The sequence below is a fragment of the Candoia aspera genome, chromosome 16 (assembly GCF_035149785.1).
Source record: "Candoia aspera isolate rCanAsp1 chromosome 16, rCanAsp1.hap2, whole genome shotgun sequence".
Classification (NCBI taxonomy): Eukaryota; Metazoa; Chordata; class Lepidosauria; order Squamata; family Boidae; genus Candoia; species Candoia aspera.
The window spans coordinates 7,879,253-7,987,164 of record NC_086168.1 but is presented as its reverse complement, the minus strand read 5'-3'; the positions used below and the strand labels follow the sequence as shown (position 1 = coordinate 7,987,164).

General features: G+C 44.7%; 5 protein-coding genes, 1 long non-coding RNA gene and 1 pseudogene across 7 annotated transcripts; 3 read left to right on the top strand and 4 right to left on the bottom strand.

Moving 5' to 3' along the window:
• Positions 1–4,806: 4,806 nt before the first annotated feature.
• Positions 4,807–12,948, bottom strand: LOC134506108 (glutamine synthetase-like). The gene is made up of 7 exons (XM_063316148.1): positions 12,822–12,948; positions 9,517–9,691; positions 8,569–8,730; positions 7,856–8,002; positions 6,500–6,627; positions 5,770–5,969; positions 4,807–5,235 (listed from the first exon to the last, which is right to left on the bottom strand). The coding sequence occupies exons 2-7, from the start codon at positions 9,680–9,682 to the stop codon at positions 4,884–4,886; spliced, it is 1,155 nt and encodes a 384-aa protein (XP_063172218.1). The 5' UTR covers positions 9,683–9,691; positions 12,822–12,948; the 3' UTR covers positions 4,807–4,883.
• A 16,343-nt stretch (positions 12,949–29,291) lies between these two features.
• LOC134506307 (lysophosphatidic acid receptor 4-like) lies at positions 29,292–32,830 on the bottom strand (annotated as a pseudogene).
• A 10,172-nt stretch (positions 32,831–43,002) lies between these two features.
• NELFB (negative elongation factor complex member B) lies at positions 43,003–51,742 on the bottom strand. The gene is made up of 13 exons (XM_063316416.1): positions 51,560–51,742; positions 50,587–50,750; positions 50,403–50,502; positions 49,292–49,522; positions 48,020–48,205; positions 47,599–47,711; positions 47,008–47,110; positions 46,162–46,257; positions 45,494–45,636; positions 44,562–44,668; positions 44,136–44,277; positions 43,707–43,815; positions 43,003–43,245 (listed from the first exon to the last, which is right to left on the bottom strand). The coding sequence occupies exons 1-13, from the start codon at positions 51,662–51,664 to the stop codon at positions 43,108–43,110; spliced, it is 1,737 nt and encodes a 578-aa protein (XP_063172486.1). The 5' UTR covers positions 51,665–51,742; the 3' UTR covers positions 43,003–43,107.
• A 2,965-nt stretch (positions 51,743–54,707) lies between these two features.
• LOC134506041 (uncharacterized) lies at positions 54,708–56,918 on the bottom strand. The gene is made up of 3 exons (XR_010068770.1): positions 56,606–56,918; positions 55,343–56,508; positions 54,708–55,027 (listed from the first exon to the last, which is right to left on the bottom strand). It is a non-coding gene; the product is annotated as an uncharacterized LOC134506041 (long non-coding RNA).
• Positions 56,919–63,047: 6,129 nt separating this feature from the next.
• CAMSAP1 (calmodulin regulated spectrin associated protein 1) lies at positions 63,048–85,255 on the top strand. 2 transcript variants are annotated; one of them, XM_063316412.1, is made up of 17 exons: positions 63,048–63,232; positions 66,410–66,672; positions 66,843–67,004; positions 68,413–68,493; positions 72,259–72,400; positions 73,391–73,530; positions 73,615–73,711; positions 74,589–74,733; positions 75,380–75,471; positions 76,397–76,481; positions 77,043–79,458; positions 80,802–80,938; positions 81,058–81,266; positions 81,365–81,467; positions 81,906–82,021; positions 82,295–82,413; positions 82,940–85,255. In XM_063316412.1, the coding sequence occupies exons 1-17, from the start codon at positions 63,070–63,072 to the stop codon at positions 83,240–83,242; spliced, it is 4,773 nt and encodes a 1,590-aa protein (XP_063172482.1). In that variant the 5' UTR covers positions 63,048–63,069; the 3' UTR covers positions 83,243–85,255. The 2 variants fall into 2 exon arrangements, with proteins under 2 accessions (XP_063172482.1, XP_063172483.1); XM_063316413.1 differs by lacking the exon at positions 68,413–68,493.
• A 4,466-nt stretch (positions 85,256–89,721) lies between these two features.
• On the top strand, positions 89,722–94,261 carry LOC134506124 (uncharacterized). Its single transcript, XM_063316163.1, has 4 exons — positions 89,722–89,806; positions 90,697–91,224; positions 91,868–92,047; positions 92,811–94,261. The coding sequence occupies exons 2-4, from the start codon at positions 90,948–90,950 to the stop codon at positions 94,238–94,240; spliced, it is 1,887 nt and encodes a 628-aa protein (XP_063172233.1). The 5' UTR covers positions 89,722–89,806; positions 90,697–90,947; the 3' UTR covers positions 94,241–94,261.
• Positions 94,262–97,866: 3,605 nt separating this feature from the next.
• LOC134506306 (reticulon-4 receptor-like 2) lies at positions 97,867–104,452 on the top strand. Its single transcript, XM_063316458.1, has 3 exons — positions 97,867–98,239; positions 99,168–100,022; positions 103,776–104,452. Exons 1-3 carry the CDS (start codon positions 98,086–98,088, stop codon positions 104,450–104,452), a joined length of 1,686 nt encoding a protein of 561 aa, XP_063172528.1. The 5' UTR covers positions 97,867–98,085.
• The last annotated feature ends 3,460 nt before the right edge of the window (positions 104,453–107,912 follow it).

The following is a 107,912-nucleotide window of genomic DNA, read 5'->3' as shown; positions in this document are numbered from 1 at the left end:
GATTCACCAAATCAAACTGAACATGCCCGACAGAGTCGAACCAATGTGGATGCTTCCCATGTATGCACGTAGCTTTTTAATCAAAATGTTATCTAAATAAACCAGTTCTGTTCGAACTGATTTGCTCCTCCAAATGAGTTGGAGCCATGTTCTGTAGTGGTTTGAACGCCTGAATCAAAGGGCGTGACATGATTTGCCCAGCTGTATTATAGGCTGACCGCATTTTGAAATAAAGGAATGCATGTTACCAAATACACCTTTTGAAAGAAAGGAATAGGTGCTACCAGATGAAAAATATGGGGAAGTGGGTGGAAGATGATTGGTTCTGCAGTCCAGCTTTACCCGACTGCGCCCCTGAAATTAGGGAACAATGATTTCTACTGAGAAAGACGTCTTCTGTGCAGAAGGACCTCTGACGCATTTTCCTGGAATCAGCTGGTGGTAACCAGCAATGAAAATGTTGGAGGAATGAAATTCAGCCATACAGACTGTGTTTGTTTACAGCAGTGGGAAGAATAAGTATCTACTCAAGCAAGGGGTGAAAACTCCAACAAAGAGGCAGTGGGGTTTTGTCTTAAGCAAAATTATTCCCATCAGGACCCCCCACCATCTTTTAAAAGTTCTTTTAAAAAAATGATGAGGATGGTTGTTGTTGGTTTTTTTCCTGTAGTCCCTCAAAAGGGAAGGATGGCAGATGGTGTGGGGTTGCCTCCCCTGGGCCTTTTTATTTTCTGGATCTCTTTTAAGCAAAAGTGAGATGTGTTTGTCTTTGAAGAAATATCAGGAGGAGTTTCCTTGAGCTGAGAAAATACTTGCCCTATCTTTGGTGGTCTGATTCTAGGAAGTTTCCTCATTTTTTTTTTCCTAGCATCACCAGGAAAAGGGTATCGGTCTGCAGATGGAAACACACACACACACACACACACACACACACACATGTAAATGAATATGCATCCCTATCTCCCAAGGGACCTCCACAAAAGATTAAATCCAGAGCCTAAAATTACCTAACTACTGAAGCCATTATTAAGTAAATGGGATTAACAACTAATTTAGTTGGCTCTTTGGAATCAATATGTGAAAACCAGTTCTCCTTATCTGAAAGTGATGGAAGGAATGGGGGATTGATTAAAGCTTTATAAATCACAGAGTTGAAGCATGCGGGAAGCAAGTATCGCTTGGCATGTGCCGTTCTCCCTGTTCTTTTAAAATATTTAGCCTCCACTGGAAATGTTGGGAGTCAGAAATGTTAGAGGGCACCAGGTTGGGGAAGGCAACCCCAGTCGCATAAGCACTTGGGTAATACTTAAGAATACCACTCACATTTGTCTGGATGGAGATTCGGGGGAGAGGTAGCAAGCACAAGAGGGGGAAACAATCCAGGCAGCTTATTTTCCAGCCCCATTGTATCCCCTTAGAAGGGGGTCATCAGAAATTGCTTTCCTGTCCCCAACTTAGAATCATCCACAATCACGTGGATGTGTGTCATTAATCACATGTGTCCTTACAAAACAGCAACAAGGCCTGAGAGATCCAGGGAATTTAATGCTTTAACTTCTCCTGCAGGAAAAAAAATCTCATTCGGAAGAGTGAAAAAAAAATAATCTCATCTTTGTCGAAACTGTCAGCCATCCTGGACACAAGGATGTCTGACAAGCCCTCCTGAGACAAGATCATACACTAAGATGACAAGGGACATCGTCACTGGGGACAGGATGCTTCAAATGTCACTCCTCGCTCCGTTTGTGAGAAGTCTCATAGTCTAAAGGAACCAGAAGGTTTACCAGGAGGAGACACAATTAGAAGATGTTCTTTGACCATGTCATCACCACGAAAGCCAGCCCTGCACCTGACTCATCCCGAGGACCTGTTCTTGATGTCAGAGCAAAAGCACTCAGTTGTCCGGGCATCAGGGTTAGAACTTCAAGATGTCTTTGTCTCTTGACATTTAAAGCAGAGATTCCCAACCGTGTGTAGGCTATGGATGCATGTGAACTCCCTGAAAAAGAGGTGGGGCCTAGGGCAAAGAAATGATGGAGTTAAGGGGAAAACCCTGGGGTTCCCAGTCTGGTTTACTTGACTGATTGATGTTATCCCGTCTAAGAGCTAACCAGGTCTGATCTTGCTTGGTTTGAAGCTCTAGACCATGTCGCCAGCTGCAAAGGCATATGGAGAGGACTACACTAGAATAGGGAGAAATCTCTCTGCCTTCACTGACTGTAGATTTTATTCTTCACCATAGAAACGAAGTGCTCAGCAGGTGCTTTGGTTAAACTGCAAATTGCCCAGCTCTCTGATTCCATAACAATTTGTTCATTCTGCCAAAATAAAATAAAGCGCATTCTTAAAAAAAAAAAAAAAAGTCCTTCAGGGGATGCCAGATGGGGATGCTTGAGCCCAATCCTTTAAAAAAAAAAAAAAAAAAAAGCACCATCCAATAATTTTGAGCCGAGAATCTGGTAAGGCAGCAATGAATCAGCTGTGCGCTCTAATTACAAAACAGGTTTCTTTTTTTCCTTTCTGCCCATTTCCTAGGAGGGAAGACAAGCTGTCAAGCAGCAAAAGCTCTTAGCTAATCCAGTTTGGTGATTCAGGGTGCTGAGCAGCACCGACAGGTGTCCAATCTCATGATCTGCTCATGGCATCGGATTCCAAACAAAGAGATGGAAATCCACCCTTGTGATTCCACAAGTAATCCACCACCTTCTTGGTGACTCAGGAACGTCTATTATCGGTAGCCATAATGTAGAGAAAGACTGTCAAGATGAAGATTCTGAGAGGGGCTCAGGAGGGGCCACGGGGTTCCTCCAAGACTTTTTCAATCAGCGCAAGGAGCTTTAACTAGCGGTCAACACCAAATTGCAGACTCCCACTGGGCTCAGCTTCACAGCTGCCTTGAAAACTTAGCCCTTCCAATTTCAACCAAGGAGAACCCATTCTCAAGTTCTGCCCATTTTTTCTTGAATCCCGATTCTCTTATTGTTGCACGTTGTGGTATCTTCAAAGCTGGACAATTTTAGCTTGCAAGATACGGGCAGAAGCAAACCACAACCTCTGTCTCCCTCATGTGGGAAGAGAAAGAATAATAACAGCTGCATTCAAGAGTGGCCAAAGTTGACATTTAGCCAACACCTACCCTCTCAACTGAACACGCACACACACACACACACACACAAAACCAAATTTGTTATGAAATCAACTGACTGAAAGCCAGTAACAGGTACTGCTTCAATCATTCCTATCGTCGTATTGAGAAAAGAGCAGGAAAAAATCAGCCTTTCCATCTTTGACAATCAAGTCTCACCTTTGAATATCTTGAGAATGAACAGGGCAAACAGAGAGGGAGCATACAACTAGCCAGTGGTCTTTCTGAATATTTGCACCATTCATCCTGGCTTTATCGAGAAAGGCTGAAGACCCCAGATTCCAGTTGCATGGATTTTCCATTTTTGCTTTGGTTCTGTTGAGGATTTGCAACGTTTGTCACACAAAAACAGGATTTGCTACTCTGCCTTGTTTGTTTCTTTGTAAAAGCAGGAGCAGTTTGGGGGGAAGGGGAAGGGAAGGTTCTGATGTTTGATGACCAGTTACACATCCCTGGGTTCTAGAAATTTCATTGTAAAATGTATGCTCTAAACTGGGTATAAAAACATGCTGTGTTTGCTGATTGGCAACCAGTTTTGCCCTCTGCTTTTATGAGTTTGCCTGTTGTTTGCTGCCTTTCCATTTTAGAAGAGGAAGAGGAGGGGGGGGGAAATGATTAAAATAAATAAAAGATACCCCAGCCCTGGAGGGGGTGACTGAAAAGCAAGAGGAAATCCTCGTCTGGTTCTTTGTTTATCTAAGGAGGGGTGAAGCCAACCTATGCCATTGAAGAAAAGCCACATGCCACCAAAGAAACTAGGAAGTGGATTTTTCATTTGGCTGCAGCAGCTGTTCACCCCTCCCTTTCTGCAAACAATGGTTGGATGCAAGGATCCGCCCTTCTGTTGGTTTTTCAGCAGGATCATGAGCAGAGCACAGCTCACAGGGCAGCTTATGCGCCCTGAAAAGCAAGCCCTTCAACTCAGAAAAGTTGATAAGGGAGAGAGTTGGTGACAGGCTGCCTCCCACAGGCATCCACAGAGCCTCAAAACAAAACAATTCCTTTAAAATGGTAATTAAAATGGCAGAAACCTTGCAAGATTAACAGCACATCCACAAGACTGCAAGGTCCTGAAGGTAAAATTCCTGAAATTTCATGATCCAGTAATGGCACTCAATTTGTATCTCCAAAAAGGTTCCTAGCAATTTAGAAATTCCATGTAATTTTCCTGGCACCATATTGGAACTGTGTTGCCTTATTCCAATATGTTTTTTCAACTTGACAGTCTAGGCTACTACTATGATTCTCCTATGGTCTCCCACCCTTGCAGTAACCAGACCAGAATCTCCTATACTTTCAGGAGATCAGCCAAAGTCAACCAAGCACTGCTGCTGGGTGAAGCAGAAATAAACATTGTTTAGTTCCCATTGGCCAGCAACCAGGACAGATTTCCCCTTTAGTTTCCTCACACCAGAGATGATACAGATGAGAGGATAAAAATAGAATTGTTTAAGTAGAATAGCTACTACTTTAAAAGTTTGCTCTCTGTCTGCCCCCCAACTACAGTGCACAGTCAATTTTTGAAAAGCCACAATTTTGGGAACCTCGCTAGTGTGATCTTAAAACTTTGTGATGCCCATCACAGGGGGAAAAAAGATTCTGTGTCTCAAAAATATTGACAGCCACTTGGAAAGCCAACACACCACATAACTAAAAGAGAATCTTTCTGAAGTTGCCAGAAGTTTACTAACTGGTGCAGAACAAGTTGGGGGGGGGGAGGCCATGGCTGATGGGGGGCTCAATCTTTGAGAGTAGCTCTTTGCAGTCGTGTTTCATCTGAGTACTCCAAAGGTTCATCCCCCGTTTCGCCAAGAATGGTAGTCCGCATGATGGCTTCGGTGACCGCGTAGGGATCGCAGTTGGCAGACGGCCGTCGGTCTTCAAAGTAGCCACAGCCGTCCTGCCCCACTTGGCGGGGGATTCGGATGCTGGCTCCCCGGTTGGCCACTCCGGCTGAAAACTCTGTGATGCTGGAGGTCTCGTGCTGACCGGTCAGCCTTCTGCTGTTGTCCTGACCTCCTCGTGGATCGTACATGCGGATATGATACTGGTGGCGTTTGCTCAGCTTCTCAATGGCAGCTTCAATGTACCTGTGGATGGTGAGAAGGCAGACGGATCAGCAAGGAGGAAGCCGGGAGCTACGGTGGGGTGGGGGAAGAGAAGGGTGACTACGGGGCCAAGAAAATCACTATGGTGGCCATGACTGCATGATCAAAGCTCCGCCTGTTTTTTATGTGCGAAGCAGAGCTCTGATTGTACCGCCCTGGCCGCCATCTTGATTTTCTTGACCTTGAACTGAGGACACCCCTGATGGTGGAGGAAAATTGCCATTTGGGAAGGGAGCAGTTTGGCTCTTTCGTGGAGATTCAGCCGCACTGTTTGCACAGATCACACACACAGTCTGTGAAGGATGGGAAGCTTGTGAGGGACGGTCACATGTGTGTATTGACTGGGTTTGCCCATCACACCCACCCCTGCTTGGCTGATCTGTGGTTTACTGTTTAAGCTATCTGGGACCGCCCTGTATCTTAAACCAGATGGAAATAAACCACCTCTGGGCTTCATGAATGCTGTGAGCTGGGCCGTTCTCAGCTTCCATCGCGTTTCTAAGTTCAGCCACTTACTTGATGCCCCCTTTCTGTCTTGTTTCTATGGTGCTGACATTGGTATGACATCCAGCTCCGTTCCAGTTGCCTGTCATTGGCTTGGGATCCAAGGTGGCCACAACACCAAAATCTTCACAAACCCGATGTAAAATGTATCTCGCCATCCATAGGTGGTCACCCATTTCAATGCCTACACACGGTCCCACTTGGAATTCCCACTACAGGGACAGAGAGAGGGGACTGGTGTTAAAATGTTTTCATGGACTACCTGTTGAGTAACCCTTCAACCCAAGTCAGACCTAGGGAAGTTATCAGCTGCAGCAAACCATCAGCAGCTAGCAGCCACCACACTGTCTCCTCTCCTGAATTGGGTCCAGTCAATTCTCAGTTTCCAATAGAAGAGAATCTCTGCAGCTCAGGGTTGAACTGTGGAGCCCTTGATGCTCTCTGAGCTGGGTTGTTGGCTTGCAGATGTTTTATTACCCAACTAGGTAACATCAACAGTGCACTACGATATTCCCTAGTTGGGTAATGAAACATCTGCAAGCCAACAACCAAATTCAGAGAGCACCAAGGACTCCACAGTTCTCAATTTCTTCTACCCAGTACAAGCTCACAAAGAATTCTTCTTTCTCTCACTCTTTTGCAGGAAAGGGCAGGCCAAAGAGAATGGGATGGCAGGATCAGGGATGACAGAGCATGCCCTCCCCTCAGATCTTTTCAGAAAGCACTTTTTGTCATGAAATACCTGAGATGGCATGACTTCAGCATTGATGCCACCAATCTCCACACCAGCGTAAATGCAAGCTTTGTAGTGGGCATCCACAATATCACGTCCGGACACTTTGTTTGAACCAACCCCACAATAATAGGGTCCTGGGAGAAAAAGCAGAATTGCATTTGTTGGTGTCAAGTTCCCTGGTGCGTTGCATGTTAAAAGTTAGCTCTGTCTTGCACATCTGCACAGCGATTTCAATTTTAAATATAAATAATTAACCATGTCTGCATGTTTTTGCAGTCCAGTTTAATTGTGTAATGCAGGTCATCTGGGTTACACCAGTATTTTGACTTCTTTTGCTGAGTTGGGTTGTATGTGATGACTAAGCAGCAAGTAGAAATATTTTTTGGTTTTCAAAACTGACTATAAAGCATCAGTTCCTGCATCATCCATTACAGTGGCATAAGTTAGATAGGAGGAAGGAGATTATTTGTTGATATTAATTCTATTCTTTTCCCCTTTCTACCTGGGGAGGCACTCAAGAGATTCAAACCTGTTTCTGTTGTCCCCCCCCCCTCCTAGGATCATTCCTCCCTAGTACGTGGACAACTCTAACCTGGATTCACTTGTGTTTTCACATTACTAGCAACTTAAAAAAAGGGAGGGAGGGAGGGAGGGAGGGAATGTCTTTAGAAAAGGGGGAAAAAACAGGAAGAAAAGGTTTCACAACCAAACCAGTTCCCCTGTGGCAGTTTTTGTGCAATGCTGGGTACAAGCAATGTCCTTGAGAGATGTCACATGACTATTTTCCATCACAGTCTGCATTTTTGGCAGGTAGGAAAAAAGATGGAATCTTGAAAGTGGATGGAAGCTTGAATCTTGCTTTATGATTGAATGACTGATTGTACAATGGCTATCCCACCTGTTCGCCTGAGCAATCCCAAAGTGCCTAAGTCTTCCAGAAGTATTGCATACATAATTCCTTGCCTTTCCCAATGGAAACGGGCAGGAAAGAGATGCCAGGAAGTTGGCTTCCAGGTTGCTCTGCCTTTCTGAATGCTTCCTTCAGTATCACAGGGGGCATTTGCCCTTGTAAACTTCTAAAAAGGTAGGGACCTGCAAATGGTGCCTTCCCAAAACATCTGGGTCTCCTGAGCAGCTCCAAGCATTTGCGGGGTGGACCTGTTTCTGAGTCAGACTGTGCCGGGCCCATTGCAAACCATTGCTTCCGGAACTTAACAGCCCCAGAATGGCCAGACTGGTTTGCTCCAGGGCAGAAACTGGAACCTTCCAGGAACAGGACACACTGTTTTGTCTACCGCTAGAACAGAATCCTGCCTTTTGGCCTGATCAGCAACCTGTTCTCCATTACCTGTGACCCCTTACCTTGTGGCCCCGGAAATCCATTTTCAGGCCAGGAATACGGACGCCCATCCATGCCCAGCAAGGTGTACTCCTGTTCCATTCCAAACCAAGGCTGACTATCTTTCACCAGGTCCATGACTTGCTTGCAGGTGTTCCTAAAATTGGTCTCTGCCAGAGGGAGAAAAAAAGGACATGGAGAATTTGACCCTGGCAGTTTCTTTAGGAACAGGCTGGAGAGCACCTTCAAATGTCCAAGTGTCCACCCTTTAATGCCAAATTCCAGCTGGCTGTGCTGACAGCTTTATATGTTGAACAGCCCCAAATGGGAAAGGAAAATTTAAAGGCTCAGCTAAAACGGTTAAGGACAGCTCTGCAGCTGCCTATAAGATCTGGTGCTCAATCTGCATTTTTTTTTTTAAATAAAAGCAAGGGATCCCCAAATTTCAGGGCATGAACAATCTCAACCAGTACTAGTGTTTTTTAACTGAATAATTCAGTTCACGACCACCACACTGCTTCTTGGCAAAAGAGATTAGCCACAAAGGTACATAGCTGATGGGAAGGACGTTCCCTGTTTCCTTCCACATCATAAGCATGGACCAATATTTATCCTTTAGTTGCTAGAACATCTCATTCGGCCTATTTAAGCAAAGCAGATAAGCTGGTAGTCTTGCATGCCCTCACTCAGTGGAGAAAGAGAGATTAAGAGAGGAACATTGAAAGAAAATCCTCACCAGCCCGTTTGCGGTTGTATTTCAGAACCTCACACAATATCAGCTTGTTGGGGTCTAGGCAAAATGGGTCTCGGAATACTTTCACCGGTATTAAGAACATATCACTGTTAGACCCTTCGGATTGTCCTGTGCTTGAGCCGTCAAAATTCCATTCAGGAAGTTCTGCAGGATCATTTGAGAGAGGAACCTTTACTTATGAATGGACTTTGTAAGAAGCACGCCCACTTTTTAACCCAAAGAATCCCAAGAAGGTTTATCAACATTATGAATTCAAACCCCACATTTCACAGCATTCTCACCTTGGAGTGAAATCTTCCCTATCTAGGGGGAAAAAAGCATCAGTGATATGGGGCTCCAGCAAGGAAGCGCATCCTATTCCTCCTGGTCCATCACCCATTTATTGCCACATTTTTGCCTATCTGTTAACTAGAGCCCATCCTGGATTCTTTGAAGAGAAAATAAAACCTAATCCCAAAGTGGTCAGAAAGCACAATGGCCAAAAGCCATTTGCCTGAACAACTTGATAAAACAGGATTCAGTATGTTTTGAGCTCCTAGGAAAGGCCCAACATTCAGCCGTAGCGCCTGCCCTCTGAAATATTCTCCCTACAGAGATCAGGATGTTCCTGACCCTGTTAGCCTTTCTTAAGGCCATGAAGACCTGGTTATGTGCCCGGGTCTGGGGCTCCGAATGTGTGAATGGTCCCGTTTCTTGGTTATATCAAACATCCATGCATGCTTACTTGGTGGCCATGTATATTTATTCTGTAATTTAATTGTTTTAACTGAAATTGTTTTACTTGTTTTATCATTTTTATTGTTGTAAACTGCTCTGGGTCACTTGCTGAGAAGGGTGGCTATAGAAATCAAGTAAATAAATAAAAATAAATAAACATTGGAGAATGAGAGATGTGCAATGGTGGATGAGGGGGGCCATGTTCAGCCTTACCTTCAATGCTGACTGGTTCCTGGTCTAAGGTTCTGGTTTTAGAACGAAGGCCCTCCCCGGATCCATCTATCCAAATATATGTGGCCAGCACCCTTTTCCCTTGGGGTAGCTTCATGTACTGGTCTCTGACCCCCTTGTTTAGCTTGGAACTGTGTGACACAGACATGGTGGCAACCTGGAGAAGAAAAGGAAGATCACTTCAAGGTCAGGTCCACAGTAATGGGCATTTATATCCAGCTTTTCTCCAAGATGCTTCATAAGGATCTACTCTGCTTCTCTCTCCAGCCTCATCTCCACCACAATCCTTTAACACAGATTGGGTCAAGAGGTGGCCTTGTCACCGTCAAGGTGGACAAGAGTAGTTTTCCCTTCCACAGCATTATTTTCACAACAACCCAGTGAAGTAGGTTAGCCTGGGAAACCTTCAGGGCTATGCGAAGCATCAAACCCCTGTTTTCCAAAGTCTGCACCATTCTATAAATGAAAATTACCTTTCTAAAGAAAATACCTGCTGCTGAGTTTTCAAAAGTTATTTGTCTTAAAAGTAAATGTTTCTTTAAAAGAAAAAAAGTAAAAGTATTTTTTTTAAAAAAAGAACCCTCTGCTGCCCCATTAAACCAATACTTTTAACCAATACAAGTGGTTTGTTTAAAAGTGACTGATCTAACCAGTTTAATCAAGGGAAAACTTGCAGCTGGATCCAGAGCAGAGTTCTTGAAGCAATGCCTCAGCCTTCAATGGGTCTTCTCTAAGCTTAACTAAATTTGCACCCAACCTTTTGTCACCCATCTTTATAGCAAACAGCTTTGGAAACAGGATGGAATATTTGCACTGTTGAAGAGAAACCCCATCCAGAACCCTCTCTTTTCATTCTCTCTTAAGGAACTGAACAAACATTACTCAAAAAAGGGGGGGGCACTTTGGAAGAGTTACACCCTTCTCCACCCTAATAAATTTGATCCAATTAGTCCACAAACAGATTAAGCAGAAAAGGTGTGCCTGAAGGTTTCTGGAAATAAGGTTTAGATGCTGCCCTTGGGAAAGAAAACAAACAGGGGAAACAATGTGGGAACTTTGCATCAGAAGGGAATGTTGTGCTGTGTGAAGAGGCTGGTTTGATCTACAAAGCTTGCAGTTGTTCAAACCTGAATGGGAAGCCACCAGGACTGCAGGATAAAGTAATCACTGATTTGATTAAATACGTTGTACAAATCCAGCTGTTGGGGTAAGTGGCAGATATGCACCAGATATGCATAACCAGGCCACATTTTACTGCTCCAGATTACAGGCGATCTGGTTTGTGATTCAGCAAGTACCAGGAAACGCTCAGTAATCACCAAACTCACACCGGGAAGTGGAAAAACAAACAGCGTTATCCGAAGTCCAACTTAGTGGAGCCATGGGGCCGAAAGGACCTCTGTGCTAAGGTGGAAAGTCAGAACCAATAGAAATGGCACCAAGCAGTTGGCAAGCTTTGGAGTCCTACAGAAGGAGCCATCGAGTTGGCCATGCCACAGAAAACTTAAAAAAAAAAAAAAGGAATGGGGAGAGAAAGAAGAAGGACGACACCCCTATAGAACATGGGAAAAGCTACTTGAGTATCTATACCTATCCACGGAAGTGATAAGATACAGATTAGGAACAGCTATTTTTACACTTAACAGAGACAAGGGTGAGGATGGGCTTTTGTTTCAGGCTAATAACAGTTCCTTAGCTCCATTTTCTTATTCTGCTGCAAAGAAGGGTTGTGCCCTGTCTGCTCAGCAGGGGAATTGAGGCTACTAATCTCTTTGCAAGCTGCTCTATCAAAAATAACTAATGTGGGCCTCCTTCCAGGTGTACTGAGAGAGGTGGTACCAAGCAATTCATTCCCACCAACCCCACTATTTGCCTCCATGGAATTTCCCATCACCAAATGCCACCCCACCACTGAACGAAAGCCCACCCTAAGCGGTCTAAGTTAGCCTGACTGTCTCCTATCAAAATAATCCAGCTGGGCTTGGATGATTTAAAACTGTAATGCTGCTGAGTTTTATACTCTTGCTTTTGATTAAGTTGGGTTCTGTCTTTCAACACATTCCCTATGGATCTTAGGACAAGACATTCAGCTTATTTACAGGAAGATGTTTAATAGAATAGCAACCAGACATTGCATTTCTTACGTTCTGAAGCAGGGATGGGTATATCAGGTCAGCAAACAGGTACATTAAGGCTTTAGGTCAGTGTTTCTCAACCTTGGCTGCTTTCAGCTGTGTGGACTTCAACTCCCAGAATTCCCCATGCTGGCTGGGGAATTCTGGGAGTTGAGGTCCACACAGCTGAAAGTGGCCAAGGTTGAGAAACACTGCTTTAGGTGAACAGGATCCTATGGACAGCCCTAAAAGACTGTGAAGGTTGACATCATAGGAAGTGTGCTGATCTTTGGTGGGGGGCCTCCCCCAGCTTTTTGCGGTTTCTCCTGCCACACTTCCCGTCTAGCTCAGAGTTGCATCATTAAGCCTGACTTAGAGGTTTGAGTTTTGTTCGTGCCGGCAATTTACCAGAGAGAGAGAACTGAACTGAACTGAACTGAAGGAGATTTTACTGCATACTTTTCTGGGAAACGTGGATATAAGAGAATGAAGCATCCCGCCAAGATCTTTCCTAACCCATTCTTCAGGAGAAGGCAACGTGATGCCCTCCGGAACTTTTGGACGACAACGCCGTTCGTCGCTGGTTCTCCCGGCGGATCGGTCTTGTCAGTGTCCAGACACGCGGAAGCAGCCTTATTAAAGCTGAAAGGTTGCCCCCTCCCTCCCTTCCCCGCTCCTGCTCCGGTTCTCCCTGGAAGGTCTGATCACGAACAGAGGCGGCACAAGGGCTCTCAGGGCCGAAGGGACCGGGCCGAGCTAGCTAGGGCTGCACGGAAGACATCTCCGGAGATCCGAAGCCCCCTCCCCCGCTCCCCCTCCTTTTTAAGCTGGCAAGCGGCCGATTTTTCTTCAGTGGGGGTTACTGATGGGGACGCAACTCCTACTTCGAAGAGGTGGACTCCGCAAGGAGAAAAAACAGAGGATGGAGAGGAACCGCGGGATCCTCTCCTAGGGCTTTCTTGCGCCTCAGTGGCCGCGCGATCCTGCGGGGAGTTTTCCGGCAGCGCTTTGCTTACTCGGGGTGGTGGTGGTGGAGGAGGAGGAGGAGGAGGAGGAGGAGGGGGGGGCGCACCCGCGCACCCGCCCAAGACCTCTTTGGCCGCTGGAGCAAGCGCCAAGACGCGCGCCTCCTGGTGCGCTGCGGTGCGCCCCGCGACCCCGTCCCTCGCTTACCTTCTTGGCGAGGGCACCCGGCTGTTCCTGCGGTGCGATCTCGTGGCACGATTCCGGAGCAGCGGCCGGCTCCCGGCACCGGCGGCCTCTCTTATAGCGCTCGCTTCCCGCCTACCCGGAGCACTAGCTGCCAGAGGAGGAGGAGCGTGGGGAAGGGGAGGCGGAGCCGGCGGTCGTGTTAGACCCCCCCCTAGCCGAGAGGACTTCCCTGCCAAAGGGAAGCCCCGCTCAGAGCCACCTCGGGCGCCCTCAGATCCAGCGCCTAAGGAAGGGAAAGGCGCTCTAGACATGCCCAGAGGAAGTCGTAGGCGCCGTTTATGCGCGCGGGGAAAAACGAAGGGGGCAGAGTGCTGGGGAAGTGACTGTCCCCCCAGCAGAGAGGCCGGGCTTCCCCTCCGCTCCCTTCTCTACGGCTGGAGTTTCGCTCGCCAGTCCTAAAGATAGGGAAATGGAGGCCACCCAAGATGGAACTAGTAGCTTTGTGGCTGCTTTGTTCTGAAGGGAAAGGGGGCCACATTTTATTCCCTTGTTCCCACCTGGTACCCCATCCCTGTACAGGTCAGGGAAAGCTGTAATCTCTGTGCTGGCCGAGGATGATGGAAGTTGCTGTCCCACCTGCCTTGGCCTTGGCCAAGAACACCTTGGATACTGATAAGATACAGCCAGGAGCTCAGGTGGTTGGGGTTGGTTTCTCTCTCTGGTCACAGCTACAGCTGCAGCAGATGGTTGCTATGGCCACAGAGATGTGGGCAGTGGAATGGCACAGCCAGTTTGTTTAGTTTGCCAAGCGACACCAGGCACAGTGAGTCCGGCCCTGCTAACCTCAAGATTAGACTCTGGCAATGGAGTTTAGGTGAAGCTGCCATTAAAGGCCACCTGGAAATGATCTTTTATCCAAATGAAGGTTGCAGCCAGGGACTATCACTTACCCCCAAGGCTTGGTCAATTGCCTCCACTCAACTAGCTTATTTTTTCGCTGCCCATCTTTCTGTACATTTGTTTGCCTGTATGTTAAGTTCTTTAGCTGACCATGGTCTCCTCCTGAGTGGCACATCCTAATCCAGGGGTGGACAACCAGTGACCCCCCAGATGTTGCTACCTCTTTCTCCATTACTTGTGCAGACTAAGGGCACTGCAAGTTGTACTGATTCCCCCCCCCCATCCCAAGTTTAATTTCTGCTGACTTCCGCATGGTGTGTATGGCTCCAATTACATTGAGTAGGTGGTTCAACTTCATTTGATTCTTTCAAAGGAGCCCCAGAGAACTTGAACAAGAGGAAGAAACATTTCTAAAATGGAAAGGAAATACTGAAAGTTGCACCAGTCCCAGCAAGATTTGCTTCCAATTAAGCACCCGAAGAACTAGAGATGGATAGAGGACATGGCCAGCAGATGAGAGACAGAGAAACCCTTACACTTGCTGTGTGGAACAATTCCTTTTCCCAGTTGGGTCTGCCCTTGTCCAAAAAAAGTTTGGGGGATGAGGCCATGACACAGTGATGAGAAGTGGGGGGCGAGCCTCACATTTTCATCAAAACTTTAAAAATGTTTTATTGGGGTTTGGGGGCTCTTAAAAGAACCTATTTGAGATTCAACACTCTGCCTTTGCCTCTTTGGAGAAAAAAAGGGGAAAACGAAAAAGCATACTTTAGTAGTTTTTCTGATACACTTTAGCTAGAGCTTCAATATTAAGGCAACAAACTTCCAGCTGTCCACCAGGTGGGAGCATAAATAAAAAAAATTAAATTAAATTAAATTAAAAATCCCGAAAATGCTTCCTCTCTGCTGCCATCTAATCACTGGTTGGATTTTTGCTGCCCGGATTGGAAGCCCCAACTTCAGCAACACCATCTGTCACAAAAATGCTGGAGGCTACCTGCGATCTTTTTATGTGAAAAAGGTCCACTCAAGGTATAAAGGCTCCTCAAATGTAAGGGTTGTGTTCATTCACCCATCACATCTGCTAGGTGTTTGGTTCACATGTTACACTGACACCTGAAATATCCTTAGACATCCTTCTTTGAGAGAGGCAACATACACGTCCCGAATCATCACCCCATCTTACCTCTCCCAACCTCACCCAGGAACCAACTTACTTTTTTCACGATGCCTGAAAGCTAAAAAAAGTGTTCCCTGCTGATGAAGGAGCAGTTGTTCAGGTGACCAGGATTTCTAATCAGCTTCCCTCATGGTGGTGGGATGGTGTTAGGATGGATGCCTACTCAGCTTGTGGCTCCCTCAGACAGATGAAGAGGAGAGAGAAAGAAAAAGGGTTGGGGACTGATGACATCATAAACCCTTAGATTCCAGAATGGATTGCTAAAGGAAACAATGGCCAGAGACTGTTGGGCGGGGGGCGGTTGCCTTCACTAGAAATAAGCATTTCATTAGTTACCCTAAGGCCCATCTGAACAATAAACCCCTCTAAAGATTGTCTGTTTGATCACCCATTCTTCTATCCATCCATATCTATCTTAGGTGCACCCAAGGGGCCAAGCAATTATGTGAATGGCTTGCTTTGCATGTATCAACCAAGCCACTGTGGCTTGTCAGCCATGGTTTAAAGTTAACCCTAAGACATGACAGTTGTATCTTGTTCTACAAACCAACTGGCTGAGTTCACACAAGATACTTCAAGCTGGGCAGTGAAAACCTGAGCCATCTTAATAACCTGGGTTAGCATTCCCCATGGCCTTATCTGCTGTGCTTGGTGTGGGCACGCTTCAGAGTATTGCGCACATCTAAAAGGGGGGGTTAAGTCAATAATCAGGTGTGTTGTGTGAATGCCTTCACTGTGTATTGTGGATATGTGCGTCTCCCCACCCTCCACTCCACCTAAAAGGCTGAGTTGCCAGGATATAGAAGTTATCAGCTTATCAAGAACATGGAGTTTAGCTAAGAATTAAACAATCCTGAAAGAACCAATCAGCTCTTGATTTGCGGCTGTGGATAGCTGATACGCATTCTTTGATAATATTTCCACTGGCATTTCACTGCAGAAGCCCTTAAAAGGACTGCTAAATTATTCTCAATGTCCTTGTATTTCTATGCTGGTTTTGAACCATAATCTGTCCCCCCACCCCTGCCCCCCACATCTGCACCTTTTATATCAAGGACTGTCATTGACACCTCCTGAATTTCACTCCTAGCCCAAATTCAGTTTGATACCTTCTAAGAATTTGTACTTAACAGAGAGAGTATCCCGTAATTTTTTTTAAAGGAAAAACCCAATTATACAGGTGAAATTGTCAATCCAAAGGGCCTCGTGTTTTGGACTACAATCCCCCATCCTTTATAGAGCTTATGGGAGATGTAGTCCAAATCCAGCCAGAGTGCACCAGGTTACTTCCTTCCTCAGAAGAACTGCTGCTGCTCTGGAATTAACACAAAGCAGACAGCTTCCCACCTGTTCACTTTCGCTCCTAACTGCTCTCAGGAAATTAAGCCAGTTGGCAGACTCTCTCAAGCTGCCTCGACAGGCAGAGCAGAAATCTTTTTGGAGGACCCAGTCTGCCAGACTGCTAAGTCCCTTTCTTATAGGTAGTCCAATACAACCTACAGACATTTTTCTCCCACGTGAAGGGTAAGGAGGAGAAATGTGGTTCTGCCTTCACCCTGTACCCCTTGGGGGCAGGCACAGCAGACACTGAGAGAGCCAGCGGCACTGGGTTGGATGTCCCAGTTCCAAGGACGTGTCAAAGAACAGGATTGGAGGAGCCCAAAGCAAAGTAAATGCCTTTCTCTGATTCTGGCAACCGTTCAGCAAGATTATATCTCGGAAGAGTGATGACCTTTTGTAACAGATCCAGTTGTAGACATGCCCTTTGAGGAGAAAGGGTTTCAAAACTGGGTGAGGGGTAGTGCTCTTTGGCTGGAATCAGAGGAGCTGCAGTTGGGTAGGTGGGTGGGGTCATAGGCACTTTTCCTAGTCAGCTGCCACCACTAAATCACGCCATTTTGGGACAAGTTGCAACCTGGAGATGCAGAGAGTGGCTTCTCATGTTTGGTTTGGAGCTGGCTCTTGATGGGAAGGAATAGAGATAGCTGCCTCACCCTGAGTCAGACCCTTGGCCCAGCTAGACCAACAGGTCAATGCTAACCAGCAGACTGGTTTCAGTGAACCTCTGAAAATTGGTCTCAGATGTTTTGCAGCCTGATGCTGGAAACTGAACCTAGCACCCCAGTGGGATGGTTGTCCTCCCCTTAAACTAAAGTCTCAGTCCTGGTTCAGGAGCTGGGTTTGAATTAACAGAAGGTGCTGCCTTAACTCAAGTCAACATATTATGCCACCTCACTCCATGTTTTCATCATTGCTGGCTGGCTATGATTTCAGGGCAGAGAGCTTTTCAACCCTAGCTGGGGTTCCTCAGAGTGGAAAGCAACCCCAGGCACAGTAAATCTCTTGTCAAAGAAATACAGCTTTTTCCTGAAGTGGTAGGATAGTAGTCCTCATTATTCTAAGTCAAGGATAGCACTGTCTAGCTGGCAACAAAAATTTCAAGCAGATGTGTTTGCAGTCCTACCTGGAGACTGAGCTCAAGAACTGGTGTCTCCTCTCCTCCCAGCCAATGGCTGGGAAGAATAACAGTTGCATCCAACCTATCTTGAAAATGCACCATGCTGAAGAGGATGAAAGGACAATAAATGTGTTTGTTTCTAAGCAGGTGGCATCAAGTTCACCAGGAATGACAAATACCCAACAAACATGCTGACCATTACAACTTGAAGAGGAAGCTCACATTGCAACAAGGCACTCTGCTGACAAACACTGGGGGCATCAATGAGGAACTGGCTAGGACTGGTTAAATCATCTCTTGAGATGATAGGAACACAGTTTCTGAGTCAAGCTCTGAGCTCATCAGCTAGACTATGATTATTAAATTTATATGCTGCCCAATTCTCAGTGACTAGGCTGGGTAGCAGCCCCTTACTTTGTGTTTCCTTCCATCAGTTAAGGAGTCACCAGCAGTGGCAAAATTAGGGGCACATGATGATTCTGTTGCTTAAGACTTGGGGTCCTGCTAAACCATGTTTTCTTGACCTTGCTTCATTGGCGGAAGACCATTGGCCCAATAGGGACAACACACCAAGCCTTCGCCATGACTTGTGCAACTCCCAAACCAAATGCAGATTGCGCCCTGCTCCCAATGGTTTGCCCTTTTGTGAAATCACTTTCTCAAACAGAGCATCTCAGCTTGAACGTCTCTCATGCCAAGGCATCAGCAGAGATATTCTGTAAAAATAAATCTCAGGATCTGTGAAAACAGAGATATAAAAAATCCGTTTTTCAAAAACTCACCCAAGAAACTGGCCTCCCTGTGTCGGGTGAGACAAGATTAGCATTTCTAAAAAGTGATTCTGTTGTCCTGCACAGGCTGTCAATCAGAGCTTAAACACTGTAGAAATGAATTCCACTGAATGAATCCTGCTAGACATTCTTTTGGCTAAACATATATCAGGCTTCAGCTGACCTGCTATTCCAGAGATCCTTCCAACAGAGCTGGGAGATCTGCTAAATCTTTTTACAATGTTTACAACTTCTGCCCCATTCCCCTGCTTTTTTGCCCTTTGTGTTTTCCTTAATCCAATCAAAGTTTATCCTGAGCTGTTGGGAGGAAGTCAACCAAATAGCAAAAGTTATTTGGAGGGGGGCGGGGGCTGAACTTAAATCATCCTTTGTAGATAACCAGATGCCACTGCTTCAGTTTTTTACAATTCAGTTTGTCTCTCTCCTGTGGCTTGGTCTTTCTGAATGCCCAGGTTCCAGATGCAGGCCCAGAGGTTATCTGTCCTCCTGCCCCCTCCCTGTAATTCTTTGACTGTAGCCTTTGTATTTGCATAAAGCACCAAATCTGGGAGACGACTAACTGGCCATCTAGCAAATAGCTCCATTCCAGACTGGTTTCTTCACCAGATCTGGACTGAAGCAAAGCAGATGCCTCCTCTAAAGAAAAACGCTTGTAAAGGTCAAACTCTCTGTGGGTTCCACCATCAAGTCTTACAGGTGGCCAACTTACCTTCTGGAAGCACTCCTGGGTTTTGAACAGTTATGGGTGAAAGGATTCTACTTGCTGAGGTGGGGGAGATCTAAAATCCATAGTTTTCTCCTTCTCCCTTTCTTCATATTTCATCTCTCCTTGGCTGAATCAAGATGTCACCAAGGTCTAGATTTTGGACTTTGACATCAACGGGGTCATTTGAGACTGGATTTAAGAGAAGGAGCGGGACAGGGGCACCGGCAACAGCGACTTCTCTGTCACATACATCAAAGGAGTTAGTCACTGCTGTGAACAGCCACAAGCATTTGTCCCCTTTTCTTGTGATTCTGGAGCCATCAATTTTCATGTCAGTAAAGTTTCCCTAATATTGCACAGCCCAGTCTGGGGCAGGCAAGTAGGGACCTCCTAGGGAGACAGTGGAATGTGTGTTCACATGCCAAAATCATTTTGCCTTCCCCTTGGGGTCCTCTGACCGTCCAGGCGCTCATTCCATTCTGCATAATTACAGGTTGCTAGATGCTTCAGCAAGATGAGGGCTCTTTTTTTTTAGCCTTAGAGATCAAGATGAGAGACCTTGCTCATGGAGGGTCTCAAAAGCAAGATCAGTGCTTTGCTATTTATTGCATTTTCCCTTCACAAGAACAATCACCCGCCAACATACCCCCAACCTGCCCACCCCCAACACACAATTCAGGACTCACACAGGATCCCTCTGTGGAAAGCTCAGGTGAGCTTCCCAAAAGCAACTGGAGGAGCTGATGGAAAATGATCCCCTTCCTCACCTAGAATAACTTTAAATTCTCCTAAGGTGGTCATTATCAAACCAGATTTACCAAACCACCCACAGAGAACAGGACAGCAAGTCCAGGCAGCATTCTCAAGCAGAGACAGCAGCCCAAGTCACATCTGGTCAATAAATTCACTTGGTTTTTTTTTTTCCCTTAGTCTGCTCCTGGGGATGGGGAGTAGCAGAACCACATCAGCGTTTAAGCACAGCTGTGATTTTTGCCCTATTGTTGGAAAAGTTTTCCAAAGTTGCGTGGCCTGCAAGTGAGAACAATATTCCTGCAGAATTTAGAAGGCTCCTGGATGAAGACTGTTCTGAGGTGTCCCCTCCTGCATGAATCTTCCATCTGGGGTGCGGCCTGGCTGGGGAATTCTGGGAGTTGAAGTCCACATGTCTTAAAGTTGCCAAGTTTGAAAAACTTTGGTCTAGATTCAAGTGTGAATTAGCTTTGGCCTCCAACTTTTCATCTGATAGTTTAGGCTTGCCAAGCTAGTCGGTTGAAATCACATCACCCTTACTTTAAAAAGGTAAACATTGCAGTTGTTCGGTTCCTGGAGACTCAGTGGCCACACAGGATTTCTGGTGGTCTCCTGTTCTAGTGCTTAGCCAAGCCCTCAATCAGCCCAGAGTTAATGGCAAGGTACAAAACTTTCTTAGCAAATCTGAGTCAATGTTTTATGAGCAGGAAATGATGGTGGAAAGTTGTATAGTTGGGTTCACCCACCGTGCTAAATCAAAATGCAGCTTATTTGATTTTAACTTGGCATGTTGTATGAACCTGGCTGTTGTAGGTTGAAAACAGGGGTTAGGGTAGAGCTAGGCTGACCATACGTCCCATTTTGAATGGGACAGTCCTATTTTTTTAACATTTCCAGACCTTCCCGTTGTTTTAATATGTCTACTTTGTCCCGTTTTCTTAAAATCTTACTTAAAAATTTGAAAGTTCCCACGAACCTGTCAGAATGCAGTCTGACTTTGGGTGTAAGGAGTGGGAGCTCAGCAGAAATGGCAGGAAAAAAGCCGCAGGCTCAACCCGGTGGGAAACCTAAAAAGAAAAAAAACGGGATCGACTGATAGGCGGTGATCAAAGGGTGAGCCGATTGGTTCCTGCCTTGAAACAGCGGGAAGAAAAGAACGTAAAAGCACAGCCAGAGGAGGAATGGCTGGTCGGGGACAAGCATTCACTGGACTCTCCAGCCCAGCCTTGCCTCTCGCAAATGAAGGAATCCGAAGATTCCCAGCCCGAGAAAACCAGAGAAGTTCCTGCCTGCCGATCCAGCCCGTCACCCAGCCCTGCCCCGTTTTGCCATCCCAATGTCCTGTTTTTGTCTCAGGGAAATATGGCCAGCTTAGGTAGAGCAAACCTAGATATTGTGGTTTAGCCGCCTGTAGTTAAGCAGCATACCATCGTTTAGACAGTGCAGGAATATATTAGAAAAATAAAAGTTTTGAACTAGAACCAAGGTTCTTGGCTTGAGACAGCACCTCCAACTACAGGTAGCTGTATTCTCTTGTTGAGTTAGGCCATGTTACACCTTATTTAACAAACCACAGTTTACTTAGTTCAGGGAAAGCGCTAAGCTGAATTATGTTTCATAAGCACTCTAGCTTGGCTCACACAGCACCCTAAACTACAAATAAGCAAGTTGCATGCTGTGTGACATTTTACAAGTGTCTAGCAAAGCGTGGCAGGCATTTTTAAATCAGAAGTGCTAAAGCACACTTAGCAAAGCAGAACACACTTAGTAGAGATACCAGTTCTGAATCTACAGTATTGACTAGGAAAGGGGGACTAGATGGCCTCTGAGAGTCCTCCAACCCCAAGCCTAATATTTCTTCTTGCGCTGTTTTGGTGAGAACATAGCCATGTGAGTTTCCCACGTGCCACCAAAAAGTTCCTCTTCTCTGCCTCAGCATTGCTAATTTCCTTAAAAAAAAAAAAAGACACACATCCTGAATTGCGAGTCATCCCATCACAAGCCACTTGGGTGTCACCATGGAAACAGTTACCAATTAACAGTAAAGACTGACTTGATCAGCAAAATTGAGGATGAGCAGAGGGGGGTACCCAGGAAACCAGAAGCGGAGGGTGGTTGCACTCAGCAAACACCGCCCGGCCAAATGCTGCCCATGATCCTTTCATGAACGCCTTGCCTCTCTGGTTAGCCCTGCAGATTTAAGCTGATGTAATTGCTTGGGCAACTGGCACCCTTTGGGACACGGATCTCAAGGGGAGGGCAGTCTTTCCTAGAGAGCCCTGTGAGAGTAAGAGGCAGAAGCAACAATAAGCTGAATTGGACTTGGAGCAATTTTAAGAGCCAAGATCATGTGTGCAAAGCAGCTGGTGGAGTTGATCCATGTAACCACGAGAATCCCTTTTCTCCCGCTTCAGCAGAAACTCATTTATCAGGAGCCTAAGTCTGCATATACAGGACAGAGGACAATAAAACTAACAAGGTTTTTTGCAGCCTTCCCAACATCCTCCAGGCCAATAGCTTTTTCTAACAATTAAGAGCAATGGTTTATCTCTGGGCTCTTCAGAGTTGGGACTGGATTCATTGGTTGCCTTGCACAATGGAATAACAAAATACGCACTCACTTACACAGTGTTGCATCTGAGCTGCTAGAAAATGGCCCCAGCAAATTGCATCCAGGCTGCTGCCAAGAAAAAGGCTCAGATGTGTCCGCCAGCCACCAGCAATCAAGCACCAGGGGCTTCAATCTTTACAAGGAAATACTAGCCGAGCATTTTGCTGCAACATTGCCAGACAGATTGATCTGGTGGGGGTAAAAGCAGCATTTGGATCAGGCACCATCAGCCAATCCCAGCGAAACTGAAGGTTCAGGCAGGGCACTCCTGTTTGGGACCCAAACCCACCTATTCAACAGAAGCAAATAGAGCAACTTAAAACCAAAGAATGTAAAAATAGCAAATGTATTTCCAACTGGAAGCTTTTAACCCTGAGAGCTCTACCCCAAACTCAGCTGGAGGCTATCAGAGAGGGCTGGGTTACGCACCTACTCATGAAAAAGGGTTTACTCATGAGTAGGCCATTAATTGAAGAATTGACTTGGGGTTTTCCCCTTGCCAACTGTGCCAGGGAAACAATTTCAGATTTTCTGCATTTTGAAAGAGTGGCTTTGCAAGGGAGTTGAAGCCCCACGTTCAGTTGGACCCGTGGGACAGACTCTTAAAAAGAAACCATTCCCGTTCACTATGATCCCATGGATTTTCCTCCCAATCAAAAACTGAGGATGAGCATCTTATAATAGACAAACTGTTTTTGCACAGGAGCCGTCCACTGTCCCCAGCAAAGTTTTCTTCTGAGACTGCACCCAGCTTTCTTCTCTGTGATATTTTTGGTCTGCTGTTTGATGGCTAATTATACTGGTCAGTTGAGAAGCTAAGAAGTTGCAGGTGGGCACATGCAGGTGAAAAAAAAAAGGATGAAATGAATTTGGGGGTGACTCACACCCTAGTGTCTCTCCCGCTAGCCTGGATTTTATACCTTCTTGGGTTTTATATTTATTTACTGTATTTTATAATAATTGTGATGTCGTTTTTATGAGATTTTAATGTTTATATTTGGAGCCTGATTTATTGTAAATGGCCCAGAGTCCCTCTTTTGGGGGAGATGGGCAGTAATTAAATTTGAATAATAAATCAATGTTGTTGCATGCCCTCCCTTGGAAGGCCAACCAGGGACCAACCCCGTGGTCTTTTTCATCTCATTTGTGGAACGAAAGTGGCATAAATGTCCAATGGTTAAGACTGACTGGGTTGTTCTGTCCTTATTCTGCTCTGCTGTTATGAGCCAGGAGATATTTCTCCCTCCAGGCATTTCTCCTCTTGTAATCTCTCTTGCGTCACTGAAACCAAGCAAACAAGTAGTATCATCTCTTCCCCCACCTCCACGCTCACCTTACCAAAACTTGGAAAACCCCTTTGATCCCTTCCTTCAGTGTTTCTGAAGCAAGAAATGCAAGTGGAGGGCTTTATTTTGTTGCTTTTGCTTTGGAAGAAACACACTGGTTTTTTGGAGCCAGATAACCTTTCACCCCAGTTAGATCCACTAAGGTTTTTTTTTTTTTAAAGGGGTGGGGGAGTCTGTATTTGTGCTGATGGCATTTCTTCCCTCCACCCTTAAAATGTCACAACTTGGCATGTTTTTTTTTTCCTTACCAAAAACCTGATTGACTAATCAAAACATCAGCAGCCCCTCTGCTAAAGTTTATAACTTTAAAAACAAAAAAGTTATGGCAACAAGACAGACAGCTTTAAGCACAACACAAAGCACTAGGAAGAAGTAAAACAAAACCTCCTTTGAGCTGTGTTTGAGTCTTGCTGACTTCAAGGAAGTGTGTCCAATGCAGTTTTCTTGCACGCACACACACACACACACACACGAAGTGGCTTGTTATTGCCTTCTTCTGGAAATTTGTTTGGATTTCCCAGTCAAGCCTATATCCCTGAAATGTCCAAATGTTCTCCACTGCAAAGATTAAGTAGGTCCTACTGCTTTGCATTTTCAGCCAACTCATCTTCAGCGCAGATGTCCAGATAGTGCCCAGGTTGGACAGCATAATAAGGAATGAGCTGAAAAGATTGCTTTATGCACAGCATGAGCCTCTTAACCCCAATCCACTGCCCCACTTCTTCTGCTGGGCTAAAGAGTTTCAGCATGTCTGAAACATGTTCTCCCTGCTGTTCCAGGATGGAATCTTCGCTGTGGTCACCATCATGCCTGTCCTTGACCCAGATAGTGTGATGGAAGGACAGGAAGGAAGATTAGAGGGTGGATCAAAACAGAGAAGGGCATGGCCCATGGTTTGTAGCCAGTTTGATGTTTCAGATAGGAGAATGAGAAGAGAAAAACGAAGACTGCGTATCTAGGGACACATGCCAGCCAAGAGGATGCCTCTTCCAGCTCAGTTTTGGCTTCTCTGATGGAGGCTTCCCAGAGCCTTCAATCTTTTCTGCTCACCAACTCTCTGACCCTGTGCTGCAGACTGAACCCCGGATGGTCTCCATGCCAGTAGGCTGAGGATGAGCAGAAAATGCATTAAATTATGCTGAGATGCAGGAAAAATGAAGGGAGAATCTCCCTCTTTCTTCCTTTCCCGCTCCTATGTGAAAAAAAACCAAACAGTCTTGTCCAGTTAAACCAGGTAAAAAGAAAGGGGCCAGGGGAACTCATTGCCACAAGATGTGGAGATAGCTACTGAGTTAAATGGCTTTAAAGGGGGATTACAGACATCTATGCAGGCTCCATGGCAGCAACCTGAAGGCTTAAAAGCAATGTAGTTGCTGGAAGATTTATGGGTGTTATAGCCCTGCTACCCTGCTTCAGGCAAGGAACTTTCCCACAGGAAACTGGGTATGTGGCATGCAGTGATATAAAGATGTATAGATCTCTCTCTCTCTTTTTGAATTTATGAAGAGATTAGCAAGTTCACATTTCGTTCCATGCCATAAACATGTCTTCCTGGCTGTTTCTGTATGCCAGACTTCTGCTAAAGACACATGAGCAGGTTAGGACAATTATGCCTTTGTTCCCTGGCAGGATGCCAACTTAAGCTTTTGGCATCAGCACCAAAGTGACTACTATGGGGAGGGGAAAAAAAAAAAGCTGCACGAGTTCCTTGGGTGTCCATACAAAACTTCATTACGACACCATCCTCTTGGGGATCCAAAACGATTTTGCTGTGAGCCGGCCAGTTACTCTGATGCACTTTCCTCAGATCCACTGAGAAACAAGTAAACACAGTAAGGTAAGTTTGGACCGAGTTCCTGGATTTTCCTGGGGGAATCCTGCCCATTTGACTTAAACCTGTCCTGCTCCACCTCCTCCTTTGGTCTCAATCTTGTGCCATTCTTCTCAGCTCTCTGCACAAACACAGGGCTGAGCCAGAGAGGGCACCAGCCCATTGTAGGCCACCCATGCGCTCGACTGGTCCTTCCTCTCTTGTAGCCTTTTCCTCTTTTCACATGTTTTTTTTAAAACTGCTGTTCCAGCCCAGTCCAATTATCTGATTAATCCCTTCCTGGCATGGAAGGAGCACTGGAACTGCGGTGGCGAAATGTTTTGCTTGTTCCATTTCAGCCTGTTGGGATGAACGGGGAGAAAGGGCGGGGCGCCATTTGGCAACCCCATCTAGGCCTTGATCATTACAAAATTTTCTTTTTCAAACCTTTGGATCTTTTTAGTCCTCAGACGAATCCTGTTGGCTCTTGGAACAGAGTTTCCACCTCTGCAACAGGCTGCAAGAGAACTTTCCACCTGGTTTCCTGGAGGGTCATTATAAACCGAATCAAAGCCCTGCAACAAAATGAGGTCTTTTTAAATTGGTCTGTTAGTCAGTTTCTAAACACACTGCAGGACTGAAAGCCCTACCAAAACAGCAGAGAAAATTAAACACTTGTAGACTTGCAACACTGCGTTGTTGTTTTGCACCAGCCAACCCTTGGCTTTCAGGGCTAGTGAGTCATACAACCTATTTCAGAAGGATCTGTAGCCTGTGTATTGCCAATGTTTACTCTACTGTACTCCACAGCTGAAGCCATCAAGTCTCATCTCCGATCAGTGCAGGAATCCAGATTGAACCATCCCCAAAGGATGGCCGTCCGCCCTCTGCTTTAACACAACCGGTAAAAAAGAGCCCACCGCCTCCCACTCATTTCCATCGCTGAACTGTTCTTACTATCTGGAGATTTTTTCCCCCCTAAGATTCAGTTAGAACCTGCCTTCTTGTAGCAGGATAATTATTCTGGGTCCTGCCCTCTGTGATGACATAGAACAGATCTCGACCTTCTTCTGTGCAATGACCTTTCAAGAATTTGAAAAGCGCTATCGCATCCCTCCAAAAGGTCTTTTTCCAAGCAAAGCATATCCTTTCCCCTCCAGGCCTCTTCACCAGACTTGGTTTCCAGTCCTGCAGTTATTGTCCTTGATCTCCACAGGTACTGATAAATATCCCCTTTCTAATTCACAAGTGGAATCCCACTCACTCCAGAAAAGATGACTTTGGTTAACAGTGGCTAGAAATGGTTTCTAGAGGCTCACTCTGCACTTTCTGTTCGATCTTTGTTGTCTTGCAGAAGACAGAAGCTATTTCTCTTCACTGCTTTTGCGAAGAAAACAGGAACTAGCAGGTTTGGGCTATTAAAAAGGGGATTTCAGCAGAGCAGTAAGGCAAAACATTCTGCTGTAGCACTCAGCATGGCTGGCCCAAGAGGGTTTGAGTTGGAGAAGGAAATGGCAACTTTCTGCAGCTCGTGTGCAGAAGCCAACCCAGCTTAATTCCACATCGGTAATGGCAAAGCCACCCTCTTTGCTTAGGGATTATGCACTTAAGTGGAAGAGCATCCATGCTGTTCTCCCTTATGACTCCTTCACGTCACATAATGATAGGGCCAGTGCACATTGCACAAGCCCACGGCTTTGTTTACCCATGGTTTATTAAATATACCACAGTAAGTTAGGGTCTCATGTCACTGTTACTCAAAACCAAGCCATGGCATGGCTCAGCACAAGGTGCTAATTCAATGTTGACTCAGGAAGTAATGGACTTTTAGTGTGACTTCTTTGGTTGACTACAGGGATGGGCTGGTAAAGTCACCCAAGAATTGAACCTGACTTAGGGAAAACTACTCCCTGCTTCCAAGGTTTTAATTCCACTGTGAATTCAGACAGCATCATTTTCTCAAGAGACAGAGCGATTGCCATCTCCTCCCCCAATAAAAATTCTTACCGTCTCCCGCTCCCATAAAACTTCTGCACGAGTCTGTAAACTGCAGACTATATGTTGGTTTTGCAGGGGACCTGCAAAGAACGACTCCTTTTTAAAGAATAGTGGGAGGGTGCAAGAAAAGCCTTCTTTTGCATCTACAGACTTATTGGCTTTATTGCTGCCATTAATCCTCTCTTGGGGCCCAAAAACCATGCTCTCATTCAGGCTATCCCTTTAAGCAAGTGTTCATCTTAGCTTGGCTAAGCTCATGGGGATCCTTCCTTCTGCCTTGGCATGTTTTCTTGTATCCAGGTCACAATAGCCATGATTTTCATCTGGATTGCTGAAATTAGCTTCCTGAAAATTGTACTGGAACTCATATACAGTAATTAAAGGTTGCCATTGAGTTGGGTAACCTGTCCCTATTTCATGAGAGTGGTGAAAGAATTGGTTGTTTACAGATGGTAGGTGGATTTGTAATTTGACAGCCCAACTGGGATGCTAATCAAGGATGAGGGTGGTATATTTAGGATTCCAGAGGCACACAAGAGCCCTGATATCCTGTTTTTTGGCCCTCTCCAGCCACAACATGCATCTATCCATCTACAGTATCTCCTACCAGAATGAAAGAGGAAGAAAAGAAAGCAACAGGAAAGTTCAAAATCCTGGTTCTGCACATTTGTGTCTTCCTATTCTGGATCGTGGCCTCATCTCTGGGGCCTTTACCCTCCCCTTAAACATTAACTGCTACCCCTAAGCACCCCAAGCTGCCCACCCCTGATCTAGCAATTCAGTCAAATCTGCAATTGGATAATGTCTCCTAATGGGATCTTCAATGATGTCTCAAGGAACTGTCAGCGAGGTTGACCAGGTCAGCAAAGAATAAACAAATCATAAAAGGGAGAGGGGGAGGGAAATGCCTCATTTTTGCTTTCATCCAACTTAGAGTCTACCCAGCCACATTGCATAGAAGAGTATCACAACGTATTTTCTTTGAACACCATTAGAAAGCAACCATAATAATTTCGTCAACATAGTTCACGGTGGATAAAGTGGAGCACCACCTGGTGTCCAAGTTCGTATTAACTGAAGCCAGAGACTTTACTGAGCTGAGCCTGACTCCTGGGTGACTCCATGCATACTTCCATGCGGTTTTCTTGGGAACATTTTGGAAGTGGTTTATCACAGCCTTCTTCCAGCATATTTTTTTTTTAAAAAATCCTAGTGGGCTTCCATTCAAATACTAAGTCTGAACTTATGATACTTAGAGTTTCAAGATCAGCCAAGGAAGATGTTGCTCCTGTGCTGGGCACAGGCAGAATCCAGTCTTAAATGCAAACTAGGGCCAGTCTTTGATCTATTCCTAAGGAACATTGCTTCCTAAATGGAGAGCTGCTGCTGATCCATTCATCAGGAATGAGGGACCCATATCTACCCAAAGTTGGTGAACTTCACCTTCCATCAGCCTTATCAATCACAGACAATGGTCAGAAACAAGGGGAACTATAGTCAGAGATCAGAAGAGATGCAGGTCTGCTACTGAATTGAGTAATCAATTGATTTACTGTAATGCAAATTCAACTACTAAATTTTGCAGATTTTTTTTCTAAAATAATGCAATGCATTGATTACTGTACTTATTCTATTTATGTCCCGCCCTTCTATCTGTAAAACATTCAAAGCAGCTAACAGCATGTAGGGTTACAGGCATGCAAAGGAAAAGTTATTAAAAAGAGAAAATATATATATATTTAAAAAAACTAATGGCATTTGAAAAGAAAAAAAAAAGTAGACACATAATTTCTGCAACCACAATTCACTGGCAGCTATCTTTTTTTTCTAAAGCCAGACAGAAGCCAAATGGAAGAAGTAAAAGTTAAGCATTCAAGATTTTCACTCAGCCTTCCCAGGATGATTTACTAAGCACTGGTTTTCATGCTTCACCAAGACTTTCTAACTCTTAGAAACAAGTGAACTCCATAGAGAACCTGAACATGTGTTCTGCTTTACACTGGCAAAACTGTAGATGAAGAGGTCAAGACAACAGTTCACCATCATGAAGATTAAAGATATTCAGACTTTGATCTTCTGTAGAAGAAGGCATGACATCTGGAAATATTTCACCATTGTAACCATGGTCCAACAAAGGTGGGGAGGGATGAAGCAGACAGCAGAGATGACCAGGGTGACAGTGATCACCTGTATGGGCTTGGTATTTATCACCTTTCCTTGAAAAATTGACTTTATTTTGGCAATATGGATCTCCAACTTCAGATAGGAAGTCAAGGAGATGCCAAAAGGGAGAAGAAGCAAAATATCTCAACGATGAGGCTGCAGATCAAGTATATGGTGGACAACTCTGACTGGTGAATACTCAAGCACATCACCAAGTTGTTGATGCTGAAGTCCTGAGGATGAAGAATAGCAGGCCTTGGAAGAAAAGGAAAGTCCAAACACCCAAGAGGAGTTTCTTCAAGAAGGACTTCCTTTACCTGATCATCTTGGTGTTGTAGCTGACAACACTTGATATTGATGGAAGCTGAGGAGGGTCAGGAAGTAGATGAGCGCTGAGCAAAAACAGTTGAAGCAGACAGAGGAATTGCTCACAAGACCAATGGCTGCCCAAACCAAAATAGGGCACCATCAACAGAGTTGACAGAGGAGAGCTGTCAACTGTCATTAAATGCTTTAATGCTCTAATTCATTTGATTACTTCCTTGTCTTCCTCTCTTGGCCTGTTCCATAGTCACTGCTGATTTAATGGGCTTCAGGCAGCCCCCTTCTCCATTCTGCCATGAAGCCATACCCTTGCCAAGTTACAAGGCTTATACTCTATGAGGATCCATTCTCGGTTCAGTGGTTCTCCTGGATGAAGCTGAAAGCACCATCTCAATTGTGATTTGATATTTACAGATACCTGTTTCATTCATTCTTGAGTGTGATGTCTGATCTCAGACATACAATACCAAGGCTGTCTGGAAGCTGCCCTGGCCTCAGTTGTTGCAAGACAGAACAGCCCCACAGCCAGGATCAACATGGAGGTTCCCAGCCTGCAATGTTCTTTACAGCCTTCCTTAGCTGAGCCTTGTGTCTTGAGATCATGGATTCAGTTTTACGCTTTCCGGATGATCCTGCCCGGCTTCCTCCAGTCCTTGGTTCGCTCTCGTGGCACTGGATAAGCCAATGAGTGGGAAACACTTGAACGGTTCACTTGGGAAGAGCTGCTAAAAAGACAAATATGAAAAAAATGGGCATTGTCCAGAATTGTTGCTTCTAAGGCCTCCCTCACCCACTTCTGGGTCTGACACCACCCATCACTTGAGAATGTGATCCTTGGAAGATAAAGATGGTCTACTCTTTATCTGAGAGCCAGTTTGGTTTAGTGGTTAAGGCAACAGGCTAGAAACCAGGAGACTGAGAGTTCTAGTCCTGCCTTAGGCATGAAAGCCAGCTGGGTGACCTTGGGCCAATCACTCTCTCTCAGCCCTAGGAAGCAGGCAATGGCAAACCACTTCTGAAATCTTGCCAAGAAAACTGCAGGGACTAGTCCAGGCAGTTGCTGAGGATTGGACATGATTGAATGAAAAAAATAACCCCTTTTTATCTAAGAAAGGACTGAAAAGGAAAAAGGGAAGACAGAGGGGGGAAAATGTGTTTTACAAAACTCGGTGCTTTGTAAGTGACCCACAGTCTATGTCTGTATTGGAGGGACTTCGGCCAGTATTTTAACTTCTAGGTAACATGTCTCTAGAGCTATTTAAACCCCCAATCCTCTCCCAGATCTGTAATCATGGATTAGTTCCCCCCAATTATATTTAGGGTACCATGTGCAGAGCTTGGTAACTGCACTTCTTTTTGTTCTTTTCAATCGTGCTGGGGATTTGAAGAGAGGTTTTGATTTTCATTTCGCAGTTGTATGCGCCTGAACTGGTTTCACTGTTCCAGCCTAACTGACACAGAGTAGGGTGAGAATGTGTGATGGCAAGTGTGTGTGTTGGTGTGAGTAGGTGTCTCTTCGGCACCTGCCCGGGGCCACTGTTCAGGAATACCTCACAACTAGAATGCTTGCAGGAGCATGCAGGTGGCTCAGTAGTAACACCTCAGTGAAATGGCACAGAATTGTAAATTGAAACCCTACAAGCCAAGACGCATTAGTGTTAGAATAAATTCCTATTTAATTCCATTCTCTATTCAGAGCCACGAGGGCTAGAATCTCACTTCTTCAAGAGAAGCAGAAATCACCGGGAAAACACCTGCATTGGCATGTCTAACTCAACCCCTCGTATTTCCAGGTGAGGAAGGGGAAGATTCTTGCCTGAAACTCCAGAGCTTGTATTGACTTTGCTGGGCTGGGTGGACCTTGGCCTGACTCAAAATAAGGTGCCCTCTAACATGCCTGTCTTTTTCTGCTTGCTTAATTCTGCCCTTTCTTCCAAACCATGAGGACTAGACTTGCTTATTTTGAGAGAGCAGCAGAGCTGTAACTCAGTGGGGAAGCGTCTTGGGTGCAGGAAGTCCCAGGCTGAAATGGCAGCATCTGCAAGGAAGATCTGGAAAGAGGGATAGCCCCAAACTGGGCACCTTTTTGCCCTCAGCAGAGGATGCCATCACAAAGCCTCAGTGCCCTCCCCTTCTAAAGAAGCAGACTCTCCCTTCTGATTTTTCCCAGGCTTTCTTCCTTTGAGAGGAGCGCACACAAACACACACGCACGCACCCCTTACCTGCCTGACCAAGGAGGCCCAGACGGCTTCTTTGGCTTGGTTGCCTGCTTCTGATACTCCATCCAGCCACTCACCAGCTCATGGATGATCATCAGATAGAGAAGAAAGATGAGGACAGCCGGGTCCATCTGTGGCACCTCTGAGCCCACTTCATTGGGCCTGGGGGTCATGGATGCTGGCAGGCCAGAGGGAGATCAGCTGGAGGAAGAAGATCCTTGCTAGCAATTTCTTCTTTCTGCAGCCAAACGGAAGCTCCAAGGATCCTCCCTGCGGTGACATTGGCCAGCTGTGAAGCTGGCGAGCAAAGTCATGCCGTCCGAGGCCGTCACTTGCTTTCCTCAACTCTGGCTCCCCCTCAGCCCCCAACCTGCAATAAGCTCCCAGCTGCCTCCATCCTTCACCAGTGGTATTTTAGGCATCGCTGTGCGGGAGTGTACGCCCACAAGACGAAGGGCTTTCTCGCTCAGCTCTTCCAGCGAGATTCTCTCTGGATGAAGCAAGAACTGCAGGACACACACACAAAGAAAAAACTGATTAGCTCCCCCTTTGTATAAAACAGCAGCACCCTCCCCAAGGGCGAAATAAAAACCCAGAACAGTATCTAACCTGAATCCATGCTGGGCTGCTATGAAGCGATTGGCTACATTGCCAGAATCTATGTTTCTATTTCTCCCTTTTGTTTGACATATAGATCCCTCCACCTCTCCAGCAGATTTAACACGGAGCTGTTAAATCCACTGTATATGAAATACCTCGGCATGTTTTAGCATGGGCCCAATGCAGGAAGAGATAGTTATTTATTTGTTAGCCCGGCTTTATTATTTTTATAAATAACTCAAGGCGGTGAACATCCCTAATACTCCATCCTCCTCCTATTTTCCCCACAACAACAACCCTGTGAGGTGGGTTGGGCTGAGAGAGTGTGACTGGCCCAAGGTCTCCCAGCTGGCTTTCATGCCCAAGGCGGGACTAGAACTCTCCTACCACGCCTGATTGGCCCTTGGGCTGAGAGAGTGTGACTGGCCCAAGGTCTCCCAGCTGGCTTTCATGCCCACGGCGGAACTAGAACTCTCCTACCATGCCTGATTGGCCCTTGGGCTGAGAGAGGGACCGGCCCAAGGTCTCCCAGCTGGCTTTCATGCCCAAGGCGGGACTAGAACTCTCCTACCACGCCTGATTGGCCCTTGGGCTGAGAGAGGGACCAGCCCAAGGTCTCCCAGCTGGCTTTCATGCCCAAGGCGGGACTAGAACTCTCCTACCACGCCTGATTGGCCCTTGGGCTGAGAGAGAGGGACTGGCCCAAGGTCTCCCAGCTGGCTTTCATGCCCAAGGCGGGACTAGAACTCTCCTACCACGCCTGATTGGCCCTTGGGCTGAGAGAGGGACTGGCCCATGGTATGCAGGCCCAGAGAGAAGATTCATTGAGTCCTGCATCTGAGCCAGCCTAAAAGGAGCCTGAACTGGCTTCCAACATGAGCTTTAGACCTCCTGCTTCTGTTGCGGGGGATTAAGCTACAATCTTCATGGCTAAGACTGGGCAAATAAAACAAGGAAGTTTGGCCAAATTTTTTAACTTTTTCTTTTTCATTAAAAATGATTTACAGTATGCTCAGGTTTTAATCTGCATTTGTTCTATGGAAACCATCAGGTTTTGCTTCAAAGTTTTATTGCCTTAGTCTGCTGAGTTCAAGGAATAATGTAACCTGGTTACAGAATAAATCTATTTGTAGGGTTTGTACAAAACATTGACCCACAGTCTAAGCAAAAGTCTGGGTTCATCCAGCACATTGATATACACCCCCCAAATTAACCATAGTTAAGACAAACCAAGTTTAGAAGATCATGCAAATACAAGTACTAGATTTGTAACCAAACTTGTTAAGCATGTGTGAACATATCCTGCATATGGGCTTGCTTTACACATGTGTGGCTTACCATGCTGTGAGGACTATATAGCTTGTAAGTCATACTTTAAGGCTTAGTTTGATAATAGTTTGTCTGGTAACAGTTTGGTAACCATTGAACCTGGTTATTATGTCACCTTTGAGAGTTGTACTTAAAACAAACCATGGGAAACCTGTTTATTAGAGATTGCCTACTCCTAGGCAATTGGGTATTTAGATTTCATTGAGAGCCTAAATCCAATCCATAGCCTAATTCATATAGCTCCCAGAAGTCATAAAAGTTCAGCTTATAAAATGCTTCCAAAGACTTTAATATCTAAAATTTTATTTTTTTAGAGATGTAATTTTTAAATAGTTGTAAATGAGACATGGTTCAGCAGATGCAGCCCTTGGCTCAATTTGCCTGGGCCTTGCTTAATATTTGGAAAGAAGACCACAAAAGAATCCTGTAGTTGTAGACAAGACTACAAAGGATTTTAAATAAATGAATAAATAAAATACACAGCCTGAAAGAAACCAATGGCAAAACACATCTCTCTTACTCCTGAGCAAACAACGTGGATGTGTTCATGACATCATTAGACGTCAAGCTTGACTTGAAGGGTCGTCTATTTATCTTCTAGTAAATTATGGCACTTAAAAAAATAAAAAACCTAACCTTGGCAGCAGTTTCTTATGTCTAACTTGAAATTTAAAAAGCATTCTATAAACAAACTCAAGATTGATAACATCACACATACCCAGAGTCTGTATCCCTATTTCTCTGTATGTTGGCTTCTTCCTCACCAGCCTGGTTCTGCCTTTCTTGAAAATAACAGTCTAAAAAGAGTGAGATGCCTGAGTGGATGCATAGCTATAAAACCTGACAGAGTAGATCTGAAAACCAAAGAGGGGACCAGGCAGGATGGTAGAATCTTTCCTGTTTCCATAGCAACAGAGGCAGTTGCTGAGATCCCAGGGAAAGCTTCACTGTATAGCACATCTTCAGTCCTAGAGTGCCCAACACCTTACTCATGGCCCTATTTTATCCTAGGCTATTGCTCTTGTTAAGTGTCTCCTTGTGCCTCTGCTGTGAAACCAGCAATACATCTCAAGTAAGTTGAGTGTCTGCATCAGCCGTTGCTCTTTCCCCTACTTCACATCCCCACAAAAGCTGTGCCCGTGTTATAAGCTGTGCGTCTCTTGTCAAGATCTGTCCTGAATGGATCTGATTACTGGAGCAAGTGGTCTTGGGACCACCCTTAAAATCATGAATGGTCATTTCACATCTACTTTAAATTGGTTGTTCTTGCCCTTAGGCCTCTTAGGGGGATTGGGTACTGTGTCAACCAGGCCATTGTGATTTGGTCAGCAAACAACGGTTTAAAAAATCCTCCTTTAGCAAAAGGTAGGAAACCACCCTTAAAGAACCCCCACTTTATGCAGAATTCTTATTTTGGGGAGAGGGGAAGCAGAGCAATTGTTTTAGATATCACCCAGGACAGGGGAGTAGCTTGGCAAATGAGCTCAGGGGCCAACACACAATTTTCTGAAGCCCTCTCCTGGACTCTTATTTAATGTTTACCTTTAGAAAAAGCACCAGTACCACCAAGACATGATAGGAGAAACTGGGGTGGTGGTGGTGGGGGATTTCTCTCTTTGGATCAAGATTGTAACTGGACAGAGGATGAAAATTAACTCTTCCTATTTGTCTTAATCAAGCTCTAAAGGACATGCAAGGTAGAGCAACCCATGATACTTGCCTGATCCTGATGAACAATGGAATCTACTCCACCTGGTGCATTCTACAGCCAGAACCAAACTAGACTAAAAGCTGGGTTTTACTTCCATGCTGGTGATTTAACAGCATATTCCACTATAAACAAGACATTCTTTGAGGGAAATGGTTGGGAAAAACAACAACAACTATGGAAGGACTACTAATTCAGCCTGTCCTGACTTGGTGCCCTCCAACTGTTCAATGGTCTGAATTCACCACCATGTGACATAAAAAAGGGCCAAGAACAGAATGCTGACTGTCAAAATGCTCTTTTTTCTGAACATTTTGGTAGCATGAGAAGCAGCTGTTCCTCTAAAGTGACCCCCACTAATCTTCACCAGCAGTTCTCACCCCTGAGCAGGCATCTGCTCAGGTAAGCCAACTCCACCCAAGTAGCATGTCTTTAGATGAAGTGCATAAGAATCAGAAGAACCATCAAACTGTTACTCAGTTAATTCCTTCCCCACCTGTGCCAACAGGACCATGGGAACCAAGGCACAGCAAAGAAGCCCATCCAAGATTGCCCTGACGAAGGAAAAAAAACCCACCATCACAGTGGAACACAGCTCAGCCCAGATCATTAAGCAGCCTCGACAGAAGAAGAAAAAGCATACCAGAAGAAGGAGGAGCAAATCACAGCAGCCCCAGCTTACAGTGCTTGGCAAGAGTTGTTCCATTCATAATTTTGTCTCCCAAGGGTAAGGCTGCCTTTGATGGCTTGCTGAAATTTGCAAGGAAGGTCAGGACCTTGGATAGCTCCAGATATTTTTTTTGAAAAGCCAAAGAATGTCATCTCACCAACACTCTTAAGCCTGACTGAAGGCTTATATAGGGAATCTCATGTTGGGTGTGGTCAGCTCCACCCATCCTGAAGGAGCTGCTGTCTGTTAAAGGGCCCTCAAATGATTTTTCAGTCTCATCCTTGTGAGGATGAACTTGAGGCTCATCAGGAGGATAATGACAAAGCCGTGTCCTCTGTGGGAGAGGACCCAAACTTCAAAACTAAAATGCTCAACATTCATGCATGCTGAAAGGCTCAGAGACTTGTTGATCATAAGAATGTGGCACATCTAATGGCTCCTGGCCAGGTTGTACAGTAGCTCAAATCCCAGACCCAAAATTCCATCAGCAGCTCTAGTGTCTATAATTCCCTGGTTCTTCCTCATTGAGATGTATTATTTAGATGAATAAAAGCAATTAATTAGGTCTTTACCTGATGAACCAGTAGCTGATTCTTATTAGAAGGGATGTACCTCTCATTCAATTCTGAATGCAGCATCAGTGATGTTGAATAGATGACCATCCAGGCTTGATTTAAATATGTTCAGGAGTGCCAACTGCATCCTGAGTTAATCTGATCCATATCTGAACATGAGAATTTGATCCTGTGATTAGCTGAAGAGTTAAATGCTTGGTGTGTAATCTAGGGATCAAGTATGAATGAATTTGTTTCCACCAACTATTGAGCTTCCATAATATTAACACTTCTATGCTGCAGAAGGTTGTGGTGGCATGATACAGGCTTACACACCTAAGTGAGCCATTAGCAGAGGTGAGATTTAAGCTGGAAGCTGATTTATAGCTTCCATTCTTTCCATTAGGAAGCTGAGAGACAGTCTGGTAGCCGTAAAAGTAGGCACAGACCTGAAGCTCAGTAATTACATGTGGTATAGCTCTTGTTAAACTATACCACTTCTTATCTGAAAGGTACAGTGCTTCCCCAAATAGGGCTGGTGATCTGGTTCTTTGTGCAGAACTGGGGCAGACCTGTTCAGTCCACCGCTAGCAACCATCTTCCCCTTGCAGTCTGAAATGGTCCGGTTCGCCCTGGTTCCCCCAGCTTCATCCAAGTCCCAACAGTAGACTTCAAGATCCTAAGTGGATCTGGACTCCAAGCCACTGGGGGAGCATTCTGCTGCCGTTGCAGGCCTCCTGAATTTCTGGAGACCTTTGAAGCACATGCCTTGATAATGCACGACTGAGCTGCTGGCAGCAGGGTGGTGATCTAGTTTTGGTCTGAGTAGATACAGTATTTCTGAAATGTTGTTGCATTCATCTCACCCAGGTTGCCACCAGAAATGCAAGAGAGCACAACCAAGTTCTGTCACTGCAGTGAGAACACTGGAAACGAACCTTCAAAGAAAGACAACTTGGTGAGTGGGAGAAGAACCTAGATAATGTGTTGTTGTTTCAGTAGCAATTCATTTTAAGCCAACCCTGCTTAGTGTGATGTGCAAATAGTCTGTAATTCCTAGGTAACCATGGTTATTGAAGAATATGGAAGCAGATGTAGATCATATAGTGCTTGTGGGCAATTCTTCTATTTTATTTTTTCAAAAAGCAGGGAGAGTCCCATAATGCCAAGCCAGAAACTGAAAACAAAAACACATCTCGGAAAGAGAGAATGGAGCATTCAGAAAAGCCTAAAGATACTAGCAGCAGCAGCAGCGAAAACAAAAGGTAATGCGAACTCAAGGAAAGCTAGCCAATTTATTTCCACCAGCTTGCTGAAGGAATTATTCCTAGCCAACCTGTCTACTTAAAGTGCCTAGCTAGATGGCAGCACCTACCAGATTTTGACTGATCTAAAGAAGGAAGGAAGGAAGGAAGGAAGGAAGGAAGGAAGGAGAGGGGAAAGGAAGGAAGGAAGGAAGGAGAGGAGAGAGGAAAGGAAGGAAGGAAGGAAGGAAGGAGAGGAGGGAAGGAAGGAGAGGAGGGAAGAAGAGAGGAGAGAAGAAGGAAGGAAGGAAGGAAGGAAGGAAGGAAGGAAGGAAGGAAGGAAGGAGAGGAGAGAGGAAAGGAAGGAAGGAGAGGAGAGGAGAGGAGAGGAGAGGAGGGAAGAAGAGAGGAGAGGAGACAAGAAGGAAGGAAGGAAGGAAGGAAGGAAGGAAGGAAGGAAGGAAGGAAGGAAGGAAGGAAGGAAGGAGAGATCATTAAGAAACCTCATGTTTTACGTGATTTTTTTAGACATTGGAGGAGGAGAACTGGGTTAGTCTGTGGTGGCATAAAACCATTAATAAATAATTAGGGCTTTTAAGAAAATTTATCAGTTGGAAAGAAGGTGCTACCAAACTCCTTTGGGTTTTTATAATTATGTAAGCCACAGCAGCGGTATGGATTGTGGTCCAACAGAAATGTGATAGGAAGGAAGGATCCATCAGTCCTTAAGCAAGAAGCAACCAAGGACGATTTAAAATGTGAGTCCTGTGTACTAAGTGGAGGGGACAGCTGATTTGGAAACTGATCTATACTTTGTCTTCTGTATGCCTGAACAGGTTAAAACACCCCAATGTTGTGGAGAAGAAGAAATATCAAGCAGTCTCTGAATACCAGTTTATATACCCAGGTAAATCAAAGAAAACAAACTGTTTGTCCTCCATTCCTTCTCTCTGAAAGTCTCCCTGGAGGTTTCCAATTTCAGTTTAATAGAGTTGCCAACCCATCCCATTGGGACGCGGTGGCGCTATGGGTTAAACCGCTGAGCTGCCGATCGGAAGGTTGGCGGTTCGAAACCGCGCGGCGGGGTGAGCTCCCGTTGCTCGTCCCAGCTCCTGCTCACCTAGCAGTTCGAAAACATGCAAATGTGAGTAGATCAATAGGTACTGCTTCGGCAGGAAGGTAACGGCGTTCCGTGTCGTCATGCTGGCCACATGACCCGGAAGTGTCTATGACAACGCCGGCTCTAAGGCTTAGAAACGGAGATGAGCACCGCCCCCTAGAGTCGGACACGACTGGACTTTACGTCGAGGGAAACCTTTACCTTTACCTTTAACCCATCCCATAATGTTCCTTTAATTCCCCCATTGATTGCTATAGATCTGTGACTGTAGATAGTCTTGCACATTCTAAACCAAGGCTATGCTGAGATGGACTAGACTGGCGGATGAATTCAAGCTCTCCAACTCTAAGGGAAGCAAGTAGCCAAGAGAACAAGAAACTTTTTATGTAATGTTGTGCCTCCTCCCTGCGAAGGGCAAGAAGTGATCAAGCAGGAAGGGATCAAGCCTGATTGGAAAGGGATTTAGAAAGGGAAGCACTTCTTCACCCGGTGCATAATTAACTTGTGGTGTTTGTTACTGCAAGGCATGGTAAGGCTTTAAGGAAACGTTGGGGCAAATTAATGGAGGACAAGTGGATCGAGGGCTGCTGGCCTTGAAGACTTCGTGTGGGAGGCAGCTTGCCTTCAAAGACCAGGTGAAGAGAACCACCTAGGGAGAAGGATAGGTCTCAATTGCTCCCTTCAGAGGGAACTAGATGGCCACTATGAGAAACAAAACTGAGATCTTGGATGGATCTCAGCCAGATCCAGCAGCACTATGCTTATTGGCAACCACTTGGCTTGTCAAGTTTTACCCCTCTGTTGGGCTCATTGCTCCTGAAACTTTCTGTCTGATGAGTACGGACTGGTGGATGTTGGGCTCTTGCCCAGTCCTGCAGATTTCTTTCCTTTCCTCCCCAGGAAAATCCGTTTTCCTCTCTTCCCAAGATAACACAAAGCAGCACTTGCGTTCCATCTACCAGGGGAAAGCAGACCCAAAGCCCCCAAAGCCAACCCAGCTGTCGGTCCGGATGCCTCGTTGTCAGTGGGAGATACGCAAGTCGCAAAGGTATCTGCTCCTACGGCCCAGGCATTTCGTCCGATCGCTGCCCTTAAACTTGAGAATGTGAGACGCATGTATGGGGTTTCTCCCCACCAGTATTTTCATTATCTGCCTCCCTCAAACACCACTGCCTAGACTCATAGATGTGGGTTTTATTCTAGAAATTGACTGCCTGAAAGGAGCGTATGAGCGTCCCACTGTTAAGTGTTTCAATCCCATGAGGATGGGACATCAAACTGGTGTCTCTCATGCAACTCCAACCTGGAGGCTGACAAATGACTTAGGAGCACAGCTCAGCTGCCTTTTCCAAACCCTTTTCTTTTCCAGTGGGTTTTGAGGTGGGCAGAGCTGCACAACCTTCAAGGTAGGGAGCAATCCTCTTTTATTTAAAAACACCATGCATGTACAGACCCTAAATCCTACTTCCTGCTTCCAATGTTGAATGGGAAGAAGTCCAACTTGGGTACCTTCTGACATCCATCTAGCCAACCCCTGCCTGCCATCCCCTTCCTTCCCTCCTTCCTTCCTTCCTTCCCTCCCTCCCTTCCTCTCACCCACCCACACTAAATTAGCAAGGAAGAGATCCAGAAAGGCCTTTGAATGAGCTACTTGAAGATGCAGCTTAATATATATTACAACCTTTCCCTTTGAGATATATATCCCCTTCCTTCCTTCCTTCTATCCATTCATCCCCCTTTCTTTCTCTTTTCTTCCATCCATCCATCCATCCCCTTCCTGACGGCCAGCCAGCCTCCCTATCTGTTCATTCCGCTGCACAACTCCCTTAAGATAGCCTTCTCACTGGTGACCAAAATTCAACAGGCATCTAGGATGATTACCGGCTTTCTTTTTTCTCAATGATTCCCCTCTACCCCTTTTGCACCTAGGGGAAATGTCATCGTAGACGCCAACTGCCCGATCGGTAGCGACTTTCTGAGAGGCACACAACCAAGGAACGCAGCTCAGGGACTGACAACCCTGACGTATAAAACCAACAAACTGGTCCTGGTTAAGGAAAAAGACCAAGCGCCTGCTGAAAACGGCCCACCCATCCGTGTAGGGAACCCCTATTTCCCCCAGCTGCAGCATTACTCCATCTCTGAAAAAGCGGGGCCCTTAAGCGAAGCTTTCCAGAGATCAAGGCACTCCACGGCCAAGAAGGATGTCTGGGGCGAACCGCAGCAACCCAAAGTCGCTTGGGGCAAACTTGGTGGGTTACCTGCTCATTCACGAAACCCCCCGAAGCTGAGGCCCGTGTCGGCCAAGGAATACTACGAGAAAGCTTTGGATCAGATGATTGGCTGGGAGAGAAGCCCAGCTGAGGAGTTAGCTGAGGAAGAACGGGCAGCCGCCAATCCCCCCCGAGCTGACGCAGACAGCAAAGGTCCCATCGCTCAAACGAAGAGCGCCATAGTGATCCCCACCATCAGCCAGTACCTGTCCAGCGAAAACCTGAGCACCAAAGGGATCCCCTTGAGGTGGAAAACCGCCACCGAGTTCCTTGTGGAGAAAAAGATGCCCGAGAGGGTTTCCACGTACAGCTCCCGAGAGGAAACGGGCCCAGGTTCCTGCTTGGCAGCCTTGTGTGGCACAAAGGACGAAACCTCCAATACAGGTGCCTGACGGGCCTGGGAAGGGCAGGTCAAGCCGGAAACAATGCGTGAGATATAATGCGTGGGATGCTCGGGACGTTGAAACGGGGACCCAACATGACAGGGGGGTGGGGGGAAATGTTTATTCCACAACACTGTTTTAAGGGGGAAGAATTGACTGGGCTCTTTGTCTGCCCTGCCTGGGGATGGTACGGTACGGTACGCTAAGCTGCCCAGAATGCACGCGAAGGAAACGCTCCATCCAACGGGCCGGGGAGGGACTACCCCTTATGGACTGCCTCGCCTATGGATTCGTGGAACAGGAGGTACCCAGCTCTGGAGGCTGCTGGTTGGAGAAGGCAGTGGCAGAAGACCACTGGGCTGCTAAACAGAGAAAGAAACAGGGAGGGCAAAACGTGGCTGTTGCTGAGAACTAGGAAATGAAGACCACGGGGTGGCTTTTATGCATCTCCCTGCACAGCAGGGCCCTCACAGTCCTTCTGGCTGCATTTGGGCTGGGGCACAGCTCATTAAAACCAGCTTTCTGCAATCTGAAGCTGACCCACATCCTCTCTGACTTTTAAGGGCCAAGCCAGCCACATTTGGAGCCCTTCTTGGTCCTTATTAATAACATCATCCTGCAAGGAGAGAGGGTTTCCTTTGGGCCACGCCCCTTTGGGGGTGGAGAGCAACCCTTCCAGGTTTACCCCAAAGCATACGCGCACAAGCACACCTACAAAGGCATGCGTGCGAAAGAGAGAAGGTGCAAAGAGGGAGTCAACGACGACAGCAACAAAAAGGCAAGAGAAGGAAAACACCAAACCAAGGGCAGGGCTTGGAAAGTTTACTTCTCCTACACTAGAAAGAAAAAAGACATCACAAATTATTTCCCACCTTTTATACTTCGTTTGTTTTGTGCATTTTTTTTTTAAACAAAAATTTGTATCTGGATTTAAACCTGCTCTGCCCCTCCAGGGCTAATCCAGACACCCTAGATGACCCCACCCCCCCATTCTACCTTGATTGTGCAGCACCCTTCTAGGGAGATGCGCCCCATGAGACGAGACGCGGAGCAGGCGTCTGAGAGGCTTCGAAGTTGGCACGCTGTTGTCTGTGTCCCAAGCGAGGGGTGTGCCCAACCTCGGTGCCCAGTGCCAGGAAAGAGTCCTGCTCTTCCAGAGGGAAAGGGGGCTACAGCTGAACTGGAGCAGATACTGTTGGGAGAGGCAAGTCCATCGGCGGAGCATCGGCTTCTTGGATGGGGCTCAGTTTGCGGAGTTCCAGTTTCTCGCCAAGCTGATTGTAGAGCTCTTTCACCGCTTCACAGCTCTGTGCCAAGGAGAAGATTTAAAAGTGGTTGACGCCCTACCTGCCCTGGTAGTTGCAGGCAGGAAGGCAAGTACTGTCTTTGCAGCGGCTTTTTTTTAAAAAAAACAAACAAAAAAAAACAAGGGGACTCAACACTAGAAGTTAAACACGGGCAATAAAAAAATGAGAGGTGCGTTAAGGGTTCCCAACACAGAACTGGTAACAGAGCAGAAGATGCCATCTATGTCTGAGAGCTGGGCACTTGGTAGGGGCCAGATAGTATCTATGCCAGCAGCCACTCCACCTCCGCTGGTCTAGAGAAGCCCCACGACAGATTTAAGTCTGGTTTGCAGAGGAAGGATGCCTTCCGACAATCATGCCTTGCGCTGCCACCCCCGCAGAATGACCAAAACGTTTTTAGCCAGCACAACGGGGGTTTCAACGATGTGGGATCCTTCTTCCCCTGCCCTCCGCCCCTCTACCTGCTTGGTCGGTTCCAGTGACTTCTGGAGCAACTCCAGTTTGGCAGGCACCACTTTGTGGTGGAGGTGAAGCAGCATTCTCAGCAGGTGCCGATGGACATTCTCCTTCCTGCGAAGCAGTTGAATGAGACTGTTGGTGCCCCAGTTGCAGAACCCAGCAGCCTCTCCCACTCAGCACCCCTGCCTGCCCCAGAATTCCCAGCCAGCAGCGGCCCTATTGGCTGGGGGAGATGGAAGTTGCCAGAGAACAGAGGAGAAACCATTCAGGATTATTGGGAACCATACCAGGTTCCTGTGAAGATAAAAACGACTGGCAGCCCTTCCCTCCCACCTGATTCTGAGGAATGGCAGACTATAACTGCAAGAAATACTTCCGGGTTGGTTGGCCCGTTGTCGCGGAGGGCCTTCTGGGAAGGAGCAGAGTGTTACCTGGGGCAGGCTGGGAGGAAGAAGCGGTCAAAAAGGACGGCACAGAAATCATCTTGCCCAAACTCGTCTGCCAGCAGGGTGAGGTTTCCGGTGAACAGGTGCAGGAAGATGTCGCCAAACGCCAGGTCGTTGAAGGTCTCCCCTGCAAAATGCCGACAGATACTTGGGGGGGCTCTGAGAAGGGGGGGGGTTCCCCCTCATCTCCCAGGACCTATTTTCAGACCACCTTCTTTCTAAAGAGGGGAGGAGAGGGAGGACTGGACTTGCCGGTGGATTGTGTCCCAATGTCTTCATTGCATTGGTTATTATTTTTTTTTTTTTCAAAGTCTTGCAATTTCTTCCTGACGTAAACAACCAACAAAGCAAGGGGGACTCCATTGTCCTGAGTTTTCACTGGAAATTAGAGACGAGGACAAGGGGACTTACCCAGGGCTGGGACCAGGCGAAGCAGGGCGTTCTTGTTCCTTTGCTTGGTGATGTGAAGCACGTAGTAAAGGCCTATCTCACAGGCAATCCGCTGCTCTTGCAGGAATCTGGGACACATAAGGAAGAGTTCCAGCCGATGTTCTCACTGCTTTTAATGCTTTTTTCCTAGCTCTGCACTCTTCAGAGATGCCTGCTGGCTGAACCTTCTCATCCTTTCCTCTCCCCACAATGACTCAACAGGACTCCAGGGCATTGTGGGTTGCTACTCAGCTCCCCCCCACCCCCGACACTGCCACTACACCCAGGCCCACCAGCAGAGGATGGGGCCCACCCGTGGGTGTGAAAGCTCCTTCAAACTTGGCGCTCATCCGGCAATAAATTCAGAGGGCCCCTTCCTTTGCATCGGCCAGAAGAATGGAGGCGCCTCCCAGGTCCCTATCTTCTCTTCTGTAGCTCTTGTGCTTGTTTTGGTTCCCCGAAGCCCAGCCAGAGAAGCCCAAAAGCCAGACTAATTAGCCATTCTCCACCGGGCTGTGCAAACCGTCCATTCACAAATTCCATTTGAAGGGGAGTCACTCTTAGTCTCAGAATCAAACAGACTTTCTGAATCGGAGTGGCAGTTTGGAAGGAATCATCCAATCAAACTAGATGTCTCCAAAACCAGAACGCCAAAATCCCTTCCTTTCGAGTCAACTCAAGAGATCTGAACTGAATCCTTCACTGGAAGGAGACCCGATTCACCCACTGTTAGTTCTCCGCCATACAGTACAGCCCCCAAGTGCCTTGCAGAACTTCACAAGCAGAAAGATGACTTTCAGTGTTTCCCACTTTTGCTTCCTGGCAACTATTTTGGCTTCTGCCTCTGAAGCACAGCTTCTTCAGCCTCGCTGGCCACCAAGTTTGGACTGACGGGCAAAAGCAAAGTTACTTACTTTAGAAACATTTCAGGGATGGTGCTGGGATAAGAAGCTGGACCCTTCTCTTCCGAAGGCAGCTTCTGATCCACAGTGAAGGTGTGATCATCCACCACAAAGGACATCAGCATCGGCAAGAACTTGGTGATCAAATCCACCTCCTGAGATACAGAAGGGCAGCAGAGGGTCAACTAATTGCACCCTTAAGGTATTCCTGGACAGAGTACCATCAGTTCAGAAAAGCACAGCCCAAAAAAGGAACGGATTTCATTCTGCCAGAAACATATACTACTACTTCTCTTGAGTAGGGTAACAGAATAATAATTAAACGAAGAAGTGTGCCCTGCGATATTTTAAAGAGGGAAAAGTGTACAAGTGTAAGAAGCTCTACCAGGGCTTCATCACAAGAACTGATCTGCAAAACATGGAAAGGAATTTTTTGATCATTCAGTACCTGTAGCTAAGAGAGGTTTTGCTCTTCCAATTTACTCTTGTCTAATTCATGGATCTGGCGCTGATGTTAAGCCTACTTTGGGATGATGCCCAGCTTTCATCATCTGCAGAACTGAGCTTGTGACACGTTGCAAGATGGGCATGAAGAAAATATTCAGGTGCAACTGCTACTGAGAACCAGGCCTTCAAGAACCATAAGCTACAGCTACAATTCATTCATGGTGGCACCTTACCAATTTGGGTTCCTTGAAGATCTGGCTGTCAATCACATCCCAGGCCCCTTGCCCCAGGGACAGCATCCTCAGGAGCAGGAGAAGATCTGGGCTTTCCTGAAAATTCAACAACATTGAACATGTTGAATTCCCAGTAAATTCTCTGGATGCTGCAGTCTAAGTCTTGGGTCAACTGCGCTCAACACAAAGCGAAGATTAAGCTACTGCGGCTGTGTTGGCATCCAGAACTAACCCTGATGATGCCAAAATGTGCACTGTGACATCACAATGCAAGTTCCACCCTTTCATACTTGTGTTGCAGCGTTGCATGCAAGCACGCGAGGGGCAGAATTGGTGTGACATTGTGAGGCCTGCGTCATCCTTTGCCCCCGAGGCGCAGCCACGTAGGGTTGGGCAGCACTTTGGGGTCAAAGGGCAAAATGCGATTACAAGTAGGAACGGTCACATATATAGCATCTATCAGGGATACCTTAACAATGAATTAGGACAATATTCTTAGAGCTTTTTAAAAAAAGGATGGGCTCTCTCTAGTTTTGGGGTGTGCAGGCCTCAAGTGGCACTGAAAATTGATTTACTCTGGGGAAGGGACAGCACGGCAATGCCAAAATTCAAGCCCTCCCCCCCCGCCGGGTTGAGATCCCTGCCTGATGGAGTTAATTAAACTTATGTTAAATTAAACACACTGAATATGATTACTCTTGGCTTTAATAAACTTCCCCCTTGAGCCTCATCTAGAATTACAACTGGATGGTACCTTCTAGAGGAGTTGGCAGGGGGGTGGGTTGGTATTTTTAGCTCTGCCCCACGTGGCCAATCCTATCCAACGGATATCGTTCCCTAACGTACCCTGGGTAACACTTCCTGACCAATCAGCTCCTGTAAGTGCCGGATCGTACTCAAAGCCAAGGTGTTAATGGCAAATGGATCGCACAAGATCATAGATAAGTCCCTAGGGAAGAGGAGAGAAAATGGAAACACATCACATGCCTGTTGACAGCAATCCACTTTCTCAGGTTTGGCTTTCCCAGCCATTAACTTCCCCTAACGTTTGTCTTTTAAAGGATTAAAACGCACATGCATAACACAAATCCTATTCCACTTTCATTCCCTTTCTCATCCCAGTTAGCTTCCTGGCCGATGAAGACTTCTGCAGAGCTTAAAAGCTTGCACGCTGTTTTATGTCATTACTGTTGGTTAGAATAAACCTATTTACAGACTAGGGATGTGAGGGGATTTGGTGATTTATTTATGCATCTATACCTACATAGAAAATGTCCTGTATCACTGCAACTCCGGGCAGTTTAGAACAAAGGAAAAAAAAAAGGAAACACAGCAGAATCCTCACTGCTGATGCATGACATTCTGTGAATGGTTTTAACCAATGGCATTTTAACAGCAGAAAAAGTCGAACCAGCCTCCAGATTCATAAGCACTCACCCCAGCACTTGTTCTTGACCTTTTTTCACTCCATCAAGGAAGCCTTGCAGCTCCCGCGCTCGCTTGTTGTCGACAAACTTTTCCCGAATGCAGGCATCGAGGCACCAAGTAAACTGCCAAGGGAGCAAAAAAATAATAAAAAAGGATATGACACAGTGCACAAACAGGGAGAGAGCGCACCCAGCTCCTGAAAGAATGCGGACACCTGGAAAGTGAGGTTCCCCCCAAGACGTGCAAAATGTTTATTTTCAGATGGAAAGGCCTGCTTTCAGGCCAGTGGTTCTGCTTAGTTTGCAACAGGGCTGTTCTGAGATCTGAATGAGACTTTTCGCAGCCTGGAAGTTTTGAGGGCACCATATATTGCACCCTCTGTTGCTGCTCACAGGGTTGAAGAGCTACACACCGTTCCCTGGGCTTGTACCTTGTGGCAGGGATCGACCGTGCAGATCTCGCTGATATCCAGATCATGGAGAGACATCAGCAGCTCTGCCCTTAACGTGCAATAATGGACATTTCGTGTCCGGAGGAACAGGGTCCGGAGGAACTGTAGCACCATGTCGTACAGCTTCACGTTCTTCCCTATCATCTGGGTCAGCTTCTGAACCACCTTGCCCCGAAGAGAGAGAAAGCAAAATCCTGAGTGCCTCCAGCAATCAGGAAAAAAGAGAGAGGGCAAACATTTTGGTCCCTTCCATTCTTTTGCAGGGCGAAATTCAAGGTTGGGTCTTCCCTGCTCTCCAACATGGGGATAGACAACCAAGTTTCTTTGTTCCAATAGAAGAGGGTATCTGTAGCTCAGGGTTGAACTGTGGAGTTCTTGGTGCTCTCTGACCTTGGTTGTTGGCTTGCAGATGTTCCATGACCCAACAAGGGAACATCATCAGGGCAAGTGTGGGGTTTGCTACCTATTCACATACAGATTTATTTATTTATTTTTATTATTCACATTTCGTTACTGCCCATCTCCCCCAAAAGAGGGACTCTGGGCAGTAAACTGTATATAAACATGGAGCAAATCCCACACCCACTAGCACCGATCATGTTCCCTAGTTGGGTAATGAAATGTCTACAAGCTAATAACCAAGCTGAGAGAGCACCAATAATGCCACTACAACTCCCACAATCCTTTCCCAGTGGTCATGCTAGCCGAACCTAGTGGTTGCCAAAGGATCTCTATTAGTATCTGGAAAGCATGAAGTTGCTAATCCACGCTCTAATGTAGCCTTTCCCAACCTGATCTCCCAGTTGGGTTGGGCATCAATAAGGTCCAACACATTGGGAAAACAGTAGATCAGAGAAGGATGGCTTTCTGACAGATGGTCATTTCCTGAATATCATTTGGTGATATTGGACAGGGATATATAATAAAAATATATCCTATCTTCCTGCCAAAAATTCAAGATGGTGCATGATGCCTTCTAACTTTGGACTCCACTCAACCTGAGAGGTTGAGAAATAAGACAGAGCGAGATTGGGCTAACATTACCTTGTGAGCAATCCATCTGAACTATGACACCTAGAAGAGCTGGCCAACATGGCCAACCATGAAGAATGGTGGAAATTCTAGTCTAACAACATATGAAGGACAAACAGTTCTCCATCTTTTCAATGCACTGACCATTAAATCATCCTGGCCTACCGCTGGCCCGATTACCTATAACAACCATGCCGGACCATCCTTCTTGGCACTTACCTCTCCCTGTCGCCTTGTCTTGGGAGAAGGGCTGAAGAAGTTCTGCAGCACTGAGAGGTCACTGCTGAATAAGGCATTTTCCTTCTCCAGAATGTACTGCTTCAGCAACGGGGAGACCTCATCCCCAAACAGGGCCTGGTTATCTTGCCAGATCTGTCGCTTCACCTCCACAGCGCAGGCTTTATACAAGTCCTTGTCAGCCATCACCAGCTTCAACTTTTTTTCGGGAACCTGGGTTCAAACACGCCATCAGGACTCAATTGCGAAAGGGTGGGTCCCAACTTGTGCCGGATGCTTCTCTAGTTACTGTACTTCTAGTGTCTGGTAAGCAGAGTTTCAACCCTCTAGACATCGTGTCTTAGTGCGTTTTCACAACGCCACATTGTTTAGGACTCCAGGATCACTCACTCCCTGCCCCAACAAGCAGCCATTTCAAAAACCAACCCAATTCCAAGGGTAGATATTGGCCTGATTCTCCCATTGCACCAAGCCATGATTTTTTGAAATTGCACAGTCCCCCATCGGCTGAGTTCCTGCAACATGCTCAACCATAAAGACCAGTTAATGGCTGGCTTCTGACAACACACTGAGCCAAATCGAAACAAAGCACATTGGCCCAACATGCAAACGCCTGCCATTTTCTATGCTCTGCAGTGAACAGCTCAATAAAACAATGTTTCTAAAGCTAGAGTGGGACAGAGCTACTGGACTCCTGTACCACTCTCTTCCCTTTAAGAAATTAAAAAAAACAACCGTGCTCAGTCTGTAAAGATGTTGACACAGGGTTAATTTGCATCAGGCATGCATGTTTCACAATGTCAGTCCTTTCTGGTGACAGATGATAAAGCCTTTCAGGAAGAAAGGAACAAAGGAATACTTTAGATGCAAAATTCATCCTCTGGCCCTGATAGGTTCTGAATAGAGAGTTAATTGAAACCGAACCAGAGGAAATGGACTTCTACGTAACAACGGACAAAACCTGGAAATGTTTCGTGCCAAGTCACAGGGCTTCCTAAGGATGGTCTTGAATTCCACCTAAGCAAAGTATGGATCAACCTTTTATCATGCTCAGATGGCACCCAGATTCAATGGCGATGTTCTCAGTTTCTACCTTGGGCAGATGCTTCATGACGCACATCACCACTGGCTGGATGGATGGCATTTTTACCAAAGGGAAGCTCTTCTCCAGGAGATCTTCTAGCTTTTTGTACCTGGAAGAAGGGAGAAGAAAGAGGTCCACAAGCCCATTTTTAGCCCTATGTGCAGGTCCCTTCGGGGTGGTCCCCCAAACCCACCTTTCATCGGCCTTTCCTTCAGAGGCAATGGCCGAGACCCTCTCCAGAAGCTTCTCACGCAGCTCGTCAAACACCGACTGGTGGAACTCAAGCCTAGGAGTGCCGTGGAGGTCCAGGAAAGGGAGAGCGGACTGAAGAGAGGGCAGCAGGATGCCGTTTTCTGTCTGTGAACATTGCACACATGGGATTCAAACAGATTACAGCAGATCATCCCGACATTTCTCAGCTCACCTCACCCAGGCATGCAATGCACATTTTCCTGAACGCCATCACCTCCAATGCAGAAGAACACAAGCCCCAGGGATTACCTGGTATGCTGAAGAGCACCTTTAAGAAATGGCCGTGTTTTTCAGACTTGGCATCTTTAAGAGAGGTGGACTTCAACTCCCAGCATTCCCCATGAAATGGGAGTTAAGGTCCATGCCTCTTCAAGTTTGAAAAACTGTGCATTATAGATAGATAGATAGATAGATAGATAGATAGATAGATAGATAGATAGATAGATAGGATTCTCCCCTCTAGAAATCAAATAAATGCTGCATTTAGGGTAAAAAAAAAATTGGGGGGGGAGAGACAAGACAGTCAAAACACCTGGAGACAATAAACAGACTACAAACCAACAGATTTTCAAGACGTGAACCCTCAACCTGGGCAGGGGAACCCGCACCTGTTAGCAAGGGCACCCCGCGGAGTTTGCATGCATGCAGAGCCGCATGGGCAGGCTGCAACAGAACGAGCGCGTTGGAGAGATTTGAAAAGAGCAATTCAGCAAAAACGGTGCAAGGCAGGACAGAAGCACGCCTGCCTTTTGCACCCGCTCAGAAGGGCTGTGCTCAGCCCCCTCCTCGCGCAAGCTCTCCCGGGGTTTGCAAGCTGGGAGAACGCGGAAGAGGGCAAAGCAGCTGCACGCTTCGCCCCGGGGCCAATCCCCATGGCAACGGGAACGCGGAAGGAAGCCCCCTTCTCCCCCAACCTGGAACTGCTCGATAGCCTTCAGCGGCTCCATGCAATTGGTCAGCGTCTCCTTCAAGTCCTCCCCGTTGGCCACCCCGAGCTCCTGCAAGCCGGCAAACATCATGCGAGGCCCTCCAAGCCGCGCGGGGTCCGCCCGCCCCTTAACGGCTCGGGTGCAACGGCGTAAGGCGTCCCCCAGGGGGCCCCGACGCGCGGCGCTTTGCGTCCCGTCCGGAAACCGCCCCCTCGCCGTAGAAGGTTCCGCCTCGGTTCGCGACGGAAGGGGGATGCGCGTCGCCTCGCTCCGAGCTCTTGGCGTGGGGACGGGGGGAACGACAAAAAGCAAGACGCCCAAATTGATGTCCTTATGGAAGTTGCCTCGGCTTATGTGAATATTTAGCCCAAAGGCTTGTCCATCACCTAAAACCAACAGTGGAAATACTTAAATAAAACAAAAGGCTGCAGTAGAAGATACACCCAATGTTGCAGGACGCAGGGTCAGCTTCCCCTGCTATTTTCAATAAATTGGCTTTTTTCCTCTTTTTTAATGCTTTTTTAGGATGCTTTTTTTTAAAAAAACAGCAAGAACAATAAATCAGTTTTTTTAAAAAAAAATATGTACAGTTTTAGGATGTAGACATGGATCTGGCTGGACACTGCAGGATACTGGAGCATCTTTAGTTTTAGGGTCCCACCCCACCCCCGTGTCTTCATCGTCTTTTTTCTTCCATTAGCCTGCATGGGCCAATGAGCCAGAGAGCAAATGAACCATTCAAAATTCCCTGTCTGAAATTAATTGCTGAAATCATCTCGACGGAACGAAATTTGGGGTTCGCCCTACATAAAGCATTAATGTCTAAGTCACAGCTCGTGAAGCAAGCATAGACTTCTTGTTGACTAAATAAGCCTGTAATTTTTCACCTTCTTAGATTTCATACTGTGCTGCTTACTGCCGTTGATACTCCTACACTAACTTTGATTTTGATAATGAGCTGGAGTTTTAAAGTGACATAAGGGATTTAGAACAAAATCAACAATATTCTGAGAATGTGTACTTAATCTTATGCTTGCAAATCTCTGATTTACTCTGTGCCTTTCTTTTTCTCTTCTTGTTTCTTTTTTGATTTTTCCTTTTAAAATGGTCAATTTAAAAAAAAAATGCTTAGGCTTATATGCCACTCCATTTCCTAAAGCTCCAAATGGCTTAATTTAAGAGCAAATATCTATCCTCTATCTCTCTACCTTCTATCTATCTGTCATCTATCATCTTTAAACCTTTGTGTTGTGTGCATATGCATGCTGGTGTATGCAAATTGGAAATGGTGTTAAATATTTCATGGTGAAATTCACAAATTAGAGGACTGGGAACACAATAGATGATAGTGCCTCTCGCTCCCTTCCTTCTCCATCCTCCATGCTGCCCCCCCCCCTTTTCACCCTAGGGCCCAGAGGACAGACATTTTGGATTGATGAGCAAACCTCCTGAACCAGGGGATGTAGTTGCAGCTCATTTGAAAAGGAAAAGGGAGGGGGAACACAACTCCCAACTCAACATTGCTCTCTTTGTCTGATGCCATCGGCAACTATTCAATCGTAACCCAATCTACAGCTGTTCCCTTTCAATTTAATTCCTTAGCACACATTTCCTTAGAGACTTGCAAAAAAAAAAAAGTATGTTTGAATCTGTGCAAAGTGACCTGTGTCCATTTTCCACCTTTCCCATTAGTGAAGGTAAAGGTTTCCCTTGACATTAAGTCCAGTTGTGTCCGACTCTAGGGGGCAGTACTCATCTCCGTTTCAAAGCCGAAGAGCCGGCGTTTGTTCGTAGACGCTTCCTCCGTGGTCATGTGGCTGGCATGACTAGACGGAACGCCGTTACCTGCCCGCCGAAGCGGTGCCTATTTATCGACTCACATTGGCATGTTTTCAAACTGCTAGGTTGGCAGGAGCTGGGACTGGCAACGGGAGCTCACCCCGTCACGCAGATTCGAACCGCCGACCTTCCGATCGGCCAGCTCAGCAGCTCAGCAGTTTAACCCGCAGCGCCACCGCGCCCATTGTACTGGGAAAGTAAACCTTTCCCATTACTTCCTCCTTTATTCAGTGAATCCACTCCATAGATGCATTCATACACATTACGCATGAAGGCGCAACACTGTGTAGTGCTGGTGCCCCCCACTCTTGACTTAATGGAATGATGACAGCCGTTTCTGTAATTTTTTTCCTGCTGGATGTCTGCAGCTCAGGCAGATGTTGAAGGCACAAGAACTCCTCTTGCAATAAAAGAGGCTCACCTATGTCCTAAATTTTAAGGGACATTCCTGAATGACAAGCAATCAGAATCCTTGACCTGGAACAGTTTAATAATGGGATTATCTCCGACAGGTTGCTGAACAGGATGGATATGTTATGTTCACCAGAGAAGTGGGCTTCTGCTGTTGCTAGGTCAATTTAGACCACCATTAAAAAAAAAAAACCAGTTTTAAGCAAGGGGAAATTTAAAAGGAGGGTTATATAGGTTTCCTTGCCAATGGGGAAACTTTGGCAATTGACTGTGACCGTGAGGAAGAGAAACCAAGAAAGAAAAATATCCTTTAAGTTCCTCAGGTAAATTTTGGGTCAAGCCATCTGTCCCAAAAATGCTAGAAAAGAAAGAGGAAGGAACAACAACCTAGGCTTCTAGTTCATGATGCTTATAAGCTACCCCTAGGATCAGGATCAGAGGCAGTAAACCTCAAAATATCAGTTGTAGGGAACAAGGAAGATGATCTGGGTGTCCTCTTCTGGTTATGTCATCTCTTGTGGCATCTGCTAGGTCCCTGAACCAAAGAGGACCCTGGTGTAGTTCAGTTCACCTTGCTGCATTAAGCCAGTGAGAAAATAAATGTACGATTTATTTTTTATCCCTATCTATCCAACGTAGTTTTCAATACGGGAGTGATTTATCAACTGTTGGTTGTGGGTGTTTTACTTGTACATCATGAGTAATGGTATAAAACTGAACAGGTCTTTACAAATTTGAATGAAGCAGAATTTAAGATGAATGAATGGAAAGGGCAAATTCATATTTTTAATCTAACAGTCCCCCCCGCCCAAAAAAATCTGGAATATAGGTACAAGATGGGAAAAGTATCTTCCGAATTATCTGGTGCCAATGTTGAGAGATTATGACGGGGATACTGCATGTATCTGTACTGAGATCTTCTTCACCATTTTATACCGGTTTAATCGTCAAGGCTCCAGAGAGAGAAACTGGGGGTCTCCAAAACTTGCCTTCCGCCCAAATTAGCAGAGATCGAAACTTTCACTCAGCGGATTGGCAGCTAGCAAAAAGATCTCAGCTATGCTTTGCCCAATATCAGTCTCCCATTTTTTTCTGACCCGGATTATGCCTTTCGTGTCTTTCTTTAGTGCTGGAAAATTCGGATTAAGAAGATTAGATGTGCGGTTTTGGAAGCGAGACAGGAAAACGGCAGCTTCGGATCTCCTCTCTGCCGAAGAGAAAGCAATCAGGTGCATAATTTTCAGCGTTAAACATGTTCGCTTACTATTGCTGTTCCCTGTTACTATCCGAAACAGAAGGATAGCAGGTAACCAGACGATATGCAGTGACTGCATGAGACAGCTTCGGTTAGGAAATATCAACCTGCCTTCGTTTGCTACTTGCGATGTCAGTTTGCAAAACCATAATCAGAGCCGTTGCCATGGTGACACCAGGTTATGTGCTCATGGGCGTCTGCCATGTGCCCCTCTATCTCCTTGTGACTCAGGGAATATATGCCTGCCCCCACCGGCCCCCCACCTGCCTTCTCTCATATCACAGACCACATCCCTTGGCAACCAGGAAGAAGCATTCCACCATGACGAAGGGGAAGGTCTTGGGAGCACGTGAACCAGAAATTTGCACAGGGCCAGAACATGAAAGTAATCACAGTTCTGTTTTCCTCTGGATGGGTAGGTGGAGTTGGGGAGAAAACCACCACCCTAACGTGAATTAGAAGAGGAGAATATCAGCTACTGAATAGCATACCCACAGCGATGAGTTCATCATTAACAATTTTATTATTTTTTAGTAATTAAGGGATTTTAATTGGGTTGAATAATTGTACGCATGCTGTACACCCTTTTGTAGCTTCTAATAGTCATTGAAGATATAAACCTTCTTGGGTCAAGCCTTGGTGATGTCAGTTTCCTTGACAATGTTTGGAAGTGATATACCCAGTCTGGTCTGCAAACTTGGATTTTTCTGGTGGTCTCCCGTCCAGATACTAAGAAGGTCCAAGTCTGCTTAGCTTGCTTGAGATCAGCCAGGATTGGCTGCAGCATTCCAAAGAGTTTTAAGGGAAGAGAGGTTCCTTAGATGATACAGGAACCTGAATGGCCTCTTTTACTTCAAATGTGCTAAACCAGTCCTTCCACATTTCGGAACTGTTCCTGTTCATTAGGGTGAGTGTACACAGAAACCTACCCCTCCTTCTGTCTCCTTTCCAGATAAACAACACTATGCAAAGTGCAGAAAAAGGAAAGAAAGAAAAAAAAGAAGGAAGCAAAAGGAAATAGGCAAGGAATAAGAAAACTAACTCAATCTAGTTTACAGCAACGCTCTCCAGTCTTCTATTTTAATTCCTTGCAAATCATCCTTGCTTCTATCCGATCCACAGATGACTTAATGCATTGCTTTTTGTCCTTTAACATTCTCACCTCTCTCTTCTTCAAGATCTCATCAACTTCATTTAATCCCAATTATCTCAGTGGCCCCTTTCCTCTGAACTCTAAAATCACCACCCTCCAACTGTGGCTGATCTAGACAAACAAACAAATAAACAAACAAAAACCTAAGCAAGACTGGATCTAATTAGTACTTGGATAAACGCCAATAGGACAAGATGAATTCTAACCCTATCTTACAACTTACAAACATCTGTTCCCTCTTTGGGGGCAGGTTTTTCTTACTTCCATCTGCCAGCTCTGGAATTAGAAGAAATGAGGAGCTTTTAAAAGAATAAATACAACCTCATGGCAACAGCCATGACATTGCCAAATCAAGCTGTAATTTAGTGGCTACCTTGGCAACGTGGGTGATGCATCCGTCTGCTGGCTCTCACCCTCCATCAAACATAATGGCTAGGAGAGTTCATTATGCAATCCATCCTTCAGGAAGGAAAGGAAAACCAGATTAACAATATGGGAATAGTCATAGTGCAACGTCTTTGGCCATCTAACAATGCAGTTACCGGCAATTGTTTCATACAAGTCAAGTTTATTTCCTTCTTCTGTAGGCTCCAAAAAGATTCATGGATGTATCTATATAGTCAGACCTTTTATACATTTGCATTCATTTCTGGAGGATGGACAGATTCTCTTATGATTAACTGCTTCTTCAGGCACCACTGAATGCAGGAAAAGGTGAACCTTCATCCCTGCTCGCACATCACTGGAAGAAGAAGGAAGGCATCACCCCCAAAAGAGGACACTGATTTGCGCAGAAATTCCAAGTGCAAATTTATAGTGTAGAGAGCCAGTCTGATGTAATGGTGAAGGCATCAGGCTAGAAACCGGGAGACTGTGAGTTCTGGTACTGCCCTAGGCGCGAAGCCAGCTGGGTGACCTTGGGCCAGTCTCTTTCTCTCAGCCTTAGGAAGGACTTGTCCAGGCAGTCACCAGGAGTCAACACTGACTTGAAGGTGCGCGTGTCATGAGTAAGGATGGTGAGCAGGGGGCTCCCATCCAGACTGTTAAGCGCATGCGTAGCACTGAGGAATTGGGCAGCCATTCAAAGAGACACAGATCGGGGCTGCCTTAACCTTTGGGGTTTATATGTCTGGGTTTTTCCCACGCTTCTTCAGTTTGTTAGGATTCCTGTTATGTACAAGCAATAAAACATTAGAGACCAGTTCCTTGTCTCAGCGTGGTTCCAGGCTGTTAGGACAGCGCATGCACACACAAACACACATTATAGTGTAAGAATTAGAAGTAGGTGATATGGTAAGGTAAAGGCAAAGGTTTCCCTTGACATTAAGTCCAGTCGTGTCCGACTCTAGGGGGCGGCGCTCATCTCCGTTTCAAAGCCGAAGAGCCGGCGTTTGTCCGTAGACACTTCCGTGGTCATGTGGCCGGCATGACTACATGGAACGCCATTACCTGCCTGCGAAGCGGTACCTATTAATCTATTCACATTGGCATGTTTTCGAACTGCTAGGTTGGCAGGAGCTGGGACTAGCCACGGGAGCTCACCCCATCACGCGGAATCGAACCGCCGACCTTCCGACCGGCAAGCTCAGCAGCTCAGCGGTTTAACCTGCAGCGCCACCGCGTCCCTGGGTGATATGGTACTTCGACTTAATTTTATTCTGAAGCTCCTTTTATTGAGAAGAGAAGCTATGTCTTCTAAGACAAAGACCTGAATGTTTTCAGCAGTGCTGCTTTGGCTAGTGTCTCATGCATGGGCTGTGGATGAGATGAAGACCATGTTCTAGGCAGGAAAAAAAAGAGATAGCTATGGGATGGTTAGGATGTGGAAAGGCCTGTGTACACAACACCATTTGCTGAAAATGCATTGATACAACGCTGCAACCCTCATCAAACATTCACTTGTGGATTATCCTGTACCATTCCTTCTTCCTTATTTTGATGTTAATAGCTTAGTTTTGTCAAATCTTGGCTGATCATGAAGTTTAGCTGGGATGGCGAACTTAGAAACAGTTGTAAAGGAGATGCAATATGTTTCCACAAAGAAAGGAAATGCTCGTAAGCAGAGCGGGGGACTCCAAAGCTCACGTGTTCTCTCTTCTTACGGATCTTAATTTTAAACTGGACATAAAACCACCCAGTCCTTCAAACAGGTGATGTCTTCAAGTAGAGGACCCTCAGCTGTTAGATTTCCAAAGGCAGATACCTTCAAACAGACCAGTAATCCAGGTTGGAGATGGGGCAAGCCATTGGAATGTTAATTAAATCCTTAAAAGTTACACAATCACTGTAAACCTATCAGAGTCCCTCATGGGTAGAGCGGAGAAATAAAAATTTGAGAACTATGCAACTAGAATACTGACCTTTGACCATCCTTCCAACAGACAGCACCTTCAAGCAGATGACTGTTCTCTAACCAGCCCTCAATATACCAAATGTCTCAGATTAGCCCAGAAGACCTCTAGAAACTGTATAGACATTCAAAGTGGCATCAAATAGGATGCATAAACATCCCAAGTCCTTTCCACTGCTTTCTTCCCAGCCCGGGGCTTGTAAGATCCAGCTTTGGTGCACATGTGTATTGGTAAGTCCACAGATGCCCAGCATCAAACGATCCCAAATGGAATTTGATTGTCACGGCCTAGAGGGTTCTTTTGCAAAGAATGTGGTAGGCCTGTTTACGGAAGCTACCCTGCTCCAGTCCGGATTGATTTCGAGCTTTCCCTGGGAGAGGTAAACTCTCTAGAAGCGATCAGTCTTAAAGGTAGCAGAGCCGCAAGTAAACCTCACCCTTTCTCAAGACGTGTGGCTAAGCATTTCTCAGTCCTGCCTGCGAGAAGGGAACCTCTGTTTATCAGGATGGAAGGCACGCCCCCACTCAGCTTTTAGGCAACCCCAACAAGGCGTATCGCTATCTTCTAGCTAACTTTATGGATCCCAAGCAGATTCCACACTCCTGTTGAGCTGTTTCTATTATGAAGATGGGCTCAGCATTTTGGCGCAAGCCACACAGCTGATTAGTCAAAGGATGCTAAGTGATCCCACCTCATTTCCTAAACTGTTTCCAAGCCAGTTTACAGTTCAAATGTATTCCGAAACTCAATTATATTAGAGATCTGGTAAAGTGTGTTGGTCTTTTTCAATCAAGGCATCCCAGTACGATGGGCCTTAGGACCCCAGAGGCCACAGTGTAAAAACAGTTGTGATAGGAGTGATCCAAAACTCTCTGGAAGATCTGATCTACAGTAGCTCATTTTTTTTCTGGATGATGATGATAATAAATTTATACGCTGCCTGACTCTAGCAACTGAAATGCCACGGAACTCTTGATACTATGGAAAAGCATCCCATGTTATTTATGCAGACTCAGTATGTCTATAATCCAATCCAACATTTCGGGAGACTTACAAGCCTCCTTCTTCCCATGATTAAACCAGGATTTTATCATCTTTTCTAAACAATAATAGTTAACAACTGTAGATGGTACTTAAGAGCATTTACCCCCTGCAAGTTGGCATCAACAGGATTTACATCACATCCATTAAACCCCTTTCTTAAAATAAAAAAAGTACTCCTCCTATGAAAAGCATCAAAATAAGTATTTCGTAATAAAACTTCTTTCTATTAATGGAAATGATTCAACCTCTGAGTCTTAGAATCACAGAAACTAAAATTAACGTTCTGTAATTATCCTAATATAAAGTTATGCTATTGCATTATCATATGATATAAATCATTAAGAACCTTCCTCGGAATAAAAATACCCTTAATATAATATTATTAAATATTAACAATTAAAATCACTATTTCACAATCATCATAAACATTAAAAGCGGACTTTAATGACGTCCCCAACTACGCAGCGTGGAGCTCATCTCCCCCTCCCCCCAGGGGCGACGGACTACAAACCCATCATCCCCCACCAGCGCAGCGGAGGGATGGGAGTTGTCATCCCCGCCTCTGGAGTCCTGGCCGAGGACTGCGTGTCACTCAAAAGACGAGCCGGGGTCCTCATTGGCCGAGCCGCTCCCGAGCCCCGCCCCCGTCCACGCCCCCTCCCCGGGTTCCGCCTCATTCCTTTGGAGACCGTTGCGAGGAGGAAGGGCGAGAACAGGAAAAGCCGCTCCCTCCAGCGCATGCGCGCCGAGGCGAGAGACGCTCGCGGGGCGCCAAGCAGAGGAGCCGCCGCCGCTGCCGCTCCCTTCTGTCTGGTGCGCCGAGTGACGTCGCCCGGCGCGCGCCCGAGCGTGAAGCCCTGCCCCTTCCCGGGTGGAGGAGCGCGCATGCGCGGCAGCCGGCCCCTCCTCTCGTCCTTCTTAGCCACCCGCGCGGAGGAGGCGCCCAGCCTGGCTGCCCGGCGGGAGCGCGCCGCCGCCGTGCCCGCGCGCCCGCCTTCCCTCGCCCGCTCGCCTCCGCGTCCCTCTGGGGAGGCCGCGGCCCCCTCCGGCCTGGGCGCGGCCTGCGCGGCGGCGATGGAGTAGCTGCGGCCGGGGAAGGCCGAGACAAGGTGAGGGGCGAGGGCGGGAGGCGGCCGGCGGGGGAGTCCTGCCCCCGCCGTGAATGGGGGCCAGGGGAGGGGAGGGGAGGGGAGGGGAGGGGAGGGGAGGGGACACGACGCACGACGACCCGGGCGCGTTCCCACGAGCCCCGAACCCGGGTTAGCCGCGCGCGCGGGGTGCCCCCCCACAAGCGTCCAGGCCCACCGCAGGGGCCCTGGTTCCCACGAGTCGAGCCAGAGCCAGAGCCAGAGCCCGGCCTGGCGGGGCTGATCAAGGGGAGCGCGACGCCCGGCGCGGGGGGCTCCTAGTGGGTGTTTAAAATGCATTCTCCGCATTAATCCCCCAGCGGGAGCCCCCTAATAGGGGGGCGGGCACCCATGCAAGCCATGCAGGTTGACCTGGGGGTTTTCGGGGTGGGGGATCATGGCTTATCTTGGGGGACCATTTGCTGAGTAGGAACTGGGCTACCCACCCTCCCTCTTTCTTCTTTTTCCAAGCGGGGGTGTAGAGAGGGAGGGAGGTCTGGAAGCAGCGAGTTTCTATTGTCTTTGGCCCCCGCAGGAGGTGGGGGGGTTAAGGCAATAGAGGGGTGTAATGGGGGGCATGGTGACGGCCGGGGAGGTGTCATTATTGTGCGCATGGAAGGGGCTAAGGGGCATTAGGAGAGGGCAAAAGCCGGGGGAGGTTTAGGCCCCAGTCATCTGCTTGGGTGATGCTGGGAAACAATAATAGGAACTATGTCAATTTCACTGTTTGTAAGTCAGTTTCACTCTTTGCCTGAGATACTGGCTGCTTTTTTCTCCTCTTTGGAACCAGGAAAAGCTTAAAGGTGGGAGAAACAAATGCTAGTGCAAAATAAACGTGTGCTTTAAAGGCATAGTCAAAATAACCCACCAGGCTGTAAAAGCAATAAAAAAGCTCAGTTGGAACCATCCAGAAATTGATTAGTTGGTTATTAAATGGAAAACGGAGAGGAGGAAATAGATAGGCCAGGGTTGGGTTTGCATGATTTGGATATTGGGGGTGTGATTGCCTAACAGAATTCATGGGTCCACTAGGCCTGGGTGAAGTTCGGGGTCTTCAGGCAGTTGAGGGTAATGGTTAGGACAGTGGACAAGCTTGGATCCAAGATTTTACTCAGGGTGCTTGGGAGGATTTCCTTCAGTCAGGAAAAGGTAATGATAAAAGGTGATCGTTGTTTTAATCATGATACGTGCTCTCTTTCATTTGTATTTGTGTGTATTTCAAAAATGCTGAGGGCTGGAGTTACGGGACGAGTTGTGGAAAGGAGGAGATGTGAGGAGTCAGGAGCTGGACAAAGGAGGCCCCGACATGAGAGGGGACTAAGCACTTGTGAATGGGGATCACAACAAATAGCGCGTGTTGGGGGGAGGTTGAAAAGGAAGTAGGAGGTGGGTCTCCTGTAAGGTCTCTTAAGGAGGAGATGGGACTCAGCCCCCCCCCCCCCAGTGGAAAAGGGCTGAGACAGTTGGAAGCAGTGGTCACAATCAGAATTAGCATCCAAAATTCAGGAGGGGAAGAGCAGGGAGTGAGGGCAACAGCCAGAGGAAGCTGGAGGGCTTTAGGCAAGGGGGGAGGATAGTGAGATTGCAAAAGGGAACCGGTGATGGATGAGGAGGAAGATCTTCAGGAGGTCTCCTTTGTTGTCTTTGTTGGGGAGCAACCCTTCTAGCAGGAAAGGTGGATTGAGGCGCCTTTCACTCGACCCCCAAACATGCTGGCAGAAGAGGTAAGAGGTTTTACTTCTTTTGCCTATTATCCTCTTGCTTAAGGGGTGTGGAGTATCTCCTCCTTTCAGCCAGCTGCTTATCCCTCTTAGGGGTAGGATGAAGGAAAGAGCAGGGTGTTGCACTAGTGGGAAGGCCTTCTGCCTTCCCTGGCTTTACTGTTCCTGCTGCCCTTGCTGGTTGTTGGGGAAATCCATTGATAGATGTTCCCCCTCCTGTCAAGAGTTTGGGACCTGTGCATATTATTAGGTATCACTTAACACATTAGAGCCAACATCTGCAGCAGAACCACAATGATGAGAAGGGATCCTGTAAAGTAAGATGGACATAACTACCCTTACTTAGTTGGCATACTGCTTATCTTGTTTCTGTTAAGTTTTGAATGCATACAGAGCGAAAAACACTGAGTGTTTGAGTGGTTGGGTTTCAAAGCGAGCTTTGTTGTAACCCTTTACTAAACCTTTGCCATAAAACACAACCCCGCCCCCGATTTTCCGAGATGATAGAATCCGTGCTCGATGATCAGCTTCTCTTCTGAACTGTCCTTTCAAAATGTTAGGCTGCATTTCCTTTTGTTGTTGCTGTCGTTGCAGATGGTGGATGTTGATATTGGTGCTGGTGGGGATAACACCAGAAGAAAAATGGATGCGCTGACAGATAGTGCAGCTGAGATTGTTCCGCTGGAACTCTATGATTCAGCTCGAGCCAAAATAGCTGCTAATCTACAGTGGATCTGTGCTAAAGCTTATGGAATAGGTAACATATATGTGTATATCACCATTGAAAAATTATTATTTTATCTCTCTCCTTTCCCATTCTCCACCCTGGCCCCTCTCTCCCCCGCTCCCCTGGCCTTCTCATTAAATGGGTTTGGAATGGTGCTTTTTTAAAGCAGCAAATGTGTCAAACTGCTTCTCCTCTACGCTTTGCCTGTGTCTATAGAGAAAGGCCTCTCGTTCTCAACATACACCCCCTTTTCTTGTCTTGAATGGCTGTAGTTCTTTAAGTGCAGAACACCCTGCCATGTGTTTGTTTTTCCTTCGCCAAGCAGCGCTCTCCCACACAGCACATAAAGGCCTGCAAGAACCCAGCATTTGTAGGACTTAACTCTGCAAGTCATTTTGGCAGACGCTGCTGCTAGTTTGGGATAGTAACAGAATTGATCAGATATTTTTTTTAAAAAAAATCTTGTGGCATGCAGGAGGTTCAGTCATCCCGCTGTCTTTTAAAAAACCTGCAGCCTTTGAATTCTAGAACAAAGTGGTCAGGACCATCCACCCCTTTTGTTTAGTGTTCTGTGCTACGTATATAAAAATAAAGGGAAGCTTTTGATGGAAAATACCTTGCTGGAAACTTCTGTGCTAGCCCCAAAGTGCAAATTGGGACCTTTCCAATTTCCTTCCCCCCCCCTCCTCTAAAGCACTCTTGCCAGGCGAGGTTTTGCATTGCAGTAAATTCTTTTTGTCTGTTTTGGTCTCTTGCTTTCCATCTTTTGAGCGAAGATTTCTGGCTACTTATTAGCATAGTTCATCTAACTGAAATAACTGTGAGATACGTATTCAGCGTTACAGAAATCTCTCAATCTAACTCTAATTTGCCAAATGCTCCAAAATGCTTAACAAAATCACCTTAGCTTGCTTCGTAGTAATGCTGAAAACTGCAGTATATTTCTCCTGGCACATGGCATTTATGTGTTTCCAGCTAGTACATTACCTTTTTGTTCTATAATTATAAGAAATGTGCATGTGTTAAATTGAGATTAGGACTGCTATCACATGGTTTCCTGCAGTGATGAAAGTGCACTGCAGCTCTAGTGAACTGGAGTTTTAAAAAACAAGTTCACCGTAGAATAGTCTGCAACTGCAGTTTAGAAGATGGAAGCTTGTACGCGTCCATAATCGTGGTTTGTCTGTTGGAATATTCTGTATCTGATTTTAAGAACAGTATTGTATAGTTTGGAGCCATTGATTGGGTCACCCTGTGAAGGTAAAAGTTGTGTTTATAACCTCCATGAGAACTAGGCTTGAATGATAGCATGCAAAAGGTTACAGACATATCTGTTGGGATTCGAGATCAGTGTTAGAAGCATCTGATTTTTATGAGGGTCGTTTTGCCCCACAATTAAAGCAAATGTCCTTATTCAGCGTTCTTCCATGGCTGTGAAAAATGGAATGAGATATCTTATTTAGAATCCTGAAATACACCTGGCTTTCTAATCCAATGAAAAGTTGATTTTACGGGCCCCTATTGAGTGGATTTCAGATGCATCAGACAGAATTTTATCTCAGATTTCTCCCAAAACAATGGGCCAAGTTTCCTAAGCCTTCCAGAGAATTGGCGTAATTTCTGTCAATTTACATAATAATGTAACTGACATACTTCATTTCTGTCAGTTCCCATGGAGGTTATAAACACAACTTTTGTCAATTAGAAAAAAAAATCAGATTTGATGTTTGGTTTTAAGGCTTATGTCTCCCACCCACCCCCAAATATATTAAATCAAGGTTTTGCTTATTTGGACAAAATGAGCAGCAGAAGAAAGCTGCATTATTGATTTTACAAGTAGGTTTGGTGACAGGTGAAAGGAATAAAAGAGAAGTCTGTAAACTTTGTTTAAGGTGTTAAAGGTCTTGGTAAATGTATAAATCTGAATGAAACTTTAATGCATTGTGAACTTTAAGTGAAGCCTTGCTTTATATTATTTCAGTGTTTGATGCAGATTGATATGGGATCTTCCCTGATGAACCCTAGAGAACAGACTCTTTAATTACATTTGAAGGAAAGACAGCATTATGGAGGGCCTGTTCTGTCATCACTTTTAGTATAGCTGTGTAATTATTATTATTGTTTACTTACATGGTTTATAGCAAAACGTTAAGGGTTTTCCACCCATTTTTTTAGCAATTGGGAAAGTTCTTAAACTGAGGGATAAAGTAATTGGTCACTTGCTGAATTATTTTTAACTCATGTCATCCAGGATGGAGTTCTGTAGGGGTGGGGAGACAGATTTATCCTTCCCCCTTTCCACATGCAGTATAAAATTATGCCTCTGTATCCCTCAAATCTCCAGTCTTCTAAAAAGCTTTGCAAGGTTTCAGACTCATTCCACTTCAGAAGAATCCTGCTTCAGTTAGGTACCTGTACAATCTCAGCCTCTTCCAATGTGAAGCAATCACCTACTTTTTAATATCTGAGTGGCACTGCTGAAAGTAATCATCTTTGAGATGTATATGAAATTGTCATTAATTTTGTGATGACATGCCACTCTGTCTTGCGCTCACATGTGGTGATGCCAAAGGAACAGATATCCAGAAGCTGTTTTTGGTTGAAAGAGGGTAAACAAGCTGAAACACAATCCTGAAAAGGCAGAAATGCTGCTGATGGGAAAGCTGGCAGATCTGGATAAAGGTGCTGAACTAGTTTACAGTTGGGTGGCCCTCCTGGGCTTGAGGTTACATCTCTTGCTGTGGTGTCCAGGAGTGTCTTTTACAGAATGAAGCTGGAAGTTGCAGTCCTATCTCAGGGTAGATATTCCTGCACGGATTATAGATTGCATCCAAGATAGACTCTTGCAGTTGGGTTTATACTTGGTTGCCTTTGAAGTTTTCACTTGATGAAGCCAGCAAGGTAAAGTAGTGGTTAAAGTGCTGAATGAGGACTGGGTGGGCCCTCAAAGTGACGTTGGGCCAGTCATTCTCTTTAAACCCAGCCTACCTAGCAGGTTGTTGATTATTTACCTCGAGTATTTAAGAACAACACTTCTACTGGTCTGAGAAGCTCCTTGTCCTTTCTTCTCAGCAATTTTTAAAATAAGGAAATGCTTTTTTTTTTTCCTGGTCCGTTTGCATGTTTGATTAAGCTGCTGGTCATCCCTTGGCTTTGCTGTGTCAATACCGGTTCACTTGTTTGAACTCACTTGTCTTTTTATTTCAGATAATATCCCAGAGGAATTGAAAGATCCCTTTTATATAGACCAGTATGAGCAGGAGCATATTAAACCGCCTGTCATCAAGCTGCTGTTATCCAGCGAGTTGTATTACCGTGTCTGCAGCCTTATTCTGAAAGGGGACCAGGTGGCAACTCTGCAGGGACACCACTCGGTCATCCAGGCTCTGTCTCGGAAAGGGATTTACGTCATGGAGAGCGATGACACGCCCGTGTCCGAATCCGATCTCAGTTCTGCACCAATCAAAATGGTTAGCTTAAGAAAAACGAGAGCCGAGGTCTACCATTCTGTGCCTCGGTTTTCTTTGTTTTTTGCCTCCCTTGGTAGATCCCTGAAGGGTTGCCGGTCCTGAACTGGCCACCCCCCTTTCTCAGTCTTCTTGAGAGCTGATTGAACCCAGCATGTTTTTTTGTCCTGCAGAGTCCTCACATGGCAATGATTGATGCTCTCATGATGGCCTACACTGTAGAAATGATCAGCATTGAAAAAGTAGTCGCAAGTGTCAAATGTTTCTCTACATTCAGTGCCTCAAAGGAGTTGCCCTACGATCTGGAGGATGCAATGATATTCTGGATTAATAAGGTAAATCATGGGGTAATTTTATTAAGTTTTGTATGGAAGTCTCTGATTATCAGTGAACACCAGCATGGGATCTGCAAGCAGGGTACAATTTGTGTTTTCTAATATTATGAGAGAGAGAGAGAGGAAAAAGTGTTTCCCTACAGTAGCCAGGCAGTAGTATCATAAGAAGAGTCTCCTTGCTTCTGAGCAACATATAAGAAACCTTGGAGTAAAGAAAATTAGCTAGTGCAGGAGATCTGAAAGCTCCAAAATCTAAACGTTAATCTATTTGTCCTCTGTGTAAAATCTCTTTCTCATGCTTAATTCTGATGCTTGTATTTCTGAAAATAATATGTAACCAAAAATACTGGCCTTAATTTTGAGAATGCATTGGAAATCATGGTTGGGAAATGAGACAATGGAAATCCATATACTTAAGCCTGGAAGTAATTTTGTTTTCCTGGCTTTGTGGGGATATTGTGATTTCTTAAGCATAACAAAAGAGTCAAGATTACATTTAAGGCAAAGGGAATTAATATTGTGGAGTGTTAGTGCATATGCACACAATTTGAGACTGCTGTTTGATTTTTTTTTTCTTTTTACAAGTTTATGCCAGGCTTTGAACAACATGACAGAGTACGTTGAATAGGATGCCGAAATAATGGTTAAAAATCCTTGGATACGTTTTCTAGCAAAATAATATTACTTATTGTGGGGCAAAATGATCAGGTTGGCTGTATAGGATCAGTGATTAAGGAGATACTTCTGTTAAACGTAAGGATTGTACATCTGTATTCATTTCAGTTGGGATGACATAAACCTGTGCCTAACTCATAATTGAAATTAAGAGTCTAAAAGTGTGACACAATTTCTGCTGGTTTGTATTCATTGTGTACTGAGCGCATGTATTGGATATGAGGTATATAAAAAGCAGTACAGTGTGTTGATTTAGAGGACTTAAGCTGTCAGGTGGAGAAAGTCAGCGTTTGGGGTGGAAAATGGTAGGTGAATAAGCATTTAGTGCACTTCCATAGGGCGCTATGGATGCTGTCCCTTTAAAGAACAGCTAGCTGGCTGTCTAAAAAAGAGGTCATAGGAATAGAAAAATACCTCCATCAACCTTGCCACAATACTAAGAACCATAGAATTAGAGAGGATGCCTGTAACTGAACTGTGTGCGCATGCGTCTGAAGTGCCTATACTGCTAAGAATTTGAATGAAGTTTCTCACCATATTTGATTATCAGCTGGATTGGGTTGTAAGAAAAGGAGAGTGAAGCATATGATTATGGCTAGCCAGTATACCCCTTAGCAAGACCGGGAAACAGAGAGAAATAACAAAGCCAAGCTGCCATGAATTTTAGCAGTTAAAAACAAAAACGGAAAGGAATACGGTTGCCATCATTACCTTTTTTCCTTTGCTCTTTTAGGTGAACCTAAAAATGAGAGAGATCACAGAAAAAGAGATTAAATTAAAACAGCAATTACTGGAAAGCCCAGGTCATCAAAAGGTAAAGCACATTAGATGAAATGGGATGTTTATCTGATTGATGTGTCTGTTATTTGGATGCAAATCTGTTTTACCTTTGCAGTTGCTCCCAAGTCAGTAGGATTGATGATCCTGACTTGCACATCCTCTGCAAAATTACTTTATTGTTCCAGTTGCCCCTATTTTTTTTTTCTTTTTTTGTAAATCTGTGCATATGGAGAGCTTTTGAATACTTAGAGGTGTCACTTCAGTAGTGAAGACAGCTCTGTATGTGTGCAGATGTGCCATGGTTTCAAAATGACTGGAGCTTGGAGGCTGCCCTGGCGCTCGAATTTAGAACTTTAGTGTGCATTCCACATTTTATTTATTTTTTAAATTATTTTATCATGTTTGTGTAGCCTGTTTTCCAGATCTGTTTAAAATATCTGTCAAAATTGGATCTTGTTTAAATATTGGTACTTCATCTTGTGGGAGCGGGGAATGTGGTCTTGAGACGGAGGACAGTAGGAAGTCTCAACATCTACTCAGAAGACCTTGCAGGCTCGCATTTTCAGTAGACTTGGGTCTTCTCAAGTGCTGAGAGAAGTGACATGTGGAATTATTTGGAAGAACTAGCAGTGCATGTGTACAACCCTTTCCCTCTTTTGTCCCCTTTAAGTATTAGAAGTTACTAATATATATGCTATTGCACTTCCAATATTGGAGAATATAAGAAGCACCAAGCACAGTTGCACAGCCGTGGATGTGCATTGCTAAGTCCTGCTGAGATGTTCTTAACTGGTGTGGAAAAGGTGCTGTTGATCTTTCATATTGCACAATAAAACTTCTAAATGAGTTCCTAAGAGTTCTCTGAATTGACCCAAGTGATTCTTAAAGGTGCTGGTCTTCTTGCGTACTTTAAGCATTTCAACGTCAGAACAGTTCGCAATGTGAAAGAGGGTCCGGTTGAGGCTCATGTAAGGATTGCTAATGACATGCTCTGATGATGTTCCTCTCCTGTTCCCACGTTCCGTTCCCTGCTTCCTGAACAGTCTCCTTCAAAATGGTATTGGAAGTTAGTACCTGTAAGTGAATTAATTCTGTATGGGAGTTGTCATCCACAAAACCATGGCTTTTCATAGGTCTTTTATTTGCTTCCATTTAAAGTGCCGCGTTCACCACTTGCAACGTTTTCCTGGCTTCAGGCATTTTTTTTAAAAAAAGAAAATGTAGATTCCATTCCATGATTCTACGTACTGTACATGTAGCATACGTCACTACGCAGATTTCACAGTTGCCGATACTTGAAACTCTAGAAAGTGAGGGAAGGGGACTGATTTTCCGTCCCTTTTTCAAAAAATCCCTGCTGTGTAAGCATTAAGGTGAAGCTGGTCGGTTTAAAGTAATTTGTGGCTGAATTGATCTATACATTTGGATTTACATGGGTTGGTTTGGAAAACTTGCTCCGGATGAACGTTCCTCCACCTCTCCAAATGATTGCACATCACAATATCTTAAGAATATTTTCTTTCAAACATCTAAACGTGTAGTTCTTTCACAAAAAACAACTTAGGTGTTTTACATTCCCGTGTCTAAGACAGATTCTCCTTTTGGCCCTAGCTGGAGCTGCCTTTTTCTTGTGCTCCATCACGGTGTTTGCAGATGGACAAGAGGGGTGTTTCAGCCTGGTCCTTCTGAGTCCTTCTAGTTCTCTCACTGGTCTTTGTTGAGCCTATGCTGGCTGCTCAGATAAAATGGTTCAGTTTTAGCTTAGAGTTCCAGCTGCCTGTGGCTTAAAATACACTTGTTTCTGATCAGTGTTAGTGACAGAACGCTAGGGTTTCATAAACGTTGAGCTGGACAAATTCTGACAGCGGGGCATCCAAGGTGAATTAAGAATAGCGAGTGGTGGTCACAATTTGGAAAAGTTACTGCAAGCCTGAGGCCATATCCCAGCTTATAAACATTGGGTTTAGAAAGTTTATTCAGCACAATATCTTGTCATGCAAGTTTCCCTGTAATGGCTGATAGATATTTTCCTTTTGCAAGACAGCGCTTCGAATTCTGTCCCTCCCAGATTTTATTGGGCAGCGTAGAAAGACTGCCACCTCATGCAGAAGTCAGAGTTCAGGATTCACTTGAAAGCCTTGATTTTACAAGAAGGCTCTGCAATTTGGATAGAGAGCTTGACTCCCGTTTTGCTGGTTCCACTTGAGCAGAGAGACTGGAGTGAGATTTTAAACCAACCAGTTCACCTTACTGTGGAAAATAATCATATTCAAGATTTAATGGGCATTATAACAAATTGAAATTGTATACGTGTTTGATTGCCATCTTTTAGCTTGCAATGATGATTTGCTTAAGACTGATAAAGTGCATGCATTACTGAGGGCATGATACATCTAGTGGCTTGTGCTGCATGGTACAGTATGATTCACATTACATTACAAGTTTGTGGAGAGTCCCAGGCTGGAGGAGAAGCAAGTCTTTACAAAATCCCACAATTCAAATATTCGTATGCGACCTTTGCCTTGCAGATTAGGATATATTCCTCAGTATCCTTTTGCAATATTATTTCAAGATTCGGCAGAGCCATTTACCTCTTGGCTAGCTTACTTTAAATGAGACCAATTTTCAAATTAGATACCGATTCTGTAATGTCGATTTTTTTCTCTCTCTTGCTCAGAGCTTTAAAGCAAGCAAGACTGATCTGCAAAAATAATTTCTCCGCCTTTACTTTCCTCAAATATTTCATACAGAGACATAGCCTTCCTTACCTGAATAGCAATTTTGTGTTTTATGTTTTGGATAACAATAGTTATTCTTGAGAACAGTGGGATAGATCTGGTAAGTATCAGTTAAAAGCTATAAGATGAATGCAGTCTCCATACAATGTCGTGAAATATTGCAATTTTTTTTTAGTTACTGTGCTTTTCCTGCTAAACTGGTGGAGTTTTCAGCTGCATCTAGTTTTATGCAATATTATGCAGTGGCCCTTGAAGTTTTAATTTATATATTTAAGTAGTGTGTGAAGGATCTATGGAGATGCTCCATATGTTTAATTAAAGTACTGGAGATGGTCTTTGGGAGATTATTCTTTGTGTGTGTGTGTGTCAGAGACAACTTGTAAGCTAAGTGAGTTGCTGATTTGGAGCACAGCAGCACCAAAGATCAGATTAATAATTAAATTAGTATGTGTTGACAGTGGGTGGAAGAAGAGAGACACCGTTGTAATAAAAATGCTAATTAGTTTATTACAAAGCTTTGCCCATTCTGAACTTTGTATTTTTTTTTCTGTGTGTTTCTCAAAAAGAATAGTTACTTACGTATTCTTAAAAGAATATTAGTTAGGTTTAGTGCAGGGTCTGCTTTTAGAAAAGTGATTCCAAAATGAGCAAGCAGGTATTCACAAAATGAAATGCTGTAACAGCAAAGTGCTTATAACACCTTGTAAACAGAAGATTGCTGGTTTGAAACAGGGCAGAAGTATTTCAAAAGAGCTTGTGTGGGATCAGTGGTGAATGGGTTGAATTGAGAATGAGGAAGCTGAGTTCTAACCCATCCTCAGCCCTGGAATCTCATGGGATGACTTTGGGCCCATCACAATCAACCTCAAGGGTTGTGGTGGAAAAAAAAAAGTTCTGAGTGAAGTTTGGGATATCAGTCTAACAAGCAAATAAATCTAGCTTTATTAAGAAGCCTATTATTATTCTACCCGGATTGGAAAGTATAATTTAATCAGCACCTAATGCACCCAGAAAGAATCTGGGCTGTATTTTTGACCACAAGTTTTGTCTCCCTCTCTCAGGTGCGTTACCGCCGAGATCATCTTTCAAGTCGGCAGTTGCCCTTTTTCCCGTTGCTTGAAGATCTGATGAAGGATTGCAGTGATGGTGCAGCTTTACTGGCTGTAATCCATTATTACTGCCCTGAACAAATGAAGCTTGATGGTAGGTTGATAACAGAGTTTAAAAGAAACCTGGTTTCCAAATACTGCCCGAATGGAGTGTGAGGAGATGCCAAAGTGTCTTTAGAATGAGATTTGAATAACTCTGGTGTCCCTTATAACCCAGTCACCTTCAAGGGAGTGATCCACTCTAACCTGCTTGGTGTTAGGACTGTTGATTGCAGGGGAAATATTAAGCCCACGTTGAAGCATCTTTCTGGTTGAAATGAATGGAACAAAACTGCTTAATTTCTGCTCAGATCACGTTTCTGCGGAAAAGAAGTCTGTTTCTTTGCCTTTATGGACAACTGTGTTGTTGTACGTAAGCTTCTTAAATAAGGTTGTTCCTTCCAGATTACTCCTTTGCGGACTTGTGATTGTGACTTCCCCAGTCTGGCATTTCTGGATGTGCTCAGGGCTTCAAGTCTTAGAATTTCTTCCGTTCCTGTTGGCAAGGGAGTCTGAAAGTCGCAGCCTTCAAACAGTGAAAGGTGTCAGGTTACTGCCATAGAGTAATGGTGTTTTTGAGGAGGAGGAGGAGGAGATGGGCGGCTATACAGATTTAATAAGTAAAACCTCTAGAATACCGTTGTTATCTGAAAATACAGATTAATGCAACAGTCCTGGAAGTGTCCATGTTCTTAGTTACCTTCTCTTGTCAAGATAACTTAAAACGTGAACTTACATGACTCAGTCTTTCGCCTCCTTGTTCTAATTCTTCGCTGAAACTAGCCAGGACCTCTCTCTTCTCAGGCCTACGATGTAACTTTTTCACAATCCAAGAGTAGCTAACCCTGTGTGTTGGGCTGATTCATCTTAGTACCCTCGGTGTCTTTGGCAGAAGGTAGACAACTGCTTGTTTTCCTAAACGTTCTCTGGCATGTTCTTCAGGGAAAACTTTGATGGTGTCCTCTGTTATGAACCATGGAAACTGAGGGCTAATTCTCCAGGCTACTTTGTGACTATTGCCTTGTGTCTTCCCTACAACCACTAGAAATCTGCTTGAAAGAGGTCACGTCAATTGCAGATAGCATCTATAACATTCAGTTGCTTCGAGAATTTGCAAATGGGTATCTCAACAAATGCTTTTACCTTACTCTGGAGGACATGTTGTACGCCCCTTTAGTTCTCAAGGTAAGAGAGGGAAGGCAGTCACACACTTTCCAGTAATGTGCAGGCAGTCCGTTTATGTCACTTTTTCCCCCCCTCTCTCCCTAGCCCAATGTAATGGTTTTCATTGCTGAATTATTCTGGTGGTTTGAGAACGTCAAGCCAGATTTTGTGCGTCCCAGGGACCTCCAAGAAGTGAAAGATGGTGAGTAATTTGGGCCATGGGGGCTTATGGGTGGTAACCAGAAAAACTTTACAGCGGAATTGGCTTCCTTGTCTTCACTCTGTAGGATATTCTCAAGTCTTAATTTTCAAAATGGTAAATTGGTATTTTTTGTCCAGGCGCAAAAAGTTGCAAAAGAAGAGGGAGAAATCCCTTTCAGGCCCCTTAAACGCAGTGTCTGGAAAGTGGAGCCAAAATGCCGAGCTCCCTTCTTCCATTCTGCCACTGCTCCTCCCAATATCAGTGGCAGCAGATACCTCGCATCAGTCCTCTGTATGAGTGCCTGAAGAAGAAAATGCACGTTATTCCACTCCTCTCCTACCTAAAGATGGAATTCAGTCTTCTAAGAGTTGCCCTCCAGAGCCCCTTCTGGAATTGCAAAGATGACCTCACGGTAGTTGGCTTGCACTAGAGAAATTGGAGGTGGTTTGTGATCAACAGGTCTGGTCATAACTGGAGCTTTTCCCAACCCGATGCCTTCCAGATGCATTGGATCCAAGCTGGCTGGGACTCCTGGCAGTGGAAATCTATTCCATATTGGGGGAAGGTGGCTTTTATGCTCCTTAGATGGAAGCAAACTCCTTGCTTCCTTTTTTGTCTTGGATTCCCATGCCCAATGCGGTTTTTGAAACCACTCCAAGGGGCTCCCTGCTGGAACTCTCCTTAGGAAATTTCAGAATGGTTTTCTTTTGAAAACAGCAGATTTCTTGCACCAGTTTGAAGGCACTGCAGTCAAGCCTTTTGCTTCGACCCCTTAACACGTAGCAGATTCTTTAGATTTCTTTAGCTGAACGTTGGGGCTCCTGATGGCCGGAAGATGGTTTCAGTTAATGCTAACCCTGTAAACAAAATGTTTTAGCTAAAACCATGTTGCAGCAGAAGAGCAGCCGCCCACCGGTACCTATTTCCAATGCCACAAAGCGGAGTTTCATGCCAAGTCCAGCTGTTTCCAGTTCGGCTGATGTACAGCCCCCAACTCAGGTCCCGCTGGAGACTTGCAACAGGTATTACCAATATCCTGAAATATTCTGATGATTCGTAAGTCCCTTTTTCTGTTGCTCCACTCTGTCTTGCTTTCCTTGAAGGTTTTAGGGCTCAGAATGACAGCATTACACAGTTCTGAACATGAAGATCATGAAGTGAGCCAGGGGAAGTAAGAAGCTACGCATTTCCGCCGGTTGGCAGAAAAGTTGTTCTGAGAATTTATTTTCCGGTTTTTTTTCTTTATCTCTTGACCCAAATAATTAGGACTTTCAGTGGTCCTGGTTTCCCTGGGGTTATCTGGTCCTGCATTTGAAATGCTTAGTACAGTAATCCTGCAGAACGACTTTCCTGTCTCAGTCACTTGATTCTCCCTGTTCAAGTTACGGTAATTAATTTTGAAGAAAGGACTCTTGAGGCCCGGATTCACTCCTCTTTCCTTTTCCTTTTTTAAAAACCTTGCTTCATGTTAAGATCACGTGCTTTGCTAGCTTAAGTAGAACGTTTTCATTTTGAGATCGTGGGCTTGATTTTAGGCTGAATCTCCCTGACTTCTTTTAGGAAAAAGGCTTGGCCCAGGGAGAGGTGTTTTCTTGCCTATTGGCATTGTGTCTGTTTGAAAAGAAAGCCTGTTATATCCCGGGTGACCTCTGGTGTGTTTTCAAACAGCGGCAAAGGAAGTCCTGCCTTCAGCCCATCTCATTCCTTGCTACCTTTAAGGCAGAAGCAACAGAAGTCACTCCAGGGGGAAGACAGCTCAGGTAATGGCCTAATTCCTGTTCTTAGGATTCCTGGATGAGCAGCTTGATGTGCAAAGGTCTCGTGGCTGCAGAAGGGGCATTTTTGGAACGTGGTCTTTCTGGAAATAATTCAGCACGACTGACTAAAGCAGTGCTGTTACAATAGCTTTAATACCGCCCTTAGAATGAAGACGTTCATTCATTCGTTCAATTCGTATGGCCGCTCATCTCAAATTCATACTAACTAGGGTTAAAAACAGCTTAAGAAACAGGAAACGGTAACCCTCATATGAACTGCAGTCGGGGTAAAAACAGATTCACCTGTAACAAAACATGGCCGCTGGATGGGCTCAGCCACATCTCCCAACCCCAGGCACAGTGACAGAAGCATGTCTTTAGGGCCTTGTGGAAGGCCAGTTGGATTGGGGCCAGTCTAATCTCTGGGGGAAGGACATTCCAAAGGGCAGGCGCCATGACAGACATCCTGCCTAGAACACCTACATAAGAGTGATTCACATAATACGCCCTTACAACACCTCTACTTCTCAACTGCTCTGGTTACCTTACTGGGAGCTTCTAATACCTTTCAAAGGCATTAAAGATCTGACTCTCCCCTGCAGGCACTGAGTCGGGGAGTGGTATGTTCCTATTGGCTGAATTTTTGCTTTATGTCCTTCTGTTTTAATGTTTTTATTATTGGTTCACTGTGTTGTTTTTATATAGACCTAATTGTTGTTTATTAGTTATGTAGGTTGCCCTGAACCATGCGTTGAGCCAGCAGCTATATAAATAGAATAAATAAATGCATATAAACATAACTGCCGATACTTAAATACTTTTTAAAATATATGTTTGCTGATACCTAAATGCTTTTTAAAAATATGTGTACGTTTAAGTATCAGCAGGTAAGTTTGTAAAACATTGTGTGATATCTTGGTTTTTTTAGGCCAACGGCATCGATCTAATTCCTTGACCCGGGTAGATGGGCAGCCTCGGGAATCAATTCTTGCATGGCCAGAGAAGAAACAAAGGTAACCCCCATTTTGTGGGGTGGCTCGCACCCTAGAGTCCCTCCCACCAGCTTGGAATTTTATAGCCTCTTGGATTTTATATTTATTTATTGCATTTTATAATTGTAATGTGTTTGATTTTTATGAGATTTTAACGTTTATGGCTGTAGTTTGATTTTATTGTAAACCGCCCAGAGTCCCTCTTTTGGGGGAGATGGGCGATAATTAAATTTAAATAATAAAATAAAATAGATAAAAACGTGTCAGATATTTTATGGACCACCCAATTTGAAATAAAATTGTCTGCACTGAAGTTGACCCAAATCATCAGTGGCAGATTTCAAATCCCCATGAGTTGCCTGTTAAAGCAAATAAAGGAAGCAAACTTCTGTTGCTATCCATAAACCTGTAAGGTTTTTTAGTCGGTAAAATACATTCCTATTAGTCCGGATTTGGTCAGCCCTGATACGGCGTTCTTTTCCTTTTAATTTTTTACTTTGTATGATAAAATACTCAGAATACAGAGGAGGTTTTTCCTCCTCCCCCCAAACCATACTTACAATGGTCGGTTGTCTCTTTTAGGCCTCTTTCACAACCAACACCGTTTGCTCTTCATCATACGGCAAGCAGTGACGCGGACCCCAGTTCTGGCGATAGTGTTAGTCTGGCCAGGTCCATCAGCAAAGATAGCCTGGCATCCAACATTGTCAACATCACTCCAAAACAGCAGCTTCCGTCCGCTGCTGTGAAAAACAGTGGGAAAAGCTTGCTGAACAACGTTGAGATAGAGGACGAAGACGAAGAATTGATCGCCATAATCCGCCCCGATGCCGCCCCAAACCACGGCAGTCTTGAACTTCAGAGTGTGCCAGCTCGATCACCCGGGTTGGCCGCCACCGCCTGGACTCAGAAGTCACCAAGCGAGGTTTCCGAAAACAAGCCGGAGAGCTTTTTCCTGGAACCTTTAATGCCTGCCGTTTTACGGCCAGCCAAGGAAAAACAGATCACCAATAAGGAGGATGAACGTGGGGAAGGGAAAACAAGAGGCTACGTAACCAAGAGACTGAGTGAGGGGCATGTGGCTTTGGCTCGTAAGAAAACCAATAATAGCCATGGCGATCACGGCCTTAATAGGACTTTCAGTGTGGCTTCTAGTTCTGAACTAACCGTGATTGCGGGCCCCAGTGTGGCAGAGCCCCTTGTACGCTCAGAAGCTAGAATAGAACCCTTTTGTCCCCAAGCCAGCAGCAGTTTGGAACCTTCCTCTCGAGAGCAGCCTTCAGGAGGCTTCTTCCTCCACGCCGCCAAATCAGAGGAGGCCGTGACAAGTAGCGCAAATGTCGGCTATCTGAAGAGCCCAAATTCCCACGTGGCAGATACCTCATGGGCAATGGTCAGGCAAGATTCTGACTCGTCCATTCTAGATATGGAGGAAGCCGACCAAGACTTGGTGGCAGATGACCATCCTCTAATTGCCAAGTACATAGGAGAAGAGGAATCTGCGAAGCTTCAGGAAGACATGAAAGTCAAGGAACATGAAGATAAAGATGACGCCAGTGGGCGTTCGAGCCCGTGCCTGAGTACAATTTCCCAGGTTAGCAGTGTGTCCATGACCAGCGGGAGTGCCAGAATGACTAACTTTGCCGAGCGGAAGCTTCAGAGACTGAACAGCTACGAAACGAAATCCAGCACAAGTAGCTCACAGAAGACCACCCCGGATGGGTCAGAGTGTTGTCCAGCTCCACTGACCACCTGGAAACAGAGGAGGGAGCAGAGTCCCAACAGACAGAGCAAAGATAATGTTAATCTCTTGGCTTCCGAGCTGGTGCAGCTTCACATGCAGCTGGAGGAGAAGCGGCGAGCAATAGAGGCTCAGAAGAAGAAGGTGGAGGCGTTGTCGGCCAGGCAGAGGCTAAAACTGGGCAAGGCGGCGTTCTTGCACGTGGTGAAGAAAGGGAAAGGCTCTGAGGTTTCTCCGCCACTTAAGCCAGAACACTTCACAAAGGAGTCCTCTGGGTCCTACGGGGAAGGCGTGGAGGAGGACACTTTGAATTCCAAAACTGAGGCGTTCCTTACAAAAGAGGACGTGGGCGAAGAGGTCCTTGATTCTCACGAAATACCCATAGTGAAGGTCCAGGAAACGGTCGGTTTTGTTGAGCAGAACTTTTCCAGAGAGCCCACCATCCACGAAATTGAGAAAAGTAAGATGATTTCCGCTGCTCTTCTAGAAGAGAACATCGAATCTGCTGACCTCAACGAATGTGATCTTTCTATCGAGAAGCTCAATGAAACCATCAGCACTCTTCAGCAGGCGATCCTGAAGATTTCTCAGCAGCAGGAACTTCTCATGAAAGCCCCAACGATGTCAACAAGAGGGGGCTCTCAGGACCAAAAGATAAAAGCCCCCATTCACTTTGTGGAGCCCCTCTCCCCAACTGGCACAACCAGTCTCCGCAAACCACCTCGGCTCGGCCAAGGCCGGAATCCCCGTTCGGGAAGGCCATCTGAACTAAAAGTGGCCAAGGACCGTCAGCACACCATGCCTCGCATTAAGACTCCGACTCCTAGTGTGGACACCTTACCACATTTAAGACAATTTCCATCCAACCATTCACCCAAGGTGCCAGTTGAAACGGCTCTTGAAAATAACCTGGATCCAGGCCGCACTCCGCAGGAGAAACTTTCCTTTGAGAGCTACCGACTCTGCAATGATAATCAGCGGGGGGGATTTATTTTGTCCTCTTCCAGAGACACAAACATCCTCTCGGAAGCGATCAAGGATGTGAACAGTAACGTTGAAGACTTTCACCTGGCTTGTTTTGATCTCTCAGGCAAAGAGAACATTCCTGTGGAAGAACCGTTGAAGGGCAAAGCTAGCCTGATTGAGGTTGACCTCTCTGATTTAAAAGCACCTGAGGAAGAAGTGGAAAGCCAGGACAGCTCTTCGGATTTGATCAGTGAGATGGACCAGAAGTCAGGCGTCGGGTTCTTCTTCAAGGTAAGGCCAATCAAGATCAGAAAACCATTTGTAGCAACTCTTGTCCCTATCCTGCTTCGTTTGATTTGGAGACATAGTACAAGGGACAGATTATTTTTATTTTACTGGCAAAATAGTTGCCTTATTCTCTCATTGTGTTGTGTGTTTGTTGAGAAATGCTTTTGAAGTGAAGTTGTAACTTTCTGTCAACAAACACTTGACAGCGATCAGTTACCTTGCAAAACAATCAATTCCAAGTTTTGGTTAGGATGTATCCACATAATGGTATAGTCAAAAGAGCTGAAGAGTGTTTTCGTTAGTGGGATACTGTTTAAAGGAAAAGATAACCTCCTCTAGTTGGTCTTAACTTGGTTCTCTTTCCGAAAGCCATAAGACAGTATAATGAAGCATGCTCCAATCCGGGTACTGCAGGGAATAGACTTCAGTTCTCAGAATTCCCCCACCAACGTTGGCATGGCAGAGAACTCTGGAAGTTGAAGACCACAGATTGGGGGCATGCAGGTTGAAGAAGGCTGTGTTAAAACTTCTGCTACGTCTTGTGCTTTCCTTTCATTTGGGGTGCACAGTAATTGCAGGCAACCGGCGAAGAAGCTTGTTCTTGAGTTGTTGGTGTGATCAGTAGGTGCTACAAGGAGTCCTCGCTTAACGATCACAGTTGGGACCCGAATTTCGGTTGCTAAGTGAAGTGGTCAGTAAATGAATCTGACTCAATTTCACGACCTTTTTGTGGTGATCGTTAAGCGAACCACATGGTTGTTAAGCAAATCACAGAGTTCCCCATTGATGTTGCTTGCCAGAAGCTGGCCGGGAAGGTTGACAATGGCGATCACGTGACCCCGGGATGCTGCAGTGGTCAAAAGTGCGAACTATTTGCCAAGCACCCAAATCGTGATCATGTGACCACAGGGAAACTGCAACAGTCGTAAGTGTGAGGACCGATTGCAATTTGGTTTTCCCAGCACTGTTGTAAGTCTGGACAGTCACTAAACGAATGGTTAAGTGAGGACTACCTGTAGTCTGTTTACTACATACATACATACGTATCTCCTGTTTTTTCTCCTCAGCAGAGCTCAAAACTGCAAACGTAAGAGTTTCCAGGTGCAAAACCCTTCTGCTTAGTAGAACCTGTGCTAGTCAAAGACCAAAATAAAAACACTGTATTTTTTAGTTTAAGAACTTTCAGATTTGAGCTTAGAAGCATAAAGATCTTGGGAGATCTACCAGCTAGCCTAGGGGTTAGCTACTACCATTTATTGTAAACTAAGGAAACGGCAACTCAGTGGTTAGGAAAGCCATTGTCTGCGTATTTTCTTCCTACATTTTGACGTTTCTCCACTTTCTAGGATGAACAGAAAGCCGAAGATGAGCTGGCGAAGAAACGTGCCGCTTTCCTCTTAAAGCAGCAGCGCAAAGCCGAAGAGGCGCGGCTTCGGAAACTGCAGCTCGAGGTGGAAGTCGAACAAAAGAGGGACGAAGCCCGGTAAACACCCTGTCCCTATAAGGAAGGATCTGGGAGTGGGGGCTGGCAGGCGCCGTTGCCTTTTGCTTTTGCGTTCTCTTCCTCCTTTGAGAGTCTGGAGTCCACCCTTGCTCTTGCAGCCGTAAAGCGGAAGAAGACCGTCTGAGGAAGGAAGAAGAAAAGGCCCGCAGGGAACTCATCAAGCAAGAGTATTTGCGGCGGAAGCAGCAGCAGATCCTGGAAGAACAGGGCTTGGGGAAGCCCAGATCCAAAGCGAAGAAGCCACGGCCAAAATCTGTCCATCGGGAGGAATCCTACAGTGACTCGGGAACCAAGTGTTCCTCTACCCGTAAGCCACAGCCCCAGTTTTGGTTTTCGTGTTGTTCTGATGAAGCTCTGAATCCTTTCTGCGGGCTCACAACTTCTCCCCTTTTCTCTCTTGGTCAGCTGATAATCTGAGCAGTGCCCAGTCAGGTTCTAGCTTGTCCTTGGCATCTGCAGCAACAACCGAGCCAGAGAGCATTCATTCGGGGGGCACACCTTCCCAGAGGTAAGAGCACCTGTAGAGAGAGAGTTGGGGGCTTTGGGAATAAAAGGGGGGTGTTTCCTGTGTGCCTTGTTTGACCACAGACCAAGAATTTCAGCTGGTAGGTAACGGTGTTTCATCTGGAACTACTTAAGTCCACCTCCCCGTTAGAGGTACATTTGAGAAATAACCAGCAGGAAATCAATCTACCATCTGTAGAAGGATATCCCAGGTTCATCTTTTCTCAGCTCCCCCCACCCCCAATCTACAACAGCGTAACATGGCTATCCCCCTCAATTTTTTTGTCTTTTTGAAAATGAAGGAAGTGAAAGTGGGAGGAGGTTGAGTTAGGTATGTTTGCACTGGGTAGGTGTTTTTTTCCCTCCCTCCCTCCCTCCCTCCCTCCGCCCGGGTATGATCCATGTGAACATATGGGTCATGGAATTGTGTTTCTCCTGGCAGAGTGGAATCAATGGAATCCTTGCCCATCTTGAGCAGGAACCCAAGTCGAAACATGGAGCGAGACTGGGAAAACACTTCGACAGCATCTTCAATTGCCTCCGTGGCAGAATATACAGGTAAAGTGACGGATCTTAGCTGTTTCCGTACAGCCTTCAAATCTGACCCTTATGGCTTTGAGTAGGAGTAATGGAGCCACTGCTTTGCGAAACTGAGTAAGCGGCCCAGTGCTCAACTTTTCTCAGCTCACCACAAGGGAAGTTTCGTTGCTGAGCTGGAGATTTGAAGTTTGCCATCGCTTTTGAAGTAAAAGGGCGGCGGGTGGGGAAGCTTTTAAAGGGATGTTCTAATGGAACTAATGATTTACCTGCTTAAAAACCATCTCTCTCTAGGCCCAAAGCTATTTAAGGAGCCCAGCAGCAAGTCAAACAAATCCATCATTCATAACGCCATCTCCCACTGCTGCCTCGCGGGAAAAGTGAACGAGCCTCATAAGAATTCCATCTTGGAGGCAAGTATTTCTCAGGGAGTTTTGGGTATCCGTTGGTCATCTAGAACATGTCTCTCTCAACCTTGGGTCCTGCAGCTCATTTGCCCAAGTTCCAGTGGGAGAATGTAAATCTGCACTGCTTATTTGGGGAAGTATCAGCCGCAGCCTGTTAAAGGATGCTGATTGATGTTGGCTCCGTTTTCTTGGGGGGAAAGCGCCAGACACCCTTGGCCCTAAACTTCTATATGGGGGACAGGGCCTGACATGGATCCAGATAGTTGTGGTTTATAAACAAGGGGTTATGGAATAGTGTAATACAGGAGCCTTTCCAGTTGTGACGTTCAACACATCATAGTTAAACATGCACGTAGCCTCTGCTGGAGTTAAGTCCAGATGAAAATTTTCCCACTGCAGGGCCGCAATCTGGAAGCGTGGCTTGAAGCTCCTGGCCCTCACCTTAGTCTTGCATGTTGTCAGCAGTCAGCAGTCTTGTACATTCCTTGAATACTTGCTTTTCCTGGCCCTCAATTTTCTTTCCTGCCCGCAGGAGCTTGAAAAGAGCGAGGCCAACCACTACATTATTTTATTCCGGGATGCTGGCTGCCAGTTCCGAGCACTTTATTGCTACTACCCCGACACAGAAGAAATCTACAAGCTGATAGGAACGGGGCCAAAGAGCATCACCAAGAAAATGATCGACAAGCTGTATAAGTACAGCTCGGACAGAAAGCAGTTTAACCTGATTCCGGCCAAAACCATGTCCGTCAGCGTAGATGCTCTGACAATTCACAACCACTTGTGGCAGCCCAAGCGGCCCGCAGTGCCAAAGAAGAGCCAGACTCGGAAATGACACGAGGTTTCTGTGGGTTAGATTTCATCCTCGGGTATGAAACGAGCAGAACCATAAACCCTTTTCTTTAAAAAAAGAGAGAGAGAGAGAGAGAAAGGTGCTTCTTAAACATGGATGCAAGGAAAGAGTGATGGAAACGGCTCCAGTGTTCTTTTTTGGGGGTGGAACTCATTTGTGGGTTCGATTTGGTATGAATGACAAAACGGCTGTTACACCCTTTGCTAATTTCCTGCGGCTTTTCACAAGAGGGAAGTGCCCACGGCAAGAGCTGAAGCTGCGGATTTACCTTTTTTTTTTTTTTTTTTTTAACTTGAAGCTCTTCATCGGTACCAGTTGGGATTCTGTTTTCTGTCTTCGTTTCTTCCGATTCTGCACTCCTGCAAAAAGCAAGCTGTCTCAAAGTTGGTGAAGCTGCGGTTTAGGAGAAAGAGAAGGGACCAGGCGGTGGGGGCAGGCAGGTTTTTCAAACAAAACCTTTAGGGAAAACTTACTTTTTCCTTCTTGACTCCTAAGGACTTGCTAACACATAAACCTAAGGGTACTGCATACTTACTGCCAATGTTTAGCCAGGCTCTGATTTCTTGAGGGGAGAGTGGGGGAGCCCAGCCCAGCCCAGCCCACCATGCCACTTGCTGCTCAGTTTACCTACAGTATCAATTTCTTGATATGCACTGAAAGATGTAAAATCGCTTTTTTTTTTTAAAATGAAAACAGAGGACATATGCAAACTGGGATGGCTTGCAAACCTTTTGGCAACACAATCATGAAGAAGCAAACAGGTGCTACTGGCTGGATTAGCTATCCCTCATTTGAAACTTGAGACATGCCGAATGGAATACAGTCAACTTTGGTCTTCTGATTCAATTAGTATCCTAATCTCTCCCCCCTCCTTTTTTTTTTGTTTGGTCTTTTAAACAAAGACAGACCCTAGTAATAGTGGAATGTTTTTCACTCCAAGCACGTTAACTCCATGGAATGGTGCACTTGATATCACCGATTCTGATGCTTTTTAAATCATGTCCTGAACTGTAATGCTACTTTGTCCTGTCTGTCTGTCTGTCTGTTTTTGCTGGATGAGCAGCATGCTCTTAAGATGGAGTGTGTTCTTTTTTAAGTTTCTTGTGGGAGCTCTTTTTAATTTGGGAAGGGACGCAATATACAGGTACCTACAAAAGCCAACTGATTTCCATATATTAGCAATTTTTAAACAAATCTGTATTGGTTTTGAAAGCTCAAAGATGGCTTTGGGTCCGTCCCCTCCCCCCCCTTTCATCTTGAAATATTAAATCTTGAGTTAAAACCTTTAAACCTGTGTGTGCTTTCACCTTCCAAAAAAAAAAAAAAAACACCAACCCTCTTCACAACTTTTGGGATAATGCAGGGTGCTTTGATGATTATGTGACTGTTTTAAAATGTGTCTATTCCCCTCCCCAAGGAAGGCATCATAAATAGCTGCAGTCTTTAGCCTTGATTGAGTCCCAGACACATCTTTTCTCAGACCCTACTGGTTGGACATTTTTTTCTGATACAGTTTTGGTTTGCACATGTTTACTTCTACTTGAAATGTTACTTGAATACGTTTTGTGTAGCGCAAAGGATGCTCTTCCAACACTAGCAAAGAACGAAAGAGATGAAAGACGCCCTTGTGTAATTATTTATGGATTTAGAAGAAGAATAACGGGATGGAAAAAGAATTTTGTATAGAAAGAGGCGAGAAATGGCACACTCAACACTAAGCTAGGGGGCAAAAAAATCAGAATGAAGGTCTTCCATCATTGCCATTTCCTTAGTTCTCTTCCCTCAACGTTCATTTTAAATAGACTGACTGTACATTTTGTTTGATAGTCAAATACCTTGTAAATAAGGCTTCATTTCTAAAATATTTGGAGTATTCAATGTGGTTGTGAGCATTTTTTTTTTTTTTGGTTACATGCTTTTCATGCTTGATTTCTCACTGTTTGATATACAACGTATTTATTTTATGGAAGCACTGAAATAAAGATCATCATCCGATTTTTGTTTTTCCATGCGTTTTTGTGTGTGTGGTTAAACATGTCCCTGTGTGTCAATATATGCATGAGGCTTTAAAGATGTGTTTTGTTACGTTCCTGCATGTCGTGAGCCATTTAGTTCCTTAAGCTCCTACAGAAATGGCCACTGAGTTGTAACTTTAATGTTAGAACAGTTAAAACATTTTACACCTTTCACACAGAAGACTTTTCATTTTGGCCTGTATTGATGAGTTACCCATTAGAGTGTTCACTGGCAATGCATCAATATTCCCTATGGAAACCGTATCTGTATATGTTCAGTACTGCTGCTGTCTTTCTCTCACGTGCTGTTAAGAGTGCCCGCTTTATACTAAACAGAGGGCAGAGCTTAGTAACACAAATTGTTAGAAATTATAATAGTTCTGAGCAGGAGGCCATCACTGTCCTCCTACAAGATCAAGCATCAACTGTTTCCAAAAAGGTTGCCAAATTTTTAACAACAACCATGTAGTGATTAAAGCATCAGGCTAGGAGCCAGGGGACCCTGAGTTCTAATCTCAACTAACACACAAAGATTTTGGGCCAGTCCTCTCTCAGCCCTAGGAGGAAGGAGACAATGGCCAACCACTTCCAAAAAAAACACTTGCAAGAAAACTGCAGGGCTGTGTCCCAGCAGTTGCCAGGGGTCAAAGCTGACCTGAAGGCACAAAATCAATAAAATTGCAGAAGTCACCTGGTGCCTCCCTTTCAGGGTTTCCTGTTCAAGTTTGTTGTTTCATATTTTATTATATTGTATTATATACCGTTGTATTGCTACGTTTTTAAAAATTGGCCTTGGACCATAAAGTTAGGAGCAGTGATGCTACAATTAATTTGCTTTTTACCCTGGCCCAATTTATTTTTTAGTAGGGCCATTGGCATACCACTTGAAAGACAGACAGGATTTTTGCACCCAGGAAGAGATGTACAATCTTTAGGTGAATTTACTGTAACTTTGGGGGTGGGGGTGGGGGGGAATCATCACACCAGTCTGGTGGTTTTCATAAACAAGTCTGAGAGAGATGGCTGAGGAGCAGAGTGAAAATGCTGTAAATTAAGGAGTTCAATTTAGTTCTCATCCTAGCGGATAGAAAAAAAAACATTATCAAATACTTCACTCCCACTACTTTGCAAGCCGTTGTTGCACTCTGGGAAAAGAGATGTCCATGTACAAGTTTTCAAAAAATCAAAATGGCTTTTGAGATCGTAAGAAAATTTCCAGCATGCTTTTCAGGTTTGGTTTTGATTTGGCTTCCTGAAGTGCCTGTAAATTTTCAAGGGTGTAGTAGCCCTTCCCGCCCATCCAGTTCCCTGCTCTAACTTCAGCCTGATTTAGGGGTAGTTTTTGTCTTTTGGGTTCTTGAATTTTTTTCACACAGTTACGACCTACTTACATGGGGCAAATGGCAGCAGGTTGAGAATGTAAGTTGTTTGAGATAAGTCACTATGCCTTTCATGATTTCTTCGGATGGCTCCTAAATGGAGTTTAAAAACAACAAAGGAGAAATAAAAACTTGCAAGACACAAAATAAGCTTTCTAATTTATATACAGTCCAGGCCATTTTAAGTATTTCTGGAGGAAGGTAGTCCATGATGGAGATGTGAAGAACTTACTCCAGGACATTAATACAAGGACTGCGAAAAGCTGTTGCAGCCCAACAAAGTGTACTTTCATTCAAATTAGCAGTATCAGAGTGTAATGCTTACTTTATCTGCAAAGGTTTGTATGGTCATTGCCAAAGATTTTTTGCTAACAGGATTGATGTGTGTCTGTAGCAAGCTGGAGAGAAATAATGACTTCTGCAATGAAAGCAATTGGAATGAACCCTTTATGAGTGGTTGAAAATTTTTATGACCTCCTTTGCTTGCAACTTTCCAGGCGAATGAAAGTTTTAATGCCCACGGGCTTCTGATCTCACACTTCTTTCCATCTCCAATGCACACTCAGGGATTCTTGCTCAACAAAACATTGGTTTCAAACTCCGGAACACCCATCTTCAAAGCTGCATGCTGTCTTTCCTTTAAAGCACCTTCACTGGATCACTGGCATGCATCAACATACTACTAGTATGTAATTGGCATGATTTTAATTGTACATTTGTTTTTTTGTAAGCCAGCCTGAAGATGACTTGGAAGGCTAGGATACAAATCACCTAGATTTGTTAAATAGCCTGAGGATTATGAGGTTGAAGGGGACAACTTTTCATTGACCAGAGGTGGCAATGAATGTTTTGGGGAAATCTTGAAGGCTTCAGTGGGGTGGGAGAAAGCAGCAATGCAAAATGGGTGCGGCTGAGATTATTCCCTATTCCCACCCCCAGAACTTTAGAGCATCTCCTTTGGTTTTGTCTGATTTACCATACATTAAGCCCATTGTAGGGTGAAGACTACCATTCTCATGTATTTCCTGACTTAGAATGCTGCAAAATCACCCTAAATCACTGCAAAATAGGTTTTGTGAGGGCAGGTAGCTCACCTTTGTCCTACAAAGAAAGAATGTTCTGGGGCCAACTGCTAACCACTGATCGTGTCCAAAGTTCATCCGTGTGTGGCAATGCCACCCTAAGCTTTTTGACAGATAAATATCAATGAAAGTAAAGCAGTTTTTTTTTCTTTGCCTCTGCACTTAGCAAACAGAGGTTCAAGCAAGTAGACTGAATTTGCACAATACTTAACTTGGTTACTAGGCTCGTTGAAAACGAACCAACAAGCTGAGTTCACAGAATAGGCAAAGCCACAGAAAATTAACCAAGGTTCACAGCAACCAACCTTACCATGTTTTCAGATGCAGCTGCTATTCTCAGCTAGTTCAACCTGCGCAAACCCAACTGTAAGGAGAATGAAAAACTTGAATGGATCATAGACGTGTAATCTGAGCACCCACGGAAGTTTTCTAGTGTGGAAAAGCATGCTAGTGAAAAAGTTCCCATTCCACCTCATACTGGAGATGCTAAGAGACACACCACAGTGGAAGAATACAACACATGCAAGACCCAACTCTAGTATATATCTGCAAAGTCCTGATCCAGCTCTGTTTTTAGCTTACGTGAATATTGTAAGCATTATTTTAGAGGAAAGGAATGGTTTAACACATTTTAATACGAATTTAAAAACCATTTTGAAAACCAACCATCTGACTTGGCCATTATTTTAGCAGAAATGCTTGGGATTGATTCTTAGAAGCAATGAACCATCACTGCAAAACCAAACCACTAGAAGGGTGAAACTGAGCTAAGTGAAGAGCTCATAGTTATCACCTAAAGCCAATATTTTCCTGATCTAAAATTCTAGAGATCTTCAACTGGCCAGGCCAGGAGGTGGTCAAAGAAACAGCAGCAGCATTCTTCTGTGAAATGGTTAACTTATTTACTGCTAATGGGGAAACTCCATGGTAATGCTATGGAGATACAACTCACATTACCCATTCATGCAGCCACATGGAAAGATGGAGAAGACCCCCATGGAAGTGAAGGAATCAACACGCAGCAGGTTTCAACTTGTCTTGGTCCTGAACGGAGGTTTTAGGAAGGATCAGAACCTGCTATTCTCATAAAAGCTCTTTAACACATTGAGAAAGGCGGCGGCATAGTAATTTGAGTCCCTCCTTGATAAAAAGGAGAAGCTGGCCAACATGAAATGTAAGTGGTTCTGTCTTGTTTTAACTGTGGGGGGCGGGGGTGCAGATTGACTCAAACCTGAATCATTCTATTCATCCTGGATGGTTGATTGGATAAACCTCATCAGTTCCATTCAAAAAATCAAATTATTTTATTAGATGCCTTAAATTGAATCAGCTAACTGAATCAGTTAGTAAATTCCCCAAAGTCCTTCTGAATTGTTGAATCAGCTTGGATCCAAGGGCCATTCCTTATAAATCCTAGATAAATGACAACCCTAGGAAATGGATAAGGGAAACTATGTGATCTGTAGACATATGCCCTCTCCCCCTCAAAATGTAGAAGGGTAATTCTCTTATCCTTGAAAGTAGGCCAGTGAAGACTAAATGTATTCAGTGGGCCTGGCCCATTAACTGATTGTCTTACACCATTTAAAAACTGCTATCTCTGTTTTGAAAGAGGAAAATGAGAAACTGCCAGGAATGAAGGGGCATATTCTGGGGGAGAGGAATGGCTGGCTAAACTATTCAATATACACCCTTTCTTCTTGAGTAGAATTCAGGCTGATTAGCAAAAGCATCCAAACCGTTAAAGTGGAAAACTTGTTGTTCAAATTAATAAATTGAACAAAGAACGTTGCTATTTTAGAAGAGCTCTGAAGCTTTTCAAAAGCACTGGTTTTGTTTTGAATGACCCCATGCACTATTGCTCACTTCTATATACGGTGCCATCTGCTGAACTGAAAACTCTTTCAGAGCCTAACAAATGGCCAGTGCATTCAGGCAGTGTTGACACCACCCAGCCTCTCCTTGTTTTCTTAGTGATCCTTGGATTCACTTTGCTCTGGACATCAGTTCGGCTTTCCAGGCTGCAGTGTGTCCTTGAGAAAGAATACTTCTGCTCTTCCATCCCAAATGGTGAGTCCCCTTCCAAAGATGGGTGGGTGTGGAATAATGAACAGTGTTGTAGGCACAGTACCCAGGTCGGTGGTGGGGTGGTGGCAGACTTATCTCAAGCTCTCCAAGGTTGCTATCAATGCCTTCTGGGATGATGATCATAATGATGGTGATTTATTTCCTGGAGTTGAAAGATCCTTCAACCAAGACCACCTGATGTGGGTACAAAATGGTGGTGAGAAAGTGGGGCCAATGTCAAAATGGTACTTCAGGAGGCATAGCAGGGTTACTTTTAAGACTGAGCAGGTGACCAACTAGGAATCGTTTCCTTCTCATTTGTGTTTGCATTGGAGAGATGCTCGGTAACAGTATTTCAGAGGGGTATGGTTTAGCTTTTGAGAAGAATGGAATTTTCTTTCTTTTCAACATGTTCCTTTGTTTCTATTGAAGCAGACTCCTACACTGCTTCCACAGCATTTTTAAACTCTAAAAAAAAAAATTTATGCTATGAAGGAAGAACATCAAAGATGGTCTGGTTCTGTCTTAGCATTTTATTGCACAAATAACACAGATCTGAATACTATTCAATTCAACCCTTGAACCTCCAGATCAAGGATTTTTGCCAAACTAAACTGAGGAAAAAATAGAGTTTCTTTTTTCCTTCAACCACTCATTTTGGAAACATTGGCTGAACTCTTGCAAAGATATTCCTCCAGATGTGTAGCCTTCAGCTTCCAGAATTCTCTGGCCAAGGTACTTATTGCTGAGAATTCTGAGAATTACAGAGCTGATATCCATATATTTAGAAGGTGTCCAGTCAGGGAACGCCATTGTAGCTCAATTGTCAGGTCTAGCAACATACATTGGCTATAAAATTGCCCTGGAATAACCATTGAACCTTTCCATTCTAGATTTCCCTGCAGGGCTCACATCCATTCTATTTGTTGTAACCAAGCTGGGGATCCTCAACTCAACCGTCTTCAAGAGTCCAACCTTGTCATCAGTCACTAGCCTTGCTTTAGCTAACAGTGGCATCAGCAGAATTGAGCCTGGCACATTTCATGCTTTCCAGGGCCTCACCAAACTTAGCCTCTATCAGAACAGCCTAACTTATGTGACAGCTTCTTGGCTTTCTAGACCAGGCCGACTAGAAAACCTCACAATGGCCCAGAACCTCATTACCAGAATTGGACCTGAGATGTTCTCTGGCTTCTCCAACCTTACAACTCTAAATATAGCAAGCAATAAGATCTATGAAATTGCCAGTAGGAGTTTCAGAAGCTTATCCAAACTCACGTTACTCGACCTTTCCAACAATAATTTAACCAGCTTAACAAGGGACGTGTTTGATGGAATGAGAAAACTGCCGGTGATGAAACTCGGAGGCAACCCATGGAGCTGTTTCTGTGAACATCAGGATTTTGTATTGTTTCTTCAAGGTATACCCATTGGAAAATGCCTGCTTTTTTAAAGAAAAAATCCAGGATTATAGAATGAGCTACTGATTTGTCTTCCCCCAACCTGCTCCAAGATATATTCTTTGCATTCTGCTAAAACAACAGGGTTTTATTTGGCTTTGACTTAGTGCTTTCAGCCTATTGGGTAAGCCCTGCCAATAGTGGTTTATTCAACCAACCATGGGCTTAGCACAATATGCAACCTCCTGACTGGAAACCCCTTATGGACTTGTTGCATATAACAGGAAAAAAAAATGAACTTATGAATTATGGTTTTGATGATTAGAAAGGATAGATTATAGAAAGAAGAGAGATATGTTGTAACCATAGAGCAAGAGGTAAATTTATAATTATAACCTCTGAAAAGAAGATAGGCCACTTCTTTGTATCTTTTTTCTTTCTTTTCTATTTTCTTTTACTTTTCTCCCCCTTTCTTGCACATTTAGCTTTCTCTTTGATTTCTTTCTCTTACTTTCCCTTAGTTTGCATTAGTTTTTATATTCCTTTTTAAATATGTATATGTATACATAAAGAGAGTGTACAATGTGCAGATCCAGCCAATGTATCATGGTCTTCAACAATCTAATGCCCTGATTTTGGGGTGTTGCTGTTGTTTCTCTCACAGAGCTGATCAACATGTCACTGCTCCAAGATGCTACTTCTGTCATATGTCACAGTCCACCAAGCATGAAAGGAGTCCAGGTCTGGAATATCTCCAGCTTCAACTGCACATCAGAATCCCTGTCGATGACTCTGGGGAACAGCTTCTACCAGAGTGGACTACCAGCTGTGCTGGCTTGTTTAGGTATTTCTCAGTACTCCTGTTGGTGGGTTTCCAACTATTCCTAATGCCACTGTAGTATAACAGGTTAAGGTGTGGACTAGGGTCAAGAAGACCCAGGGTCAAGTCCTCTTTAGGCGTAGTAAATCACTGGGTCTGTTGTATCAACTTAGACAAAAACATTAGAGATGTTCTACTGTAGAAGCTAGGGACACGGTGGCGCTGCGGGTTAAACCGCTGAGCTGCTGAGCTTGCTGATCGGAAGGTCAGCGGTTCGAATCCGCGTGACGGGGTGAGCTCCCGTGGCTAGTCCCAGCTCCTGCCAACCTAGCAGTTCGAAAACATGCCAATGTGAGTAGATTAATAGGTACCGCTTTGGCGGGCGGGCAACGGCATTCCGTGTAGTCATGCTGGCCACATGACCATGGAGGAAGTGTCTTTGGACAAACGCCGGCTCTTCGGCTTTGAAACGGAGAAGAGCACCGCCCCCTAGAGTCGGACGCGACTGGACTTAATGTCAAGGGAAACCTACCCTACTGTAGAAGCTATACACACACACACACACGCACACATTTCCTTTGGAATTCTAACCAAATGCCATTCTATTTTAAACTTTGACTACTTTGCATTTTAGCTTTTGCCATTTTCTAATTAGTCCTTGTGCTTTAGGCACTTGATTAGAATATTCTATGACCTCTTCCTGCTTCAAAATCTGCCACTGAGAGCTTCTCTCCATTTCAGAATGGGCGCATGATTGAGTTAATTGTCTTTCCTTCATTTCTGGCAGTATTCGTTTCCTTCATTTTGCTGGCGTTTGGGATGTGGATGGCAAGATATGCCAGTAAACGTGTCCAGCCAAGCCGGGACGCCATGGAACCATCCTCCGCTACAGAACGCAAGACTCAGCTTGATTCTGCAGAACATCAACTATCAGCTAAAGAGAGTGAAAACAAAGAGATCGCTACAGCTTTGGAAACCAGAATGCTGCAAATCCGCTGCAAATCCGCGTCAGCCATTTTACTGAGAAAAGAGTTCTACCACAGACAGCAAAAGTCTATGGATGCAAACCAGGAGCAGCCAACAATACCCTTTCCGTCCCAGAATGATAAAATGCATGTTGGAACTCAGGACATGCACCATGTTACAGGACTGTGGAATTATCAGAAGCTGGAAGAGTCCAATGGAGTAGAGTCTCAGAGCCACATCAAGGCAAACACAGTCTTGATGGAAGTCTGTAGAGACATTTCAGGGACCAAAGTTCCTCCTGAAGCCTCAGACCAAATAATGCAAGATAATGGAGATTCTATCCATCTTGAAAAAGAAAGCACTGTTCATCCTGAACCTTTCCTATATTTAAGTGTGACTACAGCACCTGAAGAACAGACTGAGGTCAAGCCCCAAGAGGAGGTAGCTTCAAAGAAAGAGAGCCATGCTTTGAAGCGATCGTTGACATGGCCCTTTGAAAGGAAGGTTTGGGACCAAGGAGCCAATGAGTTAAGTGTCAGGGAATCGTTTGAAGCACAGTTTTTGCTGCCCCCTTTTCACTGTGGCAAGGCATTGGAAGCTGAGAAAGCAGACTTTGATCAGGAATGGCTACATCTATCTCCGAGGAAGGAGCATCCTTTGTGCTTTGATGGCAAACAAGAGTACAAACATGAGGCTGGGTCAGCCAATGAAATGGAGCCTCCACTGTATAACGAATCAAAAACAGAAACTACTGTTAAGGCAACAGATATAGGGGAAATGGAATTGGACAGAAAAATACAAAGGCAGTATGATTTACCTAGATCTCAAAGCAAGAGTAGCCAAGCTGACAAGGACAGAGCGAAGCTAGACTTTGAAGGAGAACCAGCCAACCTTCCAGAGTTTGTTCTTCAGAAAGAATTAACACAAGCAGTTGCTCCAGAATGTATACGGACTGCTCTGGCAGGTATCAAAGCTGCCAAACTGTCCACAGGCATAAAAAACAAACCAGTTTCAAAGCCCGTGTCTTCTCAGTCCAGGATCCTCCAGAAAGATGACATGTCTCCACCCTCAAGAACTACTTGCATACATTCTCCATTTGAAGATGACGGTGTGTTGCTGAGAAATAAAGAGTCTAAGTACATCAACCTGCTGCACGAGGTGGTGGAGAATCGGGGCCGGTGGACTCGGGAGCGATGGAAGCAGACACACCAGAGCTGTGTCTTTCCCCACCCACCCACCAAATCCAAGTAGATCATGTTGGTCTTCAGTGCAACGCTCCAGAATTAGGACAACAAAGAGGACTGGCCAAAATTGCCTGTGCTATCATTACTAGAAGAACAATTTCCTCTGAAGATTCACAAGATAAAACGAAAAGGCTTGAGAAGGAATGTATACAATTCCTCACAATGCCATTCTAGAATGCCTTTGGTAGCTTCTGAAGCTACATTCTGAAGGTGAGGAGGGTGGTGCTGAGCACCCTGAGATGCACCTTTAGTGAGAATTCACTGGTCCTTTTCCCTCTGGAAAACCCACTCCACTGTGCATCCTTTCAAAATTATCTTGAGAATGGAGACTGAGGTTTGGCCCACTCATAAGGGAGATTAGCCTTTCCTCAACTTGGCACTTCAGCAGAACCGTCAGTATTCCCAGCTGTTGGGCCAAAGGTGTCTGAAGTCTCAAAGCCTCTCACCAGGCTGCTATGAAGACAAATGATTAAGATATGTTAGCAGAGCAGCCTTCCCCTTGCATTACTGAATTATGGGGGGTGGTTGTTTATCCAGCTTGCCAACTGCAGTGGGAATTTATTGGGGGGAGAGAAGGATGGACAAGCTTGAAATTGCCATCATTTTAGGTGTGCTGATGATTCAATATGCACATATACACCATTGCTGGCAAGCATGAAAGCTCCCATCAGCACCCATGGTGAAATCCTAATGATAAAGTTGGTAACTGATTTGATTGTGTTTGATAACTGACTTGTGTTGTGGTTGAGGGTTGCTGGAACCTCTTCACAGAAATCCACTTTGCAGATATTCTTTTATAATAAGGACCAGTTCTTTGACCCACCTGTGATGCAGATGATCCAGTTTGCTTTGCTGCGGACTCAGGAAACCAGACAACTCACCTGTTTGGTAGTTTAATCACATGTATTGATTGAGTGAACGTTTTGTGAGGAAGATGTTTGATCCATTCTGTTTGCACGCTTCTGTCCTGGAGACATGGCTGTTAAAGTGTATCATTTATTTTAAAGTATCTGCAAGACCACAGCTCTTTCAGCTGAATAAAAATAGCGAGGGACACATCACGTATACGGAGTGCATTCTAATTCCTGCCTCAGATAGTTTTAAAAACTTGGTTGGATATTTTCTTCTCAACTTGTCTCATCCTAAAACAAAATAATGGCCACGAAGTTTAGCATTCTTGTCTCCTTTAGTCCTTTTCCCTAAATTCTGCAAATCTTGGGGGAGGTTTGTCTCCCTTCAGTTAAGTAACTGTATGCATAACTCAAAAGAGGTCTTTCAGTCTAAGAAGTGTGTGATTTTTGAAAAAAATGTTCTGTTTATGGTATGGTGTGAACCCAGGCACTGTGGTTTATTCAGTAAACCACAGTCGACCAAGCCATGGCTTCATGGGACAAACAAAAACAGGTTATTCACATCCTTCTTAAGTCCCATTGAATTCAGTGTCTCCACTCTAAACAAAGGGGACGCGGTGGCGCTGTGGGTTAAACCGCTGAGCTGCCGGGCTTGCCGATCGAAAGGTCGGCAGTTCGAATCCGCGTGATGGGGTGAGCTCCCGTTGCCAGTCCCAGCTCCTGCCAACCTAGCAGTTCGAAAACATGCCAATGTGAGTAGATTAATAGGCACCACTCCGGCGGGCAGGTAATGGCGTTCCGTGTAGTCATGCCGGCCACATGACCACGGAGGAAGTGTCTTTGGACAAACGCCGGCTCTTCGGCTTTGAAACAGAGATGAGCACCACCCCCTAGAGTCGGACACGACTGGACTTAATGTCAAGGGAAACCTTTACCTTTCCCTTTTACTCTAAACAAGCTCCATTATCTCGAATACCTCTAATATGAGTATTTATTCAGCAAAACTTCCAGCTTTACTGCACTCCTCCTCCGGGTGAGTAAGCCACTGACAGCAAGAAAAAGTTGGGCAATTGGTAGCTGTTCTTGGTCCAGCAAACATGACATCCCTCGTGGGCGAGCTCAAGAGAACTCTGCAAAGGAACGGCAAGTTACTTCCTTATTTGTTGCATTATTATCTGAAAAATCAGCCGCACACGTCTCTCCATATTATTTGAAAAGAGCCAAGGGAGCTGGACGGATTATAACTCCGTATGGGTTATAATAACCAAACGCTTGGTGTGTATATGTACAATGGATTGTATTTTTATTTATTTATAAATTTTGGGGTACCATGCTTTAGAAATAAGTGCCCTTATTTTTAGAAACATTCATTACGTACTATAATAAAAGCCATACAGTCGGACTAGCTATGTTCACCTCTTTGAATAAACACCCATTCCTCACAATAGGCCACGTATTATCCAATATCAACCTAACAGCATTTGCACATCTTAAAATCTCCCTAGCCATTTTGCCACCCTAAATAAACGTCCTGTCAAAATAGACAATTCATCTCCTTGCTGTGATTTTTCACCATTTATGAGTAACTCCCAGTCACTCAGTTTTCCCTGTCAAACTCAACTGCTTTGACCTTTGATACATTCATTTTTAGATCTACACTCCTCCTACCATCATACAGCCTCCGATTTGTAACATGGCATCATCTGCATACAGAGGTACCCATATATCTACATCCTTAACAAGGCACCTCTAATGTCACCACAAGCATTGAGCATGCGTTTAACCACAAATACATTAAACCTCCAAGGGAGCACCACGCAACTGTCTTTGGCTTCCTGTTCAGTGCTGAAGCATTTTCTGAGCAGTTCATTTATTCTCATGCATGCTCTTCTTCCATAATAAACCACTCATATCACACTCAGCAACCAACATTCAACTCCATATTTTCACAAAAGTTCCATAATTCAAATCCATTCACTTTGTACCTTTCCTCTAAATCAACAAGCATGCAACAAACTTTCCCCCCATAGTCATATTTGATGATTTGCTGAAAAGTAAAATTCCTAGTCTATAGTTCCCCTGCCTAACCTAACATTGCCCTGGATTCCCCAAATTTTGCTTATTATCTTCTTGCGCAAAGTTCCCTAGAATTCAACTCTGATTCTTCCAGCATTACCAACCTACGGATTCCTATTTTCACAGGCACTCACAACAACCCCGGTTATTACTTTTTGATATCCATTTTAGCCCATTCATTTATAATTAAGCCTATATCTTCACTTCCCTGCAAATATTCAGCAATTCCACTCCACAGGATCAGACCACACATCTGTTATATTGCAGACCACATCTTTTTTTTTTTAGGTTCACAGCATACCTATTTTAATCTCTTTCATTTGTTCATTCAAGTGCTTTATTATTTCTCTTGTATTCGAAGTCACAATCATCTATTGATCAATCAACACATAACACCTTTTAGTTAGATCAAGAAGTTGTAGCCAAGGGTACCAGCCTTAATCATACTTGGACTGTGTTCATCATTCCTTGCAAATGGTAAGGACAGCACCATTCCATCTGGGCCCACTTTGGCCAATATGTAACCAAAAAACCAAAGCCCAGGTTTACTCAAAGTATGCTCACATTATTCTGTGCAAGCTAGGATCCCTAATCTACCTTGCAAGCCAACATCCTATTGCTCACATTCCACCCCCTAGGAGGTACATGCAGTGAACTGATAACACTCACAGGATCTCGCAAAACAGAAATTCAACCCACCTGAAAGATGAACTCATGCTATTTATTTATCACCTCATTTTTGCTGCGCATGCTGCAAAGTCATCCCAGACTGTGCCTGGATAATATATTTTCTCCCTGTTTAGGATCTTGGCAGGTAGGAAGGGGTAAGATTGGAGGTCACATGATGGGGATTTGATCTTGCGGTTCCTGCTCAGTCCAGCATCACCACTCTTGGGAATGGGGAACTGATGGCATCCCATGGGAGATGGTGGCTTTTTTGTTTCTGAATCCAGCAGGTATTGCGGCGTTAGTGGCTCTGATGTTCCTTTCTTTGGGCACTGTTCTGCCTTGCCCTCCCATTTGCCAGATCTGCTCTGTATATGCAGTTGAATGTGAGGAGGTTTCTTCACTCGAGGACGGTGAGCATCTCCAATGCACTTTTTGGCTCTTACTTTCTCATCCCATTGTTTCCATCAACAGGTAACTTAAAGGCTATTATCATGCCATAGTGGTAGTCTATGTGTAAGAGTTTATGGTTAGTGGCATCCAGGAGTGGACACTTCAGCCCAGTTAAACACGGGCAAGCAACAGTTTGAACTCACTGCTGCTAAACTAATTTACGGCTGATTAAGCCCTACTGAATGCAGGGAGACTGGTTTTTGACGACAAGACTACGCAGTGAAAAACCAATGCTTATATAAGAATTAGTAAGTGCTGGAGTACCCTCAGCTTAAAAAACATCCTTTGATGATGAAAGGAGGACAAAGTTCCTTAGGATTTTATCAGGATCTGCTGAATAGGGTTCCCTACAGCCCTAAACCCTTGCAAGTGTTTATCCCCTTGGGAAAATCAATTAATACAAGAGAGGACAAGTTATGCACACACACACCCCAATGTAGTGGGGTAATGTAGTGTGTTTTATTTATTGGTTAAAAGACTGATAAACCAGTCTTCCAGAATCACCGTAATTTCAGCTCATCCATTTGGAGAAAGGAACACCATTCTGAGTAAATCTGGGTCAGCATGCTAAATTGGTATCAGAGTTGGCTCCAAAGTTAGTTCCATTCAGCATACATCAGATTTAATCATTAGCCAGTTTGTTGAGGTTAACAGTTTTGGTGTGTATTATCAATACTTCCTTTTGAAATTGTTCCTACAAACAGCAGCATGTATAAGCGTCAGTCTAGAGCTGGGGAAATGTAGATTCAGTTCACTCTTCAGGCCTTCCAAACAACTTCATTTTATATTGCAGAATGTGCATCTCCAGAAATCAAAACGTTACTCCCCGCCCCCAATTTGTTATTTTCATTCTAAATGTCTCCTTTTCCCCTACCCATTGTTTTCCAGTCTTAACCACCTTGCCAAGTTCCACCCAGCAGATCCTTCTACGGCAAGGGAACCTTAGTGAGATACCTCCTCTGGCTTTCAGCAATTTCACCAATCTTCATTTATTGTCCATCACTGGCTTCCTAGTCTCCTCACTGGCTGACCTCACCTTTTTTATACCTTATGTCAACTACCTGAAGATTCTGGATCTCAGCAACAACCAACTGCTCAGTTGCACCATTGAGTCCCTGGCTTTCTCAGGTCTTCTGTATCTTGAAGAGTTGATTCTAACCAACAACAGCTTGGACATTTTGAGGAGGACCTGGTTCTTGGAAATGCCAGGACTCAACAAACTCTTTCTGGCCATTAACAGAATCACATACCTTCCCCCAAGGACATTTGAGAACTTAAACAAGCTTGATGAACTGGTAGTCTCCTCCAATATGATTCAATATCTCCCCATGGATGCTTTTTTTGGTTTGCTTTCATTGACCAAGCTGGACTTATCAAGTAACAAAATCCTCTTTATCAACCATGAAGCCTTCCAACCTTTGCAAGCACTCAAGTATCTCCTGTTATTCCAGAACAGGCTGACCACCTTGCCAGGTCTCCCTAATTCCATCACCTTCCTGTTTATTCACAGAAATCCTTGGGTCTGCGACTGTCAGCTGATCCACTCTATGGAATTAATGCAGGCTAAAATCCAATTGCCTGCTGCGGTCACTTGCAAAAGACCTCCCTTTCTTGCAGGACACCAAGTGTCAAGCAGCAAGCTTCTGGGGTGTACTTCTAGCTATTTGTCTTCCTCCCTGTTCTCAACCATTGATTTGCTACCCTCCAATCCCAGAAACGTCAAGCTGATATTTGGTTTGCTAGGTAATGCATCCAGAATATGCACAACATTAATTTAACTAGTGATAAATCTGATTTATATGGGCTGATTGCAATGCTTTCCATTGATTAATCCAGCCTGAGGGCAGGCAACCTCCTGATGCTTTGAACTTTCAACTAAGCATGACCAGTGCTTAGAGATTATGGGGTGCCATTTGGGGAAGTAGTTCCCAATTATCATTCTCCTAGTTCTCCTCCAGTTTTCTAAAGATGGACAGCCCGTGTGATTTAATGCATAGAGCAGTTTTCCCTACCTTGGCTTATGCCAGAGGTTTTGTCCCACCACTCCCATCTTTCTGATTACAGGTAGTCCTTGTTTAGTGACTGCTTTGTTTAATGACCATTCACAGTTACAGTGGTGATCAAAAAGTAACTTTGCAACCACTCCTTGCATTTATGACCTTTGCAGGTCTGTAAAGCAAAGGAAAGCTGAAGTAAGATTATAAGCACAGTTGCGGCTTCACTTAGCAATCGCTTCACTTAACAACCAAGTTGCCAGTCCCAATTGTGGTCACTAAAGGAAGACTACCTGAATGGCTACCAGCTGAGACTAATGGGAGTGATAACTCAACATCCTAGTTCTCTGTCCATGATGTGCTTAATGTTGCTCAATAAAGACATAAAGAGAGTGCAAACATGCCAATATATTAATTAGCCGCTAAGCATTTGCTTCTTCTTTTTTGTATATACAGGAGGGTTTCTCCTTGGTTTAACTGCAGGTCTGTTCTGCTGCTATTGCCTCCCCAAATGTTGCAGCTGCCTACCCTTTGCAAACCAGTCAAGGAATGAAAAGACTCTCTTGAGCAACTGGGCAAAGCCTTCTGCTAATAAGGAAGAGAAGACTACTGACAGGGACTCCCAGACCCTTTGCAGCCTTCCGGTTGCAGAGAGCTCAGCCATCACTATTGAAGGGGACAACACTGCAAGAAGAACCTGCTGTGGGCAGTTTGGCTGCACATCCCAAATTTGCTACAGGGAGCAGGTGAGATTCCAGAGACCACTGGTTGCCTATTTATCCATGGATGCAATGGGTCGAAGCATTGTGACTCTCCATGAGAAAGGAAATGAAGCAGGAAGCCCAGTCTTCAGCCAGCCCTGCTGTCAAGCTCCCAGGGAAAATACTGATAGGGTGACTGAGGTCTCTGGGGATGGTGCCCATCAAGAGCAACGTTGCATCAAATGCATGCAAGGGTTAAGAGGTTCCTGTGTTCTACCTACAGCTATGGGTCAGACAGAGAGGAAGCAATCAGGTGAGTGAATCAACAATTGCCAAATAAATAAATAAAAATTACACACATTGCTTGTTACGCCTTTCCTGGCAGATTTTTCCAAAGCAAACAGAAGAAGTTGGCTTCATAGAATCACAGAACGGAAGGGTTGGACGATACCACGAAGATCATCTTGTCCAACCCCTGCCTAAATTCCTTACATTTCAAATACTCAGGCATAAGTGCTAATCATTACATAGCCAAATGGCATATACTCCACAGAAAGCAGTAATGGAACCCTGCCTTGCCACAACCAAGTTGATTTGCAAGCTATTTCCAATGGACTGTAAACCCAACATGGTTTTCCTTTGCTTTAGCCTCATTACCTGCAGATGGCAAATGCTTTTCCATAGATCAGTATTGCCGGTTGGAGTTTTGGGCTATTGGCAATAGTCCAGACCTAGGTTTGATGGTTCGGAACATACCAGCGCTGATTTGCTCTATCCAATGGATATGGATGTGTCCAGTTCCCAGTGAGGGGAAATGCATGATGTAGTAGGATCCATTAGAATTCTCTATAACCCAGCAAAGAAATGGGTAAAACATAATTTAGAGCATCATCTGGGGCATTATTATTTGCTTTTCTATACCATACAATTATTTATTCTAGGCTTGAGACAGCAAGTGAACACCCAGCTGAATGGGCATACTTTGCATCCAAAGGTTCACCTGAGGGATACCCAGCCTCTGCAGGCACTGGTCCATATCGATCTCCCTGATGGAAGTGCCATGAAGATAGAGCCAAACAGAGCCACTGTTTGTACATCTCCTTCCAAGAGAAATGAATCTCCTCAGAACAGAAGTTACATCCAGGCTTCTCCCCGTTGGTTGAGGAGAAAGAGGGACAATCATGGACAACCCCATCATCACTCCCAAGCTGGCTTCGCATCTTCTGAAAGCAATATAGACTCTGACATGAGGCTGTGGCAAGACAGTTGGACAGGGGGAAAGGATCCAGGGAGACCAGACCTTTATCTGTCCTTTCCAAGCAAATCCAATAAAAGCCAGAGATGGAAATACTCACATCCACATCCAACCCATGAGATGACCTCCACCCCATCCCTTTCTAGCTTATCTAGCCAACCAGAAGCTCACAAGTTCCACTACTTGAAGGAACCATGTCCCAAGTGGTTCTCTGTTACTCGTCCTGGGAAAAGAACACAATCATCTCGGTATTTAGATAAGACTCAGCAAGCTGGAGAAATGATTCTCACCCACAGGAAATCCAGGAGCAGGCAAGAAGACCCAGGCATTGCTTTTACCAGAAATGGATCCCCCCCGAGCAGGATCTGGAAATGCCAAAACTGTGGTTGTGAAGGCTCCATTCCATGTTCTGTAAATCAAAGGAGACTTGCTCAACCAGGCATTGTCCCAAGGAGCTCCAGGACATTTCTAGATGCCAGTACCCAATGGTCTTCTACCGATGCAGTCCACCTTAAAGGTAACATACCAACCATGTTCCTGCAGCACAAATAACCTGGTTACCAGATTAACCCATTTTTCTTAGTTCACAAAATACTATGAACCCAGATGGGCTGGGTGGCCAAATATAGCCTGACATAAACCAAATCTCTAATCAAGTTAAAACTAACCATCTTCTTACTTTTGCAAATGGCTGGTTCTTCACCCGGCTTGCATGAATACTGCAAATGAGTGTTAACATTTTTTTAATGTCTAAAGCAGCTTTTTCAGTTCCATCCCACAGTCACCCCCCCCCCCCAATAATTACAGTCCTGGCACTCAACCTCAAACTATGAGATGATGTGCAATTTATATTTGTTATTTTTTTTTAGGGAAGTGAAATATATGCATCAAATCTCCAATAGGTTTAACATCTGTTTCCTTATAATTGCCCCAAAGATTCCAAAAATAGCAAAGAAAGGACAAAAGCTCATTTTGGATTTTATACATTGTCTACAGACCTACCTGACTGAGATGATTACTAACTCCCATAAATAAGTAACCCTAGCTGTGTCCCTTCTATTAGATTTTGTTGCATCTCTTCTTGTCCTGCAACTTTTGCAACCAATAGTGGTAATAAAAAATCTTTAGTTAAAAAAATATTATCCTCCTTTGATTGTTCCTTTCTTTGTACCCAAAAAGGAAACTCAGTACGTTTATCACTGCCAAGTAGCATCTTTCTACTGTCTTCTGATAATATCTGGTAAAATAAGAAAGGTAATGTGACTTCATCCCACAGTACCACAACATTTTTCTTTTGTTCTTTTTGAATGAAGAAGAAAAAGCCCCAACATGGTTACCATTAGGATTGAGAGTCTTTTTTCAAACCCACAAAACTACAACTCCTAACTGTCCCTGCCAATAAGGCCAAGGGTGAGGGATGATGGGCAGTGTAGTTCAGCAACAGGAGGAAGGCAAGATCTTCACCCCGCAAGAAGCAGTAATCCGTCTTGAAATAGTGTTGGGCAATGGCAATCATCTTAATGGGCTTTTCCCCTTGATTTTGCAGAAAGCAAAGCTGCCTTAACCATGCTGGGTGTTCCGCACAGTGTTGCAAAAACGCTGTCAGAAGAACGCTGGTTAGCTGCTTGTTTCCCAGGCTTTCAACCCACCTCTGTCATAGCCAATTGCGCAGGTGACATTGATTCCATTTATGAGTATCCTTCTCCACTGGTGAGTACCACAGCCCTCAACACAACCTCATTTGTTCAGATGACTGTGACAGAGCCAATACAGAAGAATCAGGACCAGGGAATGGATGTCCTGCAGATTCTAGGAACAAAACCTGTGGCTGTCACCGGTCGCTCAGTGGACCTATTGCCTCCAAATAGGATGGATATCAGAGGCTTGAGTGAAGAAATCCAGCATCCAGAATTACTGTTGGAGGCTGTGGCAGAGGGCATTGAGCAACCTTTAGAGGAGGGTGATAAGCATGCAGTGAGCCCATCTTCCAACACCAGTTACTATTTTTTCAGAACAGGCACTGATCCACCTTTGCAGGAGTTTCCTGTCTCCATCAGGAGCTGCAGTAAAGTCACCTTCTCAGACATTGCAGGAGATATTAATCAAAAGTCTCCGAGCATCACTTCAATCTGCCCTTTGGTTGAAAGGATGTACCAGATTGACTTTGCCCTTCCAGTTGAAGAGGAGGCCAAACCAGTACAAGGTGAAGAATGGGATGGATAACTAACCAAACAAATATCTCTCAGAAAACATTAGAAAGAGGTTGTTCAAAGCTTAGTCGATTTAATCCCCAACCTACTTTGTATTTCTGCTGGAATAAAGGCTTTGTTGAAAATCAAACAGCTGTAATTTCTTCTGTGATTGGAAACAGAGAGGCCTCAAACATCTGTTGGGAAATAACCTGGGTAAGGTAGTTGCCTCACCCAATGAACAGTAGGGCTGTCCCAGCTCAGGTGTCAAAATGAGTTCTAGCAAGCTTTGGATTAATATTATTTGTTTTTAAAACGTTTCATTTAAATTTCCCTCTTTTAAATCATCCGCAGAGCAGACTTCAATTCCTGTAAAGTCATTCAATTACCAAACAGCGCTTTTGACCCAAAATATTTTCTTCTATTATATTTCGGACTCCAGGAATATGTGACAGAGTTTTATTCAAAGCACTACCATATGCCCTTCCATTTTTATAGAGGCCTTTTTTAAAAGAGTCAATCACCTCTTCGTTTAAGACAAAATATGGTGTTCTATTAACTCCAAGCTTTCCAGAAATTCATTTAAAAAATGAAGAATGAAAATATTTAAGTGATTACAATGGAGAGAGTAACTCTTCAAAAAAAGAATTTTGTGGGTTTTTTTCTTTATTCCCATTTGCTTTTGTTGCTGTAGTTGTTAAAAAAAATTAAAAAGTCTTTAGATGAAATATATATATATATATATATATATATATATATTTACACCCAAGAGATTCCATTTCTGAAAGAGGGGTACATAGTGAAGTCAGGCTTGCTTAAATACAGTGTAAATACTTTTTCTGTGGATGCTGAAAACCTTACATCATTTGGGATCAAACCACTTCCTTCAGTGAAACAACATCCAGAGGAAACTCTTTAACCGACCACATTATAAATAAATATCCTTCATTTTAGGAACACTCGGTTGGCAGGATTACTATAAAAATAAAGTATTTATTTTACATAGGTTGTAAGTCAAAAGGAATAGAAAATGTTCTGATCCATTAACTGTACTGAAACATGTTTTTTCCCCTTTTTACCTCATTAAGATGTAAATTTACACCGTAGTAGTAGTTTTGTGTAAAGACAAAAGGAAGGGAAGGAAAACATTGGATTGTGATGTAATCTACCTTATTTAAGATGCTATTTTATAAAAGGAGGGGACAATGAACTTGAATTTTGGTAATCATGTTGTTCGCATAAAAATAGAGATCAATGGCTGGGAAGAACAAATTCCATGCAACTGGCTTTAGACATCCAGTGGAGACAGTCAAGATCTGACATGACAAATTTTATCTAACCCTGAATGAGCCTTACCCACTTTTCCCATGACATGATCCATAATTGTCTTCAGTTTTGCTCACAAAGAAAACAACGAAACATTATTGAATTGCATCCAGATAAATTATGGTACTTCTGGGATTACAGCCTTTTTTTTCTTGCCTTTTCTGTGTTAGATCTTGACCACAATACTTTAACATAGGCTCACAACTCCTGACATCATTGGCTCTGTGCCATGCAATACACTTCTTTTTTTCTACACCCATCACGGAGAACCTGGTGTAGCCCAACTTAGGACATGGAAAAATTTGGCATCTCTACTTACAGAAATATATCCACCATCTCGAACTTGGCCACCAGAAGATCTTCAAAATAGATTCTCTACCTTCTGTTTCAAAAATCAGGATGGTCATACAGTGTCCTGTACAAAATGTTCCCATTCAAGAACATTCTTTCTAAGAGAGTGAGGTCTTCATGACCAAGGGGAGTGAGAGCCCCATTTCACATTCTGAGATCTTGTTCACATATGACATTTGTTCAGTTTTGTCTTAGGGCAGTATGTGAACCCAACTGCACAACGTTCTGCGAAGCCAACCAATTTTCATTTAATAATTATGGGTTGTACAGAATGGTCCCTGCTGTCTATGACACAACAGGGGAGCAACCCAATGCCAAGGGTTCCCAATTGTCTTGTGGCAATTGCAATGTTGATGCAACTGTAAGCACAGTGAATCTGATTGGACCAGGGTAAGGCAATTCCCTTACCTTTTTAGGAACGTTGAGTCTGTCAGATGTTTTGGACTTTTCATAATTCCTTCTCCCTTAGTTATGGTAGATAGTACTGTTTCAAGTTGACCATTGCTATTGGAGGACACCGTAGTGTCTCTGTTTTAGGACCACCTATACCTAATATTGGTCACCCTCTAACCCCACAATAATGTATCTTTTCTTTTTAAAGCCACACCCTGCAGATGAAACTGGAAATCAGGAATCTCGGTAAGAAGATAAATTTGGAGGGCTCCCTTTTAAACTGAGAGTAGTCCATTCCATTTTCTGCACCCATGTGCACACCTAGTCATACGGATCCAACCCAAGTGTGCCATGCATTTTGCCAATCTCCAACTTAAAAAAAAAATAAATTCATATATGTGGGGAAGGGGAAGTATATTCAGAAAAACATTCTATAAGGGAAAATGTGTATATGGAAAAAAACGCTTTGATGTAAAGCATGTTTAACATATAGCCTCGTGTGGCGCAGAGTGGTAGGTGGCAGTATTGCAACTGAAACTCTCCCCATGACCCGAGTTCGATCCCAGCGGAAGCTGGATTCTCTCTCGGGCAGCCGGCTCAGGCTGACTCAGCCTTCCATCCTTCCCAGGTCAGTAAAATGAGCACCCGGCTTGCTGGGGAAGGTGACGGCTGGGGAAGGCAATGGCAAACCACTGCTCTATAGTTTGCCAAAAAAACGTTGCAAAAGCAGCGTCCCCCCAAAGGGTCAGACATGACTCGGTACTTGCACAGGGGACCTTTCACCATATTTAACATAGGGCAGGTATGCACCATGTGTATGCTAGGAGAAATGCACACATACATACATACATAAATGGATTTTGGGGTTGGACTGTTTATGAGGATTTCCTACAAAACTGCAAACAGAGGCCAGAAGAATCTTAAGAAAGGAAAAAGGAGAATTTGAATGAAACCTAACTTGATTAACTTGTTCATTCTTAGTGCTTACCACGGAACAGTTTTCTATTCATCAACTTGTGTTGTATGCACAAACTGAACCATTTTTACTGATAAGTAACCCATACTTTTTCCACTGGGTTTATAGTCCTGTAATTCTGTTTGGGATTTTACCACCAAACAACTGTGGGCTTATAAAATTCAGCCTTCAGTTTGATTTAAAACAGTTGGTGACCATTGTTTGTTTAATGCTGCATCTCTTCACATTTCATTCATATTGGCACCATCTTTAATAAATGCACCACTTAACCCTGAAGGACACAGGCACTTTTGTGAAAAATGCATGCATAGTCCTGGGTCCAAGAATCAAATATGCTTACAAACCTGCCATTAAGCATTAATAAAAAAAATATCCCCTTGACCAAGGCCTCCAACGTACATCACAATTGGTCTCTGGTTTCAGAGGATGGGAACAGACATACAATGGC

What these genes read in the sequence shown, in the direction of transcription:
- LOC134506306 (XM_063316458.1), top strand. Translation starts at nt 98,086, where the DNA reads ATGGTGGCTTTTTTGTTTCTGAATCCAGCAGGTATTGCGGCGTTAGTG. An exon ending in GGTTTCTTCACTCGAGGACG is followed by an intron (nt 98,240 to 99,167) that starts GTGAGCATCTCC and finishes ATTGTTTTCCAG; the next exon opens with TCTTAACCACCTTGCCAAGT. An exon ending in GCTGATATTTGGTTTGCTAG is followed by an intron (nt 100,023 to 103,775) that starts GTAATGCATCCA and finishes TTGATTTTGCAG; the next exon opens with AAAGCAAAGCTGCCTTAACC.
- CAMSAP1 (XM_063316412.1), top strand. Translation starts at nt 63,070, where the DNA reads ATGGTGGATGTTGATATTGGTGCTGGTGGGGATAACACCAGAAGAAAA. An exon ending in CCAGGGGGAAGACAGCTCAG is followed by an intron (nt 75,472 to 76,396) that starts GTAATGGCCTAA and finishes TGGTTTTTTTAG; the next exon opens with GCCAACGGCATCGATCTAAT. An exon ending in ATAAGAATTCCATCTTGGAG is followed by an intron (nt 82,414 to 82,939) that starts GCAAGTATTTCT and finishes TCCTGCCCGCAG; the next exon opens with GAGCTTGAAAAGAGCGAGGC.
- LOC134506108 (XM_063316148.1), bottom strand. Translation starts at nt 9,682, where the DNA reads ATGTCTGTGTCACACAGTTCCAAGCTAAACAAGGGGGTCAGAGACCAG. An exon ending in GGAACCAGTCAGCATTGAAG is followed by an intron (nt 8,731 to 9,516) that starts GTAAGGCTGAAC and finishes ATGATCCTGCAG; the next exon opens with AACTTCCTGAATGGAATTTT. An exon ending in AGACAGAAAGGGGGCATCAA is followed by an intron (nt 5,236 to 5,769) that starts GTAAGTGGCTGA and finishes CACCATCCACAG; the next exon opens with GTACATTGAAGCTGCCATTG.
- LOC134506124 (XM_063316163.1), top strand. Translation starts at nt 90,948, where the DNA reads ATGGCCCAGAACCTCATTACCAGAATTGGACCTGAGATGTTCTCTGGC. An exon ending in TTTTGTATTGTTTCTTCAAG is followed by an intron (nt 91,225 to 91,867) that starts GTATACCCATTG and finishes TTTCTCTCACAG; the next exon opens with AGCTGATCAACATGTCACTG. An exon ending in AGCTGTGCTGGCTTGTTTAG is followed by an intron (nt 92,048 to 92,810) that starts GTATTTCTCAGT and finishes CATTTCTGGCAG; the next exon opens with TATTCGTTTCCTTCATTTTG.
- NELFB (XM_063316416.1), bottom strand. Translation starts at nt 51,664, where the DNA reads ATGATGTTTGCCGGCTTGCAGGAGCTCGGGGTGGCCAACGGGGAGGAC. An exon ending in GAAGGAAAGGCCGATGAAAG is followed by an intron (nt 50,503 to 50,586) that starts GTGGGTTTGGGG and finishes CCCTTCTTCCAG; the next exon opens with GTACAAAAAGCTAGAAGATC. An exon ending in CGGTCGATCCCTGCCACAAG is followed by an intron (nt 47,712 to 48,019) that starts GTACAAGCCCAG and finishes CTCCCTTGGCAG; the next exon opens with TTTACTTGGTGCCTCGATGC.